Raw genomic sequence first — 142,240 nt, 5'->3', positions numbered from 1 at the left:
TTTTTCAGTTAAAATTAAAATTGTGATGAATATTACAATGGCTGTCAAAATGATTGCAATAAGAGTTTTTTTTTAAATCATATTGTGTAGCTCTAATCAAAACACATTTTTTGAAGAATATTGATGTCCTAGAACAGTTTTTTTTTCCCCAAACAGTTTTGTAAACTGACATAAATTAGACCCCTTTTTGATAAGATTTTGTCCCAGGGTCCCCGATCTGATGGGATGTGATTGGCTGATTAGATATTTGTATTAAAGTAGCTGGTGAGTGTATACGCTAAACTTTATTTGAACAAGGATCACACAGGGGGTCCCTGAGGCTTCATCCGCTCTGAGGATGTAAAAATTAGATTTGCACATGTCAAAGAGACGGTTAATATAATAAATATAATCCACAGGCCTCATTGTGAGCAGCTTCATGTAGGAACTACTTACTTCCCCGTAGGAAGAAGGTAATTCCGATAAATTCTACAGTAGAAAGAAAACAGTTCCTGCATGAAACTGCTCAGTCTGTGGATTATCTTGAGTAACTGGTTCATGATTCCTGGAAAGAGACTTTGCTGTTGAGTTTTTCAAAGGTATTTTTTTTTTCTTGGTGCTTTGAGCATCACAAACCGAACGTCATCTAGTTATACTGGAGAGAAGGCAGTCACATTTATTATGAGCTAAAGTGATTGATATGAGATTTAAAAAGTCCTAATTAGGAGGTAGAAAGTTGAAACTATGAGGGAAAAAAATCCATAATTATGATATAAAATGTCATAACAGTGAAATAGAAAGTCTAAACTATGAGACAAAAAGTTATAATCATTATATGAAACACTATAATCATGAGCTAATCATAATTAGGGGATTTATAGGATAAATCATAATTAAAAATTGGAAAGTCTAAATTATGAGGCTTAAAAGTTATAATCATGAGATAAAGTCACAATTATGACATTATATCATAATCATATCATAATTGTGAGACAGTAAGTCTAAATTATGAGATAAAAGGCTCTAATCATGAGATAAAAAGTCATAACTATTAGGTTAGTCGTCAAAATTTTGAGACAGAAAGTCTAAATCATGAGATAAAAAAGTTATAATTATGAAAAAAGTCAGTCATGAGACAACAAGTCGACAAAAAGTCATAGTTATGATAGAATGTCTAAATTATGACATGAAAAATCATAATTATGATATAGAAAGTCTAAATTATGAGATAAAAAGTTATTTTAAAAAGTCACAATTATGAGTCATAATTATGAAAAAACATCATTATTAGACAACCAGTCAAAATTATGGGACAAAAAGTCATATGACAGTAGGTCTAAATTACAAAATAAAGTTACAGTCATGAGAGAAAAGTCACAATTATGAGACAGTCCTAATTATGACGGAAAGTCTAAATTATGATACAGAGACCCTAGATTATGGTAAGTCATAATTAAAAGCTGACTTTTTAACTCATAATTATGACTTTGACTATGACTCACAATTGAGACTTTCTCAGAATTTAGACTTTTTATGTCATAGTTATGACATTAGCATGGAGATTTTTTTTTTCTTTTACTGTCCTCATTACCATTTGAAGAAAACAGTGAAACAACAAGCGGTTTCCCCTGAATTCCCCAGTCTCATCTCATGACAAATGTTTTCTCTTCCATCTCTCTCAGCTGTGTGTGTGTGAGAGCGAAGAGAGAGAGAGAGAGAGAGAGAGAGAGAGAGAGAGAGAGAGAGAGAGAGAGAGAGAGAGAGAGGGAGAGAGAGAGAGAGTGTGTGTGTGTGTGTGTGTGTGTGTGTTGGAGGGCGGTCCATCCATGATGATGAGCCTGCTAGCAGCCCTCGAGCAGCAGCAGGCTAGCCGTGCGGAGCTAGCGTGCTACCAAACTGTGCTGTTTATTTTCAGGACGCCACGATGAAGAACATCATGAAGTATTATAGACTTATTCCGCTACAGTATATTGACAACATCACCGGAAGCTAGGGGCGTCTGTTTCTTCACTGTAGCGGGTCTGCGGGGACCCTCCGGTATCATTGTTTGGATGGACTAACGTTAGAGCTAGCTCCCCTGCTTGAGACTTCCCGAGCGGGCACGGATGGGATTCACTCAGCTCAGCTAGCCGCTGCTAATGTTCGTGCTGCTGGCTGCTGCTAGCTTCGCGGCTAACCGGTTGGCGTTAGCTATCTGACACAGGTAGCTCTCTATTTGTTTTTTTCGTGTTTTGTCATGTGTTCGTTTTTACTTATAATCACAACACCTTCCCAGATACTCACACGACAAACTGTCGGGTCAGGTCCCTTTACTGTAATAACGCCAGACTGACATTAGCTCCTGTATCAGTCGAGGTTTTCATATTATAAATGACATTGATCTGCTTAGTGAACTTGGCTAGCATGGTTAGCTAGCTAGCGAGGAAACAACACCTAACGTTAACCCACCAGGCAGCTGCATTTAAACCCTAAATCAGTCGAGGTTGACTGTCAAAACTAGGCTAAAAGCTAAACTTTAGCACTGTTAGCCACATTTAACTGAAGTGTTGGTAATGCTTTTTGGCTAACATGTTTGTTTACAGGATTTTGAAGTCCTTTCAAGCGACATTCAGTTCATTGCTGCTCTCTTTGAGTTAGCATGAGTTATTTTAACATCAACTCACTGAATCGAAAGTTTTTGTCATATTTAATTGTCTCTGATGTGATGACAACTTTAGGTGCTTATGATAAATACAAAGAAAAGTATTTGATTACTGAAAGTTACAGATAAAGTAAAGCAGCTAACTTGTCATGAGTATGTTTCTGCTACTCGTCTGTCAACTTCACATATTTGTTATGCGCAATATGGTGAGCTCAGACCAGGGCTGCACAATTAATCGCAATTGCAATAAAATCTTAATGTGGCCAAGTGCAATTTCCAAGTCGCAATTTTTTGAAAGAGCAAAAATGAATGAGAAAACATCATAGCATCATAATGAGGTACTGTATTAATGCATAGATGATCTGTCCCAAAAAATGTTGTTCTCCAGATAAAAGAAAACATGTTTGTTTGGTATAGACCTCAGTAAATGTCACATCATCACCATTTAAATATTGTTTTTTCAGTGAATATGAAAATTGTAATGCAAAACTGATCTTTTACACTAATCAAGTCACATATCACAATCACAGTTTCAGTCAAAATAATTGCAATGTGACTTTTTTACCAATTCATGCAGCCCCAGCTCAAACACACTAAAGCAATATATGGTGCAGTGGTCTTATAGGTATTAGCGTGTTAAATACTAAAGTTTTTATGACATTTATGGCAAGCCTTGTTAAATTGGGTTACACCCCGGAGTGTTTATTAAGCATTTTTATATGCTGTCACTCAGAGCTGCAAAAATTAATCGATTAGTTGTGAACTATTAAATTAGTCAGCAAATATTTTGACACTCTATTATGGTATGAGTCATTTTTAAAGAAAAAAATCTGCTTCCATCTGCTTAAATGTGAATATTTTTTGGTTTCCTCCGTCCTCTATGACAGTAAACTGAATGTCTTTGAGTTGTGGACAAAACAAGACATTTGAGGATGGCAGCTTTGGTTTTGGGAGACACTGATCAACATTTTATGGACCAAACAACAAATGTGTAATTTATAAAATAATTGATAGATTAATGATGATGTAGTTAGTTGCAGCCTTACTGTCACTATTTGGCTGTACCATCATATAAGCCAAATATTTACCACAAGCATTTTGTGTTATTGTGCACAGGTCAGTGGTTCTTATATAATCTTGTTTCCTTCTTTCTCACAGTTGGTTGACATCGCTCATCTGATAATTACCAGGCTCTGAAAAGAGCGGATTTGCTGGCACAACCATGCCTCCCAGGCCCTCCTCAGGAGAACTATGGGGGATGCACTTGATGCCCCCCAGCATCCTGGTTGACTGCCTTCTGCCAAATGGCATGATTCTCACGTTGGAGTGCCTCCGGGAGGCCACGCTGATCACTGTCAAGCATGAGCTTTTCAAAGAGGCCAGGAAGTACCCTCTTTACCATCTGCTGCAGGAGGAGAGCTCCTACATCTTCGTCAGTGTCACCCAGGAAGCAGAGCGGGAGGAGTTTTACGATGAGACAAGGAGGTTGTGCGATCTAAGGCTGTTCCAGGCTTTCCTTAAAGTCATTGAGCCAGTAGGCAACAGAGAAGAGAAAATTCTCAACAGAGAGATAGGTATGGTTCTTGAATTATTGTTTAGTTACAAAACAACCTACTGTACATTATGGTAATGTACTCTTAACAACCATTGGCCTTGGCAATGTCAGTGAGAAGGATTAACATAATACTGTGGGCTTTGGTCACATATATTGTATTGTCACTGTGTTATGCAAAAAATCTAGAGCTGCACATTTAATTGAACTATTAACAAAATGACAATATGGCGAAGTGCAGTATCCAAATCTGCAATTTTATTTGATTAAGGAAAGATGTGTGACAAAACAACATTATAAAGACATGCTGTAGTGCTGCAGAGATGTGCTGGCCTACAAATCGTGTTCTCCACATATAGGAAAACATGTTTGTTCAGTGCAGACAAAAAACACTGTGAGAAAAAGACACACACATCCCAGAGGCCCAATGGGTTGGGTGCTGGATCATAAAATATCAAAACACCAGACGCCAAAAGAGCTCCCGTGTGCGGATCTTGTTTTCTCTTTTTATGCTTTGTTCGGTACAGACCCCAACAAATGACACATCATCATTATTTTAATATTTTTTCTTTAATCCCACTAATCATGAATTATATTGCAATGTCTTGCGATGTCTTAATTACAAAATCTTTTTTTTTACCTTATCGTGCAGCCCTAAAAACATCTCGATCACCATTTTGAGGATACAGGAGAAATCTGTAGTATATTTACTGTAACAAATAAAAGATTAAGGAAACATGCCAAGCTGCAGTTCTGGCTTTTCTGACAAAAACATTACAGCCGCGGTGTCCTCCTTTGAGTATCTTTTTGTCAGTATTAATAAATAATTAAAAATCTTTTAGAAGTAGATGTTTATGAAGAGTTGTGGTGAGTAATATGCTAATGGGGTCTGGCAGGGAGTTACTGAACTCCACCTTGAGAGTGTGTATTTTCAGAGCACTTGTTAAATTACGGAAAGCCCCTGTAGCTCCGCTGGTGGAGCGTGCGCCCCATATACTGAAGCTGTTGGTCCTCTGCAGCGCCTGCCAGTTCAACTCCCACGTGTGGCCCATTTTCTGCTTGTCATCTTCCTCTTTCTACCCCCTTTTCCTGTCATAGCTATAGCTGTCCCTATTAAATAAAGGCAAAAGACTTGTTAAATTACAATGTTTCACTCGTCTTATGGTCCTGCAGTGTTCCTGCATCCTGCCTGAGCTTCCTCAAGTCTTGGGAGGAGGGTGCAGGAGGAAACAACTTGCTTCAACCATAGATTGTATATTAAATAGGATTTCAACCTATTAAATACAGTCTATGGCTGACAGTCTAAATTTGTGGATGCACAGTTGTTGCATTTTATTCCTTTAAAGGACATAACGACATATTTTCATGAAGCATTTCTGTTTCCTTGTAGGTTTTGCTATTGGAATGCCTATATGTGAGTTTGATTTGGTGAAAGACCCAGAGGTGCAGGACTTCAGAAGGAACATTTTAAATGTTTGCAAAGAGGCCGTGGACCTCAGAGACAGTAACGGACCCCACAGTAGAGCCTTGTACGTATATCCTCCCAACGTAGAATCCTCCGCAGAACTTCCCAGGCACATCTATAACAAGCTAGATAAAGGTAAGGTGTTTCACTGTGAGCAGCAAATGTTCAGTGTAGATTCTGTGTATGGATAATATGTCATGCAAACATTCACATTTTTTCTGTTTACACATTCTCCGTGTATAAAAATGCTAGCATATTGCTTCAGATTGTTCTTTTATGCTCTTTCCCTCAGGTCAAATCATCGTGGTAATATGGGTTATTGTGTCACCCACCAATGACAAGCAGAAGTACACCCTGAAGATCAACCACGACTATGTGCCTGAGCAGGTGATCGCCGAAGCCATCCGCAAGAAGACGCGTAGCATGCTGCTCTCCCAGGAGCAGTTAAAGATGTGTGTGCAGGAGTATCAGGGAAAGTACATCCTCAAAGTCTGCGGCTGTGACGAGTACTTACTGGAGAAATACCCTCTGAGTCAGTACAAGGTAATCTAATTTAATCTCGGGCGAGCTGCATCTGATGCTGTTGTGCTTAGAGGGGAAGAGATCCACTTCACATCAAATTATCATCCAACTCAAATGTGCATGGCATTTATGACATGAAATTAAATTTATGGGAAAATGTGCTGATTCAAAAACAGACTGTACATCACGGTACATAAGTAGAAAGTACTGACTGTTTCAGATGTGGCTGAGTTGTTACTGTAAAACCCAATAATTTACATGTTGACAAAACCTGGAGGTTGTGTGAATGGCTTCAAAATGTCAAACGGCACGAACGGCTTCAAAATGTCACAATCGCTGCTTCTACAAAATGTCATTTTGTCTGTCCTCGACAGTATGTGCGCAGCTGTATCATGCTGGGACGGATGCCCAACTTGATGCTAATGGCAAAAGACAGCCTGTATTCCCAGCTGCCAATGGACAACTTCACCATGCCGTCTTATGCGAGGCGGATATCCACAGCGACGCCCTACATGAATGGGGAAACAGCCACCAAGTCTCTGTGGACGATCAACGGAACGCTGAGGATCAGGATACTGTGCGCCACTTACGTCAATGTCAACATCAGAGACATTGACAAGGTACACATGTCACACATCACACATCAATGTGCTGCTGTGACTACTTTATTTTATTTTTATTTAAAGAGTCTCTGCTTTGACTAAAATCTTTTCTGACTGTAATCTGCAGTACCTTGGAGGTTATTACAAGATGGTGCACACAAGGGCGGGAATTTAATTGACCTTTCAGTTTGGCCTCATGCCTCTTAAAAAATTATATTCCCTGTGGCCTCGTTGGTGTTGATGCCCCACCCGCACTGCTCAAGCTGATTTAGCTGTTTTCTCTTCTGCCCCTTTCCTGCCAATACAATTTTCAGACCGTGTCTTTTGTTGAGTTTTGGATTGGGTAAAATCAAATGAAACGCTGCACCAATAATCACTGGTGCTTTATGTTTGAGGCTGAGAACTTTGTATGAAAATTGACATAAGTGTTGACATGATTTAAACTTTATTTGAGCATAAAGCTGATTTTACTCTACATTTCTGTGGGTTACACTGTAGAATCGATTAACTGATAATCAGTAAGAGCCACACTGTATATGTTTGTCTCCTCTCTCTCGTCTCTATGGAAACCCATTACCACTAATGTGTCTGTGAAGATTCTCAGTCATCCAGGTTGTGCTATTCGTAGCAAAGGTTGTCGTAGGCAACTTGGTAAGTCCAGCTGGTACCATGTCCAGTTGCCTATGACAACCTCTGCTGCCAACGCCATGACCTGGGTGACAGAATTTTCACAGACTCGTTGCTACGCACTTTGGGACAAACACCCTTCGACTGGTGCGGGAGTATGAGAAGACTTCCAGAAAACTTTCTGACTTTAGAAACTACCAAGTCTAGTTGCTTACAACAGTGTTTGCTACCATTACCTCCAATGTGGTGACAAAAAAAAAGATCCTGTAAGTCATTATAATGAAAAACCTTTTCAAAATAATGCCTCAGTATCTCTGTATAACTAAGTAAGCGTTGATATGTTAAATTAATTAGTATCTCAAAATAGTTCCTTATTTTCTCGAAATAATGACTTAGTATCTCATGATAATGACTTCTCAAAATGAGTTGGCATCGCAGAATAATGAGGTGGTATTTCCAAATAATGTCTGAGTATCTTAACTCACTAATAACTAAAACTAAATAATGAGTTAGTATGTTAACATGACAACTTTGTATCTCAAAATAATAACTTATTTTCTGTAAATAAGAGTTAGTCAAAATAATGAGTTGGTATCTCAAAATAATGAGAAACTTTATCATTATTAGTCAGTGACTATTTTGAGAAAGTTTCTCATTATTTTGAGGTACTGACTCATATTTAATATGATCTCATTATATAGTCTGACCTCCTGACTGATTTCCAGTGTCTCTGTACTTAGCATTTACTAAGTGGGGGAAAAAAACAAAATAAAAATAAAGTTATCCTTAACCCTAAAGTCTTTGTTTTATTTGACGGCCTTGCTGCTCTGCCAGTTGGACTTTGTGTAAAAATTGACAGCCTCAGAAGTCAAGCGGCCCTGCCCTTAAAATGATGAAATTCCAGGCGGGGTGGACAGTGTCCTTCGCTTCATGCTGTCAGAAATGCAGCGAGTGAAATAAACGCGCTGTTCTCGTGTCTGCTCTAGATCTACGTCAGGACCGGGATATACCACGGTGGAGAGCAGTTGTGTGACAACGTCAACACCCAGCGCGTGCCCTGCTCGAACCCCAGGTAGTACGCCACGAAGAGCAGCCCTCCATACTCTGGGATGTCACTCAGTTATGTGATTGATTGTGTTAATGGTTCCTTCCCTTGTTTATTCCAGGTGGAACGAGTGGCTGAACTACGACATGTACATTCCAGACATCCCCCGTGCTGCCCGGCTCTGCCTCTCCATCTGTTCTGTGAAAGGACGGAAGGGCGCTAAGGAGGTTAGCTTTGAAATACTATTTTAAAGTTATAATTAAGATTTTTTTTGTTGTCAGTCAGTACTTTGCCTTTTTCTATCATGTCATGAGCAACTGCAGTCTGTAGTAGGGTTCCACACAACAGTCCCAACATCGTATTTAACTTGCTGATATATGTAGACATTGATTTTTATTCAAATAAAAGCGGTTAACAGTCGGTTGATGTCGGGCACAGGAAATAAACGACTTCCCTGTATTCTGCCCTGCACCTGTCTGTTTCATCGCCGCGAGCTGTTGCCTCTATAATCATTTTCATATGCATCACCTTCCTGGTATTTTCCTGCAGGAGCACTGTCCTCTCGCCTGGGGCAACATCAACCTGTTTGACTACACCCACACGCTTGTAGCAGGGAAGATGGCTCTCAACCTATGGCCCGTCCCACACGGCCTGGAGGACCTGCTCAACCCCATCGGCGTCACGGGCTCAAACCCCAACAAGGTGAACCGCAAATGACGACATTATGTTTGTGCTTCCTGCTGTGTCTCATATTTCACAGAGAAAATGGTGGTTTGATGGAGAGATTTCAAGTGTAAATGGACGTGGGTATTTTTTGTTCTGTCATGCAAGCATTTTTTTTAGTTAAAGGGACAGTTCCGATTATTTGATGCAGGATTATATTAGATACTTGTTCATAGTCAGTGTATTAGTAGATGCTGGTCTATACGCCTCTAGTTTGCGGAAGCAAAGAGGGACACCTGCACGGAAACTGATGATTTACTTTTTTGACATTTTAGATTTGTTTACAGTGAGATATTATTGAGCTTATATCGACTATGCAGTTGTTGTTGCTGCTCTTGAAACAACATTTAGGTACAAAAATAATCAATTCTAATTCTGTCCTGAATTTGTTCTTTTTTTAAAGTGTTATATTTTTGAAAAAGACATTGTTTAGTAATGAAGTAAGGCCTGATATGAATACCGTTAAAGTACTGGATCAATAATCAGTATCGGAGTAGTAGTACTGTTAAAACCCCAACAGAACCCTACATTTGACAAGCTCATGCTTTTATTCTCCTTATTTTGAGAGTCAAAAAATCCTCACTGTAATGACTATGAAATGTACATTTTGCGCACAATCTGACTTTGACTGGGTTTTTATTTTCGTCGTCATTGTACATTATATTTAGAATATTTTCACTGCTTCAGATGCTCTTCTCTGATGGGAAAATGCTGTTATATAAGCCACATATCACTCTCTGAACTCCATAGCTTGTTTGTGTTATTGTGCGACTTGGAATTTTTCTTGAAGTTAGTCCAGATTCACCAAAGTCACACAACAACACAAAGAAACTAACAGTGTGTTCACTGTGTTCTGGTGTTCAGGTAAAATAACCTGTGGAGTTTGGTTGGTTGGGAGAGAGTGAGATTTGGCTTTCTTGTCAGAAAAAGCAGTCTGACTGTGAAAATATACTAAATATATTATTATATATTCTAAACTGGGAGCTTCCCGACCAGTATCCACTGTAGCTAATCCACTGACTATAGATAAATACCTCATACAAACTCACATTAAATAATCCCTTTATCCCTTAATTTATCCCTTTAACCAGAAAAAATGTTTTTGGAAAGAAAATACAAAACTCTGTATGCCACAAGGAATTAGGATTATCATAGAATTTGAAATACACTTATTGCCAAAGTGGATATTTTTCAGTTAAATGGACCAGAATGTACCACCTCGAAACTCTAAGAAGATAGAATAACACGGCGCAGGACATAATCTTTTCTCCCAACATTGTGAGCTTTTCAGATATGCCTTATGCATGTCTGCGACTGACCTCTAAGCCTCATGACCCAGTTTTAATCGAGCTGGTGACAACCTGTAGAGTTTCAGAGCCGGATTTAAGCCGCCTCGATTTAATCAACCAAGCCTCTTATCCCACTTAATTAATTACTGATTGACACAGACACCTTTCTTTGATTACAGTAATCACTTCGAATGACCTTTCCCCTTCCACGGCTTTCTGAACATGCAGGAAACCCCTTGTCTGGAGCTGGAGTTTGACCACTTCAGTTGCCCCGTCAAGTACCCTGATATGACCACCATTGAAGACCATGCAAACTGGAATATATCCAGAGAACTGGGCTTTAATTACTGCCACACTGGTTTGGTAAGATGACAAGCATTTGTTTTTCTGTGTGTGTGTGTGTGTGTTTTGTCCGGGCCCCAAACTGAGCCCCAGTCGCCAGCCGAGTATTGATGAAATATGTAACTGGCTGGTAGACTTGCGTCACTCAGTGGAAATCTTCTGAGTGCATGATAAAATTTTAACATCTGCCCAATAGACAAAAATGTTAATTTTGCACCCTGTGTTTTGTTTGACTTGTCAGATCAGATTTTCATTCTGAACTAGAGATGCACCAGTTGTTATTTTCTTGGTAGATTCTGATTTCTGTGGGTTTTCTGACATGCTGATTCCGATTTTGGCTGAATCTGGTTTTTCATTCATTCTTGTTAGCTGGCATATACCAGGTTTTTGCAGGCAGATGAAAATATAAAAGGTCAAAATGTTCGGAGGGAAATATGCCAAATAGAAAAAAAAATATCTAAAATAAAATAAATATCAAAAATAAAAATAGCATATGTAAGAAAATCACCTGTGACTATTGTCTATTTAATATTGAAGCTTGCTGCACATAGAGTTGAATTAAACAGCGATTTGCAAGAATGACATTGATTGGCTCGTCTGGCTGAGTGGCGCTATCCACAGTGCTGAAAGGAGCGCTGCAGGGTTTAATTCTGCCACGTTAAATTAGCATTTAACCTTTTGTTTTCTTATATATGATCACATCCCCTGTGTGTCCGGATGAAGAAAAGACATGAGACATCAGAGATGATGACTCGTGCTCCGGGGCACACAGGAAAGACGCTCAGCCACTTTTTCTTTCTCTGACGAGCGATCTAAGAGGTGTTTTAGTTTGAAAAATAAGGTGTATCTCTGTAGGAATCCTCTTCATAATGTAGTCAGACACTTGGAGAAACAATTTGAGCCTGTCAGGGACCTGAAATGAGATGCGTCTTAAGCATACGTCTGCATACATGCATGGATTTGATGTCCGACATGTCTGTTAGACACTGTCTCCCTCAGACAGTGGTTAAATTACCTTAAACGAGACACAATTAAAGCATGCGTCTGCATATTTGCATGCATTTTGTGGTGCACTCCGGTAGTTAAACAGCACTACACCTCTGCTTATTTGGCTATTAAAACATATGTGTGGTAGTTGTTTAAAGGAATATTAACAGTCATATTTGCCTTAAAAGAATAAATCTAATGTAAACTTTGCTCAAGACTGTGATCACATGGTATAAAGCACAAACAGAGCAATAATAGCAAAACAATACACACAACAAGGCTGAAGTAAAACAAATGTTATGTAAAGAAAGGAAGGACATTCGTTAAAAAAAAAGTACCTGTTTGTTTTTCCACTGAGAACTGGTGGTGAGATGCTAACAGTAGTATGCTAGCTGACAGTAGCGCCAAGAGCTAGAAAAGGAAATTCTTCAAAAAAAAGCTCCTAGTTTACAAATAACTTTTGGCTGTAATAATAAAATTACTTTACACATAGATGGGTGATAAAAATAACACTTTGGCAGAAACATTCTTACATTCAAACAAAATATGATACTCGTCTCCCAGACGATTGTCTTTACAGATTGCAAATCGTCTGGTTTCTGTCCAACCCTTTCTGTCTTCCAATGACCTAATTTTGGTGGTGTTCATTCTAAAATTACAGATAGCCTGTCTGTACTTTTGTTTTCATACAACAGACACTTTTCCAGTTGTATGTCTTATTTAAATAATCACATAAAGTCAAACTTCACAAACTCACTTTGCCACTTTTGTGTGAACTGATCTTTCAGCTTCTGTTCGACAGTTGGTCACAACCAGCTGATGCTTCTGCCTGCCTACATTTTTGTAACTTTTCTTTAGTGGAAAATTGAATTCTATGTTGGTAATTAAACATTGACTGTAAGATTTGAAAATAATGGTGCGTCACACACATAGTGTTAAGATTATTGTGCCAGAGGGAGCACGATCTCATGTGATCTCTTGAGAACGCAGATGTAAACAAAACAGAGCCTGGTCTAGTATAACAGCTTGTTGTAGTGAAGCTTTACAGTTAAAAAAAAACAAAAGCAAAAGGAGAAAATGTTTGAGAAGACGCTGTCAACATGGGTTGTCTCTTCTTTGGTGAGAACCATGTGTGTAAATTTGACCGTCTCAGAGTCTCATATCTGATGCTGGTCGATTGGTCTACATTGTAGTTCACTCACACCACAGACAGTAACTTAATATCACCTTTGTATGTGTTTTATATGAAGTCCCTGTAGAACCCATGTGGTGCTCTGTTTATTTTTAAAGACCATGTTGCATGTTGTGTATGATATCACAGAGTAACAGACTGGCGCGTGACAACCCCCTGACCGACACCGACAATGAGCAGCTACGGCAGGTGTGTACCAGAGACCCGCTTTCTGAAATCACTGAGCAGGAGAAAGACTTTCTGTGGAGGCACAGGTAATGTGTGAACGTATAACACTGCATTTTACACAGATGTCATTGTGCTGTTATGTCAGGTTGATGTAGATGTCATAAAAGTTCTAACTAATTTAATCTCTCCCCAAACCCTTTTAGACAAGACTGCCTCAATATGCCTGAGATCCTTCCCAAGATCCTCCTTGCTGTGAAATGGAACTCCAGAGATGAGATTGCACAGGTAAGCTCAGGTTTCTGCTGCTGACTTCAGAGCTGTGGGTTGGTTTAATAGCGCGGTATGTTGTTTTAGCACTAATCTTTTGTTTGTACTTGCAAATCACTTCATTTATGCTGATGTTATGTGGATCTCTCCTCGCTGCCCCGCAGGCAACTTTATAGTCTGAGCAAGCTAGCTGCTGGATGCTAGTCATAGTTACACAATGTTGCAAATGAATTCCTGCACTTTGACCGTTTATTTTTCACACGTAGCTGCATCCTTACCTTCAGGGTCTGTCTATCAAGTAAATTTACATACAGCAGCCAGCAACACAAACACACCAGCATAGAGAATCAAAGAGCAGAACTGGCTTCTGTATAACAACAAAGCTAATGCAGCTCACACTCAAAAAACAGTTACTGGCATCTGACCTGCTAGTTTCATTATTTAGTTGGCTTCAAATGAGGCTTAACGTTCACACAGTTTCTCTTGACTGTCTGTCAATATTACAACATTATTCCAACACCGCTCCAGCCTGAGGGAATAGCTGCATTAGCTGCGCAGCATGCTAATGCCAAGTTCACTAGGTTAGCCTATTAAACGAACACTAAAAGCAACATAAAACATACCAAAACGTACAGCTTAGGAGTTTGAAGTTGGGTCACAGACAAGAAGCATTGATTCATCCATGAGCTAGAACTGTTACTGACCCTCCTATTGCTTATAAAATATTTTTTGAAGCATCGATTCATTCATTTAACATGCACTGAAGAGTAAATCAAGAAGGAAGAAGGGAAAAAAACATGATCATAGTTGTTTTTGCAGTCGCTTGCCATCCGCAGCAGTTGGTTTATCAATAGCGTGTTATTTCAAAATGGTAGTCATTGCAGCAGCCGTGGCTGACGCACATTTTATTTTGACTGACATCACATGAGGAAATACATGTGCCAAACCTAAGTTAGTGTTACTGATGCTGCAGCTAAGCTGATATTTCCACAGGTCACACAAACACACCGTCTCATCCATTGTAGGGTTGTTTAAAATTACAATGATACTAAAATTGCGTATCTTTAGTTAGTGTATGTTTGCTTTCTCCCAACATTGGTATGCTTTTTTTTCGTTTCAGATGTATTGCCTTCTGAAGGACTGGCCCGCTATCAAGCCAGAACAAGCCATGGAGTTGCTGGACTGTAACTTCCCCGATCCAATGATAAGAGAGTTTGCTGTAAAGTGCCTTGAGAAATACCTAACAGATGACAAACTCTCACAGTACCTCATTCAACTGGTTCAGGTGCGTTCTGTCCTCGTCACACAATACATGTTTTTCCGCTGGCCCTGTAGTGGTATTCATCCACCTCGATTGTTTTGGTGTGAGATGCAGAGTTTTGGAGATATCGGCCATAGAAATGACTGCCTTCTGGTGCTCAAAACGCCAGAAAAATGCATTCAAAAAATTCAACACCAGTGTTTCTTTCCAGAAATCACAACCAAGTTACTCAAAATAATCTACAGACCTTGTTGCGAGCGGTTTCATGTAGGAACTACTTTATTTCTAGTAGCAACCACTTGAAACTTGAAACTAGAAAGTAGATCCTGTAGATTCTACAGTAAAAAGCAAGTAGTTCCTCCATGAAACTGCTCACAACAAGATCTGAGTAACAGGGTCATGATTTCTGGAAAGAGACACTGGTGCAGAATTTTTCAAATGCATTTTTTGGTGCTTAGAGCATCACGAGCAGAGTGCTGTCTGTTTCCATTACATTGCAGAGAAGGCAGACATCTCTACGACCGCTATCTCCAAACCTTGGCATCTCACCCCAGACTACACCACTACAGGCTGGAGGAAAGATAACGTAACTGATGAACATTGATAAGATGTTTCAGCTTGATAGACCGTCACAGTGTTTTTCTGGCAAATAACTAATGTTTTAGTGGTATCTTATGTCTTTTTTTGTGCCTGTGCCCAGGTTCTAAAGTATGAGCAGTACCTTGATAACCCACTTGCACGCTTCCTGCTGAAAAAGGCATTAACCAATCAGAGGATAGGACACTTCTTCTTCTGGCATTTAAAGTGAGTTGATTTAAAAAGGTCTGCTTTCTGGAATTTGGGGCTGTTTGTATTCGACTTGAAATGTTAAAGTCTTTGTCTGTCTGCTCCCACATAGCTTCGAATTCAAGAAAGTTCTGTGAAAACAGCCGATGTCAGTCAGTGTTTTGGGATTCTGTGTGTGTGAGTGTGTGTGAGTGTACATCTGTGGAGACTGAACACATTTTCCATTAGGACACAAAGAAGCGCCAAATGTTTTTTTTTTTCATTCCTTTCAGGTCAGAGATGCACAACAAGACAGTGAGCCAACGGTTCGGCCTGCTGCTGGAGTCGTACTGCCGGGCCTGTGGCATGTATCTGAAGCACCTGAGCAGACAGGTGGAGGCCATGGAGAAACTCATCAATCTCACCGACCTCCTCAAACAGGAGAAGAAAGATGAGGCACAGAAGGTAACCTGACAGCCGGCAGCTGTTAATTGTGATCCTCCGAATCGTTGAGTTTAATCTTGATGACACCTGGCCGCAGAGATGCCACAAAATAGTAGAGTGACGGACTTTAGACAGGTTTTTTTTTATAGTTTGCTTGCAGCTCAATATATTTCAATCAAACCAGGTTAAGACACGTCTAAAAACTGATTGATCCTTACATTAACAGCCACAGATTTATACAGAAGATTCTTCAATCAAAGCTGGAACTTATATAAAGGTTGTTTCCTGACCAAGGCCGTGTGCCTTTCTGTGGTACATCGAGCCTCACCAAAGTTTGTTTGACTGTATTTTGCTGTGCTAAACTGTTAATCTGCTGTTAATTAAAGTCAGCACTTGTAGATGTTTTACAATAAAAGCCTTCTAGGGAAGTGAAAAGAGCAGCGAAAGCAAATTAATGCAGAATTAGAGCACAGGGATGCTTCTTATTAAAATATGATGAAATTACTTATGAAATAGGGCAAATTAGGTAAAAAGTAAAGTACAATTGTACTCAAATAAATGCCTTCGCTTAAAAAATAGGCCACTATTTTTGAATTAACGGTATTGAATCTTTTGGAAATATGGCCTGAAGCAGTAAAAAACGCATATGTGCTATCAAAGTTGCTTCATTAAGCATCCACAAAAATCTGAGTGAAAATATACGTTCGTAAGTACTAAAAAAGTTTAAAAAACAGCTTATATTACCGTTCGGATCATTTCTCAACACTGTGCAGGTGTGGCAGATCATGTATCGATCGACAGCTCCCTCAGGAGTAAATGGACAGGGACAACAGTGAAACGTATTTTACCCATCTAAAAAAAATCTGAATCAGTTTGAGTGTACGTTATATTTATAATATTTTCACTGCTTGACTTTGCCGTCAGACAGCGTTTTTTCCTGATGGGAAACTGAAGCTGCTCTCTTCAAAGTTACCAGACTCATTTGACAAAAAAGTGATTTTCCCTCGCAGAACACGGGGACTGCCGCTGCCTCCGTCTGTCAGTTTCTCTCTGCAGATCGAGGCAGACCAGCTACTCTTGGTTTTTTTGCAAGATAAAATGACTGTTTTCGTCAAAGGAGTCTGGAGCGATTATAATAATCATCTGAGGAAAAGTGGCAGCACTCAGGCTGTACTCTGTGTACATTTACCAGGCTGAATAACTCCAGCATCTACAACTGGTGTTTTATTAACTGCTACATTTGTGTCTCTCTTTTAAGGTTCAAATGAAGTTCCTGGTGGAGCAGATGAGAAGGCCTGATTACATGGACGCCCTGCAGAGCTTCACCTCCCCGCTGAATCCAGCACATCAGCTGGGAAACCTCCGGTACATCCGCACTTCCTTATCTATCTCTGTCTCCTCTGAAATGGCTGGCATTTAATGTCTATTTCCTCTGCAGGTGTTGTTTTTTTTCTTCTTAGGATTAAAATAAAGTAATGTGTATGTAATAAAATGTCAGCTGTGTGTGTGTGTGTGTATATTATATCCCTAAAGTAGATTTAGGGACATAATGTACTCAGTGCTCTGAGAGCAAAGCCTCATTTTCCAGTAACTTCAGTCCACATGACTCAATTGAGGTGTTCGTGAGCAGAGGCACATTCACTGAGAACTTTCTGTCTTGCTTTCTATCATTTTTTTCTTCCTCTTTAAACACATCCTTGTGTCTTTTTCAGCCTGGAGGAATGCAGGATGATGTCATCAGCCAAGCGACCTCTATGGCTTAACTGGGAAAATCCAGATATGATGTCGGAGCTGCTGTTTCAGAACAACGAAATCATCTTCAAAAATGGAGATGGTGAGTTTACGTCTCTGTCCTGGCAACCTGGGAAACAGTCGACCAAGTTTCCAGTCATTGAAAATTAGAGAAAAAGCAAAATGTTCCGGAAAATAGTTTCAACGTTATGGTATTTTCCTTTAACTAAGGATGAACTCCCGGGCAATCTGTCAGAACTCCCCAAAACTGAAAACATTACAATCTGAAAGAACAGTTTGAGGAAAAACCACTGACAAACGTTACTGTTTTACTTAGTCTCTTCAAATGCAGTGCTTCATTGTTGAGATGAAATGGATCTTAATGTGACATTAAATGTTTAACCTTTGTAGCGAAGCTCACAGCTGGACTTATTAGCCTCGTTTAAGACTCTGCTTAATATCAGTGTGATGAACTGATTAGAGTCAGTGGCAGAAAACTCAAACTTTGAATCCTACATTTAGGAATGTAAAGTTTGTTCTAGTTTTGTCAGTAGACAAAATTGTAGACTTCTGCTTGTGTTATTGGTGGTCAGGCTATTCAGTTATTGGTCTTCAGGTAGTAACTGTGAATTGGAAGGAGGAATACATCATATATTTACTGTATGAAATCATAAAATTGTCATAGTATATCATCAGAGATTAAGGAAACATGCTAATGGCTTCTCCAACAACAGGAGCATCTGTTTTCACATTTCTTTGAGTTCATATTTATGCAGAATGTTCATCAAATGAGTGTCTATTTAAGAGCCATAAGACATCATTAATAATTTTGTAGAAGGAGTAGACTTTTATGATTTTTATTGAGCAGGCAGTCACTTAACTCCAACTTTATAGTGTGTATTTTCACAGCAGAAAGCGCTCGTTCATTGTCCCTTCAACTGTAGATTGTATATTAAGAAGGGTTTCAACCTATTTAATATACAATCTGTGGCTCTGATTCACTGTTTGGACTGCAGTACTCGCTCGCTCTTACATATTCGTCCTTTACTGCATAAGAATAAAGAAAATCAGGTAATGAATTAATGATAATCATACATTTTATTTACATAGCATTTGCCAAGCAGAGATCACAAACAGCTTTCCAAAAGAAACAACATAAAATCCAGCGAAGGAATACTATAAAAAATACATACAACAACCATTAAAACAGGGCAACCATTAAAGTAACAGTAAGGAGAGGAGTCTTGTAAATTAGACCCCCAAAGGGAGGAATAAATTAGTGTTTGTATGTCGTGCTTTCTGTCTGTCATACCAACTAGATCATCACTGAAAGTGTCCTGGAAAACGATCTCTGGAGAAGAGTGAGAACCCTGCTCTGTGTTTTTCCCCTTGTATCTCTCTCGCCACCTCTATCTGTGTTTGTCCATCCTTGCCTCCGTGAATCAGAACACACACACACACACACACATGGATTTGAAAATTCTCTCGCTGCTGAGCATGCAGCATATTTCAGTCTAAGCCTGTAGGGCGTATCGCAGCACACAAACACAACCTCATCTACGCTCTTTGCACGGATTTCAAGAAGAACAAGTCACGTTATTTGAATCACACTTTACCGCAGCTGCTGCTCATGCATTTTGCTGCAACATCTGTGACCAAACTGACTCTGACAGCTCTGCTCCATAATGCATCGTGGAGTTGATCAAAGAGCAGCTAAGCAGCTAATAATCACCTCACTGTCATCCACTCCCTTGTCTCTCTGTGCCTCCGCAGATCTGAGGCAGGACATGCTGACGCTGCAGATCATTAGGATAATGGAGAACATCTGGCAGAACCAAGGCCTTGATCTCAGGTAGGCTCCTCACTTCACCATGACAGCGAGGATGCAGGTGCACATTAACAGGCGCCGGATGCTTTCATGTTCTGCGCTCAGTACCTGAATGCAGATTAGCGGCAACCCCTGCCAGCCACCTCGAGTCATTTAATATGAAGTCCGTCACCGCTGTCCTAATTATTTCTGCCCGTCTTTATGTTCCTTGTCCTTCCTCTCCCAGGATGCTGCCGTACGGCTGTCTGTCCATCGGCGACTGTGTGGGTTTGATCGAGGTGGTGAGGAACTCTCACACCATCATGCAGATCCAGTGTAAAGGAGGCCTAAAGGGGGCACTGCAGTTCAACAGCCACACGCTGCATCAGTGGCTCAAGGATAAGAACAAGGGAGAGATGTGAGTGGCAAACAGTGAATTCTACAGCTTTTCTGGTCTTTTGCAGGGCGTAGAGGTGATGTGAGTGATACATGAAGACTAACGTACCTCTGTCTTCCTTTTTATTGTCACTGTTGATTGCGATTAATCAGTTTTTAATTGATCATTAAATTAATTGCCAACTATTTTAATAATCGATTAATCATTTTGAGTTTTTCTTTAATGAAAAATGTCTGAGTTCTCAGATTTAAGCTTCTTAAATGTGAATATTTCCTGGTTTCTTTACTCCTCTATGACAGCGAAGTGAATATCTTTGAGTTTTGGACAAAACAAGACATTTGAAGACCCTAACTTGGGTTTTGGAAAACAGTGATCAACATTTTTCACCATTTTTTTGACATTTTCTAGACAAAACCACTAATCGATTAATCAAGAAAATAATCAACAGATTTCTCGATGATGAAAATAATCGTTACTTGCAGCCCTGATTTTAAGGATTCATTGTTTAGTCCAGGGGTTTTCAACATCTGTGGGACCCCCCCCTCTTCGTTTACTTGGTAAGTTTTGCTCAATTCTCAGACGTCTGTGAGCTCATGATTATATTCTTTGATCCCAAAGATGCAACAGTTGAGCCAATGTAGCTTAATAATAACTTCAGGCTGCACCAAATACATGAAGGAAAGTTTTGTCCAAAGGGATTTTTAAGTTTCTGACTGTGGGAAAGTGAGAAAAACATCTCATCTAAACTAAATCACACACATTTAGGCTATTCTAAGTGTGGGTTTTCCCTGCCTATCTAACTCAAAGGTGGGCCGACTGGTTGGAAAATCCATCAAAAAAGATTTTTATGCCAAAACTATTCTGCCTTTTATCAGCAACTGCTTTGAAGCAACTGTGGAACGACGCATTCGAGATCAAAGTAATCGTGAGGCAAACGTGTTTTTGTAATGAAAGCTGAGTTAACTTGCGTTACAGAAGTAAATCGGACTGGATATCGAACCTCAGTATCCACTTTTCGAGCGCCAGTACTTGGCAGATCATTGAGTAAACACATTTCACCACAGTGCAGATATTTTCTCTGATGAACAGGTCAGAAACTGTTCAAACTGCTGCGTTTGTGTGACAGTGGTCCTGCAGTAATCCTGAATCATTATTGATCAGGATGTCACTTTTTCATCTTTTCTCTATCTGATCAGACGCAACAAGTTCTGCAGAAACTTCTGTCAGTGAATTTAGGGACGGTCAATAAATTAACATTTTAATGACACACAACAATGTTATTTTCTAGACCTTCAGACTGACCTGCCAGTATCAGTAAAAATTAACGTTAAGAAATCATACTAAGTTGGTCCACACAGCATCGATGTCACCTGACCCTCCAGTTTCTTTGTCTGCTGTCAAGTTGCTAAACAAAAACTGAAATTGAGATTTTTTTTTCACTTGAGTACAGGGCACTCTAAAGGTGCTCCTAAACTCTGTACAGCGTGCATGCCACGCACGTTCTCCTGCCTTTGACACCTTTTAATATGAAATATTTTTTACTTCCATTCACTGAGTCCCCTGAAATTGTTTCGATGCCCACCACCTCCCACTTTGAAAACCAGTGGTTTAGTCTAAAATTTTGAAAAATGCTCATTAAAATCCAACATGTTGCCTTCAGAATGGCTTTTTTGTCCAACCAGCAGTCCAAAACTGAAAGACTCTTCATTTACTGTCATAAATGACAAAGAAAATCAACAAATCTTCACATTTAAGAAGCAGGAATTAGAAACTTTTTGACATTTTTGCTTGAAAAATTAAATGATTAATCGACAAAGTAATTTTCCTGATTGACAATGGACATTGGAGTTTTAATGGGAATAGTTGCCCGTAGTCACTGAATTTTCTGTGAGATTAAAGTTACTTTTCATTTGTTTGATTTCTCAGGTATGACCAGGCCATAGATCTGTTCACACGGTCGTGTGCAGGCTACTGTGTAGCCACGTTTATCCTGGGCATCGGCGACAGACACAACAGCAACATCATGGTCAAAGATGATGGACAGGTAAAGATTACATCTCAACATTCCTTCTGTATTATACATCTATCATATCTTTCTTTCTTCAATAATTGTGTAATTTCTTACTTTTGTTCATTTTCACAGCTGTTCCACATAGACTTTGGCCATTTCCTCGACCACAAGAAGAAGAAGTTTGGTTACAAGAGAGAACGTGTGCCCTTTGTGCTCACGCAGGACTTCCTGATCGTCATCAGCAAAGGAACTCAAGAATGCACCAAAACCAGGGAGTTTGAAAGGTAACGCCAGCGATGCACGAGTTTGCAGGGATAGACGCCGCTAAAGGTCAAAAACAAAGTTGGTTTTTGGTGACACAAATGTGAACTCAAACCCTGATTTGTAATATTGGAATAAAATAAGAATCAGCAACTTATAAAACTGCCAAAACAAAATGGGAGTTTGACTTCCCTTTCTTCCATGCTTGTATCCCTTTTTGTAATTTCGTTCCTTCTGCTCACTCAGGTTCCAGGAGATGTGTTACAAGGCGTACCTGGCAATCCGGCAGCATGCCAACCTGTTCATCAACCTCTTCTCCATGATGCTGGGCTCCGGGATGCCCGAGCTGCAGTCATTTGACGACATCGCCTACATCAGGAAGACCCTGGCCTTGGACAAGTCGGAGCAGGAGGCCCTGGACTACTTCATGAAGCAGATGAACGACGCTCACCACGGCGGCTGGACCACCAAGATGGACTGGATCTTCCACACAATCCGCCAGCACGCCATGAACTGAAATGATGGCTAAAACGAGAGAGGAGTAAAGCACGGTGGCGATGACAGCACACTAAGAACCAAAAGAATAGCGAGAAGCGAGCGAGGTATCCTCGCAAACACACTAAGGCCTGGTTAATACTTCTGCCAGCGTGTGACTCTGAAACATCACCTGCCGGCGCCCCACTAAGGGTGATCAGAAAGGACTGTTTCAGGGGCATGAAGCCTAAATTTTCCTGTTTGTACAGGTTTCTGAATCTCTTCTCCCTGCACTATGAACTTAAGAAGGCAGGGTGGAGTTCTATTTCATCAGTCTTCTTGATAGGAACTAAAGTGTAATGGACCTCGACTGCGTTAGCCTTCCTCATGTGAAAAAACTATGGACAAATTTTTATTTTTCTTATATATTTTTTTTTTATTCCTTTCAGTACATCTACAACCATCAGCATTAAGAAAGGAACATCATGAAGTGGTATACCATGAGCACAGCTGGCGTTTTCTAATGATGAACTGACAGAGCGTAACCGCATATTTCCACTACCTATTTTAGAACTGATGAAGACGGGGGAGGTATCGGCCGTGCAACCAGGCCAGCTGAGACTAAATGAAAGGGACAATGAGAAGCCTGGCGGGCGGGTGCGCACAAACTCTCGTTTACCCCTTAAGGGGATAGTTTGGATTATTTGATGTGTGGTTATGTGAGGTACTTGTCAATAGTCAGTTTATTAGCTGCAATAGTTGGCGGTCGGCACGCCCTCAGTTTGGAGAATCAGAGAGAAGTAACAGCATGGAAGCTAAAACATTTTACTGCTGTGGACAGCGTCAGCCACAAAAGCTATCACAGCCACTTAAAAAAGGTCCACCTAAAAAAAAAACCTCCATATCTGTTTAAGTGTGCATGATGTTTTCACTGATTAACTTTGCAGTCAGACAGCCTTTTTTCTGATGGGAAACTGCTGGTTTGGAGAGAGAGAGATATTTTGCAACCAAACTCAATGGATAAAATGAGGAATTTTACCTCACAGAGAACACAGGGGTTGCTGGTCTACCGCTGCCTTGATCTGTTAGTTTGTGTTGTTGTGCGACTTTGGCAGGGCTGCTCCCTGAAAGTGTAAATCGACTGAGATTCTTCCAGTTGAGAGTTACATACATTTTGTTTAGACACAAAAAGCTTTTTCATTGTTTTCGCCAAACTCACCAGACTCCCTTTGCAAAATTGTAATTTTAACATGCGGTCAGCTTCAATCAAAAGTGTCAGAAACAAAATAAAACTCACCAAAACTCTTGGTTCGTATTTCCGGGAGTCACCAGCACTCACTCGGTTGAAATAAGCTCTCAGCTCACGATGTGCAGAAGCGTCAAGCATGCAGCGCAGGTTAAATGCTGCAGTGGGCGACGGCACAGCAGCAGCCCTGCCTGAGCCGGTGCTCCACGGCGTGATGGACGCACACTTTTACTTTCTCTGGCTGTGAGAGAATCTGATGTTTTCACATCACAGATGGTGAAAAAAGGCATTAAAACACAAGTCTAAAGTGTTAAAACATACCTATGTTGGCCGATACATACCTATGTTGGGGACAGCTCTAGATGATCTGTGAGGTAAAATGACTGATTTCACCTCTGGAGTTTGGTTGGTTTGGAGAGAGAAATATTTAGCTTATATAATGACAATTTCTAGTCACAAAAGGCTCTGATGGCAAAGTAAAGCAGTGAAAATATTCTAAATACACTTCAACTTATATTTTTTTTAAGGTGGACCTCTCTAAGTTGCTAAAATACCTTTTGTTGCTGATCCTATACACAGCAGCACATTGCTGTCGCTCCTCCCTGCTTCTCCAGACTGAACCGGCACCTGCTGTAGGTAATACACTGACTGTCGACGACCCCCGCATCAAATAATCCAAACTATCCCTTTAACAGTCATAGAACACAATCACCAACACTCTTAGTAAAGGACTGACGGAGGACGTGTTGTTAAACACTTAGCTAGCATTTAACTCTTTTGGGTCAACTGAAATAATGATTTGTAGCCTACAGGCGACGTGTCCTCAGTTCAGACCTCACGTCGCACCAGATAACTGACTTTTGTACAGCAGTATATCCATAGACTTGTATGCATTCGGTGCACATATTCCTTTTTGAGTCTATTTTCTACTGAGCCAAAGTACTAGATGTGTAACCCCACTACTCAGCAGTCTTATTTGTTAAAAAAAAAAAGAAAAGAAAAAAAGTCACTACTATTCCAAGTCTCGTGTGTACTCATAGCACTGATCTCTCCAGTATTTGTTTTTGTTTTTGTTTTGTCTATCAGTATTATTCTGTCAGATGTTGAGGCACAAATGTCCGTCGTCCACCCCACGCAGTTGGCTGGAGAAACTTTCTTTCTGCCGGTCAGCTATCATTTGTTTGTTTTTTTGTTATTTAGCTGATAAAGGCGATAAACGCAGGGGAAAAGGATGTGCAGTGTTCCTTTTGTGTGCTGTGCTGTTACTCTATGCAAGTTGTGATCCTAATATGTACTGTAAACTGCAAAAAAAAAAAAAAGTTGATGTCAGAATGAGGCAAAGAGAGAAACGCACCCCCCCCCGACATGCTCACGCAGAGCAGCGGCGTGTCAGTGGACTTTGTACAGACAGTACATGGAAGAAAAAACAAAAAAAAAACAAATGCTGCACTGTAACAGAATCTTCTTCCTCTTCTTCTTCTTCTTCTTCTTCTTCTTCTTCTTCTTCTTCCCGACGAAAAGAACTGTGAGAAACGCCTTCGGACCCTGCCTTTTAGCATCTCCTCACCAGGTTTATATTCGGAGCCTCGATCTAAGCCATCTGTAAAAAGTTGGAGCTGTTGTGTTCTGCGCCTGTCCTCTTGTTCTCGATCACATGACGTACGACAGATCATTCTAAAGGTACAGTTCTACCAAAAACCAATGTCAGGTATTTTTGCTCCGGCCTGTAGTACCATTTATCCATCTAGATCGTTTGGGTGTGAGCTGTGGATTTTTGAGAATATTGGCTATCTCTCAAATATTACAGAAGTAGGTGGCACAAGTTGTTTAATTTATTAGGAGTTATCGAATAATGAAGACTAAAGTTAACTGTCATTTTTAATCTCAGGCTGCAGCGTCTATAAAATGTCCACTCCAGTCCAAGATGATGTCTTAAAATGTCTTGTTTTGTCAGTTTAAAACTCAAATATACTCAATTTAATGTGATAACAAACAGAGAAAAGTGGGAAATCTCCATATTTGAGAACATTTTCTGCCAATTTAGAATGAAAAATCACTTTCATGAATAATCAATTATCAAATTAGTTGAATCCTTTTTTGCCACTTGCTCAGTTGGCCAAATGAGTCGCTAGATTTACAACCCAGACAGGGCATTTGACGGGAGAAATCCTTAATGTTGAGCCCTGGGTGCTCAAGAAAAAGTGAATAGCAAAGTCTCTTTCCAGAAATCATGACCCACTTACTCAAAATAATCCACAGGCCTTGTTGTGAGCAAGTTTCATGCAGGAACTACTTTCTTTCCAGTAGATTGTACTGCGGAAAGAAAGTGGTTCTAGTAGATCCAAACCTCGGCGACTCACACTGCAGCAGTCTAGATGGATAAACAGGACTTCAGGCCAGAGGGGAAATATGTATTTTGGATTTTGGGGTGAACTATTCCTTTAAAACACCCTCTCTCTCCTCACATTTGCCATACTGTCCCAGATCGTGACACCCAGGCAAAGAAAAAATAACCGAAGTGAATTTTTTTTTTCTTTTTTAACCTTCAAAGTGTCTTTCTTTCCCCTCCTCCTCTCTTTTCCTATGATTGTCGCCCTTATGTGTGTAAGAATCCGTCTCGGCAGGTTTTCTCGCCGCACAGACGCATACGTAAGAGGTCAGTAAATGTTCTAGCTTTACCAAATGAAACTCAAACGGGGCGGTTGCCTGGACACTCGCGGTCTCAAGGAAACCGACCTCACTCAGATGCATGTGCTTCTGTACGGGCTACAGAGCGGTGGGCCGGACCCAAAACTGAGAAAAAAAAAAAAAACTTACACCCCATATACTTTATGGAAGATCTATCTAAATGATTTCCCTTTGTACTTGTTCTGGTTGTTTTCTCACACTGCATTATGCATGAGGTCCTCAAATATCTATTTGTTTTTGTTTTGTTTGACCTGATGTTGTTTACTTGAATTTCATGTATAGAAATGACCTTGTTACTTGTGTGAGGTACAACAAAGTCACAATGAAGGTAACAGATAACTGATAACTGCTACTACATGTGCAAATGCTTTCCTTGAATAACTACAGAGGTAATATATTTTTGTATTTTTAAATGTAAGCAAACTCATATATGTAACTGCTAACCAAAAAAAAAAGAAAAAAGAAAGAGGAATCATGCATAACGTGCACCACACTGTAAAAAAACTGAGAAAACGCAGCATTTCAAGGCAACTTGCTTTAACAGATTTTTGAGTTTTGAGCCCAACTCAGATTCTAGAGTTTTGAAAAAAAACTTTTGCCAACTAATAATATTTTTTTGTTGAGATAATTTACTCGTCTTCTTTTTGATAAACTTGAATCTTTGAGTGAAAAATAAGGTGAATAATCGCTATTATCAAGCACCCAAATAACATACAGCTCAGTGTGAACGAGTTTTGAAATACAAAGTTTCTCAAACTCAGAGTTTAAAGAAGAAAAATGTTATCTGAAAAGAGTGTTTTATTCAGAACTCACAAATCCAGTGAAGGCAGTTGCCTTGAACTCGAGTTTTTTCACCTTTTTTTTTTTTTTTTTTTTTACAGTGCATCCTCATACAAACCCAGTAGACAGCTTCTAGTTGTTGAAATGATATGAATGACAAAGCAGAGGCGAATTGTTGAATGAAGGACAAGGACTTGATGCTGTTGTCAGAGTACCGTCTCCACGTCAAGTGGAGATCTCTTGCCCTAAAGTGGAAGTCTGTAAGCACAATAAGGAGGAAGAAGCTACCTTGCATGTTTTAAAAAGAACCATATGTTAGTTATCTATTCATCTGTATATATATATAAATATATCATAAAACCTCTTCAAATACTTGTTTTAGTCATCCTCATATGACCATGTCTGATAAACTGTATGCATTCATTTATTGTACTGTTGAATTAAAAACATTTCTCCCTATCAAAAGAGATTTTATTATGCCGTTTGTTTGACACTTGATCACAATGACTGTAATTTACAAGGCACTTTTTTTGTATTTTTGTGCTTCATGGTAAAGACGTTAGTGTGGACAAGGCTGGAGTATAAACAGTCCTTTTTTTCTTCTGTCGATCCTTCAATACACTGTAAAAGAAAAAAGCTGAGGAAACATTTTCAAGGCCCCTGTCTTCACTATTTTTGAGGTTTTTAAGGAGAAATATGAAATATACAACAGCACTCATGTTTGGACACATTTCCTCATTCAAGACAATGGCAGGGTGTGTCCAAACCTTTGACTGATACTGTATTTACTGCAATAAATCAAAGTAATCATGATATGTGATCAGACATTAAGGAGACATGCTGTTGAAGCTGATATACTCCCTTCTCTAACAACAACACTGCAGCTGCAGTGTCCTTCGAAATTTTTATTCCAGAGTCCAAATTAATGCAAAATGTTCACAGAATGAGTAAGAGTTTATTGTAAGAGCAGTGAGCTTCTGTTTTCAGGAGAACGCAGGAGGGAGTCGAACTGGTCGCTGCAGAGGACTGACGGTCTCAGTACAATCAGCCTGCCTGAGCTTCCTCGAGTCTCACTGACTCACCAACACATCAGTCAGTCTTTTCCTCTTTAGAAAAATGTGAATCTATTGAGTTTTAGAAACAAAACATCCAGGATCACAGGATGCACGCGTGTTATGTTTGTAGCTGCAAATCAGGATTTTAATGAACGTTCAGAGGGACTGGATGTTGATGATGAATGAATGTAGAGGGGACGGGTGAAGGTGGATGGAGGAGGTCATCAGCTAGGTGGGTATGTGAGGGTGGGCTGAAGGCCAGGCGGAGGGAGACTCAGAGTGGGGGTTCGTCTTGGCATATTTCTGCCCGAGCTGATTGTGGACCCCTGGACTGTAGCAGGTACGAGACGTGGGAGAGGCATGAACTGGACTGAATCAGGAGGGACGAGAGGAGAAGGGGAGAGGATGAAGGAAAGGGAAAAGGGTGGGTGGGTTGAGGGATGTGAGACAAACAGGGCCGGGCGGGTTGACCAGGTATATGTAGGCCTGTCAGGTGATTAGAGGTGTGTTTGAGGCGTGAACCTGCTCACCAACTGAAGTTAACTAATCAACTTAATTCTGCTCTTGTCCTCAGTTTATTTCAAAGTCAAGAGTTTGAAATTTTGAAGATAGTTGCCTTGAAATTTTGAGTTTTCTCAACTTTTTTTCTTCACAGAACAGACTGGTGTGTATAAGCTGTCAAAACTGGAGGGATGTCGACCAGCATCTACTGCTGCTGCAGCACTAACACCGACCTCATGCAACCCCGCCTGAAATAATCCGAACTATCCCTTTAAAACCAGTATTTCACTCTGAGCAGCTCTACACAGACCAGCCCTGTTATTTTTGGCCTGTTGCAGCACAAACACTGACCGTGTCATGACGGAGACGGCACGCTGGACCTGCGGAGGAGTCTGTACAGTTTGCCGTGAGTGTGTCTCGACGTCAGCCGGCCCCCGGCGGCCTCGCTGCGCAGCTCGGAGCAGAGGTGGGCCAAGTACTGGTTCAGCTTCACGAGGCCCACCAGCAGAGCGCCGCCGCCCAGCATCAGACAGGGCCACAGCAGCGCGAACAGGACGACCTGAGACGTGTACTTTACGTTCAAGATGGCGTTCCCGGGGTACTTCTCGCCGTCAGCGTAGCACGAGGTGTTGTGCAGGTGAGCGTCCAGGATGCTTTTCACTTTCACAACTTCCTTCTGAAGTTCCGTCCTGTTCATCTGACATTTGGGTATGTAGAAACACTGGGAAGGAAAAGATATGATTCAAGTGTAATTTTTATCAAGTGACCTGCTTGTTACAGTTGGCAGCGCTGATTGCAATCAGTGCGACGAGCCACAAGGTTCTTCTTTGATTCAGTTTTTTTTTTTTCTGTTAAAAAAAAAGAAAAGAAAACCCTCTCCAGCCTCCGTGGCACAGAAAAATGTTTCATATGATTCCTCTGAATGGAGCAGAAGAGCAGCACGAGAGCATCGCCTAATAATGTCTGCCAGCTTATTCACAAGGGTACAGTAATCAGAGTGAGGGCAGTTTTACATCCTGTCAGATTGTTCTGTACAGTTTCTTTCTTTTTTTTTTTCCTTCACCACTTTATCAGGTGTTTTCTCACGTCCCTGCTTAGATGGCTAATATGAGATGTGAGTCCAACAATAAATAAAACATTTTTTTTAGACAAAAGTACGTTAAACAGTGGTGTGATTTCAAAAAAGGGTTCTTCAGAAGCAATTGGACAGAACTTCAGAAGGAACCCTTCGAAACCCTTATTCCTCAGAGTGCAAAGCAAGAGAGAGTGAGATCAGAGCCCTGCTTTTTCTTGTTTTTGCCTCATGTACTGTTTCACCCACGTTTGAGAAGGTGTGGCCTTCTTTGTGTCATGATTGCGTTCTCTCACACAACATTTTTGAAAACTTCTGAAATTTTTGTGGGCCTTTTTTTTGGATTGTTGCAGCCTAAAAAGCCTGATTTCACTGCAGCTTTTCTAAAAAATTGCGATGCATGTTGCAATGCTTTTAGGCATATTTTGCAAAAATGTGGGACCGAGTGAAAATTACAAAAGAAAGTTGCAGTTTTTTGTATAATTCATTAAAAGTTGAAGGCAACTTGTTGCAGGCAGAAAAAAATTGCACTCTGTTCTCAGTGTTCTAACTAACCTTATACCAAAAGTTGTGAGTTGACTGAATTTGAAAAGGCAAGTCGAGGTAATTTTGTAATGATTGAAAACAAATAAACTTTTCTAGTCAAATAAACCTGAAATTAATTCAGTTCTGTTTGATGAAACATGTTCAATAAACTGAAGATATTCAGTTTAACCGACTGTCACGTTAACAAACTACAAAAAAATGGATTTCTTTTTGCCTTTTCTCAGTTTTAAGAGTCAGTTCTTCATTTCACACACAGAACTTACAGCTGAATCTGTTCCTGTTGGAGCTGCTTTGCTCCAGCTTTGGCACAAAGACAACATGTGAAACCGCTCCAAGTGAACTTATTACATTTTAAGTGTAAGACTGAATTCAATTCTCACCTTCGTCACGGTTCACAGTTTTTTAAATTATTGTGAAAACAAGCAACCATGACTGAGCTTGAGGTGTATTTAGAGACTCACAGCAAGTTTTCTCCTGTTTTCTTCAAACTAGAAACTTTATTTAATGAGTTGATTGAACTCTGGACAGTACATTCATCCAACTCATCATTTCAAGTCAAAACACTTTAAGCTGAAGGAGCTCATGTTTATAAACCACTTTTATGTTTTTATGTCTATTTTGTGGGCGGAGCTTAGGGTGAACCAAACATTTTCCTAAACACGTCAGCTAGCTAGCAAGTTTTCTGGGCTTGTTTCGTAATAAAGGCTGAAACTCAGTCACTCTCCAGGGCTGCATTACACGAAAAGTTAACATTAAAGGGACAGTTCACCCAAAAATGAAAATTCAGTCATTATCTGCTCACCCTCATGCTGATTGAAGGTCTGGTTTAGTTTTTTAGTCCACAAAACACTGCTCGAGTTTCACAGGAAATCAGTGTTGCAGAATCTCCCAAACAATGGAAGTGAATGGTGACCAGTTTTCAAATGTAAAAAAAAACAGAAAAGAAATATAAAATGCCTTCATGCTGCTCGTCTCCTAAAGCTCCAACATGCAAAGTTGACTAAAAAAAAGTTATTGACGCCATGTTTTTATCCTGATTCTTCACTGTAGATCTTTAGCTTGGAGCCACGTTCACATGCACACTGTCTGAACTGTGTGTGTGTGTGTGTGTGTGTGTGGTGTGACGGTGTGCAAACTGAATGACTGAATTTTCATTTTTGGGTGAACTATCCCTTTAACCCATGGGAACAGACTGTACACTGTTGCTCAATGGATGGACGATTTCTCTTGGTGGACTGGATGAATATATCTGTAATTGGCTTACTAACTTTTCTTACTTTTTGGACATTTTATTTTGGTAATTTATACAGTCCACACCCACTGAGCCGGAGGATGAAAACAGGCTGTAGAGCCAGAACATTTTCACGTCTAACGCCAAGAATTGAGGATTTATTTTGACCAAACCAGAGCTGGTGATTGTTGGAACAGTGGAAAGTCTGGGCAAGACGTTTTTTTTTTTTTTTGTTTTTGAGTTTTACTTTGTTTTTGTCTGTTGAGTTTAAATGAAGTGTGTTTAAAGGAGCTAACGAGCTCGTCCAGTCAGACTGAGTCAGAGACAGACTTGAATTCAGAAGGTGCTCGGTTGTATTTTTCTGTTTAATAAGAAAATAGGTGTGAGAACATTTCCTATCTTGACATTTGGTGAGTTCATTTTTTTTAATTTTGGCTCGCAGACTTCTCACAGTTTTCATCTTATTGTGTTTAACCACAGTTGTCTTTGAGTGGCAGTGACAGCTGGTATGCAATAAAACTTCAATTTTGAGCAATTACTCCTTGGACTCTGGCGCCCAACAACACAGCAAGATGACATTTTTGCTCGGTTATTTGACTTTCTACTCCAGTTTCCTCTTTTTTTTGTCTTGATTAAAGGTTTTGAAATGTTCTGAAAGTAAATGCAAGAAATTTTAAGTTTAATTTACTTAAATAAAACTTGTAATGATTCCACTAAATTCCTGTATGATTTTTTTTACAGTGCACAGACGGGTCCTTCGTGTCTGTTGTAGTACTCGGACATAAAGCTTTAATGTTCCGCTCCTGCAGGGCCGTGCAGCCTCCTGCAGGTGTTCCTCCCTTACAGTCGACAGGCTACACCTGGTGTGAAGCAGAACCAAACCGGCGGCTCATAAAGCTATAAGGTCAGAGCTAAAACCTGGAATTTACTGCCTTAAATCCCTACCTCAAGAGCGAGGAGGACCAATTCCTCGTCAAAGTGGAGAAAAGCCGTCTGATTGGAGCGTGTGTGGTTAACCTTTACCCTGAGGCAAGGCACGGTGCTCACACCTCTGCAGTCCACCCACTCCTCCAGGAGTTCAGTCTTCAGCAGAGCACAGCTCGCCGTCGTCCAGTTACTGCAACACAAGAGGGAGACGCACCACATCAGAAAGACAGTAACTGTTTCTTATAAGATCTCTGATGTGAGGAATCTTCTTATTTTACTTTTTGTTTTCCTCTGCCAGGAAAAGAAAAACATTAAAGCGCTAACTAACCTCGAGCTAAGTGTTTTTATTTTAAAGATTTAACTTTAAATTTATTTTAGCCATGCTAGCGGCGATGACGGTCTGTTGATCCGTCTGCAACAGATGTTTTCACAGTGGGAGGTGGGCCTCCCTCAGGGGGGCTCCAGACAGTTTCAGGGGAGACTCAGTGAACGAAAATGAAAAAATATTATGTTAAATATCAGAAGAAGATCACAGAGAAAAGCCTCAATGTCTGTGATTTGGTTCAAGAGATTCAGAATTACAGTTGTTGGCGGGAAATTTATTAGCTTTCTCATTATTCCAGAGTCAGAAACTAATAAATGCAATTGGACAGACCTTTGTTTAAGTTATATCGAACAGTAATATTAGACTATATTGGCTCAAACTTGGTTATGATCCACAGGTGTGGTCATTATTTGGTCACCAAAAAAATAAAAGACTATGGAAGAAATTCTGCAAATTTTAAGATTTATATCTCCAGTACAGCTTTTATAAAACATTTAAAATGTGCGTATTGTTTTAAAGAAGAGAAGAAAAAACAAGAGCTTGTTAATAAATGCACTTATCTTGTCTCATTTATGAACATATGCACGTGTACAAGACCGTGACGACGTAGCAGACTGACAGCAAAACAAAAATATTACAGGAAAGACTTAACACTTCAGCGATCTCAAAGTTAAAGTATTTTGATTATATGTTTTTAAATTAATTTCTTTCATTTTAAACATTTTTAGGAGATTCCTCAGTGTGCCACTAGAGGGAGCTTTAGTACCACCAGTGATACTGGTACTGTAGTTTTGAGAAACTCCGGGTTGGGACCCACAGGTGGGTCACAGGAACTTTTATTTGGGTCCCCAAATTAATCATTTATTTTCAATGTTTCAGTAGATGAAGTTATAGTACATAAAACTCACAAATAAATGATATATTACAAGTTAGACAGTGTGCTGGAGTCCTTTTTGCAACTTTTTGGTCTCTCTCCAACACACCTGTCTTATCTAATAGATGTGCAAAGTGTTTCCTTTGTCTCCAAATAAATAAAAGACACAGGAGGAAATTCTGCAAATTTTAATTAATATCTGCAGCACACCTTTTATAAAGCATTTAAAATGTTTTACTGATGAGAGGAAAAAACAAGAGCCTGTTAATTCTGTCTAAATGGATTTCTTTTGTCTCATTTAGTCTCAAATGTTTTATGTTGTTTCCTGATAAGAGGAAATAAAAACAAAGAAATGGCCTGTTGACTCAGACTTAATTATTTATTTCTCATTTATAAAGTTTTATCATGTATATATTTTCAATAAAGTGTCAAGATAATGTAGGATGATGCAGAAATGGCAATAAAAATGGTCGAGAAAGTTCATTTATGCACTGAACATGAACAAAGAACTCTTCCCAGAATTTACTGATAAGGATTACTGTGGATTTGACGACATATTTTGATTAAAAATTCTGGATATTTTCAAAAATGTAATGATCTGGTACTTTTCTGTGATGCATATCGTTGTAAATTGAATATCTTTGGTCTGTTGGTTGAATAATTGTCAGCTGCAGCTGTAAAACATGTGATAAACTGTGTATCACATGACATCCCCTTCAACATCAACAGACGGACCGCCGTGTACCTGTTGACGTAAGGTTTGACCGTCGTGATCCCGACCACAAAGAACATGAGCACAGAGAAGGACATCATGGTGAAGCCCAGCAGGACGGCTCTGTCCTCCCCGACGCTCGACACCGGCATCTGGGTCCGAGCTCGCTGGCCTCCTCGCCCGTCTGCCCCTCCTCTAATCCACTCCTGCTCGTGAGCTGTGGCCGTGTAGAGCTCTCTGTGTGTGTCACACACACACACACACACACACACACACACACACACACACACACACACACACACACACACACACAAAAACATGCATGAACACCGGGGATGTAATGATTTAATCCAACAGTGATAAAAATTTGATTTTTGTTTTGATGCATGGAGTGATGAATTCATTTGGTTCATTTGATTAGTTTTCTATTCATTTAAGCTACATGATTCCACTTCAGGGCTAAAATACAAAATGTTTCTAAACAACTTTAGTCAGATTTAGATTTCTGAAGTAAAAAAATCATGTAAGCACCACGGCAAAGATTGACACTTACTGACAATAGACATTTAAAGTTCCCATTAAGTTCAATTTGAAGTTTATGTGTTTTTTAATCACATATGTATTGTGCTACACTTCATCTACATGCCAACATCTGGCTCAGCAACGCCTAAAAGTCATTTTGTAGATATTCTTGGGTTTGTCTTTTTCTGGAAAACAATTAAAAACCATTGATGACTCATCTTTGTGGGTGTTACCAAATGTTCTGTGTGTTTCTGTGAAGCAGACCTCTCTGTACAAAAACACAACTTTATAACTACATTCACTGATCTGAGCGACACTGGATCAGGTCTCTGTTGGTCTCTGGGGCTGTTTTTGGTCCCGGTCCGGTCGGGAGTCAGCTGATACGACATCCATGGACCGCTTTGTTTGGGGACCAATCAAAGTCCGCCACAAATCCCCATGGAAACGTGTGAGCAGTAAGCACTTCACTCGCTGTTTCATGGCACTTTAAACTTTAAAAAGAGCTAAAAAATGTAATCAGTCAAAACTGATGCTTTACTCAGTGATGCAAAGAGTACTGAAAATCTGTACTCAAGTACAAGTACTGTTACATTGCTAAAATATTACTTGATTATAATTAAAAGTACTGGTGTTAGAAAAATACTTAAAAGTATTCATTGTGAAAACTACTGTGCAGTATTAGTTACTTTTAGCTGCTGATGTCACAGTCACCTGCCCGGCCGAGAGTTTTAAATTTTGCATTTTCCTGAACCAATAATTGAATCAATAATAAAAAAAACACATTTTGTCCTCATTTTCATCTTTTCAGTCATTTTTTTCTCAATAAATGGTTCCTCCAGACAAAACAAAGTCAAATGAGGTGCAGTTAAAATAAAATTTGAATTGGTTAGATTCTTAACAGCAATTAATGAATATTAATCAATAACATCCCTACTCCAAAGTCCTGCAGCATTTTGTTTTGTTTTCTTGTTTGTGTGTCATAGTTTTCATCACCTTATTGTGTCACAATTTATGAGTTAACAGGTTTGGACCAGAGTGCAGACAGACGAGAGCCGATCAGTGTGAGGCAGGAGAGTCTTCAGACAAGGCAAGGTAAAACCAATCAATAAATCCAAAGTGTGTGGAGGGAAAAAAAAACACAAGAAAATACAAAACAAAAAAAAAATGAGCAGGGGGACAAACACTAGGAAAACAGCCACAAGGAAAAATAGGAGACTTCATGATGAGACGAGGACAAACTAACAACGAAGGAAGGAAAGACACAGGGTAACAACACACAGGTGAGGGCAATCAACAGGTGACAATAATCAGTGATCAAAAAGAGCGGGAAAACAGACAAAGACAGGAAGTAAAAACAACAAAGACACACAAGGGATAACCTACCAAAATAAAACAGGAAGTGATTGATTATCAATTTAAATTGCAATCAGTACTCAATTATGATTTTAAAAGTAACTGAGTAGATTACATCTTGTAATGCATACCTAAATATGAGTAAAAGTACAGACTTGAAAATCTACTCATAAAAGTACAAGGACCCCCCAAAAAACTACTTAATTACAGCAATCTGAGTAAATGTAATTAGTTACTTGCACCCCTTGCTTTATATCTGAGTCATATAAATGGACGTCAGTCTGTCATGTTGTGATGACAAGATGCACGTTAAAGGGCCAAACGTCCATGTGACTTCTCAGAAACAAATGAAAAACAGCCGTGATCACAGCAAGAAGAAGCTGTTTGAAGGCGTAGCGGTGCTTTGAGCTAAATGCTAATATCAGCATGCTAACATGCTCACAGTGACAATGCTAACACTGCAAGAAAGAGCCTTTTCTTAAAGTGCAAAATGGTCCATTTTAGTTCAGTTTATTTTGCACAATTTAAAAAATATACTCACAAAAAAGACAAAGATGATAAATAATATTCAGTGCAGGGAGAGAAAAAAACCCGAGGGCTTATTCGAAGCCTCCACCTAAACACAAATTTCACGAAGTTATTAAGAGCTCAGAAATATAATATGATGCTGAAAATGTGAAAGTAAACAAGACCGCCAAAGCCCTCGTGTATGAAGCTGGTAATTTGATATGTTAATTTAATTTGAATTAAACTTTCTGACTATCAAGACATGCTGACTGTGCTTAAATGGAAACAACTAATTAACAAATATGTGATGAAGCTGAGAGGTATAAATACTGCTGATCCTGAAGACAAAGTCAGCAATGAGACATGAGACTCAACCGTACAGATAAATGTGGCCTCACTGTTGACCTTTGTATCCAGTGTGTTGTAACAACTTATTAATGATTTATTAAGTCTTTATAACCTCATTAATAACATAATTATAAACAATTATAAATCAATAAAAATTACACAGCGGCTTTCAGGGGAGCCTTTCTTTCAGGTGTGCATCGTATACATTAATATAAGGGTACTTTTTCAAAATTAAAGAATGTATTAATTAATCAAGAGCAAAGAATAACAAACAAAATCCTGACATCAGCAGAGGGACGCAGGCAATGATTCTCTGCTTCTCATTCACAGCTTTTCATTAATCAGTGATTTGCAATAATGAGCCAATAAACTCAAAACATGGGCGTATTTTAACTTTTATTATTTATTTCAGGAACATCATGTTTTAGAGCTCTTGAATTTCTCAAAGTAGGTTTTTAGGGCAGCTTGTGTTCTTTTCAGGGGAGTCGAGCTCCCAGTCGCTCACCTGTAATTAGAACTATGACTGTTACCATGGAAATGTTTACAGGTAGCTCTGCTAGCAGGCTAGCTAATTAGGTAGCTAACATGAATTGTACTGAATTGAGGTGTAAATAATTTATATAGAAACATAACACAAACTAAAATATATTACAGCACATTTATTATCAATATAAACACTATAATAATGACAAAACTTAACTTTAAGAAGTGACATCATTTGCATTGGTTTGTGGGATAAGTAGTTTCTTCACTCTTGAAATATTTATGTACACGTTGTACCTTTTTGCCCTTTTCCCATCATGACCAGTAGCTTCTGATGGCTAACGTTAATATGCTACATTAGCTAATACCTCTCCAAAGTTTTGGCTGCTGCAGAGTTTTTCTTTTCTCCATTATGTCCTGATTCTAATTAAACCATTTGTGAGCAGACAGTCTTATGGTTACAAAAATATAAATTCAAATTGTACTCAGTATTCAAGTATTTTAGAGGAGCTAAGTAGATTACATTGTGTAATATGTACACAAGTACAAATAAAAGTACAGGCTTGAAAATCTACTCATAAAAGTACAACTACTCATCAAAAAAACATACTTAATTACAGTAACTTGAGTATTCAGTTACTTCCACCCCTGGTAAAGTGGTACTGAATGTTATAAATGAAGGTAGCAGAGGTCAACAGACGGGTAAAATCTCATATTTGAGTTTCTGGACATCTGAATGTGAAGTTTTGTTAAAGTTAACCTGTGTTTTTTCCTTTTTAATGACCTCCCCACAGTGTTTTCAAAGGCTTGCTGCCTGGCCCAGTCGATCGTCCTGTCTTACCGCGTCTGCCGCCTGCGAGCCCCCTGCAGGTTGATGTTAACGGGGATGCTGAATGACCTCCGGGGAGAAGCTGCGTTCAAGAACATGCCCACTCCTATCTCAGCCACCTCCCGGCCCAACGCACGTATATCCAGCCTAACAAGCTCCAGCTATCTGAAAGTCAAATGTCCTCCTGTCAACAGCTGATCATCATGTCTCCAGCAGGCTCCAGTGCAGCACGCCGGCTGACTGAACGGACTAGATTGCAGTTTATTCGCAGGGGAACTCCCTGTTGTTTACCAAGGCTCAAAGGTGAGTGCAACAACACTTTCCACCCTCATGTGTTTCTATAGAAACCACCACAGGTAAGGCAGGTAGGATGCTAATGGCCTCTCAGTGGGCCCGTGAGGCTCAGCTGCATGCAGCAATTTGTCATGGAGAAGCAGCATGAATCCCTTCTTGATTATTCACTTTTTTTTTTTACACAGAATGAAACAGCACGATGTCACTGCACAGGTGAGTACATGTTCTCCATCCAGTCAGTTTGATAAAAGAGCAGGAGTAGATAAAAAGAGTAAGTATAAAAGAGCGGAGAAATGTTAACTTTAAGCTGCTCTGTTTCCCTTAACAAAATGTTGCACTGTCTGCTAGCTAGCTAAAAGATTAACTAAAGGTTATATTGTTTGCTAGCTCACTAAAAAAACAACAGCAACAAAAAACAAAAAACAAAAAACGTTTTATTGTTTGCTAGTTAGCTAAAAAGTAAAAATAAGGTTATATTGTTTGCTTGCTCACTAAAAAAAAAGGTATTTGTTTGCTAGCTTGCTAAAACGATCAAAAAAGGTTTTATTGTTGCTGGCTAGCTAAAAAGTAAGTAAGTTGTGTGCTAGGTCACTAAAAGGCCAACTAAAGGTTATATTGTTTGCTGGCTAGCTGAAAAGTTAAAAATAAAAGATTGTATTGTTTGCTAAATCACTAAAAGGTAAACATGAAAAGTTATATTGTTTGCTAACAAGCTAAAAAGTTAGCTTGCTAGCTAGCTCACTAATTTATGTATGTATTTTTTTTTTAAAGGGTTTTATTTTTTGTACTAACTAGATAAAAAGTAAATAAAAGGTTATTTTGTTTGCTGGCTACCAAAAAAAAAAAAAAAAAAAAAATGTTATATTATTTGCTAGCCCACTAGAAAGAAAACAGGTTATACTTTTTGCTTTGCTAGCTAAAAAGTAAAAAAATGGGTTATATTGTTTACTAGCTGGATAAAAAAATAAAAATAAATAAAAGTTAAATAAAAAATTAAGTTCTATTTTTTGCTTGGCTTGGCTTGGTTTGTTGGCTCAGCAGAGAAACTTCTTTGGCTGAATTACAATGAATATAGTGAAAGACAGAAAAGACTTCTGATTAAACTGAATTGGGTTGAGTCTGTTTCTTTACTTTCTTAGAGAAACTTGATTATTTTTTTCAATTCATCCCCCAAAAAAGCATCTATTTTAAAAGTGAAATCTGCTCAGCTGTAAGTTTAAAGTTAATACTGACATTTAATTTAATTTAATCTAAGTTCAGAGTTAAAGAGAAGTTAAAATCTAATCTTTCTTCATTGTTAACTAGTTTAAAAGTTGAAACATAATTTAAAGTTAAACCACACATCACAATCACAGTTTCAGCCAGAATGATCGCAATCTGACTTTATTTCAGTCCCATTAATTATAAAACGAATCCTTGTTGGTGCCGCCGAGCCATACAGAAGAAATACTGACCCAAACACGTGCGTCTTGCGTTTCATTATCCCGTGGGCCCGCTGAGCTCCAAACCTCTCACAGTGTCCCGACACAGTGTGGTACGAGGGCAAGCTGGTGAGCGGGTTTATATGTGTTATTCAAACAATCGAAAGTCGTTGTATTATTCATGCGTCGCTGGAAAAACATATGGAGGTATTAACTTGGTGACAGTTCTGTTTAATATAACAAGCCCAGGGCCAGGAACAGCACGGCAGCTTGAAAACGGAGCCAACCATTCAATAACACAGACAGCGATGTCATACCTAATTTATTCAGCATTGAACACAATAGAGTTCTTTTTTTGGAATATTTTCCTTTAACCTTTTTTATCAGAGATTCTGCTGTAAGGCTTCATATTTTTGGTCAAATGTAATCCTGGTTTATGTGATATATTTTATTACCTGTATGTTTTTTTTTCTTTTTTTCTTATCACTGTATGTGATGTATTTGTGACCTGGTAAATGGAGTCTCTTTTCTTGTGAAAGAGCAAAGTTATTCGACTTCTATAACCTACAAGCGGGGGCCGATGGGCTTGCCTGACGCATTTCTTCACAGGGCTGCAGGAGAATCAAGTGCTTTTGAAGAAACTGAAGAAAACAAGATTAAAAATGTATAAAGCTCAGTGTACTTTACCTCACCTGGTAACCTGAGACATTGCCTTGACCGTGAGGCTCGCAGCGTGGTGCAGCACTGCGGACGTGACTCAAACAGAATTTCGTCTTTAACATAAATGCCTAATGGAAGCAGACAACCGCGCTCATTTCAAACTACACCTCACTGTTTTTTATTGCTGATTTGATGTTTTTTTTTTAGGTCTCGCTCCTGCTGGGCCTCCTCTGTCGGAGAAACCTCGTGTGATCTCTGTTGTCTTTAAAGTCCTGACCTTCCACAATGGTGAGACAAATTCCTGTGATTATCCAGGCCAGCAGCTGTAATTGGACTCACAGTGTCTCCTGTTATTTGATTATGCCACTGGACAACATTTCTGAACAACGCATGCAGGCAGAGGTCGGTGTTTAAAAGGCGAGCGAGTCAAAGAGCACAATGGATAATCACCAAAAAAGGAATCTAACTTTTCTCACCATCGGACTGATATTTATGCTGAGCGGCATTGAGTACGGTAAGTTCATTATGACAGCTTTATGGACTTGAAGACTTGAGATAATGGTCTCATTAGAGCAGAATCTGTCTGGCATTTTGGCTGTAAGCACACATCACAGTGGATACGGCATCTGATTTTACTGAAATAATATTTTACTCTGAGTAAACAAGGCTTGTCTCCCTCCTTTTTCCTTCCACACTCGTCCCCCTTCGTCCCTCTCTGGTGGTCTCAGCCGTCATTCTGCCTACAATATGGAGGTATCTCCAGATTTTGGAGGCACCTCCGTACTTCCTGGGTCTGGGTCTGTCTGCCTTCAGTCTAACCGGGCTGCTCACAGACCCGCTTTTTGGCTTCTGGTCAGACCGGAGCAAAACCACAAAGTCCATCATCCTTTTCTCCAATCTGTTTGAGATTGTCGGTGAGTAATCGGACCACAAGATGAATCACATGACACAGAGAGTCAGATATTAGAGGACCCGAGTGTGAAATTTAAACTTTGGACTTTGTCAGAAATAGTTCACTCATTCATTATTCAGTTTATGTTGTTATAAGTACTGGACTTTAAAAGGATAGGTTGGATTATTGAGGGTGGGGTTGTATGAGGTACTTCAGTAGTCACCTACAGGAGATGGTGGTCAACATGGTGCCAGTTTAGAAAAGCAGCTGAACAGTGTTTTATAAAACAGACTGGATTGGGTCAATTTTATTTGGGTCCCCAAATAAATACAAAACTTCAGAGTAAATTCTGCAAATTTAAGATTTATATCTGCAGTGCATCTTTTATAAAGTGTTTGAAATGTGCCTATTATTTTACTGATGAGAGGAAAAAGCCATGAGCCTGTTAATTCTGGCTAAAAACACATTTTTTGTCTTTCTTTCTTTATGTTGTATTGATCACCCACAGTCATCAATACATGGTGATGTGTTTCACGCTTTAATAAGGCTCCCTTTTGCCAGTTATAAATGGTAGTAATTCATTAGTAAGATTAATTAGTAGTAAGCAGTAAATGGATCTGTAGTGATCCCACATCACCATGTAATAACTAGGTGCTTACGACCTAATTAATAACCTGATTATAAACCATTCATTGTAAAGCTGCACCGTGATTTTAGACTCAACCTTTAAGTCAAACATTTCAGTTCTCAATGATTTTCTTCTGTATTTGTTCTCAGGTAACTTCATGTATTTTATTGGATATTCAAAGTGGCTGTTGCTATGCAGTCGGCTTGTGGCAGGTGACACACACACACACACACACACACACACACACACACACACACACACCATGAACTAACACCCAAAGCATGAACTGTGTCAGTGTGTGTGTTTGTTGTGAAGTTGTAACAGAAGGATGCTGTTTCCTCCCTCTCAGGTGTCGGTGCAGGAGCGGGCTCGGCCATCTTCGGTTTCCTGACTCGGAGCACGCGGCCAGAGGAGCGCGCCGGTATCTTCGCAGCCATCATGGCCTGTCGACAGGCTGGCCTCCTTGTCGGTCAGTCTCTCTCCCCACCCCTCATCTCTACCACAGAGAGGGGGGTGCCATTTCACCTCTCTCCACCTCCTCTGTCTTCTGAGAAATATCAGACACCGGGAAGGATTTTGTGATGTCCTCTTTGATGTTTGGTTTCAACTGCGAGAAGTAGACATTTGATAAAATCACTGAGGTGGAGGCTACTGTCTCCACACATCCTCTGTTTTTATTCCAGCTTCCTCTTTAAAGCCGTTTCCCCCTCCTGTCTCTCCAGGGCCGGCGTTCAACCTGTTCCTGCGGCTGTGTGATTTCAAACTGGGGCCCTTTGTTGTGAACAAATATACGTCTCCTGGGGTAACAGCATCCAGATAATCAGTAATCTAAGGTTCTCCGAAAGCCTCATGAATACAGAAACAATCTTCAGAAATAGTCGCTCTACATTCTGCACTACTCCTGTCTCACATGCATTTTTTTCCCTCTTTGTTCTGCTTCTGAGTAAGAAGAATACAAAACGCCTGCAGTGATACTCAGGCCCGTAACAACCCGTATCGATCTATTTCCATCTCATGAGTCTGTCTGAATAAAACACCTGTAGAACGGATGTAGCTTAAATGAGATATAACAAAGCTCCACACGCCTACTTCCATTTTCCCACATAATTTGACACTGCACGTCTCTCTTTATTTCACTGTGCCAGGTTACTTTATTTTCTGAACACTCCCCTCCATAGATCAAATCTCTCAGATCTTGATGGTGTAAAAAGATTTTGGTCGCACTTTATTTTACAGAACATTAAGATGTAACAAGCCGTACTTTATATCAAATTAGACAAAAACTAGAAATCTCTTCTTTATTGGACAATATTTGATCATTTATTAGGCTTCATTAGAGGGTAATTAGGGACACATTACAACAGAACTGCACTGTAAGTGCATTATTTAGTGTTTCCCATTGTAAGCAACGTCCTTAACTGATCATTTGTAACATTAATTGATTAATCATTATTTTTAAAAAATGCTTATGCAAAATTTGTTTCTTCCCCCTTAATCAAAGCTTTATTTCCACAGCAACATATTGCATATTCTCAGACAGCGTTTCACGGCGTATAAAACATGTAAAGGCCTACAAATTAAAAACACATATTTCAATATTCATTAACATGCGGAGCGTCCTCAAATATAATATAAGGTATATTTCAGATCTTTATTTGATAGCAGATCAGTTGAATTTTACATGATCAATCAAATTCTTAATGACCGATTAATCGATTGTGGATAAATTATCATTCCTAGGATTGTTTCCCACCATTAGACCCTGATTTGACTTTACTGTGTATGTGTCAATAATGAATCTTTAATAAAGTATAATAAGGGTCAAACAGTGGGAAACAAGACACTTTAGTTTACGGTACAATGTAATGTGTCCTTATTTGACCTCTAATAAAGTCTAATAACATCTAATAAACGGTCTAAAACTGTCTAATAAAGAACATAAGTTTGATTTATTGATTGATTGATTGATAGTTTCTGTCTAATTTGATACAGAGCATGGCGTGTTAAGTCTTATTAGTTTACTGTAAAATAAACTGCAACCAAGACCTTTTTTTCCAGTTAAATTCTAAAATATTTGTGATAAAATTTTGGTCCTTTTCCTCCTGATGCTCAGATCTTCATGTGCCTGCTGTGGGTGCTGCTCCAGTTTGTCGTCCTGGCCATGTACTGGGACGTACCACCCATCAGCTCAGAGGGGGGAGCGGTGATGGTGGAGATGAAGCAGGAGGAGGTTGATGAGGAGGAGGCGCCGCTGATGGGGTCCGACGACGAGCCGGTGCACACCTACAGAGCCGTCAACCCCGACCAACCGGAGTCCTCCGCCTCGTCCGAGGCGCAGCCCGTCCGCGGCGCCACGGCGGTCTCGAACCCCTTCAAAAACTTCAGCGCCAGCAGAGGTGAGCGAGCAGCTTCGACTGCCTGTCTGTCCGGAGCAATGACTGTCAGCTCCGCTCCGCTCTGTTCACGGGGTGCAGGTAGGAAGAGGTGTCACTGCCAATGCACATGTTTCCTATCTGCTCTATTGATTTTCTTGCATGGGCACACACACACACACACACACACACACACACACACACACACACACACACACACTCATACTTACACACACTTTTCATTCTTCCATGGCTCTCTGAGGAATTCTGTGTGGCATGTCAGATCACATTCCCTGTGTATTGATTGGACTTGTGTGTATTATGTCTGTGTGAGTGTGTGTGTGTGTGTGTGTGTGTGTGTGTGTGTGTGTGTGTATGTATATATGATGTCAGGTGCCTTGTTGGATTAGTGTCATAGTAAGTTTACATGGGATGCAAGCAGTGATTGTGTGCCGTTATTGATTAACTTTTTCTGTACTGTGTGTATGTCGAGTGTGTGTGTGTGTGTGTGTGTGTGTGTGTGTGTGTGTGTGTGTGTGTGTGTGTGTCAAACCTCTGCATTGATTCTCTCACTCTTTGAAGATGTGGCAAAGGGGATGGATAACAGACTTCCTTTTTTATTGACTGACTTGCCGTGGTTGACTTGTGGATGAAATGGAGACAGAATTGGTAATGTGGCCAACATTCGTCGTATTGATTCCTTTTTGTTTTGAAGAAAAAAAAAAATCTACAACACCAGAAAACTCGGGAGCAAAACTGGAGAATGTCTGCAGCTCTGGCTCACAACTGTAGGAGTGTCTGTTAGCCTTTACAGTGTGGCTGGTATTCGCTCCCCTGAATTATTGATCTTCCCCCGACTTTTTCTGTATGAGTGAGGAATCTTTGAAACTCGGGCAGATCTTTCTCTGTCTTTCATCAAGTCTTTTCACTTGTGGTCGAGGTTGTGCTTTAGAAACAGCACAAGTAGAAGCTGTGTTATGTTTTTTTTTTTTTGCTTTTGGAACATGGTAATATATAACATTAATAAGCAGCATATAAACACTTATTAAGATATGCTTGTTGGCTTTGTTGCAGAGAGTTAGATGGGAATGTGGCTCCCCTTATGGCAGCTTTCCAACAGACAACCTGATAAGAATATTTGGATGCAACCTCTTTGTAATGTAAACCAACATATTGATCAGTAGCTGTTATTTAGTTGCATATTTTTTGGCCGTGACCAGAATGGATTGCAGTTACATTTGATTTGTTATTTACACTTTTTTAGGATTGCTTGCACACTAAAATTAAAAATAACCCACAGTTAGTGAAACCTGACACTCAAGGAGCAAAACCTCAGCTCACATCTGCACGACTATAAGCAAATTGTTTAGCCTCACACCTTTTGCAAAACACTAAACACTCTTCTCTACATTAGACACTGAAATCTAAAGCGATGTCACTTCTTTTTCCATCTCAAAGCGCTGCAACACAATTCAAGCAGGTGTGCAGACACTCAGGGGCTTAATTGTAAACTCACCAATCAGGCATGAGCGCTATAAAATGCCCACAGGTGAGTGTACCTGTCATGGATGATGTGAACAAATTTATCAGATGCGATTCGAGCAACATTGGTTGACCATGTTGTAAACTTTAAGTTGACATTGAGAGAGTCTGCACAGAGAGTTCAGCTCAGCCTCAGCAGATCCGATGCTGCAGCAGTAATTTGGACATTTCGACGTGAGCAGGTGACAAAAACAAACTTTTCTCTAAAGTCGGTACAATGCAGGTCAGAGCCTGAGTGCAATTCATGCTTTCTTTTATGTCTCCACAGATGTTGCTGGATGTGTCCTGTTCTGATTTTCAGTGCAAAATGCAAACTTTGGAAATGCATGGATGTATTGACTAATTGTAGAGAGAAATAGTTATTTTCATCAGTGTGCATTGATTGTTTTTTGTGTTGTGTTTGATACATTCATTCACGTATTTTATCCTGACAGTATGTCTAAAAAAAGTAGAAATATTAAATGTGTTTTAAATTGAGCGCAGCAGAATCTAAGTGGTTCAAACAATCGGATCATATGAGGATGTTTGTGCCATATGGAGACAAAATTGGATTTTTGATCATTTTTGTAAAGTTTTGAATGAAGTGTTTCATTTAGCAAAATATCCGAGGTGTTCTGCTACTTGTGTGTGTGGTTCTGTGAACTGTATGTAGTGTTTTGACAAAGTGAGACCTTTTTTTGAATTAATGAATTCTTGAGTTATGGCCAAAAACACTGACCTTTGACCTCTGACCACCGAAATCTAATCAGTTTATCCTTGAGTCCGAGCTTTCACTTTGAACCACGTTTGGAGAAATTCCCTCCTTGAGACACTGCCTTCATAAAACATGATGACCAGAGAACACGATGCCTGTGGCCACGGCTCTCGCGACGTGGAACCATAAAAAAGGTTTTTCTAAAATTCAGGTCCTTCAGCGTACAGTGATGCAAAAAAATGAGGCTGATCGGTCCAGTGATATTCCAGATTAGCTGCGGACATGCTGCAGGTCTGCTGAGCACAAACACACACGCACAAAATAAAAAAATATATGAAAATAAAGCCCTGCCAGATAATAACAGCTTTATCACAAAGAAACAGAGTTGAGGATTACTTGTTAGAACACCACAGCCACGACAAATTGTCAACAAATCAATAAATATCTTTTTAGAATTGTAACCAAAGCAGCACTTGTTTTGTTTTTCTGAGAAATAACTACAGTAAGGGACAACAGTTTAAAGGAGCAGTGTGTAGAGTTTACTGGCATCTAGTGGTCAAAAAACAAAACAAAAACAAAACCAAAACATGAAAGGCCTTACTAAGAAACACTGCGTGGCAGCGACCATGAAAGAGGAACAGCGCCCTCTGTAGATATGAACCTGCCAAAATACTTTGTTAGTTATCCGTCTGTCTAAACTTGTATTTTTACTGCAGACAGATAAATATCCTGCCTTAATTTCAATGACCTAGTTTGTGATATGGCTCTGTTTTGGTCATTTATCCTGGTAATTTTGCTTTCTTTTATAAAATGAAACCAAAACGGAACATTCTAACGTTACAAAAACAGAACACCTCTTATTTTCATGTGATTATACAGAAATTAAAACATATTTATGAATATTTTCCTGCCAATACATCCCTGTAAATCTTACACAATGGACCTGTAAAAAAACAGATAAAGATGTGGTACCTGGCAGGGAGAGTCTGATGACAGACTTTATCATGAAAGTTGTAGGATCTGGTGTTTTTCAGAGCTTGACTCACACCAGGGAACGAAGATCAGGATATCTGAGCCGCTGTTGTATTGATTTTTTTTTTCAAATCTCTCTTCCAGTTCCCCTAACTTTATGGAGGAGCAATAATAAATTATTTGGCAGCCCCTTTAAATCCATATGATCTGCACAGAACTTATAAACACACACGCATGCATTAAAATACATACACCACACATACAGTGCATGCTGCATATGCCGTGGTATAAAAATTAAATCATATAAATAATCCTAAAAACAGTGAACAGAGAGAACTGAACCGTCGTAGATCACACACTGTACTATAAAGCCATTCCTCCAGCCATCTGGCACGTACTTCCAAATTTAGCAGCAGGCCCGGCTCATTTTTCCTCTCCTCCAAGTCCATAAGGGAGTTTTTGTTCCAGGAAAAGCTGGTATCAAAATTTGGAATTTATTTAAATATTTTTTTTTCTTGTGTTATCATGTTTTGGCCACCAGAAGAAAAAGAGCAGGGCTCTCACTTATCTTTAGAAAAAGAAATATACAGTTTGTTGGACTGGAGGATCAACATGACCAAGCGTCCAGGATTCGTCACGCCTGCCTCCCTCCATCTTAAGATTACTTTCAGATAGTCCAAGTTTTCTTTTCTCTTTAAACTTCTTTATCTCGAGCTAACTTGCCAGTTGAAACTTTCAATTTAATGGCACCACTTGAGCCTGTTTTATGATTTTCTCTTTGGTTTCTCTGGTTTTCAGTGTATATCTCTCTCTGTCTTTCACTCGGCAGAGTTCCTGAGAGAGGAGGTGGTTGTTCTCCTCACGGCTCAGTTCATCACTCTCTTCAATCAGACAGCGCTGGAGGTGAGAGCAGCTACCGTTGAGATCCATCAGCCGGAGTTTCCAAGCATTTCACACAATGTCACACTATTTTACCCCGAGTTTCATCCAGACGGCATCAATCTGAGCCTTACCTGGAAAAACCTGCGCTGTTAGGTTGAGAAAATAATCAAATATCGCTTAATGCTCAGAGTAAAACTGATATAACAAGTGCACATAATCAGTCTCTATGTCCCAGACATGAAAAATGAAGAGGCACTCTCTCTTCTCATTAAATTGTGGTGGCTGAATAGTCACACACTGCGGACCTGGATTATATAATCATTTTAATATCAAAACAGAGCAGTTCTTTTGATCTGGACTGAATTGAGCCTTTGAAGGACTCAAAAGTGCTCGTTTCAGCTCTAATAAGAATCTCCACCTCTTTATCTGACTGGATTACGTTATCTTAACTGACTGACCTTTGCGACCATCTTTCTAAAAAATAACCAGACCATGGTGACTCCTCTGAGCAGCGCTAGGTTAGCTTAGCTTAGCATAAAGACGGTGAACGTGAAATCGCAAGCTGCATTATGTTCTTAAGGAAACAACTTAAATATTAGAGTATTTGAGAAGATTCACACCACTCAAATGTCTGTCTGCTAAATAAGAAAGTATAACCAGAAGCCAGTTAGCTTAGCTTAGCATAAAAACTGGAGACAGGAAATTTTAAGCTGTCTTGTTTTCTTAAGGAAACTCCTATAAAACCATCTGAATATTACTTTCTTGCAGAGAGTATGTGACAAGATTGACGCCACTGTAATATCTGTCCACTAAATATAAAGCTACAGTCAGAAACTGCTTAGCGTAGCTTAGCATAAAGATGCAAAACAGAGCTAGTCTGTCCAAAGGTAACAGAATCCAATTTAGCTTTGGCGAGCTGGTCAACAGCCTTATGTACACCCTGTGCATCACCACCAGTGCAGACCGTTACATCAAGGCAAGACGTCTGCCCAGACACTGGGCTCTCTGAGGAACAAATTTGTTTATTTCATTTTCAGAACCCTCAACATAGCAAAAATATCCACGGTCCCCGTCATTCTGCCACTTCAGCATTCTGCTTTAATGCCAAAACAGACACCAGACCAGACTGACACCACTCTCACGTTTGGATGATGAATATGAAGCTACAGCCTGCAGCATGTTAGCTTAGCTTAGCATAAAGACTGGAAGTAGGGTAAAACAGCTAGCCTGCCTAAATCTGCTTCTGTAGATATTAACGACTCATTCTGAGGTAATGATTGAAAAATATGCCTTCCAATACCTCTAAAGTTCACTAATTAAAATGTTTTATATGCAGTAAATAAAATTGCTAAGTTAAGCTAAGCTAACCCAAAATATCTTTAAATGAATGCTTGATATTTGTACATACATACACATACATACATAAATGTTACAAAATACGTTATAATTTAGTAAAATTTTATTATTAAATTTTTGTTTATGTTTAAAGGACCAGTGTGTAGAGTTTAGTGGGAACTAGCGGTGAGCTTACAGATTGCAAACCCCTCATTTCACCTCTTTGAGGGCCTCAGACATGCTTGTTTCAGCTCCAGTAGGAATTTCCACCTCTTCATCTCACTGAATCACTTTCTAACTGACTGACCTCTTGAACGTCTCTCTAAAAAATCCCCAGACCATGGTGACTCCTCTGACGCAACGCTACTTCGGCTTCGGCGAGCTGGCCAACAGCCTGATGTACAGCCTGTGCGGGGTGGAGGTCATCCTGGGCTTCTTCTTTCTACGCTGGCTGAGCAGGAGGGTGGCGGACCGCGCCATGCTGGCCGTGGGCCTGGTCATCTGCTGCATCGCCTGTATCTGGTGCCTCGTCTTCCTCTGCAACCCCCGAGGTGCTAACCTGTCGGAGAAAACATACAAACACACACGCGAAGACGAGGACACAGACTTCCTCGCGCCTCATGTTCTGCGCCAGATCCTTTCTGTGCGACTGGTGTTGGGAGCGCAGGGGAGCCATATCGGGTTACACACCGGCTGCATTGAAATAAATTGAAGTAAATGATATCGCTCAGGCTCTGGCGGGCCAGCAGGAGATCATACAGGCAAACTGTATGTTCACGTTGGCCCGCGTCTGTTGCAGCTTGTCACGTTTATCGCTCTGATTACAAGTGACAGGTGCTGGAGCCGGGGAGTGCCTGAGTACATATAAAAGGATTACTGTAATCTAATTAGACAAAAATGCTATTTGTTAAGGCATATCCTGCATTTGTTTGCTATTTGTTACAGTTACAGTTTAAACAACCAAACAAAGGAAGAGAACCTTGAAGGCAGCTACCTGAAGAAAAGTTTTTTTTTTCCTCTTGTTGGACCGCTAAGAAACATGTTTGATTGTTGAAATTGCGTTTTGATTATAAGATTATAGACTCTCAGTTTATGCAGCAACATCCAACAGTTTGAGTGGGCACAAATTCACACAAACATGTGCATGATGCAAAGCAGCAGAGAACAAAAATGTAGCGGCTGCCAGCTTGGCAGTGGTTTCATTTTCAGATAGAGCTATCTCTGCTGGTGCCAACCCATTTGTGGAAGGAACTTAAAAACCGAGGGAAGAAAGGGATGGATAACTGAAGTATGATCTGTCACACACTTTGAGTCATTATCACTACATATCAGAAAAAAAGCAATAAAATATTACAATACAGTAGCTAAGGACCTATAAATATATTAATCTGAAGTATGTGAGAGCTGGTGTTAGATTACAGCCTGTAAATGTAATTGTTTAATGAGATGTTGCATATAATTTGTGAGCATACAACTGTAATTCGGTGATCCATTTATCTCATTTATATTATCTTTCCATCCCTGCCAGGTGGTTATAGATGGGAGCTGTCTGCCTTCATCATCGGAGTGTTTCTGCAGCTGCTGGGGCTTCCCTTTGTGGCCGTGTCTCAGGTGGCTCTCTTCTCCAAAGTCACTTCGCAAAAAACACAAGGTTGGCAAGTAGTTCTACCAATTTACCGCAGCATATGTGATGCAAAGATACGGCTATAGATGCTGCCATATTTTAATGGCGGTAGATGAAAGGAATAACCTTTTATTCTTTTTTGATGCGTCACCTTAAGGATTCAGCCAAGGTGTCAGACGCTCAGTCGGGGGCCTGGCCACCATCTTGGGCCCTTTGTGGGCTGGAGGACTGACAAATAATTTGTACGTAATGCTGGGCATGATCCTCGCTCTCCTCATAATGATCTCAGTAAGTGGAACACAGCTCATTTGAAAGAGTTTGATATTGTAGGAAGTATTGCCAAGAGTGGCATGAGAAGATTGATATTAAAATGTGAAGCTGGAGCTAGCAGCAGGTTAGCTTAGTGTAGCATAAAGACTGGCAACAGGAAATGCTCCTATAAAACAGCCTAAATATTGAGTATTTGAGAAGATTGACATCGTTCAATCTGTTAAAAATGAAGCTATAGCAAGAAGCCGGTTAGTTTAGCTTAGCATTGAGTCGGAAAACAGAGGGAAACAGTTAGCTTGTTGAAAGATGACGACATCCACCATCCATCAGAAGCTCTAAAGCTCATTAATCAACATTAAATTGTAAACAACATGAAGTGAAAACATTAAGTTTTAAAGGGTTACAGGGATGAACAACCAAGATATAAAGTGTTAAAGTGTTCAGCGTAGGAATAAACATCTCATCCTAAAGTAACAAAATCACAACAATGCTTATTTTCAGGTGATTATACACTGATGAAAACATACTTATGATATTCCATTTCTTTCATATATTACCAATAAATCCCCCTAAATCTTAACACACCTAAGGACCTTTAAGTCGTGGGCTTAAAGCTGGTCCCTCACTACGGGATAACTGGGCAGATTTTGGGTTCAATTTCTTCTGACAGTCGTGGGGACGTTCTCGATTCGAGGCTGTTCTGGTCAGATTATCTGTCCTGTAGTGTGTGAGGCGTTTACAGACATAAATATCAAACATGTTTGAAATTTTGACTTAATTGATTTAAAATCTGGATGTGCACGTCAGAGAGGTGTTGCTAAGCAGTGGTAAACATTTTAGCCCTTTAGCTTCCAAACTACTGTTTTATGTACTACACCAAGTTCATCCTCTTTGTTTACATCTGCTTCACCATGAGATCACGTTCTTCATGAAATCACGTGAGATGACGCTCCCTCTGGCACGATCATCTTGATAACATCCTGTGGTTTTGGTGTGCCGTTATTTTAAAATCTTGTGACATGTGGGTGTTTGAGATTAGAGAGAAGAAAACCTGTGAAGTTTCTCCTGATGTGTGTGGTGCGACCAGATTTTAAAAATCTGTTAGGGCTTTAAAACCCCTGGGGCCAGCTTTAGATGTGCATGTAGATTTTTCTCCTGACAAAGCCAGGCTCGCTCGTTTCCAGTCTCTAGGCTAGTTTTATATTTAAAATCCACCTACAAGTGAAGCTCACTAATTACCAGGCTGTATTTTGTTGTTTCTTTAGAAATACCAAAGTGTAAAAATGTCAATTTGTGGATGTACAGGGAGTTATGTGCTCAGTTACATCAGCTAAATTAGCAGGCTGCTAGCTGTAACTTCATACCGTACAGACATAAGATCAATCAAGATCAATCTTCTCATCTAACTCTCTGCAAATGAGCGTAATGTTTTAGTATTGCTTTCATTTTGATGCTCTCACAGAGCTGGAATTGGTAGAGTTAATGTTTAAACACGGTGCTTCTTGTTTTATACCCTCCCCCCTGCATGTACAGCACCTTCTTCATTAGAAACTATTCAAAGCTGCAGCCTAAGAAAACATCTTTTCCTTCACTTGGGCCTACCCAAATTGAAAAACAGTAGCTACTTGGCAGTGAAATCCTTAACTCAGCATGTCTTTGATAGCCTCTACTTATTACTCGGCGCTCTCTATTCTCCAAAGCCACATCACGCTGTACATTTTTGCAGGTTATGACAGCGCTGTCCTACGACCGCCTGACTGAGCCGAGGGCAGTGCAGTGTGCTCAGAGCTCCGACAGCGGAGGATAGAGCCACAGTCTGTCTGGAGAGCGGGCTAAAGACGGACAGAGGGAGTGCCCTGCACTTCTGAGAGAATCAATACAAGTTTAGTGCCGAGGAAACTGTGTGAGTGTGGAATAAAAATGTTCAAAACGCACACTGTAACTCAGAAGCTGACACTTCAAAGGTAGAGGTGCTGTATGTTTCTCAGCTTTGCACAATCTGTCTGTCACCTTACATACATATCACTATCAGACTATTAATTATATTTTACACAAGGGGGCACCATTGCTCTCATATTGAATATTCAGAGGTGTAATTGAAGATGAAAGCCATTATTTTTAAACTGAACTATTTATATTCCCAGGTGTTGATGAAAAGATAAGAGAGAGCAGGTTTTTCCACGTGACCCAGGCACCAAATATCATTTCTTGTCCCGTGTCTTTCTTCTTCTTGAAAACAAAACCCTCAGTGAAAATGAAACGGTTGACACAATGGGTGCACGAGTGGAGTTGTCAACATCTTAGCAGCTCCGTGTCAGTGTAGCTGATAGAAGAGGAGGGTCAGAAAGAGAGAGGCTTTGCAGTTTTTCTGATATTTATTTGAAGCGTTGGAGTGAAACTGTGTTTTTAGTGTTAAAATTAAGTACAAAGCCTTGGCTGTGACCAAACCGGAGAGATTTTATCTGAAACTGTTCCTCTGTATCTTTTGTGCAAACGAGAAGCTCCTGAATTAAAACCAAATTTAAAAATACTTGTTAATTAGTCTTCTCTATCGTTTTACTATAGGGGGGATTTAAAGTTTAATTGCCGGTGTTCATAATTTAAAACATGACAAGGTGTGACTTGTGTATAGTCAGCTGTTCTTGCCTATAATCTCCTCTAGGATGTGCTGTATGCTACACATCTGCATCTGAGAGGAGAATGCTGTAAGCAACATCAAGGCATTGTAGATTCCCTTTGTACCAGTGAGCATGGCTTTGGACAATCTCTGTGTTTTTGCATAATTGCAGATAAGGCTCAGTAACCTTTCCAGTTTTCTACACTCAGCATGTGATGTTTGGCTTTCCAGAGGCTTTTTTTTTCTTGCCTAAAATGGAAATTCTAATCTCCGGGACTCAAGGACATAATATATATAAGTACTTTCATGCCCTGATCAGCGTATTCAGGTACTTGACATTTTAAGGGAGATAACAGGGAGCATAGAATCAGGTCAAGCCTGAATTTGCTCTCTTTGAACAAGCTCACTTTTTCAGCTTGATTCCTGCCGTCTTGTCTTCTTAAAGAAAGAAGCTCAAATATTCACAACACAATATTCACGGATAAATAAGCATCAATCAAAGTTTGAGTTTAAAAAAAAAGCTGCATTTTCATTGTGGTGTTTCAGGTTTATTTATTAAAGCGAGAAATAATACATTAAACAAAACAAATATTAAACAAACCCTTTTTCATTTCAGCACATTTCTGTTTGCTAAAAAAATATGTGGTTGAATCCATGAAGACCTGTAAATGTGTCATCAGGAACCAACCCGGACCTGTCGGTTATTAGAAATCGGGGAACCCAGACTCCTGCAGAACCAAGAGATGCCAAACCCAAACTGGACCTGTCTATTATTTGAAAGCTGCGACCCATGCTGAACCCGAGAAATGCCGGACCTGACCCCGGCTGGACGACACAGACCGGATCGGCACCGATTTCACAGCAGAATGCTCTTAAAGGGACAGTTCACCCCAAAATGAAAACTGTGATCATATAATCCCTCCTCCTCGCTGAGAAAGTTGGGAAAATGCATCCAGGTTTTCGGTTTTTCCTCTCTTGCTGACAGAGACATCACGGCTAATCCACTCATTATTTCAGCCTCACGAGTCCACTACTCATTAGTACTCATGATTTTGAAAGTAACTAAGTAGATTACATGGTGTAATGAATACTAATGAAAGTACAGACTTGAAAATGTACTCATAAAAGCACAAGTACCCCCAAAAAACTACTTAATTACAGTAACTTGAGTGTTTGTAATTAGTTACTTCCAGCCCTGGTTCTGCTGTAGGATGAAAGAGATGATATTGATCAGTGTGAAGTCATATTTCTCCGGTACGTGAAACGTGGTCCACACAAAGACGTAATTCCAACACATTTGATGTCTCTTATAAAATGTCATGAACACAAACTGTATAGGTTGTGCACTGAGGCTTCCAGCACATCGTGACGGGAGAAGAAATTGCATTTCTTCTTGTAGCTTAATACACATGAATAAACACATGTGCATATGGGATATATGCAGAGGGACGCTGTGTAAAGTCTAACAAAAACATTCACATGAACAGGAATATGTGGTGGGTGAGAGAAACACAGGACTTTTATCCAAGCTGGCTTTCAACTGAGAAATTTGGATGTAGTTTCTTAGTGAAGCTCCAAAGTGACAACAAACTATTATTTACACGTTGAAGAAGATGAAAAACGTCACTGTTGAAATATGGTCTAAATGTGAACATTCAATTAACACCTTCAAATAGTAACGATAATAATAATTATACATTTTTAACAGAAAATTGCTCAATGGAAGTTCTCCATTTTTTTTTTGGATCCAGCATGATAGAGATAACTTTGACTGTTTGCCCTTTATGAAATAACCAACTCTTTTTTCACTTTTTCATCCTAATGTGACAGCTCACACACACACACACACACACACACACACACACACACACACACACACACACACACACACACACACACACACACACAGCATTTCAATCATGATCAGCGCTGTCTGATCACAGTCAGACGTATAAAAAGTGGATTTGGTTCAGGTGGATCCATGAAAACTTCCTCTGTGGTGGCTGATTTTAAAATGGATACAAAGTCTGCAGCAGCTTAGTGCAGAACTGAGAAAAATGACCTTCAAGTTTTCTTCTTGTTGAGCCAAAACAGTTGCAGGCAGTTTTATAGGTTTATATCAGGTTATTCTTTCTATATATTCATCCTGACCTCTGATTTGACCTTTGACCTTTGACCATTGTTTTTTTTTTTAACTCTTTTTTGGTAGAGATTTTCCATCTAACGTGCAAGACATGAACACACGTTGTCATCTGAAGTTAGAATGATGTGCAAAAAGATAAAAGATACTAGAAGGTAACAAAAATAAATAAAAACAAACAGGTCACGTTAAGAAAAAACGTCTAGCTAAAAGAGAAAGAAAAGCAATAACCTCCTGTAGGTGAGCAGGGAGACTAAAATCACATGCAGCTGAGAGCGCGCCAAAAATACAAGACATAATATTACAGCTGTATGCCTGGAAACAGTGTCAAAAAAGGTTTCTGGGTAAAACCAAAGCATGTGACAGACTGTCGCTGGGGTCTGTTTGCACCTGACACACATGGCACAGATGTTTGGAAGTATTCTCACATGTTTATCTTACCAGATGTGCAGCGTAGTGTGGACATAAATTTGGACATGAATTGTTTGGGGTGTGGTTCACTGCAAATTAAATTAACCAGCATACTTAACAAAGTGTGTGAGGTGAGTGTGTGAACAATATCACCACCTCTGGCTGTCGCTTCACCGTATCTCACCAGGCGACGTGGTCTCTCCTGATCACAAAACAACATCCTAATGATGATGTATGTTCTATATTTTCAAATGAGATTTTTGTCTTTTTTGATCGTATACGCTAAAGATCTGATCAACATCCCTGGATGGACTCAGACCAGGGACGTTGTGACTCGATCAATATTGACCTAAAACCACTGAAAACAGATCTTAAATATCTCTACAGAAGTGTTTCCCAAACCTTTTTTTTTTCTTCTGGGGATCCATTTTTTTAAAAATGACAAACCATCGTGACCCAAATGAAAATACATACATCCATGAGCTCCACCTGTTTTCACACATTTCAACTAGTGATCAATCTGTTGATCATTTTTCCACTAATTGATTCGTTGTTTGGTCCATAAAATGTTGATCAGAATCCAAGATGACGTCCTCAAATGTCTTGTTTTGTCCACAACTCAAAGATATTCAGTTTAGTATCAGAGAAACCAAAAAATATTCATATTTAAGAAGCTCAAGTCGGAGACTTTTTTGTAGAATTATTTTCTTAAAAGTTTACTCAAACCAATTAATTGATCATGAAAATAGTTGGTGATTAATTTAATACTCGATTAATATATCAGGAAACCAATAAAGGACATGTTTAGCCTCGTTCATAAATGAAACAAAACAAGAATATATACATATATATGATATACACATTTTAAATACTTTATTAAAGGTGAACTGTAGAAGAATTTCTTCCATAATGTTTTATTTATTTTGCGACCCAAATAAAAGCTCCTGTGACCCGCCTGTGGGTCACGACCCAGTGTTTGGGAATGACTGCTCTACAGCATGAAATATTCATGATTAAATAAGAAGAAACCAACATTACACCATATTAAGGTATTTTTTATTACCAATTTAACGATTAAAAATTAAAGTAAGTGACATTTGACATCGTTTGTCTAACCAGTACCTGCCCACCTCACACCAGAGAGAAAATACAAAAAAATACAGAAATCTCTGATGTGAATTAAACAAAACTCTTTGTATTTGGGCAGAAAAAGGTGTCTTCATGCAGGGCCACATCGCTCCGGGTAAAGTGGTGTTTTTTCTTTCTTCTTTCTTCAAATAAGTTGCATCAACTCTATATCATTACATAATGAAAAAAACATCAGAGTATGAGACAAACCACTTCTGCTGTAGATTGTCATGATCCTGCTTTCGCACACAAGATGGTCTGTATCTGTGCAGTCAGCCGTCCTCCAGCTCGGCTCCTGTAACAGCCTATAGAGACGACACAACCCCTCCCCAAGGACATAAATAGAAAAGTCAGAGGCCTTGGGCTTTTATGTTAAATATACCAAAGGTAGTCACAGACGCACAAGTTATGAAAAATTAAAGATACACAGAACAACCATTTGATGCAGGAGCCAACAATTATTTCTGTGAAGCGTGGACGAGAGTTTGTCGCTATGGAGATGGAGTTTTGTGAGGAGGAGAGCAGAAAGAGCCGAAGATAAAATAATATTACGTAATTGAAGAGAGGAAACCCTGGGTGCTCTGGTGGGAGCTGGTGGTGGAACAGATGAAGGTGTAGTAGAGCTTCAGTGGAAGCATCTGCACGTTGTACTACGATGTGACTATAAACGGCTCCGTCTGCTTTCTACATACGAACTGTTTTTGTGCCACGTCGAGGAAGGAGAACTCGGCTACGCGCAGTTATTTCCGCTGCGCAGCAGAGTGTAAAAATATCTTGGTAGCTGTAACCATTATCCAGTGTTCAGTGCTTTTTTGTGTTTTTGTGTGAACGCTGAACTACAAAAGGACTTTGTGTTGTTCTTCACAACAGTCAAGTATAAAACTTAGACATAACATGCTATTATATCTGAGTTTTATCCTTGACTCGTGTGAAGTCTTTTTGTCCCTAACACTACTCCGCGCAGTGGTGAACTGCGAAGAAAATTAAATATAAGGTGCACCACCTGCATTCACTGGGGCACAGAAAGTCTCTGTTAACCCTAGACGGCCCTTCGTTGTATTTTCTCCACTAGAAGGCCACCCTAAAGGACACTTCATCATGTTTTCTCCTCTGGAAGGGCACTCTGGAGTGCACTTGTTCCTACTAGAAGGGCACGTTAGAGGACACTCTGTCATGTTTTATCCACTGGAAAGTCACCCTAGATCAGTGTTCCCCAACCCTGGTCCTCAGGGCCCACTGTCCTGCATGTTTTAGATGTTTCTGCTCCAACACACCTGATTCAAATCATCAGGTTGTTGTCAGGCTTCTGCAGAGGCTTGATGACGAGCTGATCATGTGTATCAGGTGTGTTGGAGCAGGGAAACATCTAAAACATGCAGGACAGTGGGCCCTGAGGACCAGGGTTGGGGAACACTGCCCTAGATGGTCCTACATTGCATTTTCTCCACTGGAAGGACACCCTAGAGGACATTTCATTTCATTTTCGCTACTAGAAGGCCACCCAAGAGGACACTTCATCATGTTTTCCTCCTCTGGAAGGCCATCTTAAAGGTCACATCATCACAATTTATCTACTGGAAAGCCACTCTAGTGGAGACCTCTTCTTATTTTCTCCACTGGAGGACAACCTTAGAGGACATTTTATCATCTTTTCTCCACTGGAAGATCACCCTAGAGGACACTTCATCACATTTCCTCTACTCAGAGGGCACTCAGAGGACACTCTGTCATGTTTTCTCCAGTGCACGGACACCCTAGAGGACACTTCATCACATTTTGAAGTGATACACACACACACACACACACACACACACACACACACACACACACACACACACACACACGAACACGTTTTATTGAAGGGAAATTTACTCAGGCCTGTTTCCACTTTTTTTTTTTTTCATCAACCGGCTTTGAAAGCAAATTGACACTGTCATCTTACAAAGATAAAGGTAATTGGTCACAAAGAGGAAAACAGCATTTGACTGGAGCCAAAGTATAACAATTATGCCAGCGGCAGCAGAAGGGCAGAGAGTGGCTCTTCCCTTCCTGATGGTATTAACTGGACTGAGGATGGTTGTTAATGGGTCGTAGATGATAGATGAGTTATCGTCCGCTGAAAAATAGGAGGTGGGGGGGGTGAAATCAAGCCAGCGATAATCAATCCACGATTCCCTTTTTTCCCCCATTTGCTGTCATCCATATTTTGTGCGGAAAGATTTCTCCCTGCAAATCATTTATTAAGAGATTTAATTGTACATGGATGTATTTATTCAGGATGTAATTTTGTTGCCTTGGTGGAGGCTATTCATTAAAAAATCTTTTAAAATATACGTCAGCAGTTGGTCTCCTTCCAGCTCGATCAGAGATTTACAGTTTCGCCGTTATTGTTGCTGACTTAAGAACCTGACTTCTAGATGTCATTGCCAGGGTGTGGCTCAAGTCCAATTCTGTGTGTGGAGGAGAGATTTAGAGGAAATGCTTGTCACACACACACACACACACACACACACACACACACACACACACACACACACAGGGAGGGAAATTTGCCACCAATTATGTGAAAGTTTTTCTTCATCTAATTTGCAGCATTATGTGTGCGAGCAGGCATAATACTGAGAGTTTGAATCTACACCTTATAGCATTATCGAGATGGGCGACTAATGAGCTGACAGGACAGCGGGGGGAAAAAAAGGAGAGGGGAGGCGACAGTGTGCTCATGGCTCTGTATCGACGAATACAATTCTTCAAGTCCCCCTTCCTCATAAGCAGCTTTAGATTCAGAGACAGGACTCAGCGGCAGGGAAGCTAAATGGTGTGATTTATTACATGTGACGCGGGTGCTCGGGGGTATGTATATGTGCAGAGGCTACAGTCACTCAGGTAGCCCCCTCTGCATGTCTTAGAGCTCCCACCACTGTGTGTTTGTATTCTGCGCGGCTGGCATTGCCTCAGATACATTGAATCAATTGCCTCCACCCACACTAACCATCCACCCCCATACTCATATGTGAGCCTCAGTGAAATTAATGCCTCTGGGACATACGCGAGCTCTGAGTTTAAGGCAGCCACGCTCATTGATTGGAGCCCATTGTAATAGCAATGGAAATATATTCAGATAATTATCAGGCTCATTTAGGTATGTGGCTTGCTTATGAACCTGGTGTTGCTTTGCAAAAAGGAAAGAGAGAGATTTTCTCTCTCTCTCTCTCTCTCTCTCTCTCTCTCTCTCTCTCTCTCTCTCTCTCTCTCTCTCTCTCAGCAGCAGCAGAGAGCCTCAGAGCTGACAGTAAATTTGCTCATCAACCAGTTTCGTTCCACTGTGAGGTAAAATTATCCAATATTTCACGGTCTGGCCTTTTGAAGGTGGCGTTACTCAGCAAAGCTCAATGTGCTATGGAGCCAAAATTTAACAGTGTTCAAACACACACACTGATGTTTCAGCCCATCCTCAACAGAAAAACGCATGCGTTGGTTCCAACTGCAAGCAGCTTTTTCTGACTGATATGTCCATTTATTGTTGGCGAGACCCCCTAGTGGACGTAGTAAGAATAGCAGGAGAAGGAGGAGGAAGAGGAGGAGGAGACCAGGGGTTTGAGTCCTGTGTGAAATCAAAAGTAAATGTAAATTTGTTTTAAATTATGTGTACTTAAAATTTCGTTGTGGATGTGACATCTGTCAGGTCATTTCTGTCAAGCGAGTGACAGCGTCTTTCTGCCGCACTTTTTCCGAAACCTAACCAAGTTGTTTTTAAGCCTAAACGTAACCAAACTGCAACTGTTTCACAACGTAAACTACGTGTGTGATGCTGCATGACTTATGTTGTCACTGGAGTGGCATCACTTCTTTCACATGACATACGTAACGTAGTTACTTAAACCCATCTATGATCTTTTCCTAAACCTGACCAAGTAGTTTTTGTTCATAAACCTAACCAAACTGCGACTGCTCTGCAACGTAAACGATGTAATGTCACATGAGTTGTTTCACATGACTTACGTAACGTAGTTCAGGTCTAGGAGGCCTGTCACTGCTGGTACTCTCCGTCCTCTAAAATATGTATTTTTGGGACTAATTGACAATCAGTCTATTCTGGTTTGAGGTATTTAGGTATGAAGACGTGTTGCATATTTTCATGGGTAGCTGCAGGCCTGTCCAACCTGCCGCATGAAGAAATGATGAGAAATAAGAAACTCTTCTTCTTCACCGTTGTATACAACCAACTGTGGCACATAAATCAAGTAAACAACCGATCCCCATGTTTCATTTCACCCTCCTTTTATCCCCCTGTGCTGGTATAAAAGCCCCGTCATGCTTGTTGTCTGACAGAGTTAAGGTCAGGGTTTATCTGTGCGTGGACACGTGGGAGCACATTGATCTCATTAACAGTATGTGCGAAGAGTATCATAAAATGATGAGAACTTCATAGGAGGTCAGCCGAGGATCAATATTAAATCCTATCTCATTTATAATCCTGCTGAGCGGAGAGGCTCCGCAGGGCTTAGCTGCTTAAAGAAGACAGCATTTGACAATTTACTTTAATGCTCATATGAATAAATGTAATGACACACAAGTGCTTTGAGATGAATATTTTTATTGTCTGTTTGCAGGCACTTTAGTCCTGCTTCGTTGTCAGCAAATGCACTATAAATACACTGACGGATGATGGAGAGGCTTGACCAAAAAAGCGCTCCCACACACACAAACATGATCAAGGAAAGTATTGACATAGAAGCAATAAGAAATTAAAATCAATTCATCAAATGTTTGCTACATCTCCTGGCAGACTGACGCTGTGTCCTCGGCTATTTTTAAGGAGATTTGGCTGCTCTTATCTGCAATCTCCACCCTCTCAGACACAGCGTCTTCAGATCAAGGATTAAGCTTCTCATCATACATTTCACTTAGAGGATTAACCCCTTCGCGTCCTCTCATCTCCCCCCAAATTATGAATCTGACCGCTGATGGATGTAAAATTTCTACGTTTCATGAGGTTGATTTTGAGGCAAATTCCAGCAGGCAGCTGCGAAGAAACTCCCAAACTTTTTCTCTCACTTTCCTGAAAAACAAAAATCTCGGAATTTAACCTCTGATTCGTGTGTTCCTGAGCCAATTAAGCTGGGGGATTTGTTTGAAGTTGTAGATTGAAAGGAGAGCTTGCCCGTTTTTCGGGCCCAAACAGTGAAGAGAGACCACAGGGGTCCAGGTTCCCAGAGCCTGCATGTGTAATCCAGTCTAACATGCATGCAAATCTCATCTGTGCCCGCACACAATGGCCTGTCTGTGTGTGAAGGAGGGAGGAAGGGAGAGGAGGAAAAGCTGTAAGTGTGTGTCCTCGGTGCCAGAGCATATGCCGCGATAGGTCTTCGGAGACAGAGCACAGACACACTAAAGTTCACAGACTAGTAAGAGTCTTTTATCGGGGTTGATATTTAAACATCTGCATAATTAATCCAATATCTGTGGAGCTCTCAGAGGAGGGGAAAAAAAGGAAAACACAGCAGCATCGCCCGTGGAAAAGAGAACATTGTAAATTCTTGGCACCGCTCTGAGTGCAGCTCTTCTTCTCTGCAGTGTAAAAACAAAAGTTGGCAACCCAGATCTCAGGGGAAATTAAAAATCTTTGTCTTATCCAGCCAATTAAATGAAATACACCTTTTTGTACATGGCTGGAGCCAGCCCCTGGAATCTATTTATGACCGTGTTGTGGTTAACACTTCTACTATGCTGCTCGCCACAGAGGAGCTTCACATCACCTCATAACCCAGGCTGAGGCTGGAGAAAATATAGAGTATAATGATTTCACAACTAATGTTGCACACTTATTGAGTGGGTTGAAAGCTCTACGCTGAAGAATTATTGGACCAGCTTAAAAAGATGACTTCAACTGGGAACACAGATGAATTGAGTTTCTTCAAATCACTCTTTCAAGTCAGATTTACACAATTACTTAAAGTCAATTAAAGTCAACACTCTGTTTGCATTAATGCAACTTAAATGAAGGCGAGCCAATGTAAAAGTTTCCGATTTTCTGATTCAGTTATTTGCTTTACCCAAAAGTAAAATACTGCTTCTTAACAAACTTAACCTAGCTTGAAATTTTAGGTTGTTAAATATAGACAAAAATGTTGTTTTTAATATTTTACAGTCACAACACATGCAAAAATGCATTAAAATGCTAAAAATTAGTCCCTTTCTCCAAAAACAAATACACACAAAATGCAATGTTCAGGACTAAAAATGTTATTACGCTTAACTGTGGATAAAACAAGTTGTCAACAAAGTGTAAAGTAATGCAACACCATGTTACATAAATATGCGTACATACACACATAGTGTTATTACACCAGTGTTAAAACGTCAGAGGTCTGAAGATGTGTGACAGAAAATATCTGGTATTGGCTTTAACATTAATGTGAATTATAATGCAGTGTTCTGTATTTATTGAGTTCAATCAACTCATTAAATTAAGTCTCTAGAGAAATGTGATCCATATTAGCATACTTCGCAGCGTGCACTATTTGAGAGTTAAAACTCTTCTGAGACTCTTTTTTTTAAAATAGTTTTAATTAAACATATGATGAAAACTTACTGTGTGCCAGTAATACACGTATTTTTTAAAAGGAAAAATGACTGACAGCTATTGGTTCATCTTAATATCTTAAGCTTGTTAAACATGTCTTCTCAAGTCCTAATTAATAACAAGTCTGTTTGACTAAAAAATTTGTTTTGATTATTATAAAATCACCCAAACTTGTCTTTTCAAATTCAGTCAACTTAAAATCTTCTTTAAAAAAAAATGTCTTAAAGAATGTGTCCCTGTATTTTTCTTCTATTTTAATATATGCAATTCTTTTTTTCTGTATAATTGATTAGTAATTTAATAAAGTTTATAATTAGAAAAAATTGAGGGGCATGGGGTCAGAGGTGCAGGATTTCTAACATTTTTTTCCCAGAGGCAGAGACACAGAGATCTTACTTTCCATCTGTTTCGATCATATAGATTTATAGGATTAGGCCGAATGCTGTTTTAGGCTCAACTCTTTCATGTGAAACATTGGATTAGACAGTCAGCGAGCCTTTGTGTGTCTTCTCCAGTCTTCCAATGGTTCCTTTCTCTGCCATCTTATTGTCATTGTGTGTGTGTGAGGGTGCTTCTGTATGCACACCACGCCTTGAACTTTATTACATTTCGATAACTTTATATATGTGTGTGTGTGTGAGTGTGTGAGTGAGTGTGTGTCTTTATCCTCCCAAGCTAGCACCTCTGCTCTATTGGGACCCCAGTGGGCAGACCATAGCTCAGCAGGGTGCCTTCACTCCAATTTGCCATCGTTTGTCACCATTTGTTCGTCCTGACAAACAAAATGTTGGCCCTCGGCCCCCTCCCGTTTGGCCACAGTCACACATGGGATCAGCTGCTCCTCTCCTCTTCTTCTTCTTCTCATGGCTTCATTTTAGCGGGATCCCTTTGTTTTGTTTTTTTTGAACTGAATAAATCGTCCCCGCGTCGCTAGCCGCGGCGGACGTGTGCTTAAAATAGTTCCCCCGTCTAATTACCTCATTTCATCTGACATTAATATTGTAGCATGTTACTGTTGCATTATTGATGGTGTGTTTGTCTTGGTGTATGAGATGTTAATTAAAAGATAAACTGGAGCTGCGTCTGAATGACAGTTTCTTTATGTGGGAGTCAGCGGGCTTCCACACATTTCTTTTCTCTGACCCTGTCTTCTTGTCTGTTGTTGATGCAGTCGGATGTCTCCTCCAGACTCCGGCTTTATTGTGTACTTAAATATCTCCATTACAGGCCCTTAGATTTCAAGGTAATTGCATAAATGCACTTTAAAGCCTCACTCTTAGAAATAACGGCGCTGACTAGAACCATAACGGGGTCTTCGGCTTGTCCCTGTAGGAGAACGCTTTTTGTTTCCTGTTAGAACCTTTCATAAAGGTTGCACTCGGAACCCTTTCAGAGAGTTCTATGTAGAACCAAGCATGAAGGGTTTTACAGAGAACCGTCTGTGGACGGTCCCACTCAGAACCCCCTATGAGATGTTCTACAGAGAACCATTCAGTGGTGTAATGCCTCACCAAGAACCCTCTTTAAAGGGTCTATCCAGAACCTTTCCACCTTCAAAGAGTGCCAGCAAGAACCCTGCTGAGAACCTTTTTATATTTCAAAGGTTTTATCTAAACACACTCAGGAGGTTCTAGAGAGAACCTTTTTATATTCCAAAGGTTTTAACTTGAGCCCACCAAGTGGATGTTACTGAGAACCTTTTTTATATTCCAAGGGATTTATGTAGTACACACCAAGTGGGTTCTACAGAGAACCTTTTATACTCCAAGGGTTTTATCTAGAACCAATCAATGGGGTTCCACAGAAAACCTTTTTATAATCCAAGGGTCTTATCTAGAACCCACCAAGTGGGTTCTACAAACAACCATTATATATTCCAAGGAATTTATCTAGAACAGACTCAGGGGGTTCTACAGAGAACCTTTTTATATTCTAGGGATTTTATCTAAAACCCACCAAGGGGTTCTACTGAGAACCCTTTCATATTATGGTACAAAAAAATCCTTGATGCACCCTATATGAAAGAGTTCTTCAAGGATTTCAACAATCCTTGATTAAAAAAAGGGTTCTTAATGGAACCCTCTAGTCTTACAAAGAAATCCTTGACAAACACTTTGGTGAATGAAGGGTTCTTCAGAAGCAAATGGTTCTGTGTAGAACCTCAGCCCTTCAGGAAGAACCCTTTCAGAACCCTTCTTTGTAAGAGTGCAGTTTTATGATAAACCCTAGCTGTCCAGTCTTCCATGCACACGAGGACCAGCTGGGTCGAGCAGTGACGAATGAGGTCGAGATGTTCCCGGCAGATACGAGCCTCTGCATGGCAACCTTCTCCATGGTCAGATAGCCGATGCTGATTTCCTGCCTCATATCACTTTCTTGCATCTCAGCTGGTGTAGCAGAGAAACTAAAACATGTTAAATTGCTCCTTGGCTCCATAAAAACACAGGAAGGTCAGACAGTTAAAGAGCTTTCTGAGGCTTCCTGGGAGAGCAAAGCCCCCCTCGCCGCACGGCCCTGCAAACGGACGGGCAATAAACTTTAGGCTACTTTACAGTGTTAACAGCGAGGAGTGAATCCAGTCGGGGAGGGTTTTTGGTTTCACTCTCCTCTTTCCTCCTCCACTTTCCTGTGATGTTGTGAGGTTTTAGCCGCGAGTTGCGAGATGAACCGACAGATGACCGTACCATTAGCCTGAGTGGCTCGCTGTTCCTCTGGTCAATGAGGCCACGGTGACAAATAAGTTGGCAAAGATTTAGACAAGAGGCTCCTTGGCACCGAGGCCAGAGCTCCTTCTTTTCAGCCCCCAGTGAGGGACGAAGAACAGATGTCTGGTTTAGAGCCGCGCGGTTTCTCTTGAGCTGTAATTTTTGTCTTGTTTGAAGTGAGCCCCGAGGCATATCTCATTTTCAGCCCTTGTACCAAATCATATGCATACCTTTATTCACATCTTGAAGACTCTCATTACGTGAAATGAAGAGTGTCAGATATGGAGGAAGCTATTAAGGAAGAGCAGCGAGCCCAGTGGTCTGTCGTAATTGGAGACACTAGTGCTGAGATGAGCTTTATATTACCAACGCCAGAGTAAATACTGACCTTGCTGTTTCCATGTTTGTGGCCCTGAGGGCGTTTTTAGTCTCTGGTGGTGATTCATAGAAAAGTAATGGTGAAACATAAATTCAGTCTCAGAAAAGAGTATAAATATGTTGGCTTTTGCCCATAAAAAACAAAAAGATATACTGATAATTAAAAATTATTTATGCATAAGAAACTCAGCAAGCCTGAAGGATAAGTCTGTTGGTATTTTTTGTAATGGTCAACAAATCCCATGAAAGGGCCAAAAGTAACAGGGTATTGATCCCATCAAACAAGTACTACCTGACGCTGTGTATTTTATTCAACTGTCAAAGATCTGTTATTGTTCAAAAGCTCTTAAAAACATATAAATGTGTGCAGCAAAGTTCATAGAAATCCAAACCACAGTGCTTGAGATTTTTCACTAAAAAACAAAAATGTCAACCTCACGGTGACGCTTGAGGAAAAGTCAGTAAGATTCATCAGCCTGTCTCCGTCTGTGCAAAATTTCATGGCAATCCCTCCAATTGACCGTTCGCTAAGCCCCGTCCTTCTTAGATACTTTTGCTAAGCCTGCCAAATTTTCCACTCTTGCACTGCATTTATGCAGTTTACGGGGATTACGGTTGCAGGTTTAACACTGAAATTGGGAGTAACTGTTGAAACACAAGGTCTTTGAGATGTAAAAAAAAAGCACATTCTCTTTTCTAGCTGATGGCTGTGGATTTTGTCGGCTAAAATAACGACTCACAAGCAGATTTTATAAGTGTAGCTGGCTGATGTAAGCTAATGCTAACTCCTTGAGTCAGCATTGACATTTTAATGTTTTCATCTGATATGTCTTAAAACAAAAACCCTGTGAGAGTGTATGTGTTAAGTTAGCTAACAGCTGCATGCATGATATAATGTTATTGCTAACAGACTGAGGCTAAAGCTAGCTTACATCTCAGTAAACACTGGTCAGATGGTGAAATACAGCAGGTATTTAGTAGTTACGGTTGCTAAGCTAAGATTGGACAGTTGCTGTTTGGAGGTGGGGCTTAGCGAAGGTTTAATACCTAACCTGACATGGCAGATGGTTTGTTACACAGAACCATCTGGGAAGCCGTCCGTAGAAACTGTTTGGAAAAGGGCAGGTGCTCTCTAACACAGGCTAATTTCACACTAATAATACGCTAACCTCTTCAAGAGCCACCATTACTTGTTGGAGAGAAGTCATTTGGAGACTAGCTAATGTTGAGGTTACTTTCTACATTAGCACTGCAAACAAAAAAGTAATGTTAGCCAGCTGCATATTTAACGTTAGCTTACTTTTCTTTATGCTTCCTTTTCAGGTGCCGTTAAAAGTCTGACGTGGTCGCAGACAGCTCACTAAATGTTGGTTTTTGTTGCACTTGAAGCAGGAAGTTTTACATCTAATCACAGTACCGATGTTAACACATAATTCAGACGATGCACAGGCATTTTAGTGAAATTCCTGCAGTTGTGGTCTTGAGGAGACCTTCAAGAAGTGTTCTTGAGACCGGTTTTCGAGACCAGGACTGATTGCAAGCACCACCGTATGGAAAGCAAAAGTGGCAGATCAGAACTGCAGAAATGCAACCTCAGAGCCCATCGGCTCTTGTCTGGCGACAGCTTGTTTTATTAATGTTTTTTTTAAATGTATCTGGATTCATATGCAGATATCTGTCTTTAGAGATTAGCCTCCAGCTCCATTCTGGTGTCTCAACTTACTAATCGGACTGTCGACCACGACTGGAGCACAGAAAAGGATGTCTTGGCCTGGACATCCGTTGCCAGACTGGCATAGCCAGACATTAAATTGACAGCCGATGGGTTCCCAGATTGCATGACCAGTGAATGAAACTATATATTTTTAACCCATTTAAAAAGATATACATCCTCAGAAAAAAAAAACAATGGGCTGAGTTAAAGCACTGAGAGACGGACTAATGTCTTATTGTTTTTCCTTATCCTTTATAATAACATTATAAGACTATTACATTTAATCTTTTAATGTATTCTAGAAATGAGAAATCTTGCAGATAAAACGGAACAAATTCTTTCCACATCTTTCATGTGTTCAAGCCCAGGATCTTCAAGATGATCATTTATCTCTGTGTGAGCCATCTTTTGATATGAATCCTCCACTTCGGTATCTAAATTATTGATTCAAATGGCTGCAATAAAACCTCATCAGCAGATTCGTTTTAATTGACAGGAACAGGCTGATAGTTTCGTCGCTCGTGGTTGATTTATGTTTAAGGTTGGTTTTATTGGCATTGAAACTCACCCAGGGGTATTAATGTGAAATGATCTCACTTTGACTCCCCTCCTCGGGGACGTCAGGGTGTGTTTGGATTCAGGGCTGTGCTTTTCAGCGGGCTGAATGTGGCTCCTCTGGTAGAAGGTTTGCCTCAATGTCCGCGTGTCATCAGTCTGATGTAAATCGATGCAATATTGATAAAATAGACAATAGAAACGATTCCTGAAAATCGGCGAGTTTGCAGTTTACAGACAATAATTAATAATACGGGTTGCACGGTATTAGACCCTTTATCAAACCCTTATTAGACTTTCTCAGAGGGAAATTAGAGACACATTACATCCGAACTGTACTGTAAACTAAAGTGTATTATTTCACATTGTTGGACTCAAATTAAACTTTATTAGAAGATAATTATGGCTATATTACAATTAAACTGTACTGTAAAGTAAAGTGCATTATTTCCCACTGTTGGACTTGAATTAAACTTTATTAGAAGATAATTATGGGCACATTACAACAGAACCGTACTGTAAACTGAAGTGATATCACATATCTGCCACTTCCCCCATTTGAAAACAAATATATGAGCCTGAACTACCAAGTAAAGGCCAAAATTACAGCAGTAGAGGAATATTTTGTCTATGGGTGACTGCACAGTTATTGTAATACTATACACAGATAATGTCACTAGAGTTTAATTAGAGTCTATCAGTTGGAAATAATGCACTTTAGTTTAGAGACTTTAGTTTATTAGGCCTAATAAAGGTCTAACAGTGGGAACTTAGTTTACAGTGCAGTTCCATTGTAATGTACCCCTCATTAGCCACTAAGGAGGTCTAATAAGGGTCTAATAAAGGCCATATTATTTCTATTTTTTTGTCCAAGGGCTTGTTACCTTTATTAGTGTATCATCAAGTTATGGTTTCTAATGAGGATAAAACTACCGTCAAATAAAGAACATATTCCTATTTTTTGTCTAATTTGACACATACATCTTAATAGTGTTCTATAAAATAAAATAAAATGTGACCATAAAAAATAGCAGTGGATTTGTGTTATAACCAAAATTATTTTCAAGTTTGTAGTATCTCTAGTAATGTGAATAATAACGTACCATTTATTGGTGTCAGTGTTAAAGGGCCTTTTTAAGGAGAAGTGCAATCAGTGACTATCGTATAAAAACACTTCAAAGTTGAATTAACTGAGGTGTTCTAGCCTTCATTTCATAACCATCCACCATTTTCTAATCAAATCGCTTTCATCAAGAGCTCATCTAGTTGTTGCAAACTATGTTAATGTGTTAAAATGAGGAAAGGATCCACCAGTGTGGTTGCAATCAGCACAGACTTTCATTACTGTATGTTAGAAAGTGATGGGAAGGCACAGCCGAGTAAAAACAAGGCGATTATGAGTCAGCACCGGGGAAAGAAAAAAAAAATCTCCCTCCTAATTAAATCAAGTGTGCCCTTCACTTCACTAAACTTCCATATCTTGTTTTGATCGCTCGGTGGCTGCCGGTAACCTGCACGGGACATTTTGAAAACTACAGTCTTGCATTTAAGCTCCCAGAATTAGATTAAACTCTGCATCCTTAAAGGGAAATCACTCAAGGAAAAGGTGTGTGTTTCATACAGACAGGAGGTCGGCTCATCTTCAACCTCTAACTGGCAACCGCAGCTATAAGACAGACTTCAAACAGGAGCTTAACCACCGTATTTCAAAAAGGCTTAAAAGCAACCTCGTTCATGTTGTTTTCACTCCTTTGTATTCAAGGGAAGGACATTTTAGATGGATGTACATGCTAATGTAGGTATATGATGCATCACATTATAAAAGATTATTAAACGGCGGTGTTAAAATGTTATTAAAGGACATTTAATGAATGTTCTGTCCTCTACCGGGCTGCAAGTCTGACTATGAGGAGGATGTCCACACGATGAATGCAAAATAAGCTATGATGAAAACTTGTTTGTTGTTATTCAGGATCTCAAAGCAGAATATGAAACAGAGATAGATTAGAAATTGATGGAGAGAAGTGTGTGTGTAAAAAATCCCTTCGGCACGTGTTTTTATTTAGTAATAATGCCGTTATAGCGCTGAATTATTTATTAATAAAAAGTCTTTTACAATAAATAAGGATTCAGGTCTGGTAAATGTTACTAAGTCATTAATGAAGTGTTTTTAATCATCTCTAATTAACAGATTTTGGACCAGGTGAGTGGTAAAATGGTTAAAGGTATTTTTCACAATCTGGCAACCCAAAAGTTGTTTTCATTAAAAGTATAAAACATTTGTGAATTATGTATAAACCGTTATTAAAGGTAGAGGAAAGTGTTGCTATAATTAAAGCCATCAGTCACAACTTTATGAAGAGTGCCATATTATTTGGCTCCCAAATGTTTAAGGGAGGCAGTTTGGTGGGCGGCTGTAGCAAAGGTAAAGTCAGCTGCCCAGTAATCGTAGGGTTGTTTCTGTTCACCCTGTCCAGATGTTGAAGTTTTCCTGAGCAAGACAAAAACCGGATCCCACCAGATTAACTGCTCGTATAGTGAGCTGAAGGCGCTCCCATGGAAAAAATATGAACAGTAGTTAACGGTGGTAAATGTTCAGCCGAGAAGCTGCACCTCAATCCGTCTTAGGTTCGGGTTTTCAGCCGGCTTGAGGTGCAGCCTTGCAGCCGGTCTCTCCTCTCCTATCTCCTCTCCTATCTTTGGCTGTGGCTAATCTACTAGCTGCTGTTAGCTCAATTAGCCATGCAGGTAGACGGCCTATCATGATTTGAGTCTAGCGGGACCTGCGGCTTGGAGCACTGATGGAGCATTTATGTTTGCACCGTGCAAAATGCAACCAGATTCAGCAGTTTCTCGATGGACATGGTCGGGCCCAGGACCAAACACCGCCTCTGAAGCTGATGGAAGCCAGTTTGATGACAGGGGACACCATGCTGAGGTGATTTACAACAACCCTGACCTGGACTCTGGCTGCAGGAGCGATGAAGATGGCAGGCGGGGACCGGAGAGGAGCGAGGGGGAGTTCAGGCAGCAGCGAGGCAGTGGAGAGTTAACAGCAGTTTCTCGTCGAAAAAGGCTGTGTGATGGCAAGGTTAAGTGGTAAAAATATTCTAAATATAGCGTGCACTTAAACTGATTTTGATTTTTTTGCGATGGCTAAAATACCTTTCATAACTGACCCGGTCCACATACACATATTCTCTCAGCTGCTTTTTCTCTGCCTGATTGTTTACACCAAAAGCAGCAGGAAAGTCTCTTCTTCCTCAGTCCTCCTAAAATCAGATTTAAAAGAGTCTGAAATCCTGCCAGCCCTTTGATGACCAGGACACGATGAAGACACGAAGACTCGCATGAAAACATTTTTTTTTTCTCAGAACTCTATGGAAACAGAAAAGCTAATGAATTCTAGTCTAACTTCATTAAAAAATAAAGTCATCTTCTGTTTTCTTGCCAGAAGGCTATCAGTTATCAACATCTAGAGAACATGCACATGTCCTTCAGACTGACCATCACTTTCACATTGAACACAGTGAGTAGAAAGACTGAACAACAAGCTTTGCTACCAAAGAGAAGCATCAGTCAGTGTAATGTGTAAATGAGTCATCTTAAACAGTTAAATCAGTTTAATTCTGTTCATCAAGACAGATTTAACAGGTTTACTGGCAGTTTGCTAATTGGAATCACCTCTTATGAGAGTAAAATAGATTATTAACTGTGAACATATCATGCATGATAATATTCTCTTAAATATTATGCAGCCATTTGGCCTTACTTAAATCTACTACAAGGAGTTTTTAACACTATGAAAATGACTAAATTTGGTACTGATGCCTCTATATGACCTACATAAGCAAACGTGACCATCAGTGAGAAGATGCCTGGAACTCTCTAGGAAATCAGCTGAAACAAGCCTGTGTTTACATTTTCAAAATGCAAAAATGGCACGAGTAGATTATTCTAGATGATTTTATTTTTTTGTTATATCTTGTAGTTATGGAGGAACAAACACTACTGTTTTTATCCACAGGGGCCTCCAAAGTCACCACAATGTGAAAGTTCTTTGTAGTAGCTGTAAGATGTCAGCAGCTGTGTGATGTGTGCAAAATAAGGAGGAATATTAAAGGGATAGTTCACCCAAAAATGAAATTTTAGTCATTATCTACTCACCCTCATGCTGATTGAGGGTCGAGTTTATTTTGTTAGTCTGCAAAACTCTGCGGGAGTTTCACAGGAAAACAGTGTTGCAGAATCTCCAAAACAATGGAAGTGAATGGTGACCAGTTTTCAAACTTAAGAAACAACTGGACTGCTCTTCTGGTGTAATCCAAGTCTCCTAAAATCCCAACATGCCGTTTGCACACTGTCACAACACACACACCCAGTTCAGACACTGGTCACCATTCACTTCCATTGTTTGGGAGATTCTGGACACTGAACTATCCCTTTAAGGGTTTATTTCAACCAAACCAGAGTTGGTGATCATTGGATCAGTTAAAAAATGAGCCAGGACGGTTTTGTTGAGTTTTAATAAGATTCTGTTGAATGAAGGTTTTGGTGCTAGCCAACGATGCTAACAGTTAACACTATCTAAGACAATCTGAAAAACTTAAAGGGATAGTTCTAGTTAGTGTTTTGTGGGCTTAAAAACTAAATGTGACCTTCAGTCAGCATGAAAGTGAGTAGATAATGACTGAATTTTCATTTTTGGGTGAACTATCCCTTTAAAATATATGAAAAATGGCCTTATGGCTATGCAGCAGTGTGACACATGGCTCAGTGTAACAGTGGCAGCTAGCAGTCAAAGCTAACCAACCATGAGCAGCTGCTGTCAGACTCTCCGAGTCCGCGGAGAAACACTGGAAACAGAGAATTCACCGGGGTTTTTACAGTCACTAGAAGCACATGTTTGGGGCTTTTTGAAAAAGTTTCAGTGTCGTAGCTAGCTGAGCTAATGCTAGCTGCTCAGAGAGGCTGAGAGAGTGTGTGTGTGTGTCTGCAGGGGAGGGTTAGTCCGTAGCCATAGCCCTGCTATTTATTATGGGCTCACCATCAACAGCCGTCAGAATTGAAAAATACTAGGTAGAGAGTTAACAAAACAGTATATTTGAAAATGAGCACTGTTTCACAGAGTCATGTTCAAGAGCAGGGACTGGGGGAGGTGGGCTGCACGACTCCGATGAGAGGGTGTTAATGGTCTTTTTTTAATATAAATTTCATGATGTAGTGCAATCCCAAACGGTTGGCTCTGTGTCTGCATTGGCCTCGCAAGGCTCAGGATGATTTGAAACAGTGGGTGGCATTTTGAGCTTTCTTCAACCCATTAAATGCAGATTTTTATAAATGTATGAATAAATGTCAGTATTAACCCCAGCATAATTTATTTTTCAGTTCAGAAAATGTGTTTGTGTGTGCAGTACCAGGCATTATTGTAACTTTTTCTCGACCCTGAAGTGCACACTGAACGGATTTGTCAATAAATTGTGTTTTAACTAACGAGTCTAAGTGAGTCTGAGGGGACTCATGACGGGACATAGTGCCTGATCCTGTCAGATGGAGGACTAGAAAACAATAACTGTGACACAAATGTGATGATTGTAATTATCATGATTGTTCTTTGTGACATGTGAGAGCATCTGCGTGTAACAACATCATGAAAACATCTGTCAGTTTACCATCTATAACACGATAAAAAGCCCATCATCACGTGAAAATAAAACTGCATGAACAAAGACTAAACTGACTGGTTGGAAACATTTCTGCAGATTTGTGCTCACAGTAAAAACATGAAGCCTCCCTGTGCATGTAAAAAGACAAACCCATTGTATTTAACTGTTTCTACTTTGCCTTCTGGCTGTATAGTTTGTTTTTGTGGAAATTTACATTTCCATTAGCATAGCAAAAAGCCCATTTACATGTTTTAGTAAAGTCAGCTTTCAAGTTTGTTGTGTTCATTCATTTAGCTGCTGCCGCTGACTCAGTCTGGCTGAGATACTGAAATCATATTTGCTGCTCGACATTCACTTTTGATGCTACAAAACAATGTCTGTGTATTATGAAATGCACAATGCAAGGACATATCTTGATTTTAACATAACTTTTAGGTGCAAATTATTTATTACTGCTCATGGAAATTGGACATTAAGTGCTTCTACAACCAAAGATGGGCACATCAAATGTATCAAAATAAAATGCAAAATAATGGTATGGAAATGTATTTAATTAAAATACAAGTTGTAGTTTGAAATTATAGAAATACATTATATGCAAACTTATATTATCATATTTTAGGCAGTTTTAATAAAGGGTCTGACCTTAACCCCCTACATTAAAAAGCTGAGCACTGCTAATATCCCACATCATAGATTTGCAGGAAATGTTGGAATGCATTATTGTTTCATGGCTCTCTGATTGACCAGAAACTGACAAACAGAAAATGGAGATCGATCATATTTCAAGCTAAAACAACATATTTGATAAAACATTAGCTACTGTGAGACAAAAGCTAACATTAGTTGTGTCCAAAATGTGTACTGATATTTCAGAATTATTTTACGTCTTTCCCATCATGCTGTGTAAGACTGTAAAACATTACCGTTTGCTAGGAAGAGTCTGAATGCTAACATTAGCTGTTGTCTCACAGTAGTCAATAGGTTATGAAATATGTTGTTTTAGGTTGAAATATGGCTCAAAATCCTTGCAGATTTTCACATCCATGTGTCAGGTCTGCAGGTTTATTTGACTTGCAACCTGGAACGTCAGAGGAAAATGGCCGCTGTGTAAATATGATGAATGACCATGTTGCTGGGCTCAGCTGCATTTATCCAAAGACTGTGATAAGGCTTTCTTCTCTTTTCTTTTCCTTTTTCTTCTGTTTCTTCCCTGCAGTTTAAAACTGGGGATAAAAATGTGTCTTATTTGAGAATGAAATGACATGTTAAATGATGTGTTCCATGCATTATGTTACGTATTTTAAATCCATTTAATTGAAATACTGCCTGCACCTCCATCTCTGACAAACAGCGCTTGCAGGACAACATGTTGTTCAGCCAAGAACAAGTCCTGAAGTCCCTCTTCTTCATGCCGAATCTCCCATCATGTCCCGACTTTTCATTATCCTTACAAATCTCCCAGTGTGCTAACAAGCCGCTACGCTCAGTGAGCGAACAGACGGAGCTCAGGGGGGAGAAGAGGATCAGAGAGACTTGGAGCTCTTGGGTTGGTGTGTGCTTAGAGATTCACATCTTTTTTTTCCCTCCCTCTACATACAGCTGGGGCTCAATTAGTGTCCATTTTTACTAATTAAGTACACTCTGCCTGAATCAGTGGTGCAAAAACTAACGTTGTTTGTGAAATCATACGCTGTATCCGGCTTGCTGCCCCTGAGGCAGGCTGGAGGCCCTTCTACTGTACATTGCTCTTCCTCTTCCTCTTTTTCTTTCTCATCATGTGTTCAGAGATGAAGAGAGCAAATGAAGCATTCCCAGCGGTTTTCTATAGCTAGTAAGTCTTTTTTTTTCTCCTACTACTTATTTACACAAACTCCTACTTGCAAGAAGAGCAGTTCTTTTTAACAAATTAGGGAAGAGTGTCGATATTTAATTTGTCACCTTGTGTGGTCCTGTCCTTTTTAAAACGGAGCCCTTGATGTCGAACATTTATTTCTGCGTGACATCCTTTACTGTAGCACCGTGCTAAAGCCCTGCTAAAGGCATGGTAGTGGAGTTTTGTGCATATTTTCCTAACAATGTGAAGCAGGGTAAGCTTGGCACAGCAGATAAATCCTAAAGGACTTGAAGAAGAGACCCACAGTCACAGACATTTACAGTGTGAAAATACCCTCACTGGTGTCTGAAGTTAACACTTTGTAGTATGATATGTGTTAAATTGCTACCACAGAGAGAACTGGGTCCGAGACTGTCAATCTCTACACACCATCTGCGTATGGTATTAATTTCCCAGACAAGACGACGGTCCTTCTGCAGAAGGGTCAGACTTCTCCAAAATGATCTGTCAACCCCTTCATCCCCTGTCGCACTCTTATCAATGCCGCACACTTCCCTCTCCACTGTTGCCATGGCTACGGTTTGGCAGGGATGAGCGGAATCAAAAGCGCTCTCGAGTTTAGCGAAGACTCCTCTCCACACTTACCTCTGTTATGTTGCTCTAATCCCTTCCTTTTGATCTTCTTTTGATGGAGACATTAAACCTGGAGGAATTCAGGATGTACCTTACAAAACCGTATGCTACTGTTTGACTGGATGAGACGCCGATTCTCCGCGGACTGATGCTCTGGTCCGGCTGGGCTGCTCTCTTCCAGCTAACAGATACCACCTCATTATCTGCAGTCCACAGATAGGGAACCTCTATCGCAGTCGGGAGCGCAGCTTTCTTCTACTCCACTCTTTGAAGCTAAAGCAAAAAAAAAAAACAAAAAAAAACAATGAACTGCAAAATTTCAGCTCTCTTTGTGCCAAATTATGACTTTAAAATACTTTGAAGGCTTTGGAAAAAAGCCTGACATCCAGATTTAAGCAAGACAAAGAGTCCACAGCCACGCTAGCAGCTCTGTGAGGCTGAATTTTTTGCACAGCAGGGCTTTGAGCTAAGTGCTAATGACAGTGCTAACATGCTAATGTTCAGCAGGTTTAGTGTTTACAATGGCTGTGATTGAAATAACAGTGCACAACATTTATCCACTATAAAGTTCCCTAAAAAACCTCACACTGGAATGAACAAAGCAGTGTAAAAAGTCTCCCACGATGCAATGCTACTTTTTCAAATTGATGTGGGCTCTCATCCATGGTTAGCGTATTAGCTAAAGTAGATGGTGGTTGGCACGCCTCCAGGTTGAAGCAGAGAGGAGCACAAGCATGGACGCTAACCAATGAACTGCTGTGGACGGGGGCAGCAATGAAAAGCATTTATTTAAGGCGGTCACAGATTTATTGCAGTCGGAAAGCTTTTTCGGATGGACTGCCTGCAACCGGGTCGGACTCTCTGGGAAATCAGCGGAAACAAGCCTGTGTTTACATTTTCCCAGGAAAAAATAGAGCGAGTAGATTATTCTAGAAGATTTTATGTTTTTGCAGTTATGGGCCTCCAAAATCAACACAATGTGAAAGTTCCTTGTAGCAGCTATGAGATGTCAGCAGCTGTGTGCAAAATAAGGATGAATATTAAAGGGATAGTTCACACAAAAATGAAAATTTAGTCATTATCTTCTCACCCTCATGTCGATTGAGCGTTGAGTTTATTTTGTTAGTCTGCAAAATACTGCAGGAGTTTCACAGGAAAACAGCGTTGCAGAATCTCCCAAACAGTGGAAGTGAATGGTGACCAGTTCTTTTGATCATTGATTGGTCACTACCCACCGCACGTCAGTGACTCCTACAAAACCCTCCACCTGTTCAGAGGGTGAGGCTAATGGCCTTTGTTTTTATGTGTGTGTGCATTTTATTTGCACATTAATAACATTTTTTGAACCTCTCCAATGTGAGCTTTCATATCATTGGCAGAATTTCACTGTTAATTATTGCAGCTTTTTTTTTTTGGAAGGTTGATTTTTCTGATGCTTTGATTCAAACATGAACACATCTGACCAATCAAACTGCGTGCTGCTGACAAGGTCACATCCAAAACATCCAACACGGATGTTTTCTCACACATGAACTCGTTTTACATGATAAAAGGGGTAAAAAAAAAAAAAGAAAGAAAGAAAACTACAGACAATGATTTCAAAGGCTGTGTGTGGAGAGGAATAGAGACAATGAGCTTCAGTCTGGTGATGGTGTGTATATCAAGCTTCAACAGTCCACAGAAAACATCTTGTTTAAACTTGCAACTGGGCGACCTCCCCCTCCTGTTTGAGCTGGAACTGTTTACAAAATCATATAACACATCTTACCTACAGACAGCTGCTGCTGCAGGACAATCTGCCGTCTGAAATCACTCCTCTGCCTCTTCAAACCCCAGTGCCGTCCTGAAAGACGTCCCGAAGCTGCAGTGTTACAGAACTTATCAAGTTCTCCTTTCTTTTTCTCTACTGACTGTACCCCGATACGTTGTTTTATTCTTCTTTTCATTGAGTAAAAGGAGAACCGGGTCATGTTCACTTGATGATTACACTGACTGATCTTTTTATTTTTAAAAGCTTACTAATTTAATTGCAAAATCATATCACGTTGGATATGAATAGTGAGGCAGGTTGAAAAGTCACAATTTTGTGCCATTTATTTGCGTCGCTGTTGGTGTGTAAAGGCCTTAACGCAGCCAACATTAGTCACATTACAACTGCTGCGACTTAGCAAACCGTGACTTTTAGAGCTGAGACTTAAGTTCAGCCAAGACTTAGCCAGACACCAAAAATACAGCAAAACAGAAAAAGATTTTGCACAGCACAGTCCTTTGCAGTCAGTCTCGACTGCTTTGTCTAGAGCAAGATATCGCTGTCCTTCGAAAAGGCCTAAGGGGATTATTTTTGGTCCCACCCACTGTAAATCAAACTGTGACTGGTTAATTCACCTGTCACTTTCTAAACAAACACACGGGCTGTGGCCTTCTGTCCAGGTGATGAAGTCCTAACCAACAAGTGAGCCAAACTTTTCTCTGCCTAGTGACCACAACAAAAAAATCTGATTGGATAGCTCTATTCGCTGTTCTGAGGACAGTAACCCTTTCATTTTTGAAGAAAGTTAATAGAAAATGAGGTAAAATTTAGGATTAGAAGAGAATCGCCTAATAATTAAATGAAATAAATCAAATCTAATATATTTTAATGTAACATTTGAAGGCCCTCAGGGTTCCCCTCTGGCTAAGAGCAAATGAGAGAAGACATGAAAATATGTAAAGCTATATATGTAGCAGGAGGCCTATATTGATATTTTCCCAGGCACAGTTACAGCGAGTAGTTTTTTCTTTAGACAGTTTTATTTTTGACATCATATTTTGTCATTGTGGTGGTGGAAATGTTACCCCTTTTGACCACAGGGGTCTCCAAAATCAGCAGAATATAAACTTACTTGTAGCCGCTTTAAATAAAAGATCTGAACATTTCTTACACTGCCGACTGAAACTGATTGCAATCCGGTATCAAGATAAAATCCCAGGTCTCTGTATCTGCCCCCAGACTCAGTATGACGGAGTGATGAGAAGATGTGTACGACTACATCCCACAAATATTTCCTCACTCTCGCTCTTTTCCTTCATCCTGCGCCCCGTGGCCCTCTGTGAGAAACATCAATATCACTGACAGATGGTAGAAACACACCGAGTGTGAGGAGAAGAAAAAAAAAACAGCTACATACAGTAGGACTATTTGTGCTATGTGTGCATCCTCATCTAGTTTAATTTAAGGCCAGAGAATTTCCATTCCTGCTCGTGTTAATGCTAAATGAGGCTGTGATTCCTGAATATTCATCCACCGGCGCTGCACGCACGACTGCCTGATATAAACTATAGCAACACATTAGACTCAGTGCCATCTTAACAAATTCACTTTCACCTGTCACATTAGCGCTAACGACTGACAATTAATGCTGAGGAAAGTGCATGATGCTGTACGACACACACACATCCACACACACACAGACATGCAGCTAAGCTTTAATAAGGGGATTTTTGAATGTATCATCATGCACAGACATGTTTTGTGTGGCTATTTGTCAGCAGCGGGTATAAAAAGTTGACTGTGTGACTTGTTGTTGTGAATATGCCGGAGTTTATATGGGCTGCATGATGAATAGCTGGTGTCAGGTGTTACCATGGGGATGATTACTTGAAAGCAGCCAAGGCAGTATAAGCATTTGGGATTTCTAGCCAACCCATCAAATGCTTGGCAGGCCATTTATTTCGAATATACAGGTAGTTTCAGGCGATAAGAATCTGCCCGTGTTGGTGTGTGCGTGTGTGTTTGTGTCTCTTTGTGATATAGACAAAAAGAGATCACGCCGCATTTCAGTCAAACAGCCTCTTCCCATTTAATTACAAACCAGCGGTGACACGGATCACTGTCAGCGTCAGCGCCGTTGACCCCGGTAACAGGACGAGACAGTGCGACGCACAGGCTCGGCGCTGCTCTCGGCTCGGACGGCGAGGAAGTGTTTTTGTTCCTTGTCTCTCCTCATCTTTCCAGCGAACTGTAAAGCCCTCCACATGTTAGAGGAGAGTCCCTGAAGCCAGCCAGCCAGCCCTCTCACTCACGGCCTTGTTGCTAACACGCTCCACAGGCCACAACAAAAGGGCCTCTGAAAACAACCTCTCCAAAACTTTGACTGGCAGCCCGGCGGTGCGATCCGCCCCGATGCTCCACACAGATACTTTGCAGATTTAGAGAGATAGGAGTTAAGCTCGGGATCCACCGATCCCTTTGGTCCTTTCTTTTCTTTTCTTTGCCAATTTGGGACATCTGCTCTGAGACCATGGCATCACACACCCCCATCACGTTTGCTCAAAAGCCTAAAGTCTGTCTCTTCCTGCTCTTTTCTAACTGTGGCCTTTCCCCTCCCCTGGTGGGGATTTGTGATTCAAACCGGGTTTGAGGGGACCTAAACCCCTCTATCTCATCAGCAAACATACAAATGCATAATCTGTTCATTCTTTCAAAGCCATTCACATGCATGCTAATGATCTCTGTTGGCCCCTCTTTTCACCGACAGCTCACTGCTTTGGTGCTTTGAAACACACCCTGGCAGTCAGATGTGGTCTTTTAGATGTTGCATCAGGCTGTATTTTGTTATATTTTTGCAGCGCACAATGGAGAATGTCACAGTGTTTCTCCATTTTTCACCTCGGCAACTTGACAGCACAGTCATGGCCTCACACACACCTCAGCTTTGAAATGTCTTCAGCCTGTCAGAGTCACGATTAGCAAGGGCTAATTAGAAGAACAATTCAAGATTCTATTAACGTGAGCTCATTAGCTCTCTTTAATGTCTATACTGAAATGTTTCAAAACATGACTCCTACTCCTATGTGCGTCCTATTTGGATTTACCCCTGAAACTCGCTCCCTTAAAGGCAAAGCTCATGTAGTTTTAGCATTTACCTCCTTTATTGCAATCGGCGTCTCAATCTTCTTTCCTGGAAGGAACGAACACTAACTTCAAGAGAAGGATTAGAGACACCATGCATTTTTGGAAACTTGAGGAAATCAGACATACTTAAAAGTTCCTTGCAAAAGTTTAGAGAGTTTAGAAAGACTTGGACTCTTTGATTTCTAAAATGAGCTGCAAGCAAATGTATGGTATGTTTAATAGAAAATCAGTAAAAATTGCTTAAAGGAAGTCTGCCATGTTGCAACACCATTTTTCTGCGGTAGCCCACAATGGTCCACGGCCACTCCTACATGCTTGGAAGGGGAGAGTGAGGCGAGGTTTTTGCAATCTGCAAGCTCACCAATAGATGCCACTAAATCCTACACACTGGTTCTTTATGTTGTTGCTCTGCTACTTTTACTCAAGTAAAAGATCTGATTGCTTCTCCCACTGCTGGTAAAAATGACAAACAGCAGTTTTACAGTGACAACAGAGAGCTTTGGGTTAGCTTCTGTAAATCAATGCAATCCCTCATTGAACATTTCTATCATGAAAAGATGAAGTATGTTCCTGAGGTTTACTGCAGACATTTGGACCCATGCAGGTGCTATATCCATAATATTCACCAAGACCTGCTTCTAAAGTTAATCTGCAGGTGTAATCTTTGCTGTCTAAAAACTACAAACATGTCTGACCTAGCCACAGCCTCTTGACTCACTCATGGACTACAGGCTGGATGGAAAATGCCACTGGGGTCTCCCTCTCACATTAAAACAATAACAAAAGACGCAGTTTGATGATTTCATGAAGTAGCATGGGATCATGGGAGTTATTTTTTTCACTTTTAAACAGCCACCATGGCTGATGAAAATGTTGCTGACATGATTCCGGCAACTAGTTAGCAGCAGCTAGCAGGAAATGCACCATCACCTTGTATAAATTACAGTTTTCTCTGAATTTGAACATTGTTGGAAACATTTGGGATAATGCAAGTGCACAGCTTAGCCAAATATTATGTATAAGGTTTAAAGACAATTTGATTTGGAAAATTATACATATTATAGCATTAAAGGCTACTAAAAACAGAAATATGAAATAAATTATGTATATATTTCTTTATTGACCTTCCTTATTTAGATTGATGAAATGAAAGGTTCTATTACAAGGCATGATCTGTAGATTTTAGCATAGTTCAGTCAGACAACTCACGTTTAAGAGCGTTTATTGCAGCAGCAGGAACATAGTTAGAGTTTGGCATCTAGGCTCCGACCTCATCGATATATAGGAGTTATGAACACATATCATTGACCCCCTGTTGGAGCCTGCAGGTGGATGCTGGGGTGGTGGTGGGGCTGAATGAGCAGGCAGAGACGCTGTTGCAGGGCAGCAATGGGACTGACAGGCAGAGGGAGAGATGGGAAGTTTAAAGGTTTAAATAGAGCGCTGGATTGGAAGGGTGCGTTTGGTTTGTACTACAGGGAGTGAAGCATGCACATGTGATAGCGGTGCAGCTCGAGTTGACTGCCTGAACTCGCTCGCAGGCAGTTTTGTTGCTTCAGGTACAGAACCTGGACTCTCTGTTTCTTGGCCGGGACCCATAACTTCCTGGAGTCTCTGTTGGTTGCCTGGCAACTGGTCCTGGCCAAGGTTTAGTCTGGCACATAACCCCTTGTAAAAAGGGTAAATTGTCATTTTTACACATTTGGCTTTGTACAAAAGTGTAAAAACAATTAGACTCAGGCTGTGTCTTGCTGTTCCCCGTCTTTGTGCTAAGCTAACTGCCAACAGCCATTTTTCTGATGCACAGCATCCCGCCCTTCAAACCCAACCGAGTACTGACACCCATTAATCAATGGCTGGGGCTTCAGAGGCCATTAAATGGATCACACACTGCAGAGATCGAGCCACAGACGGGCAGAGGTGGGGATGCCTCTCTGAGCACAAAGTGCACTGTCATGCTAATCATCGGTCCCTGCAACACTGAAGGCTTTCATGAGGAAAGTGCTGGGAGGTAAAGGCAAAATTGTGAGGCAGTATTTACCATCGCAGATGTGTGTGCGTTTATGTGTGTGCCACAGTTTCTGTGTTGCGGCTTTTTTAATTAAATGTGAACAAATCATTTGAGGGGAAAATTGAGTATTTCTGTAATGAGATGTTTCGCAGCTCCCCATTTATATTTTTCATTAGACATGATGCTGTAGCAAAGATTACAGTCGCATTTAGTGCCAGCTGCTTCTGAAATGTTCAGATATAATACTTGAAGACCAGGGTTAGGGAGTAACGGATTATCTTTAACAAGATTACAATAATCTGGTTATGAGAAATGGTAAATGTAATCCATTAATTTGGATTAAAATAGAAGAATGTCACATAACTTGTGGCTTTATTCTGAATTATAGATTCATTGTAAAATTGTGGGGAAGCTGAGAAATTATACACCATTTTCCAAAGGTTCTTAATGGTTCATTAGTGTCTCTGAATAGGAGAAATGTCTGTGAGTAATAGATTACAAGTACATTTTTAATAGTGAACTGCAGTAATTAAGACTTCATGCATGTGGGGGAAGAAAGTGATCCTGTAAAGGTTGACTTTCATAGAGATACTCATTCTAATTCTGGTGATATGAATAAGGGTTGATAAAATCTGCAAAACTTAAAGGAGAAATCTGGAATATTATTTACTCAAACAAATCATAAAATGACCATGATATGTCATCAGAAGTTAAGTTGAAATACTCACTTTTCTGACAACAACGCTACAGCTGTGGTGTCCTCCTTCGAAATGTCTAATTCGAGCCAGAACAACCGTTTTAGTTTGCCTGTTTCACGTCCATTAGAGTTCAAATTAATGCCGAATGTTTGCTGAATGAGTTAGTGTCTTCGTATGAGTCGTAAGAAATCATTAATAACCTTTTAGAAGGAGTAGACGTCTATAAAGCTTAAATTAAACAAAATGTTAATGGAGTCTGGCAGGCAGTTACTGAACTCCAGAGTGTATTTTCAGAGCAGTGGGATTTTGTTTTCAGAATAACATGTTTTAACCTTACACTGACAAAAAATTTACAGTTATAGTGTTGCACTTGTCTTGCACCCCTGCAGTTTTCATGCAGCCTGCCTGAGCTTCCTCGGGTCTGGGAAGGTGGGGGCAGCGGGAAACAACTCGCTTCAACCATAGACAGCATGTCGAATAGGATTTCTGATTATTTAATATACCATGTATGGCTCCAACTCATTACTTGGACTGCTGTGCTCATTTTTGGAAGCAGATTTGTACATATTGCTCCTTTACACAGACACAATAACAGCAACAAAAAAAGCATAAACAAAAAAAGGCTGTCAGAGTCAAATCAAAGCCGATTTTAGCAACACTTTGAAGATAAAAAGTATTCCCTTGACTGTCATTTATATTTAATGCACCCTATCACGTTATGTTGCAGCTATCTTAACTGCATGCACTGTTTCCTTCATTTTCTTCCTTTCCACCACGACACTCTGCTGTACACTATCTCCAAATATTCAATTAAAATACAGCCCATTTTACATAAAAATTACTGCTGAAAAGACTTTGATTTCCATTTGTGCTTGCGGTGCAGAGATGCAGAAATTCCTCCACGTCGGGGTGTGAAAAAGAAACGGTGCCGCGTTGTAAAAACAAAAAAAAAAAAAAAAAAAAAAAAAGCCTGATATTTTTGTGTCTCTCCTCACAGTTTCGGCTTAGTGCTGCGTGCGCTCCACTATAAAGAGGGTAGTTTTCCATTGATGAGCCGGCGCAGGCAGCTTCAGCACCAGCAGCAGCAAATCACTACTCTGTTAAAAGGCCCTGATGCGTAGCAAACTCTCCTGCCAAGCCTCCTCGCTCCAAATCTGCCTGCTTGCAGACCCCCTGTAATTGGAGGCATTAAACTTGCTTTGGACAGGATGGCAAATGAGAGCTTTGAGCTTGGAAGAGAACTGACTGGTGCATTCAGAAGGGGTACACAAGTAGATGCAGCTAAATCTGACAAATCACTGCCAATCCAGCAGATCTGTGTGAGAGTCAGAGAGGGGGGGAGGGTGTGAGTGTGTATAGTTATGCGTCGTGTGTGTTTGTGGTGTCCCTATGTGTCTTTTTCTTCCTGTGTGTCCTGACTTGGCTGGGGTGCGTGCGTGATTATGTACATCCAGTAGTATAACGGTCGAGCTGCCGTTAATCTCGCAGTAATCGCGGGGATCACTCTGGTGATGCAGGGATTTGACGTCGAGCGGCAGACTTGTGGTCACCGGGGAGCGACCAGCAGCCATGAAATAAAAACTGTCTGTCATCCCACCATCACTTCCCCAGTTCTCCCTCCACCAAGCACGCTCATTAAAATCTCTGTGAGAAACTGTCGCAGCTGATTTCTCATCACTTAATGGTCTGTAATACGATAATGAGATATTTTCCTTTAGGTTAGCTGCCATTTTGCATCATCTTTAAGATGCAGCAGTGCAAAATATTAGATCCCAGCTCAGCTGAGATGGAGGGCTGCGAATGTTTCCTCCAGTGAGCAGCTGCAAACACTCCAGACACTTTATGGTAAACAGGGACTTCCTATCTTAAACTTTAAATGTACAATATGCAAGTAGGAGTCTCTCTCTCACATTTCAACAATAACAAAAGACGTAGATGTGAAGTACCATGGGATTATGGGAGTTATCCTCACTTTTAAGCAACCACCATATCTGATGAAATTCTATCTGACATGAAATAATTAACTGACAAGATAATAGTAAAAAACATCACATTAGCCATGTTTGCTGACCTCCTTTCCACACGGATGTATCCTGTGTTTCCCTCCAAAGTTATGGCAACTAGTAGCTAGCCAGTCACAGCTAGCAGGAAACAAATGATTACCTTGAATAAATTATAGATTTCTCTGTTTGAACATTGTTGGAAACATGTTGGATAATGTTTTTAGACATTTTAATGCGGAACACAAACTATCGCTTTAAATTAGCATAGCAAGAGTTTAAGATTTTTCCAATTTGGTATTATAGAAGCAAGTTTAGGGATCCTAAGGTATCATACGTCATCCCATTTTATCTTATCTCAACGTGGCTTATCAGCATTTTTGTCCGTTACCTAGCAACCATCACTACTTTTCTCATCTTGCCAAGCTAAACAACTTTGTAACCACTGTTTTTTAAAATCATTAAAACATACAAAAAAACAAAAAAACAAAAAAAAAAAAAACAAAAAACAATGGGCGCTTAACTTTAAGACAGATGAGTTAGAGGTGTTGGTAACATCTGTAGAGAAATGCAAAGAGGTTCTTTTTGGAAATTTACTACAACGTTAACTTGCTCAGAATCAGCACCTGCGCTTGTTTTTACATTTCCCTCCACATGTCAACACTTGGTTAGAACAAGAGACGCACAAAAAGGATACCAAGGGCTATTGGTTCATTCTGGCCAGCAGGGCTGCTGCCACAGCAGCCACCTTCACTACGGATGCTATTAGCTAACAATAATGTTAGCTACCGTTAGCTGGTGAGTAAGTTAGGTTTGGACAGTTTAGCGGTTATTCTAAAAGTTTAGAGTTTATTTAAGATTTTGATAAGGTGGGATGCTTGTGTAATACACATTTCCTAGTTTCCAGTTTTTTTTTATACCTGTTGTCTCTGTGTGATCTACATCAGTTAATGAGACCATCTTATATATTTATTCTTAATGGTTGCCACTGCGAGGTCGGATTCTCCTTGAAATCAGATGAAACAAGTCTTTTACATTTTCTCAGCTGAAGTTACAGTGAGTTGCACGTTAGCCAGTTAAAATGAAGTAGGAGGAGATTTTTTTTTAAATGATAATTTTATTTTCTGACATTATATTTTACAATGCTTTTGTCCACAACTGCCTCTAAAGCCAATGAAATATGTATCAGCACGTCCTTGTAGCAGCTATAAGTTAGGAGAGGAACATTGATTTAGCAACTGTTCATCTGTAATGGCCTTCTTCTTAAATCAGACCCTAATTACCAAACAGTTTAGATGGGGTCTGCATGTTAACAAGTTTCTTTTATTTGGCCCCTGGATGCAAAATCTCACTTTCGACATTGTGTCAGAGCTCAGGTGCGATGGGAAATACAGAGCGAACGCGTTTAAAATAAGCTTGTGTTTCAAGGGTTGATTAAAAACTGGGCCCACTCCAAAGTGGGTCCTATAAAAATACAGCTCCTCTCCGGAAGACGTCCTCCTCAGCAGGCCTGGATGTATAATATTCTCCTCCAAGGTCAAGCATCTCTACACGTCTTCTCTTTCTACTGAAAGAGCAGCGAAACCACCACAAAGCATTTATCTGCTATCTAGCTCTGACATACATGATAAATGCCATGCTTCGTGGGTCGCCCGGTGGAATTACACTCAGTCTCTGCATATATTGCACACTTAGATGTGTGTGTGTGAGTATGAAGGTGTTGACCTGGCGTGTGTGTTTGTGTGTGTGCGCATCCCATGAGAGCAGCAGACATGATTAGAGAACACGCAGCAACGTCGGTCCTCCCTTTGGTGGCCGATCATGCAGCTGCTGTCTGAGCAGCGAGTCAAAAACGGGTAAGAACGATGACTGCCCCCCCCCCCCCCCCCCCCCCCATGATCCTCTCAGTCAATAAAAACAGAAGGTGACAGCTTCACTCATCTGTACTGGTACGGAGGGAGACCCAGTTTGTGTCCTGGCTGACAGATTAAAGCCAAACAACACTGACATTTGATGTGAAGCCAGATTAACTTCTTGAAGCCTCTCCAGCAGCAACAGAGACTGAAATCCCCCAGAATAGTCCTGTGGTCTCACTAATTGGTGAGCCGCGTGGACCGGCCTTTGATTAACCTTAAATCTTAATGAGTCCACACGAAGCTGCTGTGATATTCCAACTGAGGAGGTGAAACGCACTCGCTATTCCCTCTTTTCATCCCTCGGCCGGATGAGAGACCCGGAACTTCAGCCTGGTGAACCCGCCGAGAAATCAAAGAGAATACCAGAGATCCGTTTAATAATTTATTTGCATATGATTATCGTAAAAATACTGAAAGAGAAATGCTTATTTTTGTTCTAGTTTTCTGGCATTTTTTTTTTTACAATCTAATACACCTTTAATTGCACAGGAAAAAGTCTGCCCTAACAGACACACATTTTTCTTCTTTCATTGTGACATATAGTTTCAGATATGTAATGACCATTAAACTGTAATTTCTCCATTTGTTTGCTCCTCAACATTAAACAAACAAGCATATAAACGAGGGTCATAGAGAGGCCAACGCCAGCTCAGATAGCTGTAACTGCGGAGCTGACCCGTCTAATAGAAATATAGTATTATATACAGGCAGTTTGTTTTAGATAGGAACTGCGCTGACAGCTGGCGTGCTGAAGAAAACACATGTCAGGAGAAATGAACCAATGAGTGATTTGTTCTACATCAATGTTTGTAGGTCAGGTCAATATTAAGGTCAGGATGCTATCATCTGGACAGTGACCTTTTTAATTCTCGCTGATCTGCAACACATTTGCCAAAGTAAAATATACAACACAGCACTACCACGGGCGCTTTTCAGTTTTCAAAACAAAAATGCAGCCATCTCGACCCATCTCAGTGTTTTTAAAGGTGATTATTCTGTCTGAGCAGAACATTTCTCAGTTGCACTTTATCCTACAGCACACTAATAACATGTAACAAGCTGTACTTAACATTTTTATTATTACTGAATCTGACAAAAACTAGAAATAATATGTCCTTTATTAGAGATTATTAGACCCTTATTAGACTTTCTTAGAGGGTAATTTGGGACACATTACAACAGAACTGTACTGTAAACTAAAATGTATTATTTCCCACTGTTAGACCCTTATTAAACTTAAAGCTAGGATAGGCAATATTGTTTCCTTTAAGGAATCTGGCCCATGACAGTAGACTGAAACCAATCACAGGTCATCTCAGACCGAGGGCTCCTATTGGCTGTTCTACTAGTGCAGCTGCATGTGCACGTTCTTTTGGTGAGTCCCTGAATCAATGACAGAAACTCCTGCAGGAAAAGTTCTTATAAAACAGAATTATGAGACAGAATCTTAAAAACAGTCCAGCTAATGAGCACCATGCTCAGCTGAGGAGTTTGTCAGCTCACTCGGTTGAGTTCGTTCATGTGCATCGCAGGGCTTTTGCTGAGGGCCTAGAGGACCAGGCAGAGCTGAGACACACAGCCGACAGACGGCTGCTCAGAGCCGGGGAGCTCTGCAGGAGAGGGTCAGCGGCAGACCGGAGCTTCTGGAGGTAAAAAAACAAAACACTGGACTCACTCTTTTATTGGCAGGAGGGGAGCTCAGAGTGTATGTTTCAAACTTTTGGTTTTAAAAAGAAGACTTGTTCTCACTCCTGCGTTTCAACCCTCTGCAGCAGCGACCCACGAAGGAATCATGGACCTGCAAACCGGCCGAAGGAGAGCTCAGCGTTTGTTTTTTAGGAGACCAGAGAGAAAGACGTTTTTAAAAGTCTCTTTATGTTCAGCTCTCAGCACTTCTGTAGCTTCACACTGATTTTTTATGTTTTGAATGTATTTTCTCTCCTCTGTTACTGTTTGTACTGTCAGGTATCTGCTTTACACACACACACAGTTAATGTCTGTCGGTCTGTGCTCGCTCATGATTGTCTCCATCTGATACTCACGATGGCGAAAACGAAACCCAACTCAACAATCAAGCGTTTTTAGACTTTCTACCTACTGCAGCTTTAAGTGTATTATTTTCCTTTTTATTTTCCTACTTTGTTAACTTTAGTTTACAGTACAGTTTGTTGTAATGTGTTCCAAATTACACCGCTAATAAAGTTTAATAAAGGTCTAATACTGTCTAATAATGAACATATTATTTCTAGTTTTTGTCAAATGAATACAAAGTACAGTTTGTTATGTCTTATTAGTGTACTATAAAATAAAGTGCGACCCATTTCTCCTCCTTAATTCACTCATTCATGTCTGTCTGGTTTGTCAATGTGTGAAAAAACAAGCATCGTAATAAAAAAGTTAAGCCCCGGTACTTGTAAAAAAAACACAAAAAAACCACCTCTTTGCAATAATAGATAATAACTTAGCATTCAAAACAATGCGTATAATATGAATCAAATAAGGTTAAGAAAGACATGGACGTTAAAGTCCATACAGCAAGATGCCACCAAAGCAACAGTTAATGTGGAACTTATTTGTACTTTTTCTCATGAAGAAGTTTCCACTTTGGCATGCACATGTCGTGTCCCGCACAGTGTCAGTCACGTCTCTCCTCTGACAGGGAGACGGTGTGTGAAGACTCGGATGCTTTGTACAGATTTGTAACACGTATATCTCCCAGTACATGTGGAAGACAGTATTTAATAGGAAGCAGATGAAAAGTGAGTTTTTTTTTCTTGTTTCCCAAAAAAAAAAAAACCAACAAAAAAAAAAAACGGAAAAAGCAAAATAACAGAACAGGGTTGGTTGGGATTAAAAGAAAAAAAAAAGATTGACTGGATTGAATGTCAAGCTGTCTTATAAGAGTTTGTTTTGAAGCAAATGTTTGCTTTATCTTGGCACTGTTGTATCATCTAGACACTGAATCCTATCATCTGTGTGAGCTCTCCGGTTCCTCAGTCTGAGGGTGAAGAGAAGGAAAGACTTGATTCCCAACCAGCAGAAAACACATGCAGACATGCAAACACAACCTGAGAGGGGGCAAATAGGAAGTTTGGCTTTATGTCAATAGTCACAAATCCACAAGTGTCAAGTAATGAACACACACACACTGCAATGGAAAGTTCTCTTTAAACGGACATTAAATCTCCAGGTGGGAAGAAATCTCCAAAGCGGTCCTCTTTCTCCCTCCTTAGCCGGAGCTTCCTTCTTTTATTTTCTTCTTTTTATTTTACATCAGGCTCTTTGAGAGTTTCTAGGTAGTTTTTCATTCGTTTCTGTCTCCTCCCGTCTGCAGCAGCTCACACTCTGATGGGGAGCGTTTGGCTCATCTGTTGCCGAACGATTTCCTGACTGCTGTCCGGACTCTTCCTGTTGTGTCCCGGCAGCGTCCCTCCGAGCCGCAGCAGGTCCCTGCCAACACAAAGCCACACAGGTCAGCAGAAGGTTCACAGCCACTTTAAACAAAAGATACAGCTCATTATTACTCCGCTAAGTGCTTTCACTGAAGCTGGATAAAGGTCTAATCCATCTTAGTGTCAGTGTGGCTAAATTCTGCAGAGTATATGCACCTAAGACCTTGTGGCTATAAACAATAAAAACACAGCCATGAGAATACGCCCGAATGCGCTTCATCTGCGATAAGTCCAACTCAAATGCCAAGCCAAATCTGTTCATCACATTTCCAGTTTTAATAAAAGTTCAACACATTTCTCTTGAAAAAAAAGCGCCGCAGCCTCCGTGCGTCCTTTGTTCCTCGGCCAGTGTCCTTGTTTTTAAGGCCCTCCTCGTGGGCTGAAGATACTCCGCAGATAGCGCCGCATCTCATATCCTCTCTCTTCCTCTGCTATCTGCACCAACATCGTCGAGCAGCCAATGGCAGGTGAGCAGGAGCGAGCGTCCACCGCCTCAGACGCGCACGCAAACACGGGAGACGCTCTCTAAATCATGCTCTGACAACATGATCCTTTCTCGCTCCTCCTCTGCCGTCTATCTCTCTTGCTGTTGCATACAGATGAGGCCATAAATTAATCATTGGCATGTCATCTGCACACAGCGACACGTAGCATAACATGCACACACGCGCACGCACACACATATCCCTTTCCTATTCGCCCATCACAGCATTGGGCGCGCCCTCCCCTGATGCATTAAAAAGCTCATTAGCAACCTAATTAAACACATTCCTCTCTTTTAGCTTCTCCTCAATCTCCCTTATTACTCACACTTCATCACCTCCTGCTTTTCCACATCAGCAGCTCTGGCTGCTGTCTGTCCTATCACCTACATTCCAGCATCCAGCCAAGTATAGGGGGAATTAAACCGAGGTCAGCCATTACATTTCCACACACAATTAGCTTCACTGAGCCCAAATCCTGGCATAGGAATCGCCCTTGGGGCTCGGTGTTAGAGTGAAACTGTGAGCCAAGGAGCTGGCACAAGACCTGGATACTGTATGTATGAATTCTGCCTTTTGTGCCTGTCGGAAACAGGAAGCTATCGCATAGTCTGAGCCACAGAGTCGAGGATGTGCGCTTGATTCATTATACATCACTACAGAGCCGAGGATCTAGCATCTAAAGCAGCACTAATCATACTGTTGACTGCGTGCCAGGCTAACAAAATTCAGAACAAACACGTCAGTAAAAATGGCTGGAACACTTGGAGTCACTGCGCTCAAAACAAAGTTGAAAAACAACTCGTCAACGTGAGGACGGATACCTATGAATAAGTCAACTTCCACACTTCCAAAGGAAGTGTCACAGAGAGAGAGGCAGGCGTCTGTCTGGCAGTAGAAACCCTTCAGCTCAAAGACAAATCCTTCCAAATCAACCGAAAGCATAAAACACACCAAACCCAACAAGCATGAACCTTGTTGTGCCTCTCTTTAGGCCAGCCATATTTTCTCTCGCTGTGACATCTTATTCCAACAACCCAGAGGCACAGCTCGACTTGTCTCTGCACCAGGAGGAGTCTTCATCCTGCACTTCACAGCCGTCATATACAATACAGGAGACAATTTCACACAAGGTGAAAGAGACGGAATTGCATCACCCCGTTTTTGTGTTAGCACCATTCTGCTGTTATTGTAGAAAAACCCTCAAAAGCATTTTGTGCTTATATGGAGAACCCAGAAGAATAATGCATATAGTTTCCACAAAGGCAGGCTACAGTAGCTGCCAAGTCAGCCAACAGCACAACAAAACTGCAACAACACAGCCACTTTATGATGAAAGTTCCTGCAAATGTGTTATCAAATGTTATAACATTTCTACTATGAGCTTCTGCATTTACTGTAAACTCTGCGATTCCTCACAATGCTCCGTCCATACATAGCCCACAAACCAAGTGAGACGCTTTTGCTGCAGCTATTTAAAAAGTAAATTCAGCAAGTTTGTCTGAAAAGTTGCTAAATCTTGCAACAAACTTGCCAAAACAGTGAAGTGCCTTCCTCATCCTAAAAAGAACTGCCATACAACACATTTCCAAAAGATGACACTTTCCTTCTACACTGAAACTTTTGTCCATTCACTTCAACGTGACAAAGGCGGTTTAAGAAGATTATAAAGTGTCTGAGGAGACCGCTGAAGTCCTCTGTTCCTGCAGAGGGACTCACCCTGAGTAGGTGCTGGTCACCACCTTGAGGCTGGCGGCGTTGCGGAGCAGTTTGTCCAGGGTGCTGACGATACGGGAGAACTTGGGCCTCAGGTTTCTCTCCTTCATCCAGCACTCGAGCATCAGCTGGTGCAGCACCATGGGGCAGTCCATGGGCGGGGGCAGCCGGTAGTCCTGCTCTACTGCCGTCATCACCTGAGAGACAGGAAATCATTCTTTAAGTTGATGCTTTTAGATCACATCCATGTTCATATTGTGCACATAGCATACAGCCGTTTTAATTCCAAAATGTTATATAATAGCTTTAACATGCTGATAATGTTTATGACATTCATCATGTTAGTTTAGCCTGTTAGCATGCTAACATTTGCATAGTTCTAAACACAAGTACAGCTGAGTCTGATAGAAATTACATTAGTTCTGCAGGTATTCAACAAACTGGCATTTTGACTTGATGGTGGCACTGTAGAGGAAAAGTAAAGGAATCACAAAAATTATTATAATTCATCCTCTAGTGGCCTTGAATATTTGTAGCTAATTTCACAGCAGTTATGTCAATCTCAACCCAACCGGTCGAGGAAGATGGCTGCCCACCCCGAGTTTTTCCTCGTCACTGTTGTCAAGTGCTTGGTCATGGTGGGAATTGTTGGGTTATGATTTCTTATGAACTTTCTCTTTTCCTGTTTGCTGTACTTAGATATGCCACGTGTAAGTCTTGTATAAGTTGAAAAGACAACCAAATTTTGAAGATGGTTAAAAGATGTTGCTGGGTGGCCTCTAAAAGCAACATAAGTTAGCTAATGTTAGCAAAATGCTGAGTAGTTAGCTAGCATTTTGGTAACATTCTATCAGATGTAACTAGCTACGAACATTAGCTACAGGTCAACATCTTTTAACCATCTTCAAACTTGGGTTTTCTTTTCAACACAGGCTAGGCTAGCACACAGCAAATCTAAGTACTATAAATGAGAAAGCTGAGGTACAAAAAAGGGTAGAACTTGCAAAGAGTCAACTGTAAAGATAATTAACTCTGAACCAAACACTGTCATCTGTAGAGCTGTTCTGCTAGCATAGTAAAAAGGTGTGAACACAGTCGAAAGAACATTACATTTCTCAACATTTAATTTACCGTTCAAAATATTGACCCAGACCATCTTGCACAGAAGGGCTTAAGCGAATTTCATGTGGTGCTTTTACAAAGTGCTAACATTTGGCTCTGACTCATTTGTATTATTCTCACTTTGTTTGGCCTTTGTTAAGTGTGGTGGAAGAATAATAATCCCCAGATACTGTATTATGTCCTACATGAGACAGTTTCTCGGCTCATGCTGTCACACATTCCAGTCTTCTTTTCACTACACTTTACAAAACTATAAAAACAATATTCTCAAGGACTCTCAAAGTTGTCACTTCAAAACTGGCATGATTGATAGGAGAGACAATAAGTGGGGGATGAAAATGTTCGCTCATTGATTTGATTTCGCCTAGCAACTGCATTTCCCTCCATAAGCTCTGTATGGGTTTTAACTCCCCTCAACAATAAAAAATTGCCATTTGGGAACAATAAAACATTTCTGCTGCACTCCTCTTCTCCTGCTGCTTGTCCTTTGATTTTTATGTCGTGCTTCTAGCCGGCAAGCACCTCTGTTTATATCTCGCATTTGTTGACTCTGTTGCTTATTGAGCGATGACTGTGGCACAAAGGCTATTGGGAACAATGGAGGGGCCTCTACTTTGATGCTTTCATTACTGCATGTGGGTTTTGTTATGAAAGTTATACATACATTACTGGCATTTTTCATTCTGGCTCCCTTTTTTTTCTTCCTTTATTGCTATCAGCGTTACAACTCTCTTTTTGAAGCACAATACAGAGCAGATATTCCTCGGAGAATAAAGTGGAGGTGTACACGTTGCTTTGGTACTTTGTTCAGGGAGGAGGAAGCAAGAGATTTCTTTTTCTTTCCTGCGAGCTCACTGCTGTAGTTACGATGTCTGTGCGGTGCAGATAGCCTACAGGTAACAACGCCTGTAAAAAAAAAAAAAAAAAAAAAAGCCTTTTCCCTGAGTATGCCTTTGTGTGTGTGTGTGTGAGGAAGGAGGCTTTGCAGTATGGATTTGTAGAGGGTGGGCAGGCTAGGGCTGTAAATAAGGTGGTAAAAACTAGAACACAGGCACACAGCTGCACCAGCATCTGCAATGAGGAGATAAAGACAGCAGAGCAGGCCCAGGTCCAACATGTCACGCTGGAAATCAAAGCCCCGACAGCTCAGACAAACTCTCAGCCGGCCCCTAAACTTAGACATTAAAAAAAAAAAACTCTCCGTGTATGTGCATTTGGTCTGCAGATCTGTGTTTGTAACATGAGACCGTCGAGCCAACTCACGTCCTGGTTGCTCATGTCCCAGTACGGCCTCTCTCCGTAGGACACCACCTCCCACATGACGATGCCGTAACTCCACACATCACTGGCAGAGGTGAACTTCCTGAAGGCGATGGCCTCCGGCGCCGTCCACCGGATGGGAATCTTCCCTCCCTGCTCACACACACACACACACAGGGGGGGATGGTATCAACACCTCGGGATCATGATTCTTATATTTAAAGGGATAGTTCGGATTATTTTAAGTGGAGTTGCATGAGGTCATCAATAGTCAGGAGAAGCAGAAAGGAGCACAATGTCAGCAACAAAAAACACTTAAAAAGGGTAAAAAAAAAATCAGTTTGTGTGTAGGCAACATTTAGAATATTATAATATTAACTTTCCTTTGCCGTCCGACACCCTTTTCTGATGGAAAACTGCTGTTACACAAGCCAGATGTCACGCTCTCCAAACCAACCAAACTCAATTGGTGAAATCTGTAATTTTACGCTGCAGAACACAGGAGCGGCTGGTCTACTGCTGCCTCGATCTGTTGGTTTATTTGTCTTACTCTGTCAATTTGGTTAGTCTGAACTATTCTTTTAAAACACAAAAGTCAAACAATAACACAAACTAACAGATTGAGGCAGCAGGTGGTCAGCAACTCCCATATTCTGCTTGATAAAATTACTGATTTCGCCTTTGGAGTTTGGTTGGTTTGGAGAGAGCAATATTTGGCTCATATAACAGGATTTTTCTGTCAGAAAAGGCTGTCTGAAGGCAAAATAAAGGGGTGAACATACTCTAATTACAGCATAAACTTAAATTGACTGATTCAATTTTAGGTGGACCTTTTTTTAAGTTGCCAAAATATCTTTTTGTTGCTGACTCTGTGTCGCTGAACTAAACTGAAACTGGGTGTGAAAGAACATTTTAGTTAACTGAAAAAAAGAGCACTAACTGAAATGCTATTATGTACTTCAAAGACTAACTAAAATAAAATAAACAGTAAAATATCGTAAGTTGAGCTCTTTGTAAATTTGGTCAAATTTGTCAGCACAACAAGCACAAGGAGGCATTGGTGTATATGTTTATAGAGACTGAGATGACAAATAACCCCCATATAATAATAATAAAAAAAGAAATTAATACTGAAACTAATAAGAACTAAGCAATTTTAAAAAATAAAAACTAATCTGAAAGGAGCAAACCCACTCTGAGAACTAAATGAAACTAAAATGGACTGAAAATATAAATTAAATATGAAATAAAACTACTGAAATGTGCAAAACTATAATAACTCTGATGCACAGACACAGAGGGGGGGGATGGTAGCAACACCCTGGGAGACACTAAAGTCATATAACAACACACACATACAGAAGCTAATGCAAATTTCACAGACGGCCTCGCACGCTAACGCAAATATTGGCACACATGAACAGTCACACATGCATCCATATGCACATGTGAAACAAGTGAAGGGAATCAAATTAACAAGCTCAATTAAACATGCACAGAGTGTACAAACACAGAGCACACACACACACACACACACACACACACACACACACACACACACACACACACACACACACACACACACACACACACACACACCACTGACCAGGGAGCTTGTGTAAGTGGGGTCAGCTGAAGTGTCGTCCAGGAAGCGTGACAGGCCAAAGTCGGAGACCTTGCAGACCAAGTTGCTGTTGACCAGGATATTCCGGGCGGCGAGGTCTCGGTGGACATAGTTCATGTCTGACAGGTACTTCATCCCCGCGGCGATGCCACGCAGCATCCCGACCAGCTGCGTCATCGTGAAGCGCCCGTCGTTCAGCTGCAAACACACACAGCCAGGGATGGAGGAGGAGGAGGAGGAGGAGGAGGAGGAGGAGGAGGAGGAGGAGGAGGAGGAGGGAGGAAGGTAGGTGAGGCGTTAAGTGAACAAGTAGGAAATCGAAGAAATGAAAAATGATACAGAAAAAAAGGAAGTGTTGGAAGACAGAAACAGAAGACACACTCTTTGAAGTAAAGGTCCTAACTAGAACCATACAGGGTTCCCCAGCTCATCCTAGAAACCTTTAGGAGGGTTCCACTTGGAAACCTTTCAGAGTTCTAACTAAAACTCAGCATAAAGGATTTTACCTGGAACGTCTGTGAACGGTTTCACCCAGAACCCCTTAAGAGAGGTTCTACAGAGAACCCTTCTAAGGTGTACTGGTTCCACGCAAGAACCCTTTCTGGGGGTTCTATCCAGAACCTTTCAACTTTCAAGGGTGCTAACAAGAAACTATCAAGGGGGTTCTGTTGAGAACCTTGGTTTTATTTTAATGGTTTTATCTAGAAGACACTCAAGATGTTCTTCTAAAAACCCTTTTATATTCCAAGGGTTTTATCTAGACCCTACCCAGTAGGTTCTACTGAGAACCCTTTTATAGTCCAAGGGTTTTATCTAAAGCCCATCCAGGGGGGTTCTACTGTGGACCTTTTTATATTTCAAGGGTTTTATCTAGAGCTTACCCAGGGGGTTCTACTGAGAACCTCTTTATATTGCAAGGTTTCTATCGGAACCTGCCCAAGGGCTTCTATTAAGAACCCTTCTATATTCTGTGGGTTTTATCTAAAACAGACCCAGGGGGGTTCTACAGAAAAAGTTTTTATATTTCAGGGGTTTTATCCAGAACACACTTATGGGGTTCTGCCGAGATCCTTTTTTTATTCCAAAGGGTTTCATTTAGAACACACTGAGGGGGTTCCTCCGAGAACCCTTTTATATTCCAAGTGTTTTATCTAGAACACAGGGGGTTCTACTGAGAACCCTTTTATATTACAGTACAAAGACCCCTTGACAAAAGAGGATTTCAACAATCCTTGAAGAGCTTTGTCTTAAAAAATGTTTTTTTTGGATGAAAATTGTTCTCAATAGAACCCTTAGTCTTACACAGAATCCTTGTCAAACCCATCTCTCAAAAAATGGTTCTTCAGCAGCATATGGTTCTGGATAGAACCTCATCCCTTCAGGAAGAACCCTTTTGGAACCCTGACTTCTGACAGTGTAGGGAAGAGTATGGGAGATAAGGGGAATGCGGCAGAGAACGCCGATCAGTCACTGAGGCTACATAAACATGACATCTGTCATAATGCTTCACGGCTGCTCCTGACAGTCACTGACAGCTGACCTTTTCACGCATGCTGTCCAATTAGCTGATTAATTAGACTCTTTACTGTCGTACTAAACCCATTAAGGATCAGTATCGACTCCACACAAAAACAAAAAGACGAGCTGAAATCAAAACCAGGCAACTGCTGCTATTTTCGTTCCTTCTCGCTCTCCAACTGACAAACTAGTTGCAGGTACAGGCGGTCCACGCTTGTTAACACAAAGCTTTGTTTGCATTTTTTTGCTTGTTAACATTAAAGCAAAATGTGCCCGTCAACTGAATTAGAATGGCATGTTGCTCAAAGCTTATTTTTCCCCCCATTTGAAAGTCCTTGTTTTGCAGAATTTTGCCCTTTTATGTTAACATTTGAGAGGCATGAAACAAATCTGAGATTAGGGCTTTCAGGGTTTAATTTACAATTCTCCACGTTTGCGAGGCGTGACGCGGCGGGATAAACTCGAGATCGTAATAAATCAGCACTCCGACCTGTGAAGCCGCTCAAGAAACCCTGCGAGTGTGAACTGACACTAATCAATGGTACGTCAATACACAATTAACTGATATAAAAAAAAGGGTTCTGCAGAGTTGGATGCAGCTGAAACTACTCTGTGAGCTTTTTCTTCCATGACCTGAATATTTCATAGATGTAAGATTTGGAGGGAAAAAAGAACACAATTTTCAACATAATCAATCCCTTCTTTGACTCCACAATAAGAAAGCAAAGAACACAAGACGTGACATGACAAAACCATAAACATTCTGCTTTGTAGTCTGCACACTCCAGTGAAGTCTGACAGCAAAACAAGCCAGGATGGATGGATGTGTAAACAGCTATGATTCATAACAGGCCTTCATAGCCATGGTGGCATGTCCGTATGTGTGTGTTTGTGTGAGTTATTTCTGTATATAATGTTTCTATATGTGCATACAGTATGGTGTGTGTGTGTGTGTGTGTGTGCATCTGTGCCTCCAGGAAGCTGCAGTACGAAGTCTCATGAGACACACGGGGATGCGAACAACTCGTTGTTCGGCGATGCTTTTCTCACGTCAGTTTGAGTGACTTGTGAATCGTCCAGATCCAAAGAGTTTTTAAGAGGAGGTGATGGGTGACGAATCTCGATCGCTCTACAGTGGTGGTTAAATTGGCGGCGGCTGCAGGCGTACGCTCCTCTGTGTTATCAGGCTGAGCCAAAGATCTATGAACTAGATACAGGACAGAAAAACGGACGGTAACCTATCCTAAAATTCACCTTCACACCTGTAGTTGTACCTAGTTACCTGACAGTAGCTAACAGTAGTGTTAGCTAACTGTTCACTAATGGGGCTAATGGTAGTGTTCACTAACAGGTACCAGGAACTAACACTAGTGTTAACTTACTGTAGTGTTCACTAGCAGGAGTTAATGGTAGTGTTTACTAACAGGAACTAACAGTGCCAAGAGGAAACGGTAGTGGTTACTAACAGTCGCTAACTGTAGTATTCACGAACAGGAGCTAACAGTACCAGGAGCTAACGGTAGTGTTCACTAACAGTAGCTAACAGCAGTTTTAACTGACAAGAGACAACAGTACCAAGATTGAACGGTTTTGTTCACTAAGAGTAGCTAATGGTAACATTCATTAACAGGAGCTAACGGTTGTGTTCACTAACAGGAGCTAATGGTACCAGAAGCTAACAGTTGGGTTCACAAACAGTAGTGTTCACTAACAGGAGCTAACAGTACCAGGAGCTAACGGTAGTGTTCACTGACAGAAAATAATGGTAGTGTTCAGGAGCTAATGGTAGTGGTTACTAAAAGTAGCTAATAGCACTGTTCATGAACAGTAGTGTTCACTAACAGGAGCTAACAGTACCAGGAGCTAATGGTAGTGCTTACTAACAGGAACTAATGGTGCCAGGAGCTAATGGTAGTGGTTACTAAAAGTAGCTAATAGCACTGTTCACAAACAGTAGTGTTCACAGGAGCTAGCAGTACCAGGAGCTAACGGTAGTATTCACTAACAGTAGCTAATGGTAGCGTTTATTAACAGGAGCTAATGGTAGCATTCATTAACAGGAGCTAGTGTTAATTAACATGAGCTAATTGTAGTGTTAGCTAACAGTAGCTAATGGTGAAGGAGCTAAAGACAGCGTTCACTAACAACAGTAGTTAACAATTACAACCATAGAACTATTAACATAAACTACATACAGCATGAAAAATGGCGTCCATTCGGTCCAATGAGAATGGCTTTTCTGACACAAACTCCAAAGAGGTTTACTTAACCTGCTACAAAAAGGCAGTTGATCATTTTCCCCAGAAGAACCAATCTTTCTGGGATTTTTTCCATTTTTTTAATGATATATTCTGAGACTCAGCTCATGTGTGAAAGAAAGCTCGCCCTCATTTTCTTACAAAGCCCTGTGCTGCCAGGAGTTGAACTCACAAAGGAGCCCAGTCTGCCAACTTGTCCTGAAGCAAGCCGAACCGTCAACCACTCGGATCATTACAGCGCGACCACTTCAGCCTCAGGACGCTCCAGAAATTAGACCCAAACAAATTATGATGTAAGAGATTATTGGACAGAGAGAAAAAAAATCACAAAACAAAATGGAAATCTATCTCACCTTAAACAGAGAGTACGCTGTGGCAACGTACTCGACCAAAAAAAAAAAAAAAGAAGAAGAAGAAGAAGAGCACTGACTGTTCACAAACCTGGCAGCGGAGGCAGGCCGACACAGACAGACCTGACTGCCCAGAGAGGAGAGGTTGTGTTCCTACTGTGAGATACAGAGCTCCTACAGGGTTCAACTGGGACAGAGCTGCACTTCCTGAATCAGTGCAAGTAATATCCAAGTATAAGAGAGCAATATTTTTTTTGCAAGAATAATAAAAATATTCCCTCACTCTCAAAGAATTCTGGCCTTACTGGGAGAGAGGGAAGACTGCTGCAGACTGGCAGCAACTTCATGAACCTCCTGCCCCACAAGGCCAATAATTAATCTCCCTTAATAATGAATAATTCATTTGTTGAAGGTTCATCAAAAGACCGTTCCACAGTCCCTCTTGCTCTGGATGCCCTTTTGCACCGTTATTGTTTATGTTGTTTACTACAATGTGAAAGTTTGTATTAACTCTTTCCCTGCCATTGAGAAGATGCTCCGTCAATTGCTGTTTTCACTGCCAGGCGGTGGGGGGGGGGGGCGCTGTGACGGATCACCTGACGCAGAAGAAGAGGAAGATGATTTTATGTTTTATGAAATACATCGGTGCTCAGCTGCAGACCAGTGCATTCAAGTGCTTATTAAAAAAGAATGAAGTGAGAACAAAACGTTTTTTTGTACCTGAAACTATCAGATCGGTTCTGTTCTTTTGATAAATTCCACGTTAACATATTCATACAACTGAATTTTGTAGCTTCTAACTGTGGTTTGAAGTTTCAGGAGTTGCGTTAAGTTACTGCAAATGAAAACCAAACTTTTCCTGACATTGCTGCTTCACAATAAAAGCTGTTTGAAAACAGAATAAATAAATAAAAATGTTTTTCCACCGTTCGGATGATCGAGTAAAGACGAGCGCCTCATGCACATCTTTTAGTGGGTGCAAACTCAGCTGACGAGTCAAAGCAAGCGCCACGCGAAAGGAGCAAAAGCGTCACACAGACGTTACAGACGGAGGCGACAAGCATTCATTACCTCCGCCAGAAAGGTGTTTCCATCACTGCCAGTCATTTGAGGCAGCAGTGAAAGCTGATTGTTCCTTTTTCCATAGATGAGGGACTTAAAAGGAGCTCTAGCAGCCTGAGGCGCTGTTTTAAGGAGAGGACCATGTTGGACATTAAGGACATAATTGAACTACATGTATTTCTAAGTCAGATAATAAAATCTTAATTTCTTGCTTCACATCTGTCTGTTCCTTATTGCTACGAGTATATTAAGTATTCCTATTTATTTAAGTGTATAGCACAGGCTTCAGGTTGTTCTCTCTTGTTTCATCGCATGTGTGTTTGCATCCCTGTCAGCAGTGCGACTTAACTCTTTAGTTTCCTCCTGCAGAGCAGAACTCAGAGTTCCTCTGAGTCACAGGCAGTGTGACACCGGCGGGAGAGCGGGGGTGAGGACAGCACAGGCCGCGGCGAGGGTTTTTTCTTTCTGTGCGTGTTATTTGTCGGACAGCTGACTGAGAGGAGTGGGTGAGAAGGAGGGAAGAGGCTCAGTCTGCGCTCTCACACGCGGGTCTGCGGCTCGTGATTGTTTTCGTTATCGATTAATCAGCCCATTTCCTTTTGTCCAATAACACGTAGCTGTCTGGTCCGCGAGGTGTCAGAAAAATAGCGAACAGTGCCCGTTACAAATGTCCAAGATCCCACGGCGACGCTTCCTACGGAACATTAATTGGCAATTATCTGATAATTGATTTATCATTTAAGTCACTTTTCAGCTTCTCAAACATGACGAATCACTGCTTTTCTCTGACAATAAAACTGTCAGCTGGACAAAACACGTAATTTGAAGATGCCACAGTTGGCTCTTATAACCTGTGACGAGGATGAGTCACTTTTTTCGGACATCTCATGAACAAAATGATGAATTACTTATTGGAGATGAAGATATTTCAAATTGATTGTTTTTGTCTAAGCAACGATATTAAACCCTGAGACATTTACTACTTAAATAAATAGCTGATTACCAAATTATTGTCAATTGATTTCATTTTAATTAATTTCAGTACTTTTTTAGCACAGATCAAAATGTGTGTGTGGCTCTGAGTATATATTCATCTTTGAATGCCAAGTTAAGATCTGCGCTCTCATTTGATTTTTCTTTGATCACATATCCTCTAACTTATCTGTCACTTTTTTTGAAAAGTTCTTGAAAGGCTGCATATTTAACAGCTTTAGACATTTGAGAAGTTAGAAATATTAATTATAAATGTAATTAAGCATTTTCCTGAAAAACACATATCAAGATATTGAAAGAAACACCTACTACAAGATATATTCAGAAAAACAGGGCTGCAGTTATCAAATAATTGATGATTATGAGTCTAAAAAATGTCCTTAAATAGTGAAAAATGTCCAAAGTCCAAATTTTTTATTTTTTTCCAACCATCCACCTTAAATCTAAATATATTTATTTACGGTGAGGAAAGCAGACTGTTCTTTCATGTTCAGTGACTTAAATGATTAATTGATTATCAAACTTGATAGTCTAATTACTTTTCTGTAATTAGACTAATTGATTAATTTACTGATCATTTCAGCTCAGAAACGAGAACCAGCAAATCTCAAATTTACTTCAGCGATACTGAAGGTTCTGTGTATCAACGACTGTTAAGAATCACTTCCTAATCTTGTCTGCTCATATTTTATCATATATTCACACATTTTATTTAACTTAAACTAAAGGTTATTTTTATTGTTGATTAATCTGTTAATTATTTTCTTGAATAACCGATGAATAATGGTTATTTTGTCCATAAAATGTCAGAAAATGGTGAAAAATGTCGATCAGTGTTTCCCAAAACCCAAATGACGTCTTCACGTCTTGTTTTCTCCACAAAACCAGAGAAACATGAAAATATTCACATTCATGAAGCTCAGAACAAAGTATTTTTAAAAAATGACTCAAACTGATTAATCGATTATCAAAATAGTTGGAGTTTAATTCAATAGTTGATTTAATTAATTAATTAATTTAATAATTAATAATTATACATTATAGTAACCGATTCATCGTTGCAGCTCTAATTTTAGCATCAAAATACCCTGACCTGCAAAACAGCTCATGATCACTTGTCTTGATTTTGTTGTTGTAGATTTTGCTTTTTTGTGTTTGTACAGACGGGAAACAAGTGAAGTGAGAAGTAGGTACAACGTGCAACAAAGTTCCCCTGGCAGATATAAATTAGACATGTTGCGTTTACATGGCATCAACTCCAATAACACAGTTTTTACACCAAAATTAGCTTAACTTTTAAATGCTGCTAAACTGAAAACAGGCAGTTGACTCTTACTCCAATTGCAAGTAGACCTGTTTGCTTTTCCGTTTTGTTTTTTTTTTTTTTTTTGATGCACGCTGAAAAGCCGTGACTGAGCTCACATCTGGCAGAAAAGCAGAAACAAGGACGAATCTCTGTGGTTTGAAGTTTAGTTTCTCTCCTGCGTCGCTGTTCGTACTTTCAGGTTTCTGCTTTATGTCATTGTTTCATGTTTGCTTTCAGCTGATAAGAGTTGTGATAAGTTACAGCCGACGAAAACACAACATTTCCTGATTTTGCTGCTTCCTAATAAATGTTTTTAGATGAAAAAATAGCTGGTGACTTTTATCAGAGTAATTTAGAGTTAATGAAATGTTTATCCACCGTTCAGAGCCTTGACTAAAGATGAGTGGTCATCAGTAAATACACACCTTCAAGCAGGTCTAAACACCGCTGTGCTGTCAAACCAAGTCAAATTGAGTCAAGCTGAGCAGCACGTTTATGGAAAAGGTGCAAAACCGGGCAAAAATAGCGTCTCCACCTGGGTGGCCGCGTTTAAATTATGTTATTTGTTTTTTGTCCCTTGCAAAAGAGGCTTCAAGCACAAAGGTATCAAAACAAGCCGATTAATGTCAAGACTCATCAACGTAATTGATAACGCTGCTCATCATCTATGCAAACAATCATCTGTATATTGCTGAAAGATAAACTACCTCTGAGACCGGCTGCACAGCATCGATTCAACAGAAGCATTAAGTAACCTCATCCAGCTGAACAGTTACAGTAAGTAGACTTCCTCACAGTGCAGCCATGCAAGAAAACACATTTTATTGAATGTAAATGACATGTAATGGCCCCCACGCAGCTGGAAATGTACTGTGTGACACCTCATTTCTCATCCTGCCTTTGTTCAGCGTTTTGTGTAGGTGGTGGTGGCCTGAACCGAAAACTCTGATCAGTAAATGTATTCTGCAGTCGTACAAAGAGTCTCTAATACACTGAAGCAAACCTACCCAAAGGTCTGCTGTGTGACAGTTTTCCACCAGGAGTTGGAGCATTGGAAAGCCTGTCAGCATCAGTCAGTCACGTCAAGCAGAGACACTATGCCTGTCTCCAGGCGTTATATTGCACATTTAATCTCTATCACTCAGCAAGTGAGCGCCTCGGGGTGTTTTACAGAGAGTAAAACATTCCGATAACCCAGAGGTGTCGTGAATGACTGTCTGTGTGTGTGTTCCTCTCAGCTTTGATACAAACAGAAAGTAATCTTCTCTGTCAGAGGTGTTGCGGCACGCACCACCCGCCAAGCTTACCCTGAGGAAGGAATCGAGCGCTCCGTTCTCCATGAATTCGGTGATGATGAGCACGGGGCAGCTCCGTGTCAGGACGCCCTCCAGGCGGATCACGTTGGGGTGGTCGAACTGGCCCATGATTGAGGCCTCGGCGAGGAAGTCCCGCCTCTGTCGCTCGGTGTACCCGGCTTTCAGCGTCTTAATCGCCACCACCATTTCCCTGCGACCGGCCTGCTTGAGACGTCCGCGGCACACCTCGCCGAACTCACCTGGATTGAGACAACAAGGATGGTGGTGGTGGTGGGGGGGGGGGCAAGGGAGAGAAGGAGGGGGAGAGGGGGTGAGGGTGATGGGACAGGGTGGATGGTGAAGAAGAGGAGGAAGTTGGGGAAAGTGCAGGGAGAAGGGAGAGTTACTGGCCGGATTCGGGAGTGAAGGAGCTGATTTGAAAGAGTTGAGGGTCGGCTTCAACTGCGGGGAGAGGATTCGAGAAGAGAAGAGGAGAGGAGACGGGGGGTCAGGGGTCGAAGATGTTGGGGAGAGAAGGAGTGACCGGCATCGATCGAGTGTGCAACCTGGGAGCGGTGAAGGGAGACAGAGGACGGGCGAGGAACTTTGGGGTTTTGCGTATGGTGCCTGAGTCCAAGTGTTTACAAGGGAAAAGAGAGAAAAGACAGGGAGGAAGGTTGCAGGAGCAGACTGTCATTTGAGGTGAAGTTAGGACACAACATGCCGCTGGAGACAGAAGAAAAAAAAAAAAACAGACTAGAGGGGGAAGAGCTACAGAGAAGATTTTCACTTCAATCCTTCCCACCCGCGGCTCTCATGCACACTCTGAATCCTAACCCTTTTCTCCCAGAGAGGACTCTTTTACAGAACAGACCTCGGGGCTTGATGGCACACTCCTGTTCGAAATAAATAATTAATAAACCTGAATTTTTCTCCGTCCTCTTAGGGAAAAAACGACGGCGTTGTTTACCTGCACCGATGACTTCTTCTATTTTCACGCACGAGATGTCTATCTCCTTGGCAAACTCGTGGACGGCGTCGTTGGGGTCCTCGTAGGTGAAAGGGTCGATGTACACTTTGACCCCCGGAGAAACTGGGAAGGAAAAGTCACAGAGAAGTCAGCATGTAGTCGTACCAGAGTGTTAACAGTAAATACTGTTATACTGATATACATCACAACGTGTATAAATGAATAGGCTGACATTTTGGAAATTAGTTTTCCTGCTGAGACAAGAAGATTGATACCACTCTTGTATTGATAAATCTGAAGCTGCATCCAGGTCTCATTTTTTCCAGGATGGCGAAGGCATGACCCACCCTACTCTGACTCTGATTGGTTTACCCTGAAAACCTGACACAATCTCACAGATTTTCCTTAACTTAACCAACCCAACCAACCAAGGCATTGAACACTAGCCAGGATATCTTAGCTTAGCATGAGGAGACAGGCTGAGCTGATTTATTAATTTCAAAGAAATATTTTCAGTTTTTCATTGTAATTTGGAAGGGTTTGGCCAACAAAACCGTCTTGGTTAGGTTTAGGTAAAGAAGTGGATTAAAACAAGAATTCAGCGTTCCTCACTGGACACAAACAGTGGTTTTCTGGCAGAAAGCCCTGGAGGGAAACTTCTCCAAAATGTTTAAAAATATGAAGAAACAGCACGTACACATCTTCTGACAGTTTCTAAGGTTAGACCTCAGGCTAACTGATTTCAGGCTTTATGTTATGCTAAGCTAACAGACTTGTGGATCTAGGCCTAAGTGGAGGGGGACCATGTGCACATGTGGTTGTGTGTGTGTCTGTGTGTCTGCAGTTAATCTCACATACTACTGGACCAATCGCCCTAAAATGTTTTCTGCACATTTATGACTGTATCCTCGAGGTCCACTCATGGTTGCAGTGATTCACAATTATTGAAAGACCCTGAAAAACCGATGTAAAACCTCTGCTGACTCCTCACTCCTCTTTACTGTAATTAAATTCCTGTTACTAATCAAACTGTTGGTTATTACAAAGCCAAGGGTTACATGTGAATATTCTTTTCAGTTTGCCCGGCCGAGTGCACTCTTCACTCTTATATCTGAATTTCATTCATTTATTGATCAGGGTCGAGTTTGCTTTTCTTCTGTCCCTGGCTAAATGGTAGAAATGGTGAGTTAATATTAGCTGATTTTTCCCTTTTCTTATATATTATTTCCTGCAGTAAGGTGAATTATTTAATCTGAACTTTGGGAGAAAAGATTTCTTATATAATAATTAAGATTTATGTATGTGTGTTATGTTTATTGTAAATTTATGGTTATTGTTAAGTTTGTAATGCAAGATAAAATTATTAATTATTCTGTGTTCAATTAAAAAGTGGGCTGCACATGATTAAAAGTTCATATTGTGATTATTTTGACAGATATTGTGATATCAATATTGAATAGTGATATCAAACATGAATAGTAGGAACATGTTTCCTAACTTCTAGAGAACATGATCTTTGGGCCGGGACATCTCTGCAGAACTACAGTACTTAATTATAATGCTGTTTTGTTACATCTATTTGAAAACTAAATAAATGAAAATACAATATAATATAGAGGTTACTGCAGTGTCAGACACCAGGCAGACAACATGGTCAGGTCTTCTTCTGTACAAATAGTGTATAATGGTTTCCTGCTGCAATCAGGTGATTGGATAATTGATTGAATCAGTTGGTTAACTGTACTGGCATGACCAAAGGACCACGGAGGAGACGTTCCCAAGCTGAACACATAAACTTACTGTATTGCTGCAGTTTCTCGGTGTACTCCAGCTCTGAGCCGCTGCGCTGCTTCCTGTAAACAAGCCGCACATAAACAAAGTCACATTCTCATAATCAGTCTCGACCCTCCCCAGGTACTGCGAATGAACCCAATATCTAACTCGTCTATCAGATGAAACCACAACCACTGCCAAGAAACTCACAGAGCAGCTCTGTTTTTTCTTTTTCTTTTTTTTTTTTCCTCGTGCACAGCTCCTTTTTTGAAGCTAAAGAGTAAGTATACACCCTTTGAAAAGCATGTTAAAATTTAATGAGCCTCCTTGTTCAGGGTCTAACTAACAAAATGAAACATGAGTTCAGGCTTTCAGTAATAAAAATCAAACACTTACTTAAGGCAGACAACAGCGATAACCACCAAGGCAACAATGACCACCAGACCCGCGGAAGCCGAGCCTATGATGAGAGGCAGCTGGTCCTGCACCGACTTCTGAGGGTCACCTGGGCGAAACGCCGCACACAGACACAAATGAGTTTAATAACACCAGAAACACTTCTTGAGGGATTATAGGGTGGCCTGCACTGCAATTGTAATGGCTACCAATTAAGGCGGCTGTAAAATTACTAAGCCTGAACCCTCATTAAGAAAACCGTAGCAGCATATCATGGAGAACAGGCTGTGAAGGAGGAGGAGAGAGGTTCGTCCGTACTGTGAAGGCTGGTGCTGAAGTCCATGGGGTTGCTGTAGCGACCGTATCCGGCGACGGTGCGAGCTCTGACCTGCACCACGTACGGCGTGGCGGCCCTCAGCCCCTCCACCTTGGCTGAGCTGTGCTGGGATGTGACGGTGTGGGACATCGCCTGGCCCTGAAGTAAAACAAAGGACCATTAATGCAACATGATGATTTTCAGATGGTGCAAAGCAACGGTGCACAGCATTTGGAGGAAGAAATAACAAAATGCTCATCTTACAGTTGAATGCATGAGCTATAAAAAGCAACACAGTTCTACTCGGAGGTTTTTGCTTTCCTTCAGTTTGTGGTGGCTAATGTTAGCTAACTTTATTACTCTGTAACTGAATGAGTTTGCCGACTTTGCGACTCTGTTCTTCTTACACCACTGTTACACTTCATTTTTTATCATCTATCCTGTAAATTTCATTTGTGGCCATACTGGTTTCTGTTTAAAGGGATAGCTCACCCAAAAATGAAAATTCAGTCAGCCTACTTAACCACATGCTGATTGAAGGTCAGTTTTAGTTTTTTTAGTCCATGAAACACTGCTGGAGTTTCACAGGAAAACAGTTTTGCAGAATCTCCCAAACAGTGGAAGTGAATGGTGACCAGTTTTCAAATGTAAAACAAAAAAAGAATAAAAACATAAAATGCCTCCATACTGCTTATCTGGTGTAATCCAAGTCTCCTTAAGCCCCAACATGCCAAGACGACTAAAAAAATGTTATTTACACCATGTTTTTAGCCTGAATCTTCTCTGTAGATCTTTAGCTTGGAGCCAAGTTCACGTAAAAGTCTTGCTGCTACAGTTTATCTCAATCTGGCATGATCTCTAAAATATGGTGGCTAATGTTGCTAATGTTAGCTAACTTTGGATGGATATTGCGAACCGACATTACTGAGTAAGATTTTTGATTTTATGACTCTTCTCTAATTGTTGCACTACATTTAGCCTTCACCCTCATCCTGTAATTGTCACTTTTAGCAAAAGTGCTATTTATTAAAACTTAAAGTTCAGGTTTAAGGCCATGTTCAGACTGCCATTAGCACTGCCTGAAAAAATGCAGCCTCCTCTAGACGTGGCAATTATCACTTTGCTAATGCAAATCATTTTGTTCAGTTCAGTAGCAAGTTCAGCCTTTAATCAAGCCTTAAACAGAATATCACAGTAGAGGTAAATGTTTGTCAGTGAGCAGCGGCTGCAGCTCCAACACAACAAGCGACTGTCCGGCTGTGATGGCCACGGCCACACAAATGGACAGTTGAGGGTAAAACCACGCACACACTCACCTCACTTCTTTGTTCAGTGCACAGGTTAGTTTAAATTGCAGTCAACCACACCCCAAACAATTCAGGTCCACACTACAGTTTATTTGAGTTATAATTTCTTTATTTTCCTTTAGCTTTACACTGTTTAAATGGAGAGCACACGTTTTCACACTGTAAGGTTAAATTCAGTAATTTTCTGTTGTATTAATTATTTTTCTTTGTCTTTTTTTTGAGTTTCCATGCTGGTGGGGGGGGCAGTATCCTCCTGGACAGGCAAAAGGTGTGGCCAAGGGGTGGATCCTGTTAAATCCTGTGGCCAGCTCATCAGGCCATACCATCTCCAGCCATGTCAGAGGGGGGTTTGGGTTTAGTTAGTTTTTCCTTTGTATTTGTTTTAGTGGATATTAATTTTGTTTCCACCTTTTGTATTAGTTGGTTTGGCCAAGCCAGTATATATGTTCCCTCATGCTTCATTTTGTTAGGTCAGTTTGTTCAGTTAACATCTTGTTTTGTTGCTGTCATTTTGAGTCTAGTTATTAAGTTTCTGGTTTATATTGTTTTGCCTCTTTTTCAACAAATTTCTGTTCTCCTCTTTGCCTCGCTGCTTGGTCCCTGACACCGGCCAACAATAAGTTAAACCTAGAGGAGTGTGTTAAACAAGATTTGGTTGTACTTGTTAAATATCGCAACCTGAAATGTCCAGCAAAAAATCTGAATCTGGGAGGGCTGGGAGATATTGACAATATTGCAATAATTTTAAGTTATCAGTTGTGTGTAATTGCACTTTTTGAACACTTTTGCACAGTTCTGGTTGCAGACTCTGTCTCCACCTCCTATGCTCTTATTTTGAGTGCATTTCTTTGCACAAAAATACAAAATGCACTATAAACAAAGTTAAAGGTGAATTTGATTGTAAGTTTTTATTCCAGTTCAAATTTTCTTCAGATAAAGCAATAATATCACTATTGTGAATTCTTTTGGCCACAATGATCATGTAGTGAAAATTTGATACTGTGACAGCTTCTGCCAAATCATGATATAACAACACCCAAAGTCTCAGATAATATCTAATCTCATATCACAATATTGATCCAGCTTGAACCTGGCTCAGCTTTTTTGCACAATTCAGCGTCAAGTCATCCAGTAAAACACTGGCTAAACAAATACAAGTACACTGAGTAAAAGTGAGAGGACGCTGCTGTTAAAACATGACGTTGCTACCCTTCCATAGTTATGAAATTCTCTCTTATTGTATTAGAAATGCTCGGCAGTGTTTGCGTGTCTGTAAGCTTTCAGACAAATGGAGCTATCACTAAATCTAACACAGACTGTCATTCTTGTAATGCACTGCTGTTTTTGTCTACATCTAATATCTGCAGGGCTTTACTCTGGAATTTGATCAATACCAGTGACGCAGTGCTGAGTCTGACCAGCCCATAATCTCCAATAATAGATATTTCTAGACTCTACCAATCCCTCCCACACACACATCACATTTCGATATTACATTTTTCAGCATCCATAAAAATTCTTCACTCTTGTACAGGGATGGAAAGTAGAATTTGTCAGAGTCAATAAGGCGTGCACTGTGACCTACATTAAAGCAAAGGCTAAAAAGTCAAGAGCTTACCCTCTCGTGGTATTTGATCTCGTAGTCGAGGATGACCCCGTTGGGTTTCTCGGGGGGCAGCCACGACAGGCTGAGAGTGTCTGAGGTGGAGCGCATCAGATGGACGGTGGGAACTGCTGAAGGCGCTGCGGGTGGACAGCAGAGAGGACACGAAAAGTTGCTTTGTTTGTGAGTTTAGGGATCGACACTTTGCGTTGCCAAGACTTTCTCTTTCAGTGCCACAAACCATCTCAGTCGGATAATTATTATTCAAAATGCTTCAACCTGAACGGTACATGTTTCACCTTCAATGTTCTGCAAGTTTATTGATTTGTGAGGCCTGAAAGTGACTCAATTGTCAGTCGTTGTCTCGGGTCCATAAACTGCAGTAAGGTGGATTAAGTGCGGGTTAACTGGGAGAGTAATTACAGCGTGTGAAAGGTGCTGAGCAGTTTGGTTGATGATGACGCTGCAAATATTAAGAGGAGATGTTGAAAGGTGACATTGGCAGTGATGTAACGTTAGATGCCCGGTTGACAGTGTGCTGAATGCTGACAGAGGAGATATGAAGTATACTTAAAGGGAAAGTTCAGATTTTTTGATGTGTGGATGCATGAGGTACTGATCCATAATCAGCACGCCCCCGGTTTGGAGAAGCAGAGAGGAGCACCAGCAAGGTAGCTAACTGCTGTGGACTGGGTCAGCAACAACAGGCATTTCAGCCACTTGGAAAAATATTTAGTCGACCGCCATCAATCTACCAGAACTACTTCTTTTCTGCTGGAAAGAAAGTAGTTCCTGCATGACACTGCTCACAGCAAGGTGTGTGGATTATGATTTTTGGAAAGAGACACTGGTTTTGAATTTTTCAAAAGTGCTTTTTTTCTTTTTGGTGTTTTGAGCACCACAAGCTGAGAGCCAGAAGGCAAACGTCTCTACGGTCGATAACCTCCAAAACTCACACCAAAAAATATGTATTTTTGATTCTGAGTTGCTGTAACATTTTATCCGTCTTTCCTGTTCCTCCCTCAGAGAAGAACAGCTCCAGCTGAGGGTTTTTCCATCTGTCACTCTCACTCAGGATGTTCAACAATGTTTACTGTTGCTGTTAATACTGATACCACCAGCTCATTAAGATGCTCATTGACATTGACTGAATGTAGTTTCCACTAACCAGCCTGCTACATCGTGATGTTAAGTGGTATTGATCGGAGCTGCTCTATGAATTAACTTGGTGTGCGGACACATCCGATGTCACTGACCGATCTCCCTCTACTAACCGGCTTGGTTGGTGGTGATGTTGACCGTGGAGTAGCTGGGCGAGGAGGGGTTCTTCCCGGAAACCCCGTTGACGGCTTGCACCTCGAAGCTGTAGCGGGTGTGAGCCTGCAGATTCCTCACCACCACCTTCCTCTGCCTCAGGCCCAGCTTGCGAGGAGCGATGTCCACGTTGTCATCGCAGCGCGTGCAGGGGCTCCGGTCTCGCAGGCATTTCTTACACACCACATTATAGACGAGGTCGCTCCTCCCACCTGTGTCCTCGGGCTCCTCCCAGTCCAAGGACAGCGAGGTCTCGTTCACGCTGGATATAACGTTGCGAGGCGCTGAGGGGATCGCTGCACAAACACACACACACATGCACACGTAGGTGTTAAAGAAGGTGGGCAGACAGAACAGAAAAACACACAACTGAGGCTTTAGTCATGTTCCCTATGCAGTGCTTACATTATCCTCCCTCAGTGGTGTAAGAAATGTTCTAATATCTCTGTAAGAAGGCAACAAGAGGAAGTATTTCAAGTACGGAGTGCAAACCTATTCTTTTTATAAAATCCTTTTGCACAAATACGTGTATCAGATTGTTTTACACGCCCCAAACAAACTCATAGGATGGAGCAAAGTGCATGGAAACATGTAAAAACGTAACACCGGGGGAAAAAAATCCATCCTGCTGCATATAAATAAATAAACATATTCAGAAACAGGAGGATAAATACAACTTGTCATGCACCAGCAGAACGCCGTTGTTCATCACTAAGTAATGTGCCTTTATGAGAAGCACAATCCTATACAGCAGGCGTGTCAAACGTACGACCTGCGGGCCAGAACCAGCCCACCAGAGAATCCAGTCTGACCCGCCGGATGACTTTTTCAAAGTGTAAAACCACAGAAACAATGAATGTTGTGCAAAAGCTCCACTACAAAGCAATCCGTATCAGACTCCTATCTTAAAATATTTAATAATTTTGTAAATGGTTTATAAGGCGTTTCATCTTCTTCCTCATTAGCTTCCACTTCAGTCGGTGTTGTGTGATGATGCCAGCTTTATAAAACAGGAGTGGAAAATAAAAAGATTTTCCAGATCTCTACAAGTTGTTTGAATAGGCCTCATAAAAAAATAAAATACTTGTTATATACAGCGGTGGAATCAGGCTGTCTGAAGGGCAGGGATGAAGAGAATTAAAAGGGATGTGATGCACTTTATCACGTTTTGTCCAATTGAAGGGAACGCTAGAGTTCAATTCACTACGTTTTCTCCACTGCAGTGACGCTCTAGAGCAGCAGTGGGTATTTATTTTTCATGGGAAGCCACATGAGAAATTGATCAGGCTGCTGCATACAGGTTAGAACGATAGTAGCAGCAAAAGTAGAAGAAGAAGAACATAAACAACATAGATGTGCAGCATTGAGTGAATAAAGTTACAGTTCAATATAAAAGACACAGTTCATTATCATTACCAATGAACACAGCACTGACCCCTTTCAAAATAAAGGTCTGATAACAGTTTAATGATAAGCAAAATGCTAGATTTTAAATTTTTGGTGTTTGCAGGTCACATGAAACCTTTCAGTGGGCCGCATTTTGCCCAGGTCTGCTCTAGACGGTAATTTATCATATTGTCACAGACACTGAGCCCCTCTAGAAGGCACTTCATCATGTTTAATCTCCCGTAGGGGCATCTTTGCTGCCTGTTTTTAGGGCACCAGGGTGTGCGATCCACCTGTGGTTGTTGCTGCTGTAATGCACGTCATGACAGTCGACTGACTAAATATGGAAAAAAAGATACTGAAATATTGCTGAAATTACACTTATTTTCTTGAGACATCTCAGGCTGCTCATCAGCTGTTTTGTAAATGGATGGTTCATTAATTGTGAGCTTTTTCTGAATGTACTTTTGCACTAGAAAAGGGTAAAACCATGAAGGTGTTGTTATTTCTAGGTTGTTATGCAATGGTTTTACTGGTCCGGCCCACTTGAGATCAAATTGTGCTGCATGTGGCCGATGAACTGAAATGACACCCCTGCTATATGGCATCCATTCCTATGCATAACCCGTCGTGCGGCTTGTGGAACTTGGCTAATCCACTCTTGATAGAAATTCATGTTCTTGTATCAGTATAACCCAAGGCCTCCACGTTTCAATAAGCAGCGCTGCGTTTTGAGTGAAAAGTGTTTGAAACCTGGATAAAGTATGATAACCGCAGAGGGGGGCAACAAAGATTGGTTCAGCGAACATGCTTTTCATCCTATTACAGCGAAAGAAGAGAAGGGCTCTCCCTCTAAGCTTCCAGCGGCAGAAAGTCTAACCTGTCTCAAAGCAGAGACAGCGAGAGAGAGAGAGCGAGGCTGGGAGGGGGAAGAGAAGAGAACGCTCTCAGGCCATCAGCACTTGTCGGCCAAACACCGCCTGTCCTCAGTTCGGTTCGCCCTGAGCCGCGTTTCACTCGTCCTGTCCTTTCTAATTAGGCAGGCACAGTTCAGAGTGGAGGCTCTTCTAATTGGACACCCGTCTAAAACACACGCTGAGTCCAAGCTGCCGGCCATTGACTGGCTGAGCCTCTCTTGTGCAACACACCACTTCCAACACAAAGCACAGGCTGCCTGGCACAAGCTCCGACAGACCGCAGGGACAGAGCTGTCAGGCCTGTGTGTTTGTGTGTGTTTGCGTGTTTAGTCGGAGGTGGTGCTTGTGTCCCTGCCCGCCTGTCTGTGCGCGCGCTGGTCAGTGTCCACAGTGTTCCTGTGACAAGGATCTGGGGAAGACAGTTGCGGGCCCTGTGTGTCATTTAACGCGGCGAAAGGCCCCCGGGGGGTGATTTTACACGGTCAAGGCAGCACATGTCGCTCTCCATCAGCACGACGGCTGGGACTCCTCTCAGAGGCCTGTCCAAGCATGGACGCTGCAGTCAGCACCACACCACTCTACTTACAGTTATTTACATGCAGCTGCAGATTTGTGGTCTTTAAAGTCCAACTGAATTTCGAATTCTCCACGGCTTTTTGTGAGGGCACATCATCTAAAATGATACTGCAGCTATGGTGCATAATTTTACATTTTTTAAAAAAGGATGAAACTGTTTGTGGAAAGAGCTTTTAAGCTTCAGGATTCTGGCCATGTTTGACTGACATTTTCTTCTAGCTGGCATCGCTAGAAGGCACGCTGTTAATTTCAGTGGCGCTGAACATTGATACTGGGGTGAAAGTTTTTTAAATTTATTTTTACTGATGTGACTGATTGCAATTGCAACATGATTTTCAACATTATATTCTTCCCATTTTCACTGAAAAAACCAAGTCAAAATGACAATGGTGTGATTTTTGCAGAAATCTGTACCAAACAAATATGTTTTCTTAAGTCTGTGGAAGAGGATGCTGCAGGCCAGGACATCTGCAGCACAACAATATTTAATTTAAGATTGAATATTTAACAAATACTGCAACATCTGTCATTTGAAAATTGCAGTAGGTTGTATTGCCACTTGGATAAAATTTTGATTATTCAGCCCTGATTGAAACAAGGTTTTCCCCCCTTTCTCAAAACGCCTACTTACACTAGTTACTGCATGTAACGTGATTTTAATGTGAAAATGTTACATGATTATAGTATTTAATTTAGTGCTTTAAATATTGTAGCACCCGCCCACACAGATGCTGCTCCAATACAATGATGTCATCAGTCGAAACCAAAGATTAGCGCCTCCTGGAGAACAATAATGTAACATGTAGCTATCGTAAGAGAAAAATTAAAGAAAAAGTAAAACTGCTTTTTTGGCCACTTGGAGACAGTGGAAATACACTGTGACTATAACACTGACATATTATCATCTTTTAAGTTCATATGGCAAAATATTTGCTCTTTTTGTTCTGTTTTTGGTCTCCACCATCTTTGGAGGGACACATCTGTCTCTTTAGCTGCTAAATGCTGCACAAAATTCACCAGCTAGTCGCTAACTGTGCCTGGCTGCTGTTTGGGGCTGAGCAGGTAGAGTACAGTGAGTTCACAAGTTCTTTTTACTGAAATTATCTAATTGCAGTAGCTGAAAACAACGCTATGAGAGCAGTGAGAACGAAACAGTAAAGTTATGGACCAGACAGCTAAATAATGAGCTTAAAATCACTATGAAACTCTGTAAAGCCGAGGGAAGCTGTGGATTAAAATTCACCAGTACCAGTTTTCATATTTTCTACAACTTTTTGGTAATTATAATCTAAACCAAGTAAGTACACACCAAGGATATGTTCATTTCAGTTGGACTTGGACGCAGTGATAGATGCAACCTGGCACTGATAATTTGCCATATGTTACTTCTGCTCCTCTGACTTTTCAAAAGAGACTCAGCATAAAAAAACATTTGAGGATTTTCGCAGCCTGTTCAGTGGAGGATGACTTACTGGTGCAGCCGGAGTCAGGGGGGTCGCTGTCAGCGCGGTAGAAACCATTCTGGCAGGGACAAATATTGGCTCCTCGTGCACTGGTGCGGCTGTTGGCCGGGCAGGGAGCGCAGGATCCCTCTCCGAATTTGGATTTGAAGGTCCCGGAGATGCAGGCTGGATGAGCGGGAGGGAAAATAAAAGGGACAATAAGAACAAAAGCAACAAAAAAAGACGCCGCGCTGTCACTTATCTAAAAGACAAGCGGCTGTCACGTCTGTCACAGAACAAAAACTGTACCTGCGAAGCATCTGCGAGGCTCAATATTTATGGAGAAAATGCAGATACGTACGTGAGAAACGACGCACACTTGAGCATAAGGTCTTATCTATATATTTGCATCTGCTCTTTCATTTTCACTCCCTCTACCAGGTGACATTAATCTCCCCCAAAAAGAGACCATGGATGACAGCTAAGTTTCATGTTGAAGAGGAGGAAAAGGAGGATAAAGATGAAGATAGACTGCTGACAGGAGATTGCTGTTGTCAGACAAACAGGGATGGAGAATGCTTCTGAGAAAAGGGATACACCCTAAACCCATCAATCAGTGTCTGCTCGATCCTCAGCTCTCCAAACCGCACTGCTGAATACAAACAAGGCCTCCACATGCATGCAGAACGGCTCCATAATAAGCCAATAAATCAATTCAAATGAAGGGACATCAGAGGAGACGTAAATTAGCGGAGGAGAGCTAGTTATTGGGAAAATATATACAAAGTATGGTAATCTCAGTCGACGTGTCCAACCGATTAATTTGAATTCCAAAGTGTCGCGCTGAAGGTTGGCTGATATCGAGTCTTAAGGATAAACCAGCATAAGCCCAGACTAAAGAAGGATTCAGATAAAGGGGATTAGCAGCAAAAGGTCTGGATATATCCGCCTCCAGAGCCCCACGTTTTACCGTTTGCCACATTCCTAACTGGTGGTGTAAAAGTGGGGTCTCTGGCAAACATCTGTCCTGTCAGCGTGAGGGCTCATAAAACCCCGCCAGCGAGGGAGAGAGTGTGATTAACTAGTTAGGCTAAGTGGTCTTTTCAGTTTGAACTCAAGTTCCTCCCTAATTCCCAACAATGGCACTTTTAGGAAAATCAGCACGGCTAATGGCTCCGCATTGTGGCTCTGAAAATGTGCAATAAAAAGCCAAAGCAGATAAGATGAAAACGTGCTTATTTTTTTATTTTTCTCCTCTCATAATTCACTGAGACCTTTAGGCTCTACACTCTCTGATCTGATTTATTTCTCTTCTATTACACTGTGCATCATCATTTTCTTTTATTTGTTTGTTTTCCTCGCCTCTGTTCGAGCGGGTGCTGAATCACCCCACTGGCTTGCTTCAATCCTCTTTGGAGGGCACAACGATTCTCCTGTTTTTTACCATTTTTACACCAAAATTAGCACGACAGGTTTTTTAAAATGCAAATAAACCTGCTAAAAATAGGCGACTGACCCTTTTCCCATTGCCAGGAGATGAGTTTGCCTTTGTTTTTTTCTGATGTGCACTGGAAAGCAGAGACTCGACTCATCCCAGTGAACACTAACCTGGATTACAACATGGATCTCAAGTTAAAAACAGGTTGATATTCAGTTTTAATGTCCAAGACCTCTTTTCACCTTCTTTAAAACCAGCTGAAATGCGGTTACAGCATCAAGACACAAAAAACACAAATTTACTGAAGCATTCAACTTGTCACTTTTGTAAATCTCTGTGGTTTACAGAGATGGTTTACAGATTCAATCAACAACTTCAATTAGTCGCTGAAAAAACTTTCACCTTTGAACCACTTCTGAAAGTCTTTTCAACGGTGACCATGGTCGTCTTTTAAATGACTTTTCAAATGAAAAATGCTCACTGGGATGTGCATGCAGGAAGACAGAGGTTATTAAAAGCATTCTAGGCTTTCTAGCCTTTATTTGTTAGAGGAGGGGGGGGAGATGTGCAGCAAAGGGCCGCAGGTTGGAATCGAACCCACGCCTGCTGCTGAGGACTGATGGCCTCTGTATATGGGTTACACGCTCGATGACCTGAGCCACTACAGCGCTCCAGCTCTCAGTGCTTTTGTAGCTTTTAACTGAATCTCTGTGGTATGAAGTAGGGTTGGGTGATTGACGATGGGCTCAACTCATCGCTGATTGCTTTTTTTGGCCCATTTTTAGGGCAATATTTGTCATTTTATTTTGCTAATGTCTGCAGAGTGATCGCCTCTGCTCTGCAGTGCAGTACACACCCACTCAGCCGGTCATCTTATTTCAGTAAAACAGAGAAATTTGAATTCAGAAGATGTACAGTTGTATTTCTTCATTTAAAACGGAAAATAAGTGTGAGAACATGTCATTTCTAGACACTTTTTGAGTTTATTTTGTCTATTGGACGTAGTGAATGTACATAGCATGTGTAACAGTGAATTCGCCGCTTGCGCACATCTCCCAGCTGAGACCCGAGAGGACGGGAGGAGGTGGGAGGAGGACGATGATATCGCCAATCGCAGATGGAAGGGCTGACAATGATCGTTTGGAAAATTTTAACATATCGCCCAACCCTAGTTTGAAGTTTAGTTTCTCTCTGTCGCTGTTTGCACTTTCAGGTATCTGTTTTATTTTACTGTTCCATGTTCACTTCCAGCTGGATAGTAGTGATATTAAGTTACTGCTGATGAAAACGTTTCCTGATTTTGCTGCTTCATAATAAAATGAATAACAGGGGACTTTTATTCTGAAGAATGTATAGGAAATAACATGTTTGTCCACCGTTTTTCAGCTGCTCAGCTAAATACACACCTTCAACTGGGTGCAAACTCTGCAGCGCTGCGCTGACACAAGCAGACTGATCCAGATCAATATTCCGATTAAATATTCAACTTTCCAATACAATCGATGCAAAGTGAAAATATCGATCTATACTGTCATCTTTAAGATGCACCTTTATTTTGAAATAACCATGGCATTCTGTGAGATGAATGTGTTAAATGGACATATGATATCGTCTGATATCGATTGCAGGCTCCTGCATTGAATTAAATCCACATTGTGTTGTGGCAGACTATCTGCAAATATCATATTGTCCAAATAAACGATATAAAATCACTTTGAGATGAAACTTTACACCGATGGAGACGTCGAACCTTCATTGCCTCTGCCGAAAAGGGGCAAAAATGAACATGTCTACAAGAGCTGCAACAATTAACTGACTATTCAATTAATCACCAACTAGTTTTATAATTGATCAATCATTTTGAGTCATTTTTAAGTAAAGAATGGCAAAAGGTACCAAAGGTGAATAGTTTCTTTTCTCCTCTGTGACAGTAAACTGAATGTCGTTGGGCTGTGGACAAATCACGCCATTTCAGGACGTCACCAACATTTTTCACCATTTTGTGGCAATTTATTGACAAAACAATTAATAATTAATTGAGAAAATAATCAATAGATTAAACAATAATGAAAATAATTGTTCGTTGCACCCTGGTGTCATGTTTCCATCACTGCCAATCAGAGCCGGAGCTGATAAAAACCCATAACTACTGCCGAGTCATTTGACTTGGGACTGAATGCCGATTGTAGCCTTTCCCACTGAAGACAAAAGCAAGATGTTGGGGGACGTTAGTGAGCTTTTTGTCCAGTGTAAAAAGGGGCTTTTGATATACTAATGTTCCCCTCTCCCCCCCTCTGTCGTCTCCTCTCTCCTCCTCTTCTTCGCCTTCTCTCCATCTCATGCAGTGTTTGGCTGCGAGCGAGCGGCCAGACTGAGGTAAGAAATGAAATGTCTGAGTGATTAATGTTAGCGTGGCAGTGTTGGCTCACGTTGGTCTGAATGGTGTTAATGAGTGTGGCCGCCTGTAGATTAACTAACGGGAGGCCGCGGAGGAAATTACACTTCCTCATCGCAAGCGCTTGCTGAACCCCTAGAGAGCTTTTTATCAGGCATTGGCGGCAAGCTTTTAACCTTGAGCCGCCAAATGGCAACGAATGAGCTCTCCAGCGCATGTTAGACACTATTTCTCACGCCCAGGTGAGAGGAGGCTTCGCTTGTCTGTCTTTGACTTCCTGCAGCCCCCACCCTTCCTTTTCATTCTTCTCCTTTTGGCTGCAGTTTCCATCCCATCTTTGGCAATTCACACCTTTTGACTCACACTATCTCTCCCTCTCTGTTAATATCTCTCTTCTCTGGACTCGGGACGCCTTTCCCTTCTATTATCTGCATTTTCCTCTCTGGCTCTCTATTTTGTGCCTTCCCCGCTATCTTTCTCTCCCTCCCGCCCTGCTCTCACAATATTTGTATGCTGCTCCTCTCTGCAACACCTCATTAATTCATACTCTCCTCCACCCTCCTTCACCCCCTTTCAGGAGCCACACAATAAATGCAGAGAGGAGGGCACAGACTGAGGTGACTTGCACTGAGCATATAAAGGAGGTTTGGTTAAATAAAAGTCCAAATGTCTGTTAAATACACATACCCTGGCACTGGGTGTCGTCCGCAGAAGGTTCATAGCCGGCGACGCAGGTGCATGAGCCCACAGGAACCATCCACTCGCCGTCCCCGTTGCAGTAGAGCTTCAGAGGGACGGACACCTCCATGGCGTTGGTCACACAGGCCCCCGGAGCGATCACCAAGGAGGTGGCTTCTGCCCCGGTGGCAGTCTCAGGGAAGACAGCGAAATTGGCGATGGTAGTGGAGCACTTCTTGAAGAAAACCCTGACTGAGATGAGCGACATGCAGGCGCCCAGGTCCTGGAAGGCCAGGTGGAAACCCGCCTTGGAGAGGGGGCCAAAGCTGCGGACTTTGGTGTTGATCCTGCCTGCCTCCAGCAGAGAGAAACTCTCATCTGGGGCAATAGTGTCCACCTTCACATATGGGTTCTCCCTCCACTGAGGGTTGGTGTCTGTGGCTGCGTCCTCCTCTGACTCGTAGTAAAACAGATTAAAGGTCTCTTTGCAGGAGCCGGGGATGTTGGGGATGCTGGCACAGTCACGGACGGAGAACTTGAGCTCCACGTAGACGCGCAGCACGCCCTTACGGGGGATAAAGTCCGTCCTGAGCCAGTTGTTCTGGTTGGGCTGTCGAACATTACACACCTGGTAGGTTCTGATTGGGCTCATGGAGTCGTCGTAGCCGCTCACTTCCTCCCACTGTGGAAACAACAGAGAGACACTGTGACAAAGGAACAGTTGACAGCGGGGAGTCTGGAACAACTGTGGACGGCTGATGCAGAGAAGAGTGGACTCGGTTTAAGAATAAAATGAGACTAAATTCAATTGATTATCTAATGCTTGCTCCTAATGCGACAACAGTTCTTCTTCTTATCCAGCAGCAGCTGAGCTACAGCAGAAACTCACTTATCCAATACGATGTCAATTAATATTGAGTAATGTTAAATGCAGCGCATCCTAATGCCGACCATTCAGGCATAAAGGGCATTCAAAACAGCAAAGTGACGTTGGATACAAACAGAGCATAAAAATGCAACCCATGCACACTAACGCACACTCATTCCCACAGTGTGTTGCGTACATGTGGCCTGTGAGGAATAATTTGCAGCTAAAATGCTTCTAATTGCATGAATCATTCAGAAAATTTCAATCATTACAGACTATTAATAGAAAACATTTTCCCATTAAAACACATTTCATGCATTATGCCTATTTGACTAACAGTTGTGATGCTGATCACATGTTGGAGGTTCGTAAAAAAGGGATGTTTTGCAGCTAAGATCGTGTCAGAAGTCTACCTACAGTGCCTGTAAACACACCGACTGCAGACACACTTATAGGAAGCAGTGCTCGTATCTGTAACTGCTGCAGTGCAATCAAAAAAGCCTCAAGAGGAGATTTGGTTTCTATAACATATAAATTTGTTATCTGGGCTAAGAGCGATGAGAGCACGAAACTGTGCGTTTAAATGGAAACTTTCCCCATATATCTATAATGCAAACTGTGAGTTATTTATTAAAATGGCCATCTAAATGCAGCTCTGTCAGTGTGATTGCACTTCGGCAGCACTCCTGAGCACTTGAGGTTACGCAGAATATATTACATATATTTTCTGATGCCTACACATATAGTCTGAGAGCAGATATTTGCATTTGTAGTGGTTAATAAACCAGGTGGACTGATGTCTTTTTTTACACCATGGAGCTTTGAAAAGAATCATTTAGACTGGGCTGCACCGACAAATCTAAGATTAGTTCTAATCAGAGGTTAGCAAAACCAGGTTTAAAATGAGTAAACAGAGCTCCAGTGCACAATTAAAAGCTCAGTTTAATAAATCCAAGGTTATACAAATAAATAAATAAATAAGTACATTTGCATACAAAAGAGGGGGTCACCTATAAGGTTAACTAAATGTTATTAGATAGACGTATAATAGAGCCTTGACTGGGCACTGCCACTTAGCCTTGCTTCCAATTTTGGCAATGCAGTGAAAAATTCCCCTGTGGCCCAAAAAACATTTTCTCTTTAAGTAACCATTATAAAAGAGACGTCTGTAAAACTGTTGGCAGGACACCTCTGACTGCTAACAAGGTCAATTATGACTCTTCCTATGATGAATTTTTGGTCCATGGCGTTTTTATGTTTGCAAAACTTTCCTAGAGCCAAAATAGTGATTCAAAAATGCATGTTTTTTTTTTGGCATGTGCACTAAAGAACAAGAAATCCTCACTGAACTGAATGGTGCCATATCTGCACATATGCCATGTCATTATATAATATGCTAGCTAGCTAAAAAGCCTAGCCTACTTATGGTGGCTCAGCAGCGAAGCTCTAATTCCTCTATCTTTGAGGAAATCTTGCTCACTGAATTAATGGAGCATCGACATAGTGAGGAAAAACGGACTGCGAGGAAACAACTGGCTGTTTCAACGTCTCAACTGGAGCGAAAGATAGAAGAGACTCATCAGAAAACTGAATTGGCTGAATTTTCTTCAAAGAACTTCATTATTTTGCTCAATCCATCTCAAAGACGATGTAATTTTAAAAGTTAATTGTCCTCAAGTGTGAATCTAAGATTCTGACTGGATTGAGGTTTTAAAGGGACAGTTCACCCAAAAATGAAAATTCATTAATTATCTACTCATCCTCATGCCGACTGAAGGTCGGGTTTATTTTGTTAGTCCACAAAAGACTGCTGGAGTTTCACAGGAAAATTGTGTTGCAGAATCTCCCAAACAATGGAAGTTAATGGTGACCAGTTTTTACATTTAAAAAAACAGCCGGAAAAAAACATAAAATGCCTCCATACTGCTCGTCTGGTGTAATCCAAGTTGATAATGACCGAATTTTCATTTGTGATTTAACTGTGATCAATATTAATCTTAAACTCACACTTGAGGACATTTAACGTTAAAATTACTTCCTCTGTGCAACATAATGAAGTTTTGCTGCAACACATTTAAATTGAATCCAACTTCAGAGCAAGAACTAAACTGAGGTTTAAAGAGACGTTTAAATGTAATCTTTCTTAATTTTAAGATAGTTTAAAAGTTTGGTGCAACATAATTTAATCCTTGTTGATGAAGGCCAGCCTTAAGGACTATCCTGACATGAACATGACTTCTGTCTGTGTGTCAATAGGACAAAAAAGAAAAAAGAACTATGTCAATGTACAACTTTATTGTAAACACTGGTCTTTGTGTATGGTAACTAACATTACAGGCTATGATAAATGGCTTCATTGGTCAATAAATTTTGTCCATTAGGAAATAACCTTGTGAGAAGTCAATCTTTTTTGATTTTTTTTTTCCTAATTCCCCCTCGGACTGAATGCTTCGTTTCCATAACAAATGAGCTTCCCAGAAATTGATTATTTCAACTGGAAGAAAATAATGCATAACTCATCTCACGTCTCTGAGCTCCTGTGCAATTTATTCCCAAACGATGAGCCCAAGAGTCAGCATTAGACGTCGTAAATCACCAGCAACACGTTGATGCACTACCTGACAAATATGATAATTGCCGGCCCCCGAACGTATGGGCTTGTCAGGCGCGAGGAGAGGGGCTGCCTCGCCAGTCGTGACATATGACTTCATGGATGCTAGGACATTCAGAGCCGGCCCTTGTGGAGAGGGGGGGGGGGCTGCCGAAGATCGTTTCCATGGAAACCCAGCATTTCCATTGACTGACTTTGCGCTCACGTAGCGCAAGACAAATTACACTGGCCGGGAGTGGGGGAGGTCTGTCAGGCTGTTAGCCCTGGGGTCAAATTCATGTTGTTTTATTTTCTCACCGTTCCTATAGGGGGTATCTACTGAAAACCTTAATTTCTGCCTGTAATGCGCTCTTGGGCCTATAATACAAAAGACACAGACACATGCTTTCAATTATCAGGCTCTCTATCCTGGGGAGACACGCAAGGTAGAGCATACCTAATAGTCCTTACACACTGTGGGGATTTGCTTTGTGTATCTGCGTGTTTGCTCATTTGTTTGTTTAAAGTACTATATTTGTTCGTCAAGCTTTTAACATTTTCTAAATACTGAAAATCCTTGATTTCTTCCACACAATGTCACACAGTGTGTTTCTCATTTGCTTTTTAGTATCCAAGAAAGCAAACATACACTGCAAAAACAAAGATATAAAACAGTAGGAGGTGTGCTGTTCAAGGCAGACTGGGCTCTATTAACAAGCAAATGGAACAAAAAAAAAAGAAGAATGCAAAACAAACTCAACACATGCACACACACTCACTCACCCCACTCTCTGGGAACGTGGTCCAAGCCAGCTCTGTGGTTGCCCACCGACTGTCCATAAGGGTTTCTGCAAAAAAGAGTAGGAGGAAGGTTGACAAATCAGACTTCAAAGGTGTGAAAAGGAGAAAGCAAATTGTTGCTCAGCATTAAAGGGATATTTTGGATTATTTTAACTGAGGTTGTCTGAGGCACTGATAGTGTATTATCTACTGTAGACGACGATCGATAGCAGACAGGGACACGAACATGGACGCTAAATAATGTACTGCTGTGGACAGGGTCTGCAATTAAAAGAATTTTAGCCACTTAAAAAAAAGGTCTGCCTAAAATATATATTTTATATATGTCTATTTAAGTGTACACTATATGTATGCATATGTATATGTATATTTCCACTGGTTTACTGCTGTTATATAAACCAAACTCCATAGAAGAAATCAGTAATTTTAACTCACAGAAGACAGGAGTTGCTGGTCTCCTGCTGCCTTGGTCTTTTAGTTTGTTTGTGTTATTGTGTTTTAAAGGATAGTTAGTCACAAAATAACACCAAAAATTAACAGACTGAGACAGCGGTAAACCAGCAACTGTATGTTGTATTTTTGCAAGGTAAAAATTACTTTGGTATGTTTGGAGAAAGTGATAATTGCCTTACATAAATGGCGATCCATATATTTTGAATATTTTCACAGCTTTTCTTTGCCATCAGACAGCCTTTTCTGCTACAAAACCACTGTTATATAAACCAAATGCCACTCTCTCCAAACCAACCAAACTCCATACGTGAAATCAGTCATTTTACCAGGCAGATCACAGGAGTTGCTGATCTACTGTTGCCTCAATTTGTTAGTTTGTGTTATTGTGCGACTTTGGCATTTTGAAAGGTTAGTTCAGATTCACCTGAAGATGCACAACAACACAAACTAACTAACACAACAAGGCAGCGACAGACCAGCAGCTCCTGTGTTCTGCAGGGTAAAATTACTAATTTCACCAATGGAGTTTGGTCTGTTTGGAGAAAGCAATATTTGTCTTATATAATTATTATTTCCAGTCAGAGAAGATGGTCTGGCTGCAAAGTAAAGTGGTGAAAATATTCTAAATATAGCGCACACCTTTTTTTAAGTGGCTAAAATACCTTTTGTTGCTGACCACGTTCACAGCAGTTCATTATTTCACTTCAAATACTCCAAACTGTACCTTTAAGGAGCACACACACACACATGCACACACACATCTGCTTGACAAAGGATGCAGGTAAAACATCCTCTCTTTCATAACCTGCACCCACATGCACTCAGTTTTTTTGAAAGCACTGACAATCATGGCGTATCTGTGATGCTGCCTAATTAAGGCTTTCTCTCTGTGTGTGTTTGGCACTGGCAAATGCACTCCTTTCAATATTCATTTGTGGAACTAAGAACAAAGCATCCTCCAAGATGCCTTCAGTGGGAAGAATTCCATTAAGCAGCGGCGGTTCGGAGAGGTCACACATGCGTCAGGCAAATTTAATATATCACATTTGGGGTAGGGGTGGAGGGGAGAGGGAGGCTTTCATCTGAAAAGTGTGACGCCTTTCCACTGAGTTTTGTCAAACAGGTGATCTGAGCGGTTGTTTTCGTCACCTAGCTGTTTACGACTTTGGGGCAGACAGTCGGAGAACGAACAGCAGGATCAATGAGCGTTGTTGTCAGGCTGTCAATCAGTTGTCACCCGAGCGGCGGTCCAGCGAGTTCATTTTACACCTCAGAAGAGGCAACCCCTCTGTCGGCTCTCAACATACAGCTGTGGCCGCCTTGACTCCCATTGTTCTGTTGCTGTTAGCACATAATTACTGAAACAATTACACTTTCTTCGTGGAGACTCAATGACACGACGCCTGCTGTGCACCATTTGCTCACGAGTCGTTGATAACGGCGCTAAAAGGAGGGTGTGAGAGGGTAAACAAATAGCATGTCCTGTGTGGAGCAACAGCAACACTGTTCCTGAGAAACATGGCTTTGTTCTGCTACCATCATGTTGTATTATAATAGCAATAATGTTGTGTAATGTTTGCCTTAAACACAGAGGACGGTGCAGTTACAGTACAGCGTGTCCTTGGCTTCTTTGTGTCAATAAGAGAAGTTGTTTGATTGAGTGGAGAGATCACTGGTCCATCTGTAGCCGCTGAGCCACAGATACGTGCAGTGTTTACAGTCTGTTCTGTGTGTTCATTAGACAAAACCACAATGGCTCTTCTTCTTTTGAGAGATAATGAATAGTGATCTCGACATCCAACAGGATAGATAGCATCTGTGGCGTTCAAAATGAGAGTTTCCCTTTTAACCAAAGACTGCACAAAGGCACAGAGTAATTCATTACAGTTACAGAAAAAAAAGATGTAATAACAGATACATTTAGTAAAAATGGAGATTATTAGCAGGAATGTATTTTTAAAATACATTATAAATTAAAGAATTAAACACTACCGTGCACACTGACACCCTGGTCTCAGTAAAACCAGCTTATTCTTCAATATCATTTCATTATCATGTCCTCTGCTGAAAAAAAAAAAGCTTCACAGGGTGGAAATTTTGCCACTAATTTGTAATTAAATCAGAAAAGGTGACCATCATCACAGTATAGTTACAGTTCTGCCTTCAGCTGTGAAAATACTGTCATCATCCCAGAACTCAATATCTCATTTAAAGAAACATTACTAGAAAAGACCAAAGGCTAAAGTTAGCTACACAAACCAACCGCCAACATCAGCTACACAGGCCAACAAATCCTGCAAGCTAGTGAAAATGACTACTACTAAAATACTGGAACTGTAGTTGGTGATGCTGGTTTATGGCATTTTGCTTTAGGTTTGAGTTTGAAGCATGAATAGCATAGACCTGATGATCTGCAAAGACCCTGCAGATCATAATGGAGCTAAATACAGTAATCTGTCCTGGTTTTAAGGGCTTCACATGGTCACGTTTACACTGCAGTTACAGACAAGACTTAAAGCAAGTAGTAAGACTTGCAAGTTCTTTGTTTCTATGTAAATGAGCCTGGCTGTGTATGGGTGTGTGTAAATGGAAACAAGTTGACAGGAGTTGACAACTGGTGTCTGATGATGGATTGTTTTGTTCAAAATAAAGACAAGTTTGACAGATTATGGGCCACCTTGTTAGAAGCTGAGACAAAAATCAGCAATAGGATTTACAGCTTTTCTTTGTCATTTCTGATAGTAAATGAAGAGTTTGGGGGATTTTGGTCTGTTGCTCGGACAAAAGAAGCAGTTTGAAGACGTCCCGTTGTGCTCTTAGGAGTAGAGTGCTACAGGAATAAAACCTAGAAATTAGTTAGCATATTAGCACTTCTGGTTCTCTCGTCAGGAAGTCAACTGCTTTCTGAATGGGTTTTTGTTTAAATGCCTGAGGTTAAGTCTGAGATCTTGACATTTTGTTCTATGACATAAAATACATCAGTAAATACCTCATTCTTGAATTAAGAAGCTTTTATATGGTTGCTAACAAGCGGCTAAATGAGACTACAGTGGTTGCCATGGATGTTAAAGCTCGTTTAAAGCCTAGAATTACCTTTCACTAGCAATTTATACTTCAAAAATCACAATCTGACTGAACAAAATGTGTCAGTATCATAAACTTTCATTTGCCACAGAGTTTATTTTCTGCACTAATGCAAAAATCCAACAGGGTTCCAGGGCCCTGAACTGTAGGTTCTTCTACACACTTTGAAGGGTGTCAGTGAGTGAAATGAGATGTTTGCAATCTGCAAGCTCTCCGTTAGATGCCTCTAAATCCTACACACGGGTCCTTTAATGCAGCACATATCATGAATTCCTGTTTCCCCTAAGAAAGATCAAGCCACTGTAAGTTTATGTAATTAGTTAATGCTTAATGGAGCATCAATTAGTCATGCAGCAACATGCAGATGTTTGCAAATTAGACTACCAGTTATAAACAACGTTAATATTTCTATGAGAACAGGCTCAAGCTGATCGTGTGTGGCTCTGAAAAGCTGTTTTCTTTCTTTAAATTATAGTGTATGAAGTCCATCTGAATCAACAATCATTAAGTGATGATCCATTAAGTATTAACTAATCACATGAATTCATCATTTATTTATTTATTTATTTAATTAATGATATATTAATTCATGCTTTCATGACTTATGCTTTATTTATGCATTAATTAAAGGAAAAGTTCAACAGATATCATAATGGTAAGTGACAAGAATCATGCTTTAATGTAAAGCTTTCTGTAGCTTTAAAGGGATAGTTCACCCAACTATCTTGTTAGTCCACAAAACACTGCTGGTGTTTCACAGGAAAACAGTGTTGCAGAATCTCCCAAACAGTGGAAGTGAATGGTGACCAGTTTTCAAGCATGAAGAAACAACTGGAGCAGCATGGAGGCATGTTATGTTTTTATTCTGTTGTTTTTTTCATGTTTGAAAATTGGTCACCATTCACTTCCACTGTTTGGGAGATTCTGCAGCACTGTTTTCCTGTTATCCTTCAATCAGAATCAGGGTGAGTAGACTTAATTTTCATTTTTGTGTGAACTATCCCTTTAACCAGAATTCTTTTATGTGCAGACAGCAGTGTTTTAAGAAATATGTTCCTAAATTTAAAAAGGAGTAAGTGGTGGCCTCTGTCTTTGACAAAGAAAATCACATTAATCTCTACATGATATTCAAAAGTAATAAAGTGAATGTACATTTACTGACAGATTTAAATACATTTCTCATTTTTTAAAAGCATTCCCGGTTCTCTGCGTTTGTGTGCGTGGAGCCGCAGCAGCTAATAACTTCAGTTGTTGAGCCCAAATATGTGATTGTGAACAAGGTTGTTTTACTGATTAGCGCGACTTGAGCCAGAGACGAGGAACTAATCAGTGAAATCAGCAGCCGTTGTCTCTGCTTGGCTACACTCGGCCCTCAGCGGCACACAGCTGAGTGAGTTCTCCTGGACCGCGCCGCTGATCCAGCCCGTCCCCTGGGTGTCTGATCCGGTGCATCACCCCGTCCCTCTCGTCTCCCGCTGCCCAGAGGCAACGGAGGCAGAGTCGCTCAACCTCAGCTAACCGCAGGTCTGAGCTGATGCTCCTTTAAACAGGCTTCACCTCACACAACAAGCATGCAGGGGCAGCGGGGTGACCGACCCACGCTCTCTGACAGAAAGGTGCTAACTAGAACCATCAAGGGTTCTTTGGCTTGTCCTTTGGTTCTTGGTAGAACCTTTTATAAAGGTTCCACTTTGAACTATTTTAGAGGGTTCTACCTCAAACTCAACATTTAGGGATGACCCCAGATCCATCTGTGAAAGGTTTCACCCAGAACCATCTCTGGGGGTTCTATCAAGAACCTTTACACTTTCTGGGTGCTCACAACAAGCCACACCAGGGGTTCTACTGAGAACTGACAGGTTTTTTTATTCTAATGGTTCCATGTAGAATCCACACAGGGGGTTCTACTGAGAATGTTTTTTATACAGAAGGTTTTTCTAGAACCCACTCAGGGGGTTCTGCTGAGAACCCTTTTATGTTTCAAATGTATTAACTAGAACCCACCCAGGGGCTTTTTATATTCTAAAGGTTTTATCTAGGACTTGCAGGGACTTTCAAGAGCCTTTTATGTTCTACAGGTTTTACACAGAACTCACCCAGTGGGATTTAAAGAGAACCTTTTATTCTAAAAGTTGTATGAAGAACCAACCCAGGGGGTTCTACCGTGAAGTTTTTATACTTCAAAAGTTTTGTTTCGAACTCACCAGGGTGTTCTACTGAGAATCCTTTCATGTTCCAGTTCCAGTTAAAAAATTAAACTAGAACCCACCCAAGAGGTTGTACCGAGAAGCCATTAATATTCCAAAGGTCTAATCTAGAACCCAGCCATGTTCCAAATGTTCCAAATGTTTTAACAAAAATCCACCCGGGGGTTCTACAAAGACCCTTTTATATCCTAAACCTTTTATGTAGAAGTCATGTGGGGGGTTCTATCAAGAGCCTTTTATATTCCAATGGTTTTATATAGAACCCACCTGGTGGGATTTAAAGAGAACCTTTTTTTATTCTAAAAGTTGTACCTGGAACCCATCCAGGGGGTTCTACCGAGAACTATTGCTATTCCAAAGGTTTTATTTTAAACTCATCACAGGGTTCAGAAACTAGTTTATATTCTAAAAATATTTAACTAGATCCCACCAAAGAGGTTCTAGTGAGAACCCTTTTATATTATGGTACAAAGAACCCATGACAAACCCTCGACAGAAAAAGGATTTCAACAATCCTTGATTAACTCTTTCTTTTAGAACGGTTCTTATTGGAACCTTCAGTCTTTCAAAGAACCCTTGACGAAACCTTTCTTTAACAAAGGGTTCTTCAGGAGCAAATGGTTCTGGGTAGAACCTCAGGTAAAACCCTTTAGGAGCCCTTATTTCTGAGAGTGTAGCTCTGTATAAGACGGGTTCAACCCCCCGGTGTGAGCTGGATATCACTCCGCTGAAACACTCTTGACCGAGACTGAATCCTTGCAGCTCTCGGGGTGATATTCTGTCTCCCAGTCTGACCTTTGACCTCACTGTGGAGCAGCAGAACACAGAATTTGTCACTTGGACTTTAAAGAATGCTGATATTTTTACCAAAACTATTATTAGCCGGCAGGGGGGGGGCGACGACACTGAGCATCCTGAAGCCAAACATCTGAGTCCAGGCACATGTGTTACTCTGAAACACTCAGAATTCAGTTTTAAAAAGGTTAGCGTTCTCCAACAACTCTGCTCGCCAAAGTGTGTTATCGTCTACTCACTAAATCCTAGAAAACGGTTAAGATTGAAAAAGATCCCATTTGTTCCACAGTTCTCCCCCCTCCTGTCAAATTTACAATACCTCTGAGATCGCTTCGCTGCTATAACTCAAATCCAGAACCCCCCATCCCCACCCCTTTCTTGTGCTCTCCCATAAAACTACAGCAGCGGTGGAGTCATTCTGCCCCTGGGGTAAGAAAACAATGCTGCAGTGGGAACTTTAGAGCATCACCACCACCCGTGGCATTTACCGTTTTTTTTTTTTTTTTTTTATTCTGATCGCCCGCCGGAGCCAAAATGCCACACAACTCTGCATTCTCAGTGCGCTTTGGGAGCTCACACATGCTAATGTTTTATTCACTTTGAGAGAGCGGGTGCATCATGACAAGGGAGGCCTCGCCTTGTACTACACTGACACTGCCAACAAGCAAACATATGAAATATTAACAGCCAAACATCATCATCACTGATCGCAGGATGATCAAATGCGCGGTTATAAATAGGTGCAAAAAGACCTTTTGTTCTCGCTCAGAAATATGACTTCCGAGCTCATTCTAAGCCAGTGGTTCTCAGCGTGGGGGTCGGGCGATGGTGATGGAGAATAAAATTAAATACTGTGGCATCTCTCAGCTGCATCACCTCCTCAAAGGGACAGTTCACCCAAAAATTAAAATTCAGTCATTATCTACTCGCCCTCATGCTGATTGAAGGTCAGGTTTTGTTTTTTTTAGTCCACAAAACACTGCTGGAGTTTCACAGGAAAACATTGTTGCATAATCTACCAAACAATGGAAGTGAATGGTGACCAGTTTTCAAACATGAAGAAACAACAGAATAAAAACATAAAGTGTCTCCATACTGCTCGTCTGGTGTAACCCAAGTCTCCTAAAGCCCAAACATGCCAAGTTGACTAAAAAATGTTATTTACACCATGTTTTTATCCTGAATCTTCACTGTAGATCTTTAGCTTTGAGCCACATGCTTGTGCACACTGTCTGAACTGTGTGTGTGTGGTGTGACGGTGTGCAAACAGCATGTTGGAGCTTTAGGAGACTTGGATTACACCAGACGAGCAGCATGGAGGCATTTTATGTTTTTATTCTGTTGTTTTCTTTATGTTTGAAAACTGGTCACGAAAACAACTAAACCTGACCTTCAACTGACATGAGGGTGAGTCGATTATGACTGAATGTTCATTTTTGGGTGAACTATCCCTTTAAAGAAGAGTCTGAATATGTAATACAAAGATGTACAAATTATGATTTCATAGTCTGACTGTGGCATCACTGTCAATGCAAAAAACAAAAGGTTAAATAAAAAAATCGAATCGAATCGTGGATTTGAAGAATCCTGACAGTCTGACTCTCTACAGCATCAAGTGCTAACATTCGAGTGTGATTCCCAGTTTGATGCTCGATGAACGGTTCCTGAACAAGTCAAGCTGACCTAATCCAATCTCTCTGCTCCGGGCTGCTTGCATCTGCTTTTACAGGTCAACAAACAATTATTCCTATTGATATTTCCAATGTTTGGAAAGCGGGAAAACGTGAACGAGGCTCTGCGTTAATGAGAAACCCATCTGAAAACTTGACGCTGAACGCCTTTCCTACAATCACACCTCACACGCCCTGCAGGCTCTCTTATAAAATGCTTTCTGAGTGGTCGTCCGTCTAGTTTACGAGCTTTTAAAATAAGAGTACAGTAAACGCTGACTGTAAATGAGAGTAATACAACATAAAAATGTCACAGTTGCTGAGGCTTTTACTGCAGTCTGTTGGTGTGAATCGGGAGATAAGTCATCACTGTAGCTTTTGTAAATAAGCACACACACACTTCAAGTTGCAGTCCAGCTTGCATCATCCATGCGCAAACACTTGCCAATCGAAAAAAAACAAATTCCAGATTCAAGCCATGTGTTGAAATCCACTGAGTAAGCAAGCAGCTAAAGAAACGACATGTAACTGGGTGGAAAAGAAAAGGCCTCCTCATTTAAAGCCATCCCATAATCTGCCCTTCATGTTTATCCTCAGCGGACAAACATTAGTTAACCCCTGAGCTTTGAGTAACAGCTAGTGGTCCAGTTGGGGGAAACGGGGCTGATCACCGCGCCGTGAGAGCCCACTGGGACTTGGAGGGCCGCTGCCGCTGCATTGATTTACTTGCTGACACCAGAATTGATGAGGGATTGGGCTGGCCACGGTCCAGGAGAGGCAGATTGGACAGGGAGGGAAAAGAGAAGGAGGCGAGGCAGAGAAATGTAGCTACAGCTCAGAGAGGAGCCGCTGGCTGGCTGGCTAGGAGGGTTGGAGGGTGGGTGGGTCTGTAGCAGGCGGCGGCGGCGGCGGTGCTGGCGAGGGCGGTGGGCTTTCTCCCTGGAGCAACACTCCCCTCGGTGATGGAGGGAGCTTCAGGGGCTGCAGCATACTTGTTAAGCCATTGACCTTTAATTCACACTTGTCATCTAATGTGTTTCACATGTGTGTCCCTGTGGCGCTTCAGGATTGATCCGCTCCGGTCGGGGGGTTTCAGCGTCCAGCCACACCACTGATTGGTGGGTGAACCCAGCAGCAGGTTTAGAACCTTTGGAACATGCATCATATGAGGAGGGTGTTTGTGTTTCTACGCTGGCAACCCCTCTGCAGGGGAGGCTGGGGGCAGTTGCAACAGGGGATGGCTTATTTCTCTAATCAGAAACATGCTAGAGTGATGACACTGAGCCGTGACCTTTTGTATGAGTTAATCAAAACTTAGCTTAAATTCTTGTTTTGGTAACTTCTAAATGACATGATTAGCATGTGTCTAGCTAGCACAAGATGCTCTGTCATGACTGAACGGGTGGGGACAGTTGCAACAAGGTTTATTCCTCCAATCATGAACATTTTTTTCATGTTTTTTCATTTTTGTCCCTCTGTCATTAGCGTTTTTTAAAATTAATTGATCAAACATTACTTAGTTTGAATCCCTATTTTGTTGACTTCCAAGTGATATGATTAGCATGTGGCTAGCTAGAAAGCTATGCTAAGCTAACCAGCCATATCAGAACCGTATTTTTCAACATAAAGAAGACATTGTGAGGTGCGTAAAAGAATTGTTCACCCAAATACTGATAAATACAGATAAGTACTACTAAAAAAATAACAATACTATAATATTATTGTTAAACAATACATATTTTTAGAGTCCTTGGCTGATTGTGACAAATTTTTTTGGTTAAATTTAATGTATTTTTGTTGCAGTTGTCCTCATGATTGGGGTCAGTTGTGACATCCGACTCCATCCTTTCAAATAAATATTCTGAACGATATATAATCTGTAATAATCTTTAAATGATATGGTGAGCAGCAGTAGGTTTGGGTGGTATACCCAGGTATTTAGAAATACCCTGAAACAGGTTGGAGGTTGAACTTCTTCTCTTTTTTTAATTGATGGAAAATAAAAATATTAAATGAAATGAATTTTTTCAGTAGGGAACTTGGCCAACAGGAGAATTATTTGGAGGTTGAAAATAAATAACTGGCCGAGGTCTCCGACATAATTAATTAAAGATGACTAGATATGGAGTCATGAAATACTGCCACATATCGTTTGACTTTGAGTTGACTTCTTCCAACCACAATAACAGTTCATTAGCCACATGATACGCCCATAAATCACCTTCATTCAGCCAAAGGACGTGATGGTGTCCGTGGCAACAGGTGTCATCAGGTCCTTTAGCAAGAATCTGGAATGAAGGCGCTTATTTCCTGTTTATTCATCATTCTCTGGATTTAAATCCAGCCAGACTTGTAGAAGAAGGCTGACCGCACATTAGACACAAAGCATCGTAAGATAGATAATGTCATATATGTTACACTGACTTGTATCACCGGCTTTTAACTATTTGTGTTTTTGAACACAAATACCGTCTCAGACCATCAGCAGGGTAGGAAAAACATAGATACCGACCAAGTCTACTTAGCAGACAGATGGAGTTTAATATATTAAAGGGATAGTTCACCCAAAAATGAAAGTTTTAGTCATTATCTCCTCACCTTTATGCCAACTGAAGGTTGGGTTTATTTTGTTAGTCCTCAAAAACACTGCTGATGTTTCACAGGAAAACAGTGTTGCAGAATCTCCCAAACAATGGAAGCAAATGGTGACCAGTTTTCAAATGTAAAAAATTATAAAACGCCTCCATACTGCTCGTCTGGTGTAATCCAAGTCTCCTAAAGCCCCAACATGCCAAGTTACACCATGTTTTCAGCCTGAATCTTCACTGTAGATCTTTAGCTTGGAGCCACGTTCACATGCACACTGTCTGAACTGTGTGTGTGTGTGTGTGTGTGTGGTGTGACGGTGTGCAAACGGCATGCTGGGACTTTAGGAGACTTAGATTAGACCAGCCGAGCAGTTTGGTGTTTTTTACATTTGAAAACTGGTCACCATTCACTTGCATTGTCCGGGAGATTCTACAACACTGTGTTTTGCAGAGTAACAAAATAAACCCGACCCTCAATCGGCATGAGGGTGAGTAGATAATGACAGAATTTTTCATTTTTAGGTGAACTATCTTTTTTTTAAGGTTTTGGTTAGCCCAAATGGTTTTTGAGAACCTGGGAGAAATGCAAAATTAAGTGTTGCAGCCGTCCCCAGTCTCCCCTGCTGCCTCTCTGAGGTGTGCATGTAACCTCTCAAAAAAAAAAAAAAAAAAAAAAGAAAGAAAGAAAAAAGGTGGGGCAGGTGGGCATCCTCACTCAGCCTGTGGGTGTGACAACAACAGGGACAATAGCAACAGGGCAGTCCTTCAGCCGCAATGGAAACACTGGGATGTCATCACACACACACACACACACACCACACACACACACACACACACACACAGATATACAGAGGGAACGGGGCGTGCTGATACATGTGGATTACAATCAGAGAGCAAATTGCCTATTTAACAGAGCGGGTCCGCATTATATTAACAGCTTTAATTAAGCAAAACATGAACGGAGTCTTGCTTACAGATGTAATTTCACCTCCAGCAACACAAATGACTGATGTGGGTATTTAAAGCTGACTGGTTAGACTGACCCCAATATGATTCAGATTGTCGGGGAAAAAAAAAAAAACACATTACAGTCTGATGGTGATGGTCTCTTTTTCTTGGTGACAATGAGGTGTTTCAGTGCCAAATTCTAACGCGCCCATTGTTCATTCACGGGACGCAAAAGTAGTGATGAAAAAAAACCAGAAAACAGACGTACCTTCTACAGCCAGCACCACGGGGACAACGAGGCTGCACACCCACAGCAAGTAATCCATTGTCATAAAACAGGATTTTGCAACATGAATAAAGGTGTGTAGACTGGACCCTTCGGATGGACGGATGGACGGATGGATGGAGACTCAGACACGGAGCACCGCAGCCGAGCTTTTTGTTCCTCCTCTCCCAAATCTCATGTCCTCAGTTGTGATGAGGGGCTCTCACCGCCCCATTCTACCAAAAAAAAAAAAAAAAAAAAAGAAAGAAAGAAAGAAAAGGAAAAAAAATCCTCAGAAATAAAAACCGAGCGTTGCATTCAGTCAGGTCCTGTTATTATTCCTCCTGATCCTGAGTTGTGGCTGCGATGCTACAGGAGCGCTACACTGCGCCCGTTCCTCAGTCTCATTCTCTTTATCTGACTTTACCGACAGTGAACCTCTGTCCAGGGGCGCATCTCTCGGCCGCTGCTCTTCCCCCCTCCTCCGAGCGATAAAGAGGAGCGGAGACCCCGGGGTGAGAGGTGTCGTCTGCCCGCGGAGGAATCTCTGTCCGCGCAGTCCACTTTGAACAACTCCGCGTAGCTGTTGCTCGTCTGAGAGGGATGTGCGTCGGAATGGCAACACTGGGACAGAGACACAGAGGGGGCTGGGGGGCTCAGGCAGCGTCAAGGCACAGGCAACGGACGCCCCACTTCCGGTCGAGCTTTTCAAAATAATAGTACATAGGCTACTTTAATACTTTGTTTATTCGTTTAGGGGAAGACATCGCACACTAACGATAATCAGTATGATGATTTAGCAAGAAAAATCTAAACTTTAAATCATTTGTTTGTGTGTCTTCTTCTTTGACTTTTTTTCTTTTACTATTATTATCTTTCTTGTTTATTTATTTATTTAGGTCTATTTATTCAAGTATTTATTTTATTTTATTTTTTATTTTGTTATGTTTGTTTTCATTGCCAAGCATTTTTTTAGTCATGAACCATTATATGTCT

General features: G+C 40.8%; 4 protein-coding genes across 4 annotated transcripts; 2 read left to right on the top strand and 2 right to left on the bottom strand.

Moving 5' to 3' along the window:
- The first annotated feature begins 1,802 nt into the window (after window positions 1–1,802).
- Window positions 1,803–23,963, top strand: LOC146317351 (phosphatidylinositol 4,5-bisphosphate 3-kinase catalytic subunit alpha isoform). Its single transcript, XM_084731845.1, has 21 exons — window positions 1,803–2,182; window positions 3,779–4,194; window positions 5,563–5,772; window positions 5,930–6,180; window positions 6,534–6,779; window positions 8,375–8,460; window positions 8,555–8,660; window positions 8,983–9,135; window positions 10,674–10,808; window positions 13,096–13,220; window positions 13,338–13,419; window positions 14,522–14,686; window positions 15,363–15,466; window positions 15,721–15,892; window positions 17,130–17,236; window positions 17,584–17,705; window positions 19,376–19,454; window positions 19,657–19,827; window positions 21,733–21,850; window positions 21,950–22,101; window positions 22,325–23,963. The coding sequence occupies exons 2-21, from the start codon at window positions 3,843–3,845 to the stop codon at window positions 22,593–22,595; spliced, it is 3,207 nt and encodes a 1,068-aa protein (XP_084587971.1). The 5' UTR covers window positions 1,803–2,182; window positions 3,779–3,842; the 3' UTR covers window positions 22,596–23,963.
- Window positions 23,964–28,798: 4,835 nt separating this feature from the next.
- Window positions 28,799–38,826, bottom strand: kcnmb3 (potassium calcium-activated channel subfamily M regulatory beta subunit 3). Its single transcript, XM_084732922.1, has 5 exons — window positions 38,564–38,826; window positions 36,708–36,717; window positions 34,543–34,742; window positions 32,617–32,788; window positions 28,799–29,543 (listed from the first exon to the last, which is right to left on the bottom strand). The coding sequence occupies exons 1-5, from the start codon at window positions 38,647–38,649 to the stop codon at window positions 29,178–29,180; spliced, it is 834 nt and encodes a 277-aa protein (XP_084589048.1). The 5' UTR covers window positions 38,650–38,826; the 3' UTR covers window positions 28,799–29,177.
- Window positions 38,827–41,346: 2,520 nt separating this feature from the next.
- On the top strand, window positions 41,347–55,228 carry mfsd8l2 (major facilitator superfamily domain containing 8-like 2). Its single transcript, XM_084732553.1, has 11 exons — window positions 41,347–41,440; window positions 41,655–41,840; window positions 42,596–42,658; window positions 42,796–42,915; window positions 43,169–43,248; window positions 44,560–44,842; window positions 48,856–48,929; window positions 50,581–50,794; window positions 51,772–51,894; window positions 52,025–52,155; window positions 53,864–55,228. Exons 1-11 carry the CDS (start codon window positions 41,365–41,367, stop codon window positions 53,942–53,944), a joined length of 1,431 nt encoding a protein of 476 aa, XP_084588679.1. The 5' UTR covers window positions 41,347–41,364; the 3' UTR covers window positions 53,945–55,228.
- A 37,867-nt stretch (window positions 55,229–93,095) lies between these two features.
- Window positions 93,096–141,920, bottom strand: ephb3a (eph receptor B3a). Its single transcript, XM_084733051.1, has 15 exons — window positions 141,248–141,920; window positions 129,217–129,281; window positions 124,985–125,657; window positions 120,495–120,650; window positions 116,104–116,439; window positions 114,845–114,969; window positions 111,922–112,078; window positions 111,604–111,712; window positions 111,235–111,287; window positions 109,435–109,557; window positions 108,477–108,724; window positions 99,665–99,880; window positions 98,062–98,211; window positions 95,680–95,873; window positions 93,096–93,476 (listed from the first exon to the last, which is right to left on the bottom strand). The coding sequence occupies exons 1-15, from the start codon at window positions 141,309–141,311 to the stop codon at window positions 93,365–93,367; spliced, it is 2,781 nt and encodes a 926-aa protein (XP_084589177.1). The 5' UTR covers window positions 141,312–141,920; the 3' UTR covers window positions 93,096–93,364.
- Between the last annotated feature and the right edge of the window lie 320 nt (window positions 141,921–142,240).

Source organism: Lutjanus erythropterus, chromosome 12 (assembly GCF_056507025.1).
Source record: "Lutjanus erythropterus isolate fLutEry1 chromosome 12, fLutEry1.hap2, whole genome shotgun sequence".
NCBI lineage: Eukaryota > Metazoa > Chordata > Actinopteri > Lutjaniformes > Lutjanidae > Lutjanus > Lutjanus erythropterus.
Note: the sequence above shows the minus strand (reverse complement) of the source record. Positions and strands in the feature narration are given on the sequence as shown.

Coding starts and splice junctions, on each gene's coding strand:
- mfsd8l2 (XM_084732553.1), top strand. CDS start 41,365: ATGGATAATCACCAAAAAAGGAATCTAACTTTTCTCACCATCGGACTG. Junction 43,249..44,559: donor ACAAATATACGTCTCCTGGG/GTAACAGCATCC, acceptor CCTGATGCTCAG/ATCTTCATGTGCCTGCTGTG. Junction 50,795..51,771: donor CTTCCTCTGCAACCCCCGAG/GTGCTAACCTGT, acceptor CATCCCTGCCAG/GTGGTTATAGATGGGAGCTG.
- ephb3a (XM_084733051.1), bottom strand. CDS start 141,311: ATGACAATGGATTACTTGCTGTGGGTGTGCAGCCTCGTTGTCCCCGTG. Junction 114,970..116,103: donor CATCACCACCAACCAAGCCG/GTTAGTAGAGGG, acceptor GTCCACCCGCAG/CGCCTTCAGCAGTTCCCACC. Junction 109,558..111,234: donor CGAGAAACTGCAGCAATACA/GTAAGTTTATGT, acceptor TTTCCTTCCCAG/TTTCTCCGGGGGTCAAAGTG.
- LOC146317351 (XM_084731845.1), top strand. CDS start 3,843: ATGCCTCCCAGGCCCTCCTCAGGAGAACTATGGGGGATGCACTTGATG. Junction 6,780..8,374: donor ACATCAGAGACATTGACAAG/GTACACATGTCA, acceptor TGTCTGCTCTAG/ATCTACGTCAGGACCGGGAT. Junction 17,237..17,583: donor CATCAGCTGGGAAACCTCCG/GTACATCCGCAC, acceptor TGTCTTTTTCAG/CCTGGAGGAATGCAGGATGA.
- kcnmb3 (XM_084732922.1), bottom strand. CDS start 38,649: ATGTTCTTGAACGCAGCTTCTCCCCGGAGGTCATTCAGCATCCCCGTT. Junction 32,789..34,542: donor GTCAAACCTTACGTCAACAG/GTACACGGCGGT, acceptor CTTGTGTTGCAG/TAACTGGACGACGGCGAGCT. Junction 29,544..32,616: donor TGGTCCTCCTCGCTCTTGAG/GTAGGGATTTAA, acceptor TTTCCTTCCCAG/TGTTTCTACATACCCAAATG.